At 42.3% G+C, this 117,109-nt stretch overlaps 1 protein-coding gene across 8 annotated transcripts; it reads left to right on the forward strand.

Annotated features, from left to right (window-relative positions):
• The first annotated feature begins 3,432 nt into the window (after window positions 1–3,432).
• Window positions 3,433–95,308, forward strand: acsl4a (acyl-CoA synthetase long chain family member 4a). Of its 8 annotated transcripts, none has more exons than XM_041195047.1 (19): window positions 3,433–3,518; window positions 3,934–4,044; window positions 35,807–35,959; window positions 37,875–37,948; window positions 54,971–55,037; window positions 56,275–56,767; window positions 57,814–57,991; window positions 63,695–63,804; window positions 67,442–67,580; window positions 69,589–69,739; window positions 71,734–71,857; window positions 75,771–75,842; window positions 76,180–76,319; window positions 81,709–81,881; window positions 82,999–83,073; window positions 84,068–84,256; window positions 87,362–87,476; window positions 89,403–89,560; window positions 90,861–95,308. In XM_041195047.1, exons 6-19 carry the CDS (start codon window positions 56,417–56,419, stop codon window positions 91,016–91,018), a joined length of 2,133 nt encoding a protein of 710 aa, XP_041050981.1. In that variant the 5' UTR covers window positions 3,433–3,518; window positions 3,934–4,044; window positions 35,807–35,959; window positions 37,875–37,948; window positions 54,971–55,037; window positions 56,275–56,416; the 3' UTR covers window positions 91,019–95,308. The 8 variants fall into 8 exon arrangements, with proteins under 8 accessions (XP_041050981.1, XP_041050985.1, XP_041050988.1 ...); XM_041195051.1 differs by having other exon boundaries at window positions 56,528–56,767; XM_041195054.1 differs by having other exon boundaries at window positions 56,531–56,767.
• The last annotated feature ends 21,801 nt before the right edge of the window (window positions 95,309–117,109 follow it).

A 117,109-nucleotide genomic window follows, 5' to 3' on the forward strand; every position in this document is an offset into this window, starting at 1 on the left:
GCTGACATAAACACAAAGGTTAGAAATACTTAGCAGTTCTGGCAGCATTGGTGGAGAGACTTACAGAGTTAAAGTTCCAGGTCGTGACCTTTCATCAGACAGCTTGTCATAGCTGCCCTTTCTTGTTTCAGACCCTTAGCATTTGGGATATTTTCCCTTTTGTTCCTTTTTTTCAATGATTTTCTATCAAGCCAAACTTGGGCCATAAATGTTAAGGGAACAGATCTCCTCTTTTAATGCCAACAAATATTTTGGGGTCTTTGAAAGGTTGATGCATGGTGTGCTTTCAGCAGGCATGACCTCTGCTAGGGCTACAAGTAACTAAATAGTTGTAATTCTCGAGATAACCTAGAATGTTCCAGGCTAATAGTTCAATTGGAAAATTAAATCATATGTGGTTTCCTTCAGGCTCAGGTAATACCAGGAGCCTGTGTCTGTTGAGGAGGCTGGTCTGGTTTGAGCTGTCATAGGCTCCGAGTGCTTCCCACCCACAGCATTAGGCACAGGGAGATGACTCACCCACTAGCTCTCCCCACCCCCGCATCAGAATTTCCCAGTTATTAAATGGGGCAGCACCACATTAGATCCAGGCATATGCTCAATTACAATACCCAAGTCCCTATCCTGCAGTCTTGTGGTGCAGTAATAGCCTCCCTGTCTCTGAGCCAGGAGCTTGGGGTTCAAGTCCCACTCCAAGACTTGATAGCTAAGGAAAGTGTGTTCATAATGTGGTCATACTGGGTGAGTACCAATTTGCTAATCCTTCCAAAATATGCCAGTAGCAGGCAATAGAAGTGGGAGAGATTCTTGGTGTTGTGAAAAGCCAATTACATCTATGAATTGCTTATAGGCATATTAAGGAAGACGTGCTTTTAAAGCAATACAAACAAGGAAACTGAGCGAAAGAAGGATGATAATGTATAGTGACCACTTTCTGGAAAATTTCTATGTGGATTATACTGACAGGCCTGTCCTGAGAGAACATGGAATGTCGCACCTGAATGGTGTCATGGCCTTCTTCAAGCATAGACAATTAAAGGGGAGATAGAAAAGATGCAAAATATCCTGAGTTTGTGGACTGATTACCACGTCTCAGCAGTCATCATATCCTGTTGATTCATATCTCAGAATGAGTAAAATGGTCAGAGATCAAAGAAAACAGAATCTGGGCGCAAGACATGGGCTTTTTTCCTCTACAGGAATACAGAGGGGAAATATGTTAAGTTAGCTTCAGAGCAGCGCAGTGTGTGTTAGTGTGTTGTGTGTGTGACTGCAACAAGAAGACCAGCTCGTCACCCCTGCAGTTGCAGGCGCGATCTCTCTCTCTCTGTTGCTGGAGACAAGGCACCAGAAGGAACAATCAAAAAAGAAATAGGACAGCTTCTTCAGCTATCCCACAGAACCAAGTGTCTCCAAACCTACTGCAAAAACTGCCAAAGTCAGGTCTACTGGAATCACCCAACTTAACGGCCGCAATGTTTTGCCATCTATGCCCAACAGAGATGCCAAAGGTTGATTCAATAATCTTTTAAAACTTTTATTTGGATTCTTAACTTCCCATTTCTGATCTGTATGTATGTGTGTTGATTCAGGATGGTGAGTGATTGGGAGGGCAACTTCCAGATGGTGGCGTTCCCTTGTATCTGCTGTCCTTCTAGATGGTAGCGGATGTGGGTTGGAAGGTGCTGCCTAAAGGGGCTTTCGTGAGTTCCTGTAGTGCATCTTGTAGATGGTACACACTGCTGCCACTGTTCGTCAGTGGTGGAGTGCATGAATGTTTGTGGAAGGGGTACCAATCAAGCGGGCTGCTTTGTCCTGGGTGGCGTCAAGCTTTTTGAGTGTTGTTGGAACCACACTCATCCAGGCAAATGGTGAGAATTCCATCACACTCCTGACTTGCGCCTTGTAGATGGTGGACAGGCTTTGGGAAGTCAGGGGGTGAGTTACTCGCCACAGGATTCCTAGTCTCTGACCTGCTGTTATAGCCACAGTATTTATATGGCTAGTCCAGTTCAGATTCTGGTCAATGGTAAACCCCAGGATGTTGTTAATGGGGATTCAGTGATGGTAATGCCATTGAATGTCAAGGGACAATGGTTAGATTCTCTCTTGTTGGAGATGGTCATTGCCTGGCACTTGTGTGGTGAGAATGTTACTTGCCACTTGTTACCCCAAGCCTGGATATTATCCAGGTCTTGTTGCATTTGGACATAGACTGCTTCCGTATCTGAGGAATCGCAAATGGTGCTGAACATTGGTAGTCTTCAGTGAACATCCCCACTTCTGATCTTTTGATGGAAGGAAGGTAATTGATGAAGCAGGTGAATGAAGATGGTTAAGCTTAGGACACTACCTTGAAGAACTCCTGGAACTGAGATGATTGACCTCCAACAACCACAATCATCTTCCTTTGTGCTAGGTATGACTCCATCCAGCGGAGAGTTTTCCCCGATTCCCATTGACTCCAGTTTTGCTAGGGTTCCTTGATGCTACAATCAATCAAATGTTGCCTTGATGTCAAAGGCAGTCACTCTCACCCCATCTTGGGAGTTCAGCTCTTTTGCCCATGATTGAACCAAGGCTGTAATAAGGTCAGAAACTGAGTGTAAAGCAAAATGCTGTGGATGCTGGAAATCTGAAATAAAAGCAGAAAATGTTGGGGAAACTCAACAGGTCTGACAGCATCTGCGGAGGGAGAAACAGAGTTAACGTTTTGAGTCCGTATACCCTTCTTCAGAGCTACAGCTTGCGTTCTTTAACACCTAAAAGGAAGAGAAAAAATTTCTCGTTAAGCCATCGCATAAGACATAGAATAAAATGAAGCCAAGGACAAGGCAAAAGAAGCAACTGTGATGTGGTGAAAAACGTTTTTATGCAGCGAGTGGTTCATATCTGGAATGCACCATCTGAGTGTGTGGCAGAGGTAGATTCAATGGTGGCCTTCCAAAAGGAATGGGATAATTATTTGAAGAGAAAAAAAATTGCAGGGCTACAGGGAAAGGGTAGGGGAGTGGGACTAGGCAAGTTACTCTTGCAGTGAGCTGGCATGGAGACGAAGGGCCAAATGGCCTCCTTTGTGCCATTCAATGATTATATGTTTGGAAATTGTAGAAGGGAAGATTGACACTGATTATTACAGACTCCATTTAAATACAGTGGGATACACTTCTTTCTGATCAGTGAGTTTCATCCACAAAAAAAAAATACATTTACAAACCAAACTCAGCGACGTGCTCTTTCTCCCTGTGACTAACTCCATGACCACAACTTGGCGTAGCTGCATTGCTCAGAGAGCCGGACACTGCAGTTCCGGCAGAGCCAGGGCGGGGTATGGAGGAGGGCGGGGCTCAGATGAGCTACGCCACCATTGGCTGCTGAGAATCGAATCAGTTTACGTAAGCCGCGTGTTTCCGGGGTTTCCCCCCTCTGGAGGGGAGAGGTTACTGCCGGTCATTGACACGCTGTCGTTAGTGTTTCATTTCTGAAACAGCCTGTGGCGAGGAGAGGAGAGAATTGAGGTAAGCCGGCTCATCAGCATCTTTCCATCTTGGAAAACTTTAATTCATCAAATTTTTATCCTCTATTTCATTTAAAAAAAAACGCTGGAAATGTTAGTGAGAATATTTAATAGCCTAGAACAGCACAGGTTATGAGGAGTCACTTGGGGTAATGAGTTTCTCCTATGGAGGCTCAGGGTCTTTCGTTTTGGAGCATAAAATGTGAAAATAACCTTTTAAGCCTCCATTATTAAAATATATATGTTATAGTATATTACATATAATGGGTGTTAAAAAGCTGGTCAAGTTTGAAAAGAGAGATGATGGGGTATCATTGCGTATTAAGTGCTCGTCATATCTCGCCAGATCTGCATGAGATGAGTCCGATCCTTGCGTTTCTGGTCAGACAGTAAACCTCTGGTTGTACATTTTGCAGACAGTGAGTGAGCAGCAGCTCAATGCGGAAGGGACGTTGCTGAGGTGAAATCCAGCGCCACGTTCCAAATTGGAACCCTGATACACTCCGCCCGCAGCTGGATACAGCCAGGTAATGTACAACCTGTGTAATTTCCTTCTGAACTCCTGGCAGATTCCTGGCCGCATTTACTGAAGGCTTTAAATCCATTTACGTGGCCAGCTTTTGGCTGCTGCTGCTGCAGATTTTATTCTCGCATTGAAGTCATCGGCTGATGATCGAGCACGTTATTTCTCCTTTTTGAGAAGTGTTCATTGTTTCCCTCTTCCCCTTAGTTTTTCGAGTTGGGAGATGGTTTAAATTAAAATCCACTTTAAATTGAAGAGGGTAAATGAACGCTTCTTTTCCTTATCCGCCTCTTCACACCTGCTCCACTGTTTTCAATTTACCCTTTACTTCTGCCTGTTCTTGTACTGTAATTTTTTTTTCACTATCCAGGATGGTTATTCAGAGAGCAGTGGGAATACTGGATTTTTCTGATTGTTCCTTCGAATCAGAGTGATAAGGCTGTTTAAGAAAACATCTAATGAAACTTAGGTTTATCAGGAGGTAATGATGATGCTGTATAGATTTTAGTAAAAAACAATATTAGCCTTTTGTATCATAAGATTATGGAGCACAGAAGAAAGCATTTGGCCAGGTGTGGCTGTGTTGGCTCTTTGATAGAGCTGCCTGTCCATTTTAGTCGTACAACCTAGCTTTTCCTTCCTGATAACGGTGCAAATTAGTGTGAATATATTAATTGGAGCCTGCCCACTCCTGCACTGTTACTTCTGGTGTTCCCCAAAAATCTACCCTTGACCACCATCTCCTCATCTACATGCTGCCCCTCAGCAACAGCATCTAAGAATTCTGTTGAAGAATCATATGGACTCGAAACGTTAACTGTGTTCCTCTCCGCAGATGCTGCCAGACCTGCTTATCTGACATCCAGAACTGGATGAGCAGAAATTTCCTCTAATTAAATATTGAGAAGACTGGAGCCATTGGCTTCCTCACCACCGACTCCACCCCACTCCCTGACAACTGTCTGAGGCTGTCAGACCCTTACCAGCGCTGCTGTCATGTTTGACCCCAAGATGTGGCTTCAGACAGCCTCACTAAGACTGCCAATTTTCACCTCTGAACCATTGCCCAACTCTGTCCCTGCCTCAGCTCATTTGCCACTGAAACTCTCATCCATATCTTTTTTATTCCAGCCTTGGTTATTGCAAGTGCTCCTGGCTGGCCTTACACATTCCACCCTCCCTAAACTTGAAGTCATCCAAAATCTCTGCTGCCCGTGTTGTAACTTGCACCAAGTCCCATTCATACATCACCCTTGTGCCCTAATCTACATTGGCATCCAGTTAAACAATGCTTCATTTGTTTTATTTTTAAATTCTCTTTCTTGGTTTCCAATCCCTCCATGGTCTCACTCTTCCCTATCTCTGTAATCTCTTCCAGCCCTACAGCCCTCTGAGATATGTGTCCCTCTAATTCTGGCCTCTTGAGCATCACTGAGACCTTAAACTCTGGAATTCCCACTCTAAGTCTCTGTGCCTCTCCACCCTCCTCTAAGGTGCTTCATAAAACCTACCTTTTCAACCAACTTTTGTATATCTGCTCCAATATCTCCTTATGTTGCTTGATGTCAGACTTTATTACACAACATTCCTGTGAAGTGCCTTGAGACATTTTACTACATTAAAGACGCTTTATAATGTATATGTATAAGTTGTTGACTGAAATAACACCATTCGAGCTGCTGTACATAGTTCCAAGATGTTCTTTACATAAGTTTAATATGCACTATAGACAGGTAGAATTTCTAATTACCATTCTCACTGATCAAGTACATGTCCAATGGCTGGAAATTTCCTGGTGGAATCTGCTTCCTTCACTCCTTTAGGTTGTGAAGTCCAGGTCTTAACAGTCCTGTGTGTGAAAAAAATAATTCCTTGCTGTTTCCTGAAGGTTTTTTGTCAATTGTTTTAAACCCATGATTTCTCATTCCTGACTCACGTTCCTGACTCAATCGCTGGAGGAAACAATTTAGAGAGGGCAGAAGTAACAACAGTAACAACTAGGCATTTGTGCAGTGCCTTTTGCATAGTAAATCACCCCGAGGTGTATCACAAGAGCATAATCAGACAAACATTGACAGAGCCAAAGAAAATGACAATACAACAGGCGGTTAGAGCTTTGAAGGAGCATCTTAATGCAGAAGTTATTGTTCGTGCATTGTGTGGCACGAAGGAAAACTTGAAAAATTAGATCATTCCTCCAATGAAAAAAGAAGGTTGGTATAGTGCAATAGATATGTTGAAAAAATTATCAAAGCGTGATACAAAGTAGACAGATGTCTATTTTCAGTAGTTGAGGAAGAAAGAACAAGAGCCATTAATATGAGGTCAAGTGAAATTTAGAATCAAAGGCAGGAGAACTGTCTTTGCCTGGAATTGCAAGGGTGTGAAATTTGCTTCCATGTTTAGTGGTTGTTGACATTCAAGATTGGATGAAAGAAAAGAGGTTATAAGGATATGGGAGGAATAGGCTGGGTAAACATTACAATTTACTCATTTGGAGGGTAAGTACTAATGGTTGGGTTGAACAGCCTGTGTTACAATTTCTAGATATTATTTCTGTGATTATTTCTCTAATGATATAGACTGAGAATAATAGTTGAACAGTTGAGACAACACCTTGCAATCAGCCTTTGTAAAGTTGATTGTTTGTATTTACTCGAGTTTAATTTTTTTGGACATCTGTGGCCCAGATGCAGATATGTTCTCCATGATATTTAAGTTGCAATCTGAACAGTAACCCAAATGAATCCAAGCTAACTAATCAGCAAGTTTGGAGCTCGAGCTTAGGGATCTTTGCCTCGGCTTCAAGATTCAACTATAACTTTTTACCCTTTGCAATTTTACTGAAAGTGATGATTCAGTCGCAGGACATGGGTCCACAAGTGCTGCCCATACTCTGCTACTTCATGCAAATCCCATTTTTGGGTGTAAGCCAACACTGTATTGGTAGGAAATTTAATTCTGGGGAGGCATTGTTGCGGAGTGCAGTGTTGTCCTTGCCCAACATTCACACACACCTTTTCCAACGTGCATCAGGACTCCAAGCTGCCTAGCCTTTGGCATTCCACATGACAGGTGTAGCTTTCAGTCTCCTCAACCATTTGCTCACCTCTGTCTTTGATGTCTTGGTCCCAATAAAACCCATCTGACCTTTGCTGCTCCCCCTAGTACGATCCCCAGCTTTGGTCCCTCAAGTTCCAAGAGACACAAACAAAATGTTAATGTACAAGTGCAATTTTGTTGTTTTCTGTCAAGGCTTCCCACCACTCTGGGGTTCAACCTGGAGAGGAAAGAAATCCAGTTTCAGTTCTTGCACCAGCCACCACCACCTTGTACCATGCCCTACCATGTGTTGGCGACTGTGGACTTCCATTGGATTGGTCCATGATTCTGCTTGGCAAAGTACTGCAGTGGTTTGCAGTGTTGCTGACCAGGAAATGCTCCCGCTCTTACTGTCTGTCATCAGGCATATTGGAAGGATTTACAGGCTGATAATCAGCCTGTTTGGCCACATTATGACCATATCTTCCATAGCCATTGAGCCCTGAAGTGGGTCTTGAACCTGGAGCTTCTGACTCAGAGGTAGGGTCCCTGTCACTGCGCCACAGGACCTCCCGCCTTGAACGAATCATACCCTTCAAACCGTTTCCCCTGCCGACTCCACTCGCACCAGCATGAGGAGCTCATGAGCTTCTTTACCGAGGCTAACTGTTCAGTTGCCTCTGTTACCCCAACCTCCCCACTGGCCAGCAAGTCACTGCCCTAACCCTGGCTCTTGGCCCACACCATTCTGTGCTTTCTCTTCTTGTCCTCTTGGAGCTTATTTTGCCCAAGGGGCCTGCTTCTTGTTTCCCAGTCTGTATTCCTAGTGTCAATCAGTCAACTTCCCTTCCTGTTGTTCATGCTAACTGATATTAAACACATGAGAGAGAAAGAATTAGAAAGATATGCTGATCGAGTTAGATGAAGTCGGGTGGGAGGAACCTCACCTGGACATAAACATGGGTGAGACCAGTTAGGCTGAATGGTCTGCTCTGTTCTGTATATTCTATGTAATACTTAAGCGCAAGTATTGATGAAAGCCTCACTTATGCCTTTGTATCCGCTAGTCTTTGGCTGGCCTCCCATTCTCCACCCCATGTAATCTTCAGATCTTCCAAAACCCTGCTGCCCATATCATATCCTATACCAAGAGCTGCTTATTCATTACCCTGGCCTCACTGCCTTTTGTTTCATCACCACCTCAAATTTCATAATCTCATCCTAGTATTTAATGCTGCTCCTATCTCTAACTTCCTTCAGGCCTAATTTCCCCCTCCCCAGCCCAAACTCTCCATTCCTCTGCTTCTGGTTTCCTGTATAATTTCCTTCTTTGCTTTCACCCCTCTGTTTTTGATTGTGTCATCAGCTATATAGACCTCATACATATATGAATTTCCTGCCTTAATGTCCCTGCCTCCCATTCATCCTTTCAGCCTCTCTTTACAATCTTTTGAACAAGATTTTGGTAACCTTATCTGATATCCATTTTAACCAAAGCTTGTTGCCCATTTCTTTAATACCCCCTGTTTAGCAGCTGGGAATGTTTTTTCTGCATTAAAGGCGTTGCACGAACGTGAGTTTTCAATCCCAGGAGTTAGGAGGCAATTAGTAGGACCTTAATGGAGCTGACTTCACCCAAGTTTCTTCTTGATTCATATGAATCACGTCATTTGGGGTGCTTAACCAAAGGAGGGTTATGTAGAATGCTTAGTAAAATCCAATCCCCCAAATTGCACGCTCTTTTATTACATGTGTGATGATCTAGCTCTTGTTCTATTTGTCCTGCTTCCGTTCAGCACAGCTTTGAGTTGCCCCTGATGAGTCTCTCATCGCCATTTTGGTTTTCAGCAGTGCGGCTCTTGCTGCTCAAGTTTTTCATTTTCACTGTGAAAGAGTTAAAGTTGCAATTAGATCCCAAACCATCGGTACCTTAGAATTGCCCTTGTAGAATTACAGTATTCATCATTTGAAAATTATCACAAGCTTTGCAGTAAATAGGATACCAAAAATTTTGTGACTGATTTATTCAGCTTGTAAAGACTTTTTTTTGTCATTTTAACAAACGTCATCCTGATACGCTGGCTGGTTGGAATAATGCGTTATTGAGTTTTGTACTTGCAGTAGGACTTTTCTCATTTTATGATGATGGTCTTGTGGAATATTCAAACTCCCATTTATGATACCACTGTCTAATCAGTCATTTAATGAATGTAAGTGGACTTTCTGCCCCTCGGTTAGCTTTTTGGCTACACTGCACCAATTTAAAGTTAGTACGATGATAGGTAGTTGTCATTCTTGCTTCTTTTTTTATTTGATTTGTTCACTCTTGGTTTGTTTTGAATGGGTTGAGCTTTGGTCCACGTGCCAGTTATTGTTGTGCATTGGCTTGAACCTGATTTGTCCCTGATATGCATAGGGATGGTTGAGTAAACCTGAACTATGTGACTTGAGGTGAGTCACTCATCACTACTGATTATAGTCGCGTGCTAGGCAAATGAACCAAAGATTAATGCCACTTGAGTAAATGAGTGAGTATACTAACAACCTACAAACATTGGTATTTCATTACTTTGACATTACGTGCTACAGCATGAATTTATTTACAAGTCATTAATGTATCCAAAACTTGTGTGAGGTTCTGTGCATGTGGAAATGTTTATTCTTGCCCCCACCCCCCTTTTTCCCAAGCATGCCGTGCACCATTTTAGAAGCTTTTGTACCATCACGAATTGTTTAATAATCCTGTTAATGTTCTACTTGAAGGCTTTTTAACTTTGAGCAGCCCTCCTCCATCTGAATTGATACTCCTCCCCAAGAAAGCTGTAGACAATCTGTAATGTGAGGGGTAGGGCAGGGGTTGTGAAACAATGCCTTCTGAACTGTTGCTGGGTCAAAGTCATGGAATTCCCTTTTTAATAGCACTGTGGGTGTACCTACACCAGGACTGCAGCAGTTCAAGAAGGTGCTCACCACCACTACCTTGAGGGCACTTGGGGATGGGCAGCAAATGCTGGCCTAGCCAGCAATGTCCATGCCCCATGAAAGAATAATTAAAGAGAGAACTACGATGCAACATACTCTCCTTGGGGCTGCTATGCTGCTTTTAATAGAGGGATTTTACTTGTAATATTCACATACGTGCAAGTTCTTGCAAAGGAGCAGAAATCTATGCTTGTCAAATGAGCATTATCTTGTTTCAGAGCTTTATACATATTCTCCACCAGTGCATCATAGTTTTCCATAGCTGGGAAGAACAGGACTGGCTGCATGGCATCTCCTGTTAACTGAACAACTGAGTCCTTGCAGTATATCTAAATGATATTTCATGGGCTTTTGTCATTCCCATTGCAAAGCAATACATTTGAGGATGTTAAAATGATTCGGTTATTGGTGCTTTTTAAATTTCTGGCATGCTTGAGTATCAAGGACAGCTGATACTGAAACAAAAGTTCAACTGTTCAAGGCTAGTTTAACCTCCAATCTGTCAGCCATAGAGTTTAGGGTTGGCATTCAAGGCAAAATCCACTATTTGCAAATGTATGCTCCAGTCCAGCACAATTCAAGCTCTTTTCATGGGAAAGACCTAATAAGAGTGTGTCTGTGTGCACACAATTGAGAAATTATTTCATAACATTATAGCCAGTGACGACTGTGAAAAACATTTATATGTTTAAACACTAACAAACTTATTTAGTGAATATGAACCCATCCTCCGAACAACAATGGTAATGACGTAAAAACAAGAAGCTGGAAAAAAATCAGGTCATGCAGCATCTGTGAGGCCTGTAACCCCTGGTAAAAACTAGAAATAGTTAGAGATGTGGTAGGTTTTACACAAGTATAGATTTTATGCTCAAGTCTCTGAGTGGGACGTGAACCTACAACCTTCTGACTCATTCGGAAACCAAAAGGTTGTGACTGTCATCAGTTTGGTGAAATATGAAACTAATTATATAGGATTTGGTTAAGGCCATGTTTTTTAAACTGAAAAAAGGATTAGTTTGGCTTGGTGGAACAGCAAAGATGTTCTGGTTGCTCCTGTGCGCTCCCTGCAGTGAGCTGAGATATGTTCTGTGCATGATACTTGTACTTTGTTTTGCTTTTAAGTTACTCATCTTATGAATCAGCTGAGGTTACTATGGATTTTAGTTGAATGCTCACAAGAAAAAAAGTGGCGTTGAAGCTTTAGCAATCTCTGTCAAGGAGTGGCAACATGTGGATTTGAGAAATCCCAGTCTTGTGCTCTCTTTCTTCCTGGTGAGGGACAATTTCAGCGAGGATGTTGTTCTTTTTTATTCGTCCATGGGATGGGGGTGTCCCTGGCTAGGCCAGCGTTTATTGAGTGGCTTGCTAGGCTATTTCAGAGTCAACCGCATTGCTGTGGGTCTGGAGTCCCATGAAGGCAAGACCAGGTAAGGGATGGCAGATTTCCTTCCCTAAAGGACATTAGTGAACCAGATGGGTTTTTATGACAATTGACAATGGTTTCATGGTCATCATTAGACTTTTAATTCCAAATTTTTTTTAATTGAATTCAAATTTCACCATCTGCAGTGGTGGGGTTCGAACCTGTATTCCCCCAGAGTGTTATCCTGGGTTGCTGGATTACTAGTCCAGTGACTAAACCATTATGCCCCCACTCCCCTGTCTCTTCCACCTGATGGAGATCCCATTTCAGAACAGCATTGGCAAATTATCTGCTCTCATGACTAGAATTCGAGAATCATGGACATGTACTCAAGAGTTAATGCTGCAAAACAGAGATTTTTCAGGAACTAATTGGATCAGTCCTGCCCCAGAGACATCCTTCTAACTAGGTCAAGCTGAAGAAAGACCACTTGCTAATTATTACTAACAGCTGCTTTTCCACATGAGAGATTTATTAAAAGTCTGATAACTCATCATACAAGATGGCTGATAGGTAGGAAAGTATGTTGTGAAGAGGACATAAGGTTGCAGATGGATATAGATCGGTTGAGTGAGTGGGCAAAGATCTGGCAAATGGAGTTTAATGTGGGAAGTTGTTCACTGATAGGAAGAACAACAAAGCAGAGGACTACTTAAAATGGAGAATGGCTGCATAATTCTGAGGTGCAGAGGGAATCTAGGTGTTCTAGTACATGAGTCACAAAAAGTTAGTATGCAGATACAGCAAGTAATTAAAAAGGCTAATGGAATGCTATCCTTTATTACAAGAGGGATTGAACATAAAAGTAAGGATGTTATACTTCAGTTATACAGGGCATTGGTGAGACTGCACCACTCTGTGCACATACTGTGTGCAGTTTTGGTCTCCTTATTTAAGGAAGAATGTAAATGCACTGGAGGCGGTTCAAAGGAGATTGATACCTGGAATGAGTAGGTTGTCTTATGAGGAAAGATTGGATAGACTGGGCTTGTTTCCACTGGAATTTAGAAGAGTGAGAGGTGATTTGATTGAAGTATACGAGATCCTGAACGGCCTTGACGAGATGGACATCGAAAGGATCTTTCCTCTTGTGGGTGAGCCCAGAACTAGGGGGCACTGTTTTAAAATTAGGGGTCTTCCTTTTAGGACAGAGATGAGGAGAAATTTTTTCTGAGGGTTGTGCAACTTTGGAACCCTCTGCCTCAGGAGGTGGTGGAGCATTGAATATTTTTAAGGCAGAGGTAGATTCCCTTGTTAGGCAAGGGAATCAAAGGTTATTGGGGTTAGATGGGAATGTGGAAATCGAAACACTAGAAGATCAGCCATGATCTTATTGAATGGTGGAGCAGGCTCAAGGGGCCAAATGGTCTACTTCTGATCCTATTTCTTATGTTCTTATGTGCAAGAGAGGGTAGGCTTCAAGGAAACCGCTTTCTTTTGTGTTGTTTCCTTCCACAGAACATGCATCTCACAAAAATGATCAATTCTATCTAACTTTCTCCTCTCAAAAATGTAAACAACTCTTTCCTTGTTTAAAAAACTGCCTGATTGTGGCTAGCAAGCTGATGTTATGTCCAGCCTATCCAACAAACTTATCTGTTCCAAGAACTGAACAAAATTTCGAAAGCATTCTCAAAAAGCCGTTAGGAACATTTAATAAAGACTGGATTGACCTGCAGTTCAACAAATAATGAGATGGTTTTCCTGGTGGCCCACACATTACCTGGTGTGCCACTGAGGCTGACAGAGCCGAGAGTGCCAGGTTCCTCTCCCTGTCTCTGCTGAAGTAGTTGACCTTGCTTGAAGCCGTACAGTTGGTTTGGCCTCCCTTGGGCAAGGGACAACAACATTATTACAGTTTCTCCATTCTTGATGGCTATCCAGTGACTTCTGAGAGTGTGGGTGTCATTGGATTCACATCTGATGCCCTCCTTGGTAAAAAGCTTGTTCAAGCTCTCGTTGTAAGCTCACGTGAAGAAGAGGTACCAATGAGCTGATGACTTCATTGGAAGCATGAGTTGGCTTTGTTGAGAGGGAAGAAAATTGGAAAGGGAGGTCCGGGTTGGACGACATGGCACAAATTCTTTTGACACAAAGTGAAATGCATGATCTGTAGAAGGAAGCCCCACAAAACAGCTGCCTCCTTGAAGACTACCCTCCCTTGCCACATCAGTCATCTTGTATGATGTGTTATTGTGAATCAAACTTCTAAAAAATCTCTCGTGGAAAAGCAGCTCTTGTAATAATTAGCAACTAGTTTTCTTCAGCTTGATCTAGTTAGAAGGATGTCTTTGGAGCAGGGCTGATACAATTAATTCCTGAAAAATCTCTGTCTTGCAACACAGAAGTTGTTCCTGAGTGCGGCTTTGTTGCCTATCTTGGTGTGCATACACCTGTCAAACAGAACTTAATTGAACATTCACATAGCTTGAACAGTTTCGATTGGGCACTCAAAAGTTTAGAATGCCCTATTTCCACTACTCTTTCACAATGTCCACCCTAATGTCAGAGCCTGCGATTGAGAACATTTTCTTCAATGTCTTCTGTCTCACTTTAGAATCTAGATTAACAATCCCTTTGTTTCGGTAACAGTTGACTTTACTAATGGAGGGAGGATTTCATGAAAGACTGGTCCCAGTCGGATTTGAATGCAGCGAATGGGTTAGATGTTGCTGTTACTGTGACAACAGGGCCGCCCAAGCTGGCTAAGGCACTTGTGTGGAACAGATGTCCTTTACAGGTTTTGCACTTCCTCACATATTTCTCTGGGCTGTCTATGACTAATCCTGTCATTTTCAGCTGATGTGCCCTGATTTTATTTTAATGTCACTGATTGCACCTTTATTTGGACACTGGAAGTTGTTAACCTGCTGAATTAGGATTATTATCATTCAGCGTTTCAAAACCATGATCTGATTTCTGCCCCACCCCCCTTCCGACCTGCCAGTGGCTACTTGGGACTTTTCATCAGTGGCACAATGTGAAAAGAACATTTTGCTTTACTGTGCTCAATTTGTGGATATCGAGTGTTCCCATTATTTCATTAGCCTGTGATATAATTTGACTGTTGTAACTTGCAGGCTAGTTTGGAATTTGATAAAAGAAAAAAAACTCTTTGTTGTCGTGGAGCTGGTGGTGTACAGGAGGAAGAACTGCAGTTTTCTTTCCTGTTTTGAACTCCGCCCCCCCCCCCCACCCACCGCCGGCCACCTCCTTAAAACATGGAAACACATTCATATAAATCCCTTATTTGGAATATATTTTGGTATAAGAAAACTTTTTATGATCCAATGCATATTGTTCATGGACTCGATGTTCCTTTTCAGGAAGAAAGTGAAGCCTGTTAAAATTGTTGTTTGAATCCTGTTAACTGCTTTCAAATGAGAATAGTTAGCCTTGTTTGCATTTTGCTAGGAGCCGTTCATTGCCCACCCAATCAGTAGGTTATATAACATTTTGAAATCCATAGTCAGCTGGTGAGTCTGTGGATGTTAGGGATTTTAAAATTTTAGGAAATGTTGATAATTTTTCTGATTTACCAGATAAATGGAATGTTAAATCTCCAATATATTTCTAGTCTGACGACTTAGGAAATAGCAAAAAAAAAATCCCATGTTATCGTTAGTATATGCATGGCAATTCAGGCTCCTTCATTACCCCATCAACCCCATGTACTTGCGATACTTCTGGTAGCAGCTTCAACTGCTTGAATTGACAGAAATCTCTGAGGCAGGAGTATATCTTCAACTCATTCAGCCCCATCTCCGAGGAAAAGTAATTTTGGCTGCTGTTTAATTTGAAATAATTATGGTTTTCAAAATGTACAGGCATTGAATACTGTTCTGGTATACGTAATCATTCTGGACCTGGTACTTGATAACACATTGTGCTGCTTAATCCAGTAATGTTGTTTCCCTGCAGTTATCAGCTTACATTTACTCCTGTGTAACTATTGTGTGTAAAACAAGCACCAGGTTGTTGAGCATGCGTATTGCTGAAAGGTGGTGTGCAGTTTTTATCCTTGATCTGTGCTGCGTTAGCCAGGTAGGTAGCAGAGGTGCAAGAGTTGGACACAGCGTAGCTGAGAAATTGTGGTTTTAACAGTGAAGGTGAGAGCAAAATGAATTATGTTGCTTTTCATGATTGAATAGACTAATGGCATTTTGCCTGAAGCATGATCACTCCTGTTGAGTTGATGGAGTGCTGCCGGCCTCTGAGTTGCTAGCCACAGAAGAGAGGGCTAAAAGAAGGAAACTGATGGGGGAATGGGAAAAGCTGTCTCCGTAAATTGATGTTGAGGTGTAAGATTGTAAAGTATTCCTGGTATGGGTAGTTGGATACTAATATTGCTGAAGTTGTATCACAATCAGAAATTTCAGCAAAAGGGGAGGCCATGTGGCCCATTGTTCCTATGCTCGTGCATGCTTCATATTGGAAGACCCTTCTTCAATACTGTTTCTTTGCTTTTCCCTCGAGCCTTGAATTTAACTGTTTAACATGAAACTTATAATAGATCAGACTGCTTTAATAGTTTTTGACAGTACATATAATGAATAGCTTACTTCCTGATAATGCTGCAATATAACCAGTTGTTTCTACTTCCCTATACACTTCTCACATTGACTGCACTCTGCTGAAAGCTGGGGGGTGGGAAGGTGGAAGAAACCTTCCTTAAAACTGATAATTTCTGGAATATTAAGTGGCAAACAGTAAATAAGGGGCAGGCCAAGTAGGGGATGCTGATATTTCTGCAGTTGGCTTGAGTAAGCTGTTAAACTATCCGATAGAATTGCTGTCCTGTAGCTAGCTCCCTGCTGGGTGTCACAAACATAATAGCATTAATTGAGATCTTTGCAATGCATGGCAATTGTTTTTGTGATATATGAAGAAAGATGCCCAATGTGTATACTGCTTTCCGTTTAATCCTTGCCTATTCGTTGATTGCGTGAAGGAGGCATCTGCCTTGCATTTTAACAGCCAGTCTCTCCAGGAGTGGCAGGGGTTATCATCGGTCATTGACTGCACTGGCAATTTGAACAGGGAGAGCTGCCAGCTTTTATCTCATGCCTGCTTTGAGACAAGTCATAAAGTGAGCAACTGTACACTATTCCTCAGCGAAATATTGAGAATCATACGCAGTATTTGTCTGAGATCTTGAATTGCGTACAGTTGCTGAATCTGAGTGGAATATGACATGGTAGATTGATTAAGCACTCCTTTTAAATTTTGATGAAATAGTTGACGTGGAAGGCCTGTTTGCAGCATCAGGTGTGTGACTAATATTATGATGAAGATGCACTTTTAATTTTCTATCAAGGTTAAATATCTTTCTTTGGTCATAACGGCATTTACACAATTTTATATCAACTAATGAAACTGAACCTGTAGGTATGAATTATGGTATTCAGGTCATAAAAGCTGTGATATGCAATCTCTGCAGGGATATTTAGAAGAGAAGTTGACAACTCAAGTTTAACTTGTTTTGATGTCTTTCTTGTGTGGTTACCTGACCCTCCATCTCCACTTTGTACAGTGACATATCTCATATATGATAATATCTTTGTAGTATTAGCATTTTCTGCTTTACTACTTTGTTGGGTTTTTTTGACAAACTCAAGTACCGTGTTGAGGTATTAACGCAAAACAAAATTCAGTTGGAATAGCTCAGATGGGAGCGTGTGTTAATGAAGATTGATTGGTGTGTGGACGTGTTTTGTGAATGCCAAATTTACCCTGAAAATACATATGGTTCTCCACACTATCTGCTTTAATGTGCGTATGGGACATTGGCATAGGCTTTGAGATTGTGACTCGTCAGACAAAAGCATAAGGCTGACTGATGTTGATTGACACTGCAGATTCTGTTAAACAGTCAATCCCTACAGAGGAATACTGCTGCAACATATTATATAATTAGAATAATTCCCATATTGCAGTTTGAGAGCAAACTGATGGTAGTATTGTGTGCTGTCTGTGTTCCAGCCAACTGGTTGTGTACATCTTAATTTTCCTTAATCGGTCTGCAGATCTCCTTTTTAACTTGGTTTAAGGAATAGAATGACTGTATTTTCAAGACGGAAGAAGCATGTCTGCTTTTAGAAGGGGTCATATGAAGTCAGCTGTTCTTGGAATAGAACTTGCTTGTGGCAAAAACCTTGACCTCTTCTTTTTTTGAGAGAGGCTTGAAAAGGCGGTAAATCATCATCAGCTCAGTTCCAATCTACAAATCCATGTTCTTGAACTATGTTCAGCCCACAGAGAGATTTTATAAATAAAACATAAAGCAGAGTTTCTACTTGTTTAAAATCTCATACTGTTTCATTGGATTATTTTTTTAAATATTGGTGTTGAACCTTTTTTTTTAAATGTTACTGGTTTTTGTAGATTTGTAGCACAAGAATTTTTGTTTATTTGCAGAGAAAGACACAGAGAGGAAAGGGTTTAGATGTGCTCTTTTAATATAATGACCACTTCCTAAAATACTCCGGGAGTCAAGTTTTCTCGTTGCCGCTGCAGTGAATTGAATTTGACGTGTTCGCTGGCTGCTTGATATCATTAGTAAGTGGAAGGCTGGTGTACGTGATCTGCACCTGCGGGCATTGGGTGGGAAGATATGTGTCATACAGAATGGGGTGAGCGATAAACTGCCTGCTGATTGGCTGGGCAGGCAGCACTCAGTTGCTGGGAGGAGGACTAACCTTAACGCAAAGCAGGGAAATGAAATATTGAGCAGGAACTCCAAAACCAGGAACAGGCTGTCAACCAGCATTAGGTAGATTAATGAAGAAAAATAAAACTCCATTCACCGGTGTTTAGCCGAGCTCCTGTTGTGGCCTAACATTTTAGTAAGCGATCTAAATGTTCTCCGGTGATATCGCAAGATAATAAGAGGAGCCGTTCAGCTCCTTTTAGTTTGCTCCGCCAGAAACAACGTCATACATTTTAAATCTTCTCCTCTTCCACCTCCTCTGCTGCCCTTAATATTCCATGTCAGAACATCTCTTGTGCTGTACGCTAGGCATATGTCAGGGACAATGTGCTGCTTAAAATATGTGTACAAATATTCTGAACCATGAAGCTTTTTTTTATTGCAGCAGAAATGTCACCTCCAATCCTCTTGAGTTATGAGGGAAAGGTGCTGTACCAGGACTGCAGCATTCGCTGAATGCGTTGAAATGTGTATAAAGACCTGAAATCAAATAAATGCAAACCCCTTGAGCAAAAACACTGGTTGCAATTTAGCTCTGTAATCTGTTCTGTGCTATTAGGATAGTGCCTGAGTGGAATTTTTAATCTTATCTTGAGCCTTTAACTTGTCAATTTCTGGAAGCTTTTCTGAAGCTTCTTAAATGCTACAAAAGTTTATTTTTTCTTTGTGCATTATCCATTTTCCCTTCCCATCCACACCTTGCCCTCCAAATGAAACCATTTCCACCTAGCCTTCAGTTTGATGCTTTCCCCTGCAGGACAGCTTAAAGTTTATCATTTCGTCATGGGCAGAATCTTCTGTTTGGCGTGTGGGGGCATAAAATAACGCACGGTGAAGTCGGGCGGAGCGCCCTGATGTCACCGCGCGTCATTATGATCTTTCGTTCGGCAGGCGCATACCGGAGTTGGCTGCGCGCCCGCCGGACTGTCAAAGGCCTGTTAAGGCCATTGATAAAACAATTAACCAATTTGACAGGGCTGCCCATCCAACCTTAAGGTTGGCGGGGGTGGGGGGGTGGTGCGTGTGTGCAGGCAAAGAGCCCAGACGGCCCACACACTTTTCATGAAACCTCATCCACGGGTGGGATGAGGTTTCATGAAGTGTTTATTAAATTAATAAATATTTTAATGCATTTTGTAAACATGTCCCAGTTCATGTGATGCTGTCACATCAGGGGACATGTGTAAATTATTTTTTTACCTTTTATTAAAAATTCTCATTCTGAAATTAATCTCCCTGAGGCAGCTCCATGCCTCACGGAGATTTCTGTGCTCTTTCATATGCTTGCGCGCAAGAGTTCAGGCCCTGACTCTCCCTACTCCCCCCTCCTGCACAGGTAGTACTGAGTGCTACCAGGTGTCTTAATTCGCCTGTCCATGTAAAATGGCGGCGCACAGCCGATCACGGGCGGTAATCAGCCCGCCCGATGGGGAGAAAATTCTCTCCCATAAGTGCAGACCGAAGTGAAGTATGTTTTGTGCTCCCCCCCCCCAATCCGCCTTTCTTTACACTAGCATAACATTAAGCAGTAAGGATATGTGTTTACTCAACCAGTTCTATCATACAGACTGGGTGATGTTACACCCTATTTTATGGTCTAAGGGTTCAGATCTCATTACTATGTAAATGACAGGAAGAAACTTGGAGTAGTGGTTTTCACACCCCTTCAGAATTTCTCATCCCCTTTTCCTCTCCCCTCCCCAGCCCACCCCACCAACCTCACTCCCTCAAAGATTGCACTTTTTTTTTTGCATATTCACTGTGCTGAAGCAAAGAAACTTGCCAATGACAAAAAATAGCTGATCTGACTTTGGAGTGTGAAATTATACGATCCATAGGCAGACTTTTAGGGAGGTTTGCAGCTCCGAAGCAGAATAGTGGGAGTCTGCTACTTCTCAGTTAGATGGCTGTTATTGTCTCTTCAGTGTACCCTGCTTGAGTACAGAAGAAGAGTTCAAAATTATCACAATTATGGAAAGGGAAATGATCAACCTCGTTCACAGAATCGGTCATTTAACACTTACAAAATGTCACCATTGCATTGGGTACTGATGATTTTTGCCTGAGAGATGGCATTCTGACAGCTGGGTTTTTCTCTCTACTCCTGTTAAACCATAAAGCCCACAGTGTACCTGAACCACATCAGGCACAGCTGGCCAGAAAAGGAGCAGCAAGTTCTAAGATGCAATGGTAGTTTTCATCTTGGTCCCACGAAGCAGCGATGTGATGCACTGTGATAGCCAGGAAAAAAAATTTTGCGCACATAGTGCCTGGGGAGGGGGTAAAAGAGTTGGAGAGAAGAGCATGGTTTTGTTTATTTCCTTTCTCTGTCTCAATCTCTGGTGATAGACTGTCCACCAGTATCCATTACAAGCCTACCGACTCCCACATCTACCTCGACCACAGCTCCTCACACCCCGTTTCCTGTAAGGACTCCATTCCATTCTCTCAGTTCCTTCGCCTCCGTCGCATCTGTTCTGATGATGCTACCTTCAAAAACAGTTCATCTGACATGTCCTCCTTCTTCCTTAACCGAGGTTTTCCACCCACGGTCGTTGACAGGGCCCTCAACCGTGTCCGGCCCATCTCCCGCGCATCCGCCCTCACGCCTTCTCCTCCCTCCCAGAAACATGATAGGGTCCCCCTTGTCCTCACTTATCACCCCACCAGCCTCCGCATTCAAAGGATCATCCTCCGCCATTTCCACCAACTCCAGCATGATGCCACCACCAAACACATCTTCCCTTCACCCCCCTTTCGGCATTCCGTAGGGATCGCTCCCTCCGGGACACCCTGGTCCACTCCTCCATCACCCCCTACTCCTCAACCCCCTCCTATGGCACCACCCCATGCCCACGGAAAAGATGCAACACCTGCCCCTTCACTTCCTCTCTCCTCACCGTCCAAGGACCCAAACACTCCTTTCAAGTGAAGCAGCATTTCACTTGCATTTCCCCCAACTTAGTCTACTGCATTCGTTGCTCCCAATGCGATCTCCTCTACATTGGAGAGACCAAACGTAAACTGGGCGACCGCTTTGCAGAATACCTGCGGTCTGTCCGCAAGAATGACCCAAACCTCCCTGTCGCTTGCCATTTTAACTCTCCACCCTGCTCTCTTGCCCACATGTCTGTTCTTGGCTTGCTGCATTGTTCCAGTGAAGCCCAACGCAAACTGGAGGAGCAGCACCTCAACTTCCGACTAGGCACTTTACAGCCTTCCGGACTGAATATTGAATTCAACAACTTTAGAGCTTGAACTCCCTCCTCCATCCCCACCCCCTTTCTGTTTCTTCCCCCTTCCTTTTGTTTTTTCCAATAACTTATATAGATTTTTCTTTTCCCACCTATTTCCATTATTTTTAAATCTTTTATGTCCTGCTAGCCTTTCCACCCCACCCCCACTAGAGCTGTACAGCTGTACCTTGAGTGCCCTACCATCCATTCTTAATTAGCACATTTGTTTAGATAATATCACCACCATCAACGCCTCTGTGTTCTTTTGTTCTTTTGTCTGTGACATCTTTTGATTATCTGCTCTTATCGCTGCTTGCTTGTCCCTACAACCACACACCCCCACGTCCACCCCACCCGCCCCGCCCCCCGCCTTAAACCAGCTTATATTTCACCCCTTTCCTAAGATTCACTCAGTCCTGTTGAAGGGTCATGAGGACTCAAAACGTGAACTCTTTTCTTCTCTGCCGATGCTGCCAGACCTGCTGAGTTTTTCCAGGTAATTCTGTTTTTGTTTTGTTTATTTCAGTGCCATTTGAAGTTTATAAAAGAAGTACTTCAAGCTAATGTTTGGAATGAGGCTTTTATCATTATTGAGGGCAGCTGGTTCTGGACTGGGCCCAGAAGAGGATGTTAACAGGACTTTTCAATGCTGATCATTGACATTGTGGCTTTGGTTGGTCAGTCCGCCAGACTGGACTTGGAGAATAACCACTGGTTCCATTGCTGATTATTGGAATCCCAATGATAGGGGAATTCTTTCTGGGCAATGTTATGTTAAGAGTTTCAAAAAGAACTGCAAATCCATAATAGGAAATACGGGAACTATAAATCTTTTATAAATTACCTGAAGAGCTGAGCTGAGGTGGGGTGGGTGAGGGCATTGAAGGGGGAAGAATAGAGAAGAAAATACAGTAAATTCACCACTGTTTTCAACACACTGTTTTCGGAGTTGGGGGGGTGTGGGGCAATGGCATAGTGGTATTGTCACTGGACTGGTAATCCAGAGACCCAGGGTAATGCTCTGAGGACCCTGGTCAATAAAAATCTGGAATTAAAAGTCTAATGATGACCACAAAACCATTGCTGATTGCTGTAAAAACCCATCTGGTTCACTAATGCCCTTTAGGGAAGGAAATCTGCTGTCCTTACCTGGCCTGGCCTACATGTGACTCCAGACCCACAACAATGTGATTGATTCTTAAATGCCCTCTTAACAAGGGCAATTAGGGATGGGCAATGAATGCTAGCCTAGCCAGCAACGGCCACATCCCATGAATGAATTTTTAAAAAAATAACTAGGTAAAAGCAAACTTCTCTCAGATTTGCAATGTAGAAACTAATATGAATGTATCTTTCAGTATCAATAAATTTGAGTGATCTTTTTACTGACTCTTGAGAAGCTTTGCTTCAGTATACATGTTAGACTGGTATAATCTTGTGGCCATGCTGCAGTATGCAACAAGCTGTGGTCATGTCCTGTATTGTGTGGGCATTGCCATGGAAGACCCACTAGTAATTTATAAAGCTTGGAAATGTTCATGATTTATTGGAAAGGTTTTGATTAGCAGTCATGGAAATCAACAACTTAATTGTCCTCCAGGTAAATGTTTGTTAAGTGGTATTGGTCTGAAGCTTAGTCAAGTCTGGCAATCCAAAATTCAACGTGCTTTAGTTCCTGGTGATTACCAGCAATGTAGTACACTAACTTAATAAACTGGAGCAAACATGTTAAATGACCAAATAATTTGGATCGGTGGACAATATAATGTAAGGATTGTGGAATGTTTTAGCCTGTTATCTACCAAATTTGTCATAAATTAATATATCACAATTAGCCTGACCTGATGTCAGAGTAAGGCTGTCCTTTCAGGTGTAAAGAAAGTCAAGCTCCAACAACTTATGGGTACTGACACTCCTCTGGATCCTTCCTCTGTTTCCCTTCCCTCTGACCCCATCCCTTCTTCTAATCCCAGTCTTTGCCTGTGCTCAGCAAAGGACTCCAGTTTTATTCTTTTATGCCCTCACCTCAATGGATTTTGGACTCGGCATGATGTTGAACTCATTTTTTTCATCTTTGCAGCCGCCCCTGTGCTCGCTGCTTTGGGCAGGAATATTTCCCCTGCTCCATGGACCCTTTCACCTGTCTCCAATACTCTCTCTTCATCTGGTCTCCACCATTTATTCTCTGCTCTTCATCTTTTAATTGAGAACAGTTGGCGAGATATCGGCCGTCTTAATTTCACTCTTCCCTCATCCACTCTGACCGGTCTGAACTTGCTGCCTTCCTTCTCCTAGGTCTAACCCTGACTTTGTTATCAAACCTACTGACAGGGGTGGTGCTGTTGTTGTCTGGAATACCAACCTCTACCTTGCAGAGGCTGGGTGCCAAACATTTCTTCCTACCTCCCCCTGAACTATGACCCCACCACAGGACTGCCACTGACCTCATCTCCTCTGGAGATCTTCCCTCCACAGCTTCCAATCTCATAGTCTCCCAACCCTGCACAGCCCACTTCTACCTCCTTCCCAAAATCCACAAACAGAACTGCCCTGGTAGACCCATCTTTTCAGCCTATTCCAGCCCCACTGAACTTAGTTCTTCCTATTTTGACCCTATCCTTGCCCAGTCTTTTCCATCTATATTAGTGATGCCTCTGATACGTCATATCAACAATTTCCAGTTCTCTGGCCCTATTCTCTTCACTATGGACGCCCAATCCCTCTACATCTCTCTTCCCCACCAGGATGGTCTGAGGGCCCTCCACTTCTCCCTTAAACAGAGACCCAAACAGTCCCCACCCACCACCACCCTCCTCCTGGCTGAATTTGTTCTCTCATTGAACAATTTCTCCTTTAACTTGTCTCACTTGCTCCAAATAAAAGGTGTTGCTATGGGTACCTGCATTGGTCCTAGTTATGCCTGTCATTTTGTGGGGCATGATGCCACCCCCAAATACATCATTCCCTCCCTTCCCTGTCAGCATTCCATCCACTTCTCTTATCACCCCCAACACCTCTTCCCCTTCCCATAGCCCTTCCCGTCCAATCGCAGGAGGTGCAACACTTGCCCCTTTATCTCCTCTCTCCTCGCCGTCCAAGGCCCCGAACGCTTTTTCTAGCTGAAGCAGTGATTTACTTGTAATTCTTTCAAGTAGTCTTTCTGTATTTGCTGGTTACAATGTGGTGCCCCCTACATTGGGGAAACCCAATGCAGACTGAGTGCACAGTCTGCAAGCATGGCCCTGACCTTCTGGTCGTTTGCCATTTTAACGCGCCATCTTGCTCTCATCTCACATTCCTGTCCTTGGCCTGCTGCATAGTTCCAGTGAAGCCCAGCAGAACTGGAGGAACAGCACCCTATCTTCCATTAAAGAACTTATAGCCTTCTGGACACAATATTGAGTTCAACAACTTCAGACAATGAGCTCTGTCCTCCATTTTGAATTTTTTCCCCCCAGGTGCCAGTTTGTATCTTGTTTTTATGTTTTTGCTTTGAGAGCTGACCTTTATTCTGCTATTAGCATCTACTCTGGACCAGTGCTCTGTTTCTTTACCACTCTTTGCCTTTTGTTCCATGACATCTTTGGTATTTGATCTCCCCTGCCCTCTAACCTTTCCCTGATGTTCCCTTTTGTTCCATCTGACCCTCTCCACTTTTTCAACAGCATAAAACCCATCACATTTCTACCTCTTCAATTCTAAAGAAGAGTCATATTGGACTAGAAACGTTAACTCCTCCACAGAGGCTGCCAGACCTGCTGAGTTTTTTTCCAGCACTTTGTTTTTATTTCAGACCTCCAGCATCTGCAGTATTTTACTTTTCTATAAAGCCATCGTTTAATCAATTAAAGTTTAATTCATCATTCTTTCACCATCACCATCTCTGGTGTGGCTTATGCTTCCTTCTTGAAGCTGTGGCTACGTAATGAGGAGCTATATTTTCCATTATTTGCTAACAATAGCAAAAGAATAGAGCTGAGCATAAAGTAGGAGTGCAGATCATCAAGTCTGCTGTTTTCCCAGAATGAGTCACAGCACAGTTGGTCTACAGCACAGAAGGCAAAACCGTTGCAATCGACTCTATGGAACAATGGGACTAGTATCCAGGAAGTGCAGTGATTGTTGATTGTGTCACTTATAGAGAAATAAATGGAAATGTGGTCCTCTGGGCATATGTCACTATGCACAGACTTGGGAGAGAATGCGTGATGACACTCATTGATCACATTTCTTTTTATCATTCCAGGGCAACATTGGGAAAATCGCCCCCGCCACCATTCTCCACCACCCCACCCCCCTCCAAAACCTCTGCTGTTTCCCCTCTCCTCATGCACTTAGTACAATTTAAATCATGAAAGGGATTGTTAATTGAAATCCATTGAACTCCCTTGAATCAACAGCAGGATTATTTTGGGCATGGTGACTTAGTGTGCCAGATCAGATGTCATTTTGTGCAAAAAATAAAAAAATACCTGGAAAAACTCAGCAGGTCTGGCAGCATCGGCGGAGAAGAGTACAGTTGACATTTCGAGCTTATATTTCACCCCTCTCCTATTTCTACTTAGTTCTGTTGAAGGGTCATGAGGATTCGAAACGTCAACTGTACTCTTTTCTGCTGATGCTGCCAGACCTGCTGAGTTTTTCCAGGTATTTTTTATTTTTTGTTTTGGATTTCCAGCATCAGCAGTTTTTTGTTTTTGTCATTTTGTGCTAGTTTAAAGTAGGTGGTTTGGGCTTCGATTAAATTTTCACTTGAGCGAAGACTTGGCATTAGAAAGATTGGGCCTGTAGATGTATCTATAAGCAGAATTTTCTGGTGCTGAACAGCAATCAATTGGATCCTACTAGGAATTCTGTCCTAAAGGTATAGCTGAAGTGTCTTACTTACATAGAAACATAGAAAATAGGAGCAGGAGTAAGACACTCAGCCCTTCGAGACTGCTTCGCCATTCAATATGCTCATTGCTGATCCTCTATCTCAATGCCATGCTCCTGCTCTCTCCCCATACCCTTTGATGATTTTACCCCTTTAGATGTATTATCAATATATTCCATGTTGCTTTTAAGTGGGATTTAGTCTCATAATGTCATAAAATGATTGTCTACTGACCAGAATAGCCCAAAGAAGGTGGTGAGGGAAAAACATACTTGACCTCATCCTCACCAACCTGCCTGCTGCAAATGCATCTGTCCATGACAGTATGGGGTAGGAGTGACCACAGCACAGTCCTGTGGAGACAAAGCCTCGCCTTCACATTGAGGATATCCTCCATTGTGTTATGTGGCACTACCACCATGCTAAATGGGATAGATTTTGAACAGATCTAGCAACTCAAGACTGGACAATCATGAGGCTCTGTGGGCCATCAGCAGCAGCAGCAGAATTATACTCGAACATAATCTGTAACCTCATGGCCTGGCATATCCCCCATTTTACCATTACCACCAAGCCAGGGGGTCAACCCTGGTTCAATGAAGAGTGCAGGAGGACATACCAGGAGCAGCACCAGGCATACCTAAACATGAGCTGTCAATCTGGTGAAGCTATAACACAGGACTACTTGCATGCCAAACAGCTTAAACAGCAAGTGATAGACAGAGCTAAGTGATTCCACAATGAATGAAGCAGATTAAGCTCTCCAGTCCTGCCACATCCAGTCATGAATGGCGGTGGACCATTAAACAACTCACTGGGGGAGGAAGCTCCACAAATATCCCCATCTTCAATGATAGGGGAGCCCAGCGTATCAGTGCAAAACATAAGGCTGGGGCATTTGCAACAATCCTCAGCCAGAAGTGCTGAGTGGATGATCCACCTCGGCCCCCCTCTGGAGTTCTCCAGCATCACAGATGCCAGCCTTGCCAATTTGATTCACTCCATGTGATATCAAGGAACGGCTGAAGACATTGGATACTGCAAAGGCTATGGTCCTGACAATATTCCAGCAATAGTATTGAAGAATTGTGCTCCAGAACATGCCGCACCACTAGCCAAGCTGTTCCAGTACAGCCACAACACTGGCATCTACCTGACAATGTAGAAAATTGCCCAAGTATGTCCTGTACACAAAAAGCAGGACAAATTCAATCTGGCCAATTGCCACCCCATTAGTCCGCTCTCAATCATTAGTAAAGTGATGGAAGGAGTCATCAAGTGCTATCAAGTGGCACTTGCTTAGCAATAATCTGCTCATTTGAGTTCTGCCAGTGCCACTCAGCTCCTGACCACATTACAGCCTTGTTCAAAAATGGACAAAAGAGCTGAACTCCAGAAGTGAAATGAGAGTGACCGCCCTTGACATCAAGGCAACATTTGGCAGAATGTGGCATCAAGGAGCCCTAGCAAAACTGGAATCAATGGGAATTGGGGAAAACTCTCTGCTGGTTGGAGTCAAAGCTAGCACAAAGGAAGATGGTTGTGGTTGTTGGAGGTCAGCTATCTCAGCTCCAGGACATCATGTCAGGTGTTCCTCAGGGGAGTGTCCTAGGCCCAACCATCTTCAGCTGCTTCATCAATGACCTCCCTTCCACTATAAGGTCAGAGGTGGAGACGTTTGCTAATAGCACCATTCATGACTCCTCAGATACTGAAGCAGTCCATGTCCAAATGCGGCAAGAAATGGATAATATCCAGGCTTGGGCTGACAAATGGCAAGTAACATTCATGCCACACAAGTGTCAGGCAATGACCATCTCCACCAGGAGACAATCTAACCATTGGCCCGATCTCAGAATCCCTGGCTAATAACATCCTGGGGGTTTACCATTGACCAGAAACGCAACTGGACTAGTCACATAAATACTGTAGCTACAATAGCAGTTCAGATGCTGGGAGTCCTCCATTGAGTAACTCACCTCCTGACTCCTGAAAATCCTGTCCACCATCTACAAGGCACAATTCAGGAGTGTGATGGAATACTCTCCAGTTGCCTGGATGAGTGCAACTCCCACAACACTCAAGAAGCTTGACACCATCCAGGACAAAGCAGCCTGCTTGATTGGCACCCCGTCCACAAACATTCACTCCCTCCAGCACCAACACACACTGGCAACAGTGTCTACCATCAGCAAGATGCACTGCAGCAACTCACCAATGCTCCTCAGACAGCACCTTCCAAACCCATGACTACTACCACCTAGAAGGACAAGGGCAGCAGACACATGGGAACACCATCACCTGGAAGCTCCCCACCATCCTGAGTTCACTGTTGCTGCGTCAAAATCCTGGAACTCCCTTCCCTTACAGCAATGTGGACGTTCCTATACAGCATGGATAACAGTGGTTCAAGGAGGCTGCTCAGCAACACCATCTCAAGGGCAGTTAGGGATGGGCAATAAATGCTGGCCCAGCCAGTAACGCCTACAGCCCATGAACAAATTAAAGAACAGCTTTGTGCTTGGTGAACAGTGATTAGTGTGTCTTTGTATAGGAGTTATTTAAAAATATGTGGATTTAATAATAAGACAAAGAGAAATTAAATCCATGTCCTGACCTTTCAATGTTGTCACTATGTTGTAAAGCAGGCAGGCTTGTTGGAATTTGCCAAGTCCAAGAAGTCTGTTCTATAAGGAGAGCGTGGCATTTAAAAAAAAAAAGTGTTGTGTGACAGTGATAAAGATAATTATACTTTTGGGAATAATTTTGCTTTGGGAGTGCACAGGTTTTAAAATCTTCCTGAACACTGTTAAAATAGAGTTATATGTGAATTGCAGAACTATATTCCATTATAGCCATGGACAGCTTTTTTTATTCAAACTGCTTTCTAAATTGTGTGATATATAGGCCATACCTAGGGTCCTGATGACATTTAGTGTGTGTGCAATACTCTGAAGTACAGCTCTATTGACGAAAATCTGTCCTAAGCACTACACTGTGCCAGTAAGGGTGCTAACTGAAGACACAAGTGCAGTGCTGTCATATTCACAAAATGGGCTTGACAGCTGAATTAAGGGAAGTTGATAAAATATTGTGAAAGCTGATCTTTCATAATAGCTCTTGATTTATCCAAGTTTCACCCCAGAACTGAACTTAAGGCACATTGCACTCTGATTTTTTAAAGTTGTATAATATTTCCATTTAAGATCCTCTTTAAAAGCCATCTCTGAGTAAACTTTTGTCATTCTTTTTAACAACTTTCTTTGAGTTGGAGCTCATTTTTTGCCTGATTATGCCTTTGTGAAGCAAACTGGGGTGTTTTTCTGTGTTAAAGGTGCTATAGTCACAAGACTATGCCCCTTTATTTTTGAAAAAAATGATTTTTCAACTTGCAACTGACAGGAAATTTTTACAATTTAACTGAGACAGAGCAAACTGCTTAAAAATGCAAGACCACGTTCCAAGGTGAAGGTGAGAAACAAAGAAATCTACCCTAAATTGGCCGCAGCATTTAAAACTTACGCCTCAAAGACAAGCAAAGGACACTCAACCGTATATTATTTTCCCTTTTTCCACTGGATGCTAACTGCCCTTATTTCTGATGTGTGTGAGCCCAAATAATTGCATGAAGGTCGAAAGCCTGATGTTGCATTTTTATTATTTTCTTGAGTTGAGTGGTTAATCAATTTTCTCTTTCTTTGACTCAAGGACACCTTGTTTGATTGACTCCTCATTGCTCAAACCTTAAATAGCTAAATGCATTCTGATTTGGAAAAGGCATATCCTCATGAAAATGAAACTTAAACCTTTGTGACCAACCGAGGAGGTTGAATAGACGGGAGTCAGTTCACCCCTTCTCGCCTGGTAGGAACAAAATAAACGCAAATCATAAATTCAACTAGAAAAATTCAAAAGTGACCTTTAGTAAGTACTGAAGAATGTGTCATCATTCCATTTTAAGAAGTTCTTTTTACTTTCTGAGAGCTAAGTAAATTCTGTCTTTTCATAATTTCGATTAGCTCAACCACAACTACAAATGGATTAGGAGCAGGAGTAGGCCACTTGGCCACTTGAGCTGTAGGGAGTTTAATGATGAATATATCTTCCACTCAGAAAAATCCTGTAATTATAAAGCTGTGGCAAGTTCCTGGTTTTGGTATTAATTTATTTCAACTAGGATTTAGAGCAAAGAATCCAGATATTTATTTCCATTAATAAAATGTAGCACTGCAGAAAAATGCATTTCATGCAAGTTTAGAACTCGAGCATTCATAAATTATACAATGATTTTATATTCTCAAATTGTAATTCCCTTTAACTCCCAACACTGGCTTCAAGTACAACTAAATGCTCCACACCCATTGTGTCTATCCAGTGTTCATAAGGCATTGCAATCAGTAATCAACAGTGTCCTGTATTTAGCCAGGCTAAATTGCCACTGAGATGCACCAGATTAACCATAATTTGAAGTGAGCCATCAGGCTGAATGGTTTTGAAAACAATTCATTTGGCACTGCACACCAAATATTTTGTGAAGTTATTGAGCTCTTAAAGCTAAGCATTTCAAGTTCATGCATTGAATGATCAGTTTATTAGTTGACTCAGCTTGTATAATAATGTTACTGAGGAATACCAGAGTTTCTAACTGGTAGATATCTAACTTAATTATTTTAATTGCTCCATTATTGGCGGCTGCACTTTCAGTTGCCTCGACCCTAAGCTCTAGAATACTTCTCCACTTCTCTACCTCACTTTCCTCCTTTAAGATGCTCCTTAAAACCAAGCTGAGAGGGAGGCAGTAGTGATATTGTCCCTGGACTAATACTCCAGATGCCCAGTCATGCTTGGGTTCGAATCCCACCGCAGCAGATGGTGAAATTTGAACTCGGCAAAACTGACCATGCTACAATGTGATTCCAGACCTACAGCAATGTGGTTGATTCTTAAATGCCGTCTGAAATGGCCTAGCAAGCCACTCAGTTCTCAGTTAGAGATGGGCAATAAATGCAGGCCTAGCCAGCGACACCCATATTCCATGAACGAATAATTTTAAAAAGTTTTTGGTCATCTGCCCTAGTTTTGCCTTATGTGGCTTTGTGTTACACTTGGTTTCCTAATGCTTCTGTGAAGCACCCTGGGACATTTGTGGGCTATTTAAATAAAAGTGGTTCTTTTAATCTGAGGGTGGAGATTGTGAAGTAAATCCCACATGAGAGCTCACAGTTCATTAACTTGGTTCGCACCATGCTCTTCCACGTGACAACATTGTTCAAAACGCAAGGGATTGGATTACATTTTTAGGGAAGAGGAGCTACTCGGTTTTGCTCTTACTTTGAATAGAGTATATTTACACCAAGAGATGTAGGGGAGACGAATTAATGATTCGCAGCAAGTGCGTAGTGAATCTGTTTTTTCTTTGTGGAGATTTTGGCCAGTGTTTTTGCTCCTCCCTTTTCCTTTGCTCCTCCTTTGCAATTATATTGTACTGTAAACATTCCACTCATGCAGGATAGCTTTAATGTTATTCTAATGCCTAATATTACTCTTATATGTGTGTGCAGAGATGCCTAATTAGACATTCACAGTAAACTTGTTTTGAAGTGGCTCATGTTAGTTGTATGGCCCATGCTCAAAGCTATATTAGATAGCTAATTTGCTAAGTTTAGCCACTGCAACGTAATTCCCGTCCTGTCAGCTGACCGAGTGGTTTCGCTGCCCTATTCTTAGCTCTGAACCAGCCTGTCCAAATCAAGTCAAGCTAAAAGTTCAAAAGTCTTGCATGGTACAAGCTGAGAAATTTATAGAGGAATGCAACAGCTCATTTTAATGGGCTGTCAGATCGAAGAAGGGAATCCAGGGAACTTGTGTAGTGCGGGAAGGTGTAGATGAAGGTATAGATCAGCCATGACTTTATTGAATGGTGGAGTAGGCATGAGGGCCTGAATTACCTACTCCTGTTGCTATTTAGGCGTCACTTTTCACTCCTAGATTAAGAAGGAGGAAAGGTACAGAAGTGAGCCACTTACTGAGAAAACACAAAACAGCTTTGCTAAGAGAAAACCCAAGTAGGATATGATTATATTTTGTACTAGTTGCTACCTAGTAATTCGAACTGATAAAAGATAAAACTTACTGTTATCAATTTGTGTTGCAACTGCATAACCCCAGAGATAATTACCTATGTTTATGATGACAAGCTTCAGTTGTAACCTGTTCTAGAGCCACACTCCATCTTGCAGCAAGGTACTGGATAGGAAAATAATGGAACATGGGTCTATTTAAAAAAAAATCTTGCTTTTTAAAAAAATTATTCCTGCCCTCTTTCCACTCTTCACCCAGATACTGGGAGCTGTCGTGGTGCCAATACTCTATCATGCTGGTTGAGATGATCTAATAGATTTATTGTTAATCTGCCACTCAATCAATGCTACTGCATGGAATTTCCTTACTGCAGAGAGAGGGCTGAGAGTCAGCATATTTCAAAGTTAGTTGACTGTAAATGGAGGCACAGTAAGGCTGCTGGCAGCCATGTCTAATAGGAAGCTTCAAGTGATTCTTGTGTTGTCAATACCTTGGTTTTCATTCAATCACACAAAACGTTCACCTGCACTTCCTGAAGATTTTACATTTTGTGAATTTGGTCTTGATATCTTCAAGAAAAGGGATATTTAAACTGGAGGAGTTTCCAAATATGAATGTGGGTTCTCATTTTAAACTGAGTCCGTGATTGTGGCAAAATGGAGTGTTTTCTCCTTGGCTTATTTTTCTTTATTGGGCACCTTCAGAGTTCAAACCATCCTCCTTCACTGCCTCTGTGTTATAGAGCCGCCGGGCAGGATGTTGCACTCGGCGGGGGTGGCTGGGAAGCTGACCGCTGCCCGGGGATTTGGCTCCGCACCACGATTTCACGTGGGCGGGCCAATTAAGGCCCACCCTGCGTGGATAGTAAGCGGCAGTGCTGAGCCCTGTGCGGGCGGGTGGAGGAGAGAGAGCCGGGCCTGGTGCACAGTTCGCCGATGCGCGAGGAAGAGCTCGGAGCTGCCTCAGGGAGATTGAAGCGCTGTGTAAAAAAAACATTAATGAAGAAAATAAAAACTTGTCCCCCTCATGTGACTCTGTAACCTGAGCTGGGACACGTTTTTAATTAAAAAATAAAGTTTTTAGTTAATGCGTATTTGCTTTAGGAAACCTCACCCCGCTCGTGGATGATGTTTCCTAAAAAATGTAAAGGCCCCTTGGCCTTTTCGCCTGCCTGCCAACCATTAGGTTGGACAGGCAGCGTAAATTTAAATTTAATTAGATGGTTAATGCCTTTAATAGGCCATTTAATTATTGGAAGGAACGCAGTTGACTCCGGCGCGCGCCCGCTGGACGAAACATCACTAGACTGCACGATGATCGGACGCATGCCTGATGTCATCACATGTCATTTTACACTCGGGCATGTTAGGCGCGCACCCGCACGCTGAGCGTAATATTCTGCCCATAGAATTTTATTCTGCCCATAGAGAGAGGCCCTTCGGCCCATCATGTCCGTGCCAGTCACCAAGCCCCTATATAATCCCATTTTCCAGCACTTGGCCCGTAGCCTTGTATGCAATGACATTTCAGGTGTTCATCTAAATACTTCTTAAATGTTGTGATGTCAGACTGTTTGCATGAGCTACAATTTTATCCAGTTAAACACTTGGAAGACTGAAGCTATTGGGTTAGGGGTTCTCCGCCGCAAACTGCATGCTCTTGCCGCCGTTCCCGCACCTCACTCTGGGCATTGTCTCAGGCTGAAGCAGACTTTTGCAATGTCAATATTCTAATCAATCCAGAACCAAGGTTTGGGGCTCCGCACAAGTGATATCTATTTCCATCTCTAACATCGCTCCTACCTCAACCCATTTGCTGCTAAGATCCTCAGCCTTTGTTACCTCTAGGCCTGATCTCCTTACTTGCCTCATGTCTACCTTTCACCTGTTTGCCACTCTCTGTCCTTCATGGCTTTTCTCTTCCCTATCTCTAATCTCCTCCAGCCCTACAACCAACCACCACCCTCCTCCAACCTGAATTTTCCATTTCTCCTTCGCTGGCCTTTCAACTACCCAGCCCCCTCACGTTGACAGCTATTGAACTGTTTTTGAATTAAAGCCATATTATATGATGGCCAGCGTTCCCTAAACCACATATGTCATAAATGACTTGCTCATTTTTGTGGCTGTAGTTGAGGGAAGAATTTTGGCAAGGATATCAGGAAAATGCCACGTTTCTCCGCAAATATTATCACATGTTGATATATAGATGGAAGAAGCTAGAACCACTTTGGAAAATGTTTGTTTCAGGTTCCTCTATAGGCAGCGGATGTAGATTGAATGCTGGGCCTATTCTGCTGGTCAGCAGGGCCATTATGAACTTTTATAAATCTTTCCAACATTGAATTTCTAGGCATGGATCTTCCTCGATCATAACTGTAATTTTAAAAATAAAATAAGAGTTGTTTCTTCATTGCTGTGGTATCGACCAATTTAGTAAATCTAACCAATTACACAACATCAAAGGGGCCTCAACATGGTCGCAAAATAGATAACTGACAGCAATGGCAATGCAGCCTACCTCACTCTTCCTATGGTCCCCTTCCTCTTCTACTCCCTGTCAAAACAGCTACCTGATAATTTCACTGTTTTCTTCTCCATGGTTCTATCTAAATGTTCATTCCTCATGTTAATCACTCTATGAAGAAATTCCTAGATTTGCGATTTTACTAGTTTCAGCCTGTTCCCTTTGTCCCCCCACACAGTTCAGTTTTACCTCTTATAGAAAATCTACTATTTTTGAAGAGCAGCTGTCACTATTCAAGTCAGAAAAGTCCAAATTTACATGTCCCCTTTCCTCATAACTGAGCTCTCTGCTAGCAATCAGGGCTCCTTGAGGCCTGTGACCATGACTAAACACTGTACTCCAGAAAGGATCTAACCAGAGCATTGGCAGTTTGAATATTACTTCCTCCTCCCTGCTTTATGATGATTGTCATGCTGCACTCCATTTGCTTTGCTGAGCACTGCTGCACAATGAACAAATTGAACATTTAAGTTTACTAAATCCTTAAGTCTTGGCTGTATTTACACCATTCTTTGTGTTGCCCATTTTTTCCGGCCTCATCACAGTACTTTAAACTTGCCAATATTAAATTTTGTTCACTGCTCTGTTCACCTACATATTGTACAGTGGTTTTATCATTTGCACATCACATTGTCAGCATAGCATTTGGCTCCCACAGCTGCCTCAGCATCTCCATACCTGAATTTGTTGTTTTTATGCTACATAATTGTGACCTTTTTTTGCACATTTTAGCCTGTACATGAATTCTCCAAAGCAAGTCACACTGCGGTTTTGCCTTTATGATACCAATGTGTTTCTTGAATAAAATATTATTATTTATTATTCACCTGAGTCTGTCAATGTACCTCGATGCAGTCTGCTTATGTCCTTTTATGTTGTCTTGTTTAGGAGTGCTGCTTTATTAACCAAGTGATGGTAGGTGGAAGAAAATGTTCTGTTTTGATCCAGTTAACATTGTTTGCTTTGAGCAAATAGTGTGGAGGAAATAAGCACATCAAAACGAATTGTAGACACTTGTCTACCACCATGCTCATTGTTGCTGTAAGTAATAACAAGTTTGGATGTCTTATTATAAAAACAGAAAAGTGCTGGAGAAACCTCAGGTCTGGCAGCATCTGTGGAGAGAGAAACCAAGTTAACGCTTTGAGTCCACTGTTCATCAGAACAGTGTTTATTTCAGATGTCCAGCATCTGCAGTATTTTGCTTTTATTTGGCTGTTTTATTGCCTTTGTGATCCATTCCTGTCTTAGCGGTTTACAGAATGTGCTACCTTCTGAGTTGAGGACATATGATTTATTTCACTGCAAACTATACATTTTTTTAAAACCTATTTTACACTTTCTTGGTTACTTTTCTGCCAGTTCTCCTCACCATTGCATGTAGCGGGCTTACTTGTTAGCTCAGCCAACTAAAGACCCGGGTAGATTTGAACCCTTGGCGAGAAGCCATGCTAGTGGGTTAAATTCTTGCTAATCTGTGACAGGATGCAGTCACCTTGATTTGAATTGCCACACCTCATTTAATAGGCTGCCAGTTAACTTTCCACCTGATCCCACAAAGGGTAAATTTTTAAAACATGGCTTTGGCTGACCTTTCCTACTTCAGATCCTGTTGGGAACATTCTTCAGATCTTCCCTTCAGATCCTTTACTCCGAAGGCTTGGGCCCCAGGGGTAATGTTGCAGTCAAGGCTCAATGACATAATTGGGGTCCTATCTGCATGTTTGAAAAAGGACCCTGCTGGCTTCTGAATAGGCTGCTGCAGCTGCACATCCAGAGTGGATGCCCAAATTGGAAATGGCAGAATTTGGACAGGGCTTAGGCTGGTAAGTTACCTGGTGGATTTTAACTCCTTCCCGGCCTGATTTCTGCTGATTAGGGAAGTTAACTCTTGTTTTGAGTTGGTTACTATACACAGGTGCAGCAAGATCTAAGTAAAATGGCACCTACAGCCCAGCCAAGATCATCAACCTGCTGGGAATTATGGCCAAATCCATATGCATTCTCTGATACATTTGAAATACAAACCAACCTACTGTGTTGAGGCCAGTGCCTCGAATGATCTTTTAGTTGAATTAACTTAATTGACCAATTCTCAGCAGGACAAATTGATTTGCATTTTGTCTCCATGGCGTAGCGCTGTCCTGTATTTGTAACTTTTCTTATTGATACAAAGCTAAGAAGTTTTATTCCATGACCACAGGACATCCCAAAATGCTTCATAGCCAATGAAAGCACTTTTGATGTGTAGTGATTGTTGTAACGTAGGAAACATGATAGGCAATTTGGGCACAGCAAGCTCCCACAAACAGCAATGAGATAATGAGCAGATAATGATGTTGCTTGATGGGTACTTATTGGCCAGAACACCAGAATAAAGCTCCCCTGCTTTTCATTGATTGGTGCCCTAGGATATTTTTACATCCACCTGAGAGGCCAGGCACAGCCTTGGTTTTAATGTCTTATCCAAAAGATGGCATCACCAACAGTACAGCAGTCCCTGGGCACCGCACTGGAGCGTCAGTGAAGGTTACGTGCTGAAGGCTTGAGTGGGATTTTGAACCCACAACCTTCTGACTCAGAGATGAGATTGCTACAAACAGGGCCAAAGCTAACATGTTGAAATGCAGTTTAAACCCTTAGCCAGCTTGTTAAGTCATGCTGATATCTTTGCTGGCATTGTGTATAAAGCCTAGTATAATTCGTACAACCTAATTGCTGGTATGTTGCCAGTCACAATGTCTGATGTAATAGGTCTACTAATGGTGCACATTTTAAGGAAAATATTTACAGTGACAACATGTTCCAATAAAGTCCTGAATCACTTCCTGTTCAAACTTTCTCCCCTTTCACCTAGTACTAAGTGAAGGCAGTGAGTTTGTTCCGAGGGTGTGTTTAGTGTATTGCATGTATACATATATAAAAAAACTCTGTCTGTCTCAACACTACATTCCAGACTGTCGCAGCTGGTCGAAAGCATTAGCTGGTAAGGAGTTAGTTGGAGGGGAGCATAACACTCGTATCCTGCTGGTAAGGTTAATCATTTTACTTCAAAGTGTGACTGTTTAGAAGAAGGTTATATAGGTTTTGAGTGTGATGTGCTACAGGCAGAAGTGTAGTGCTGTGCCAAAGAAATTGTCTTTTTAAAAAACATGTTCTTTTTATCTTTCAGCTAAAATAATACAATCCACCTGAAGAATTGTAGCTCAGTGCGCATGATAGATTTTTGACTTAGTTATTGTGCTTTGAAAATCCAGGTTATATAATTGTATAAATATGCTATTGGAAATCAGTTAGCAGTGTAAGAACAGCTAGGTCCATGTGTCTTTGGAAAGGTGCTAAAGTGAAGCAATCTGTGTCTGTACAGGATTGCTGCTGAGCCTATAAGCATTCTACACTGTGTGCCTGTGTCTTGTTCAGCCTGAGTGTAGTAAGAAGTTATGTTTATGCTAACGTTCCAACTCTGCACTCATTGCCCTCATTCTAAATGGCAGACAGAGCAGGGGAATGGAATAGGTCAGCGATTGACAGCTTTCTTCAAGTATCAACCCATATGTGATGTTCCCTAATTAACGTTGGACCAGCCGCCTTCCGGTGGGGTCTCTGGAAAGTGGTCATGGAAAGTATTGAGAGTAATAGATACATGAGAGCTATTACATGTCAGGTGATATCCTAAACTGCGGCAGTCAAGTGAAAATGATTTATGATAGAGCCTGAGTCCAGGGATTTGGTTACAGTGATGAGGGCATGCACTAATCTTCCTTGTGAATGCTTTCATGTGGAAGTGTGTTCTGTCTCTTGCATGCTGCCTGTTTTAATCATGACTATCATGCTAGTGGATTAACTGTCTGATGCCTTTTCAAAAATTGTAAATCTGAAGTTAGCTGTCAAGAAATTCCTTGTCTGGTTCCTATTATGTGAATACATTGACATTTAGGAACAGGAAGAGGATATTCAGCCCTCGTGCCTCGTCTGCCATTCAGTTAAATATTGATTGGCCTTTACCTCAACCTCATTTGCCCACCTTTGATCTTTATCACCTAACACCCTTACCCTCCAAAAATCTCTACCTCCGTCATTGAAATTTCAATTGAGTTCCATAACTTTTTACAAAAGAAAGTTCCAGATTTCTGCTACTCTTTTTTGTGTGGAGAAAGTGTTTCCTGAAAAAAAAACTAGCACCATGAGAAGTGAGGAGGATTAATTGGGCAGCTCTACCAAAGAACCAGCACGGGCATGGCAGGTTGATTGGCCTCCTGTGCTGTATCATTTCATGATTACCCCTCAACCTTCTAAGCTTAAGAGAACATAAGTCAAGTTTATGAAAACTGTCTTTATAATTTCACCCTTTAAGCTTTCAGAACGTTCTGGTGAATCTATACCACACCCATCCCAAGGCCAACATATCTGTCCTGAGATAAAGACAGAATATTCTGGAAAAACTCAGCAAGTCTGGCAGCATCTGTGGAGAGAGAAACATAGAGTTAGCGATTCAAGCCTGTATGACTCTTCTTCAGAGCTAAAGAGAAGTAGAAATATGACGGATTTTATACTGTTTAAGAGGGGTTGGAGCAAGTGGAGCAAAATGGAAGGTTAGAGCAGGTGGGAGCTCCGGAGAGATTGACAAAGGTACCATGGACACAAGACAAAGGCAGTGTTAATGGTAGTGTTAAAGACTAAAGAAGGTGCTGATAGTGACATAAAGGCAAGATAGCAGAATGTGTTAATAGCAGACAAAGGGTCAGTGGTCTGTGAAAGCACAACACAGAAACAAGTGTCAGATGGCCCTGTGGGGTTGGGCGGGGGTGGGAGGGGTGGAAGCGGGGTTGGGGAAAAAGGATTAAATTTAAAAAATAAATAATTAGAATAAAAAAATGAATGGTCATGGAAGGTGTGTTCATAATGCAACCAACATGTTGAGTATCAATTTGTAAATCCTTCCATGTATGCCAATGGAAATGGGTAAGAGTGGGAAAAATTCCTGGTCAGCCACATGATGGGAAGAAAATTGGTGCCTCTGCCATCAATATCTATAGCTCAGGACCCCAAAATGCATGTAAAAGTGTATGTTGCCACAACAACTCGCACTCCTTGGTGTTGTGGGGTGAGGGGGGGTGGTGGGGGGGGGTGGTGGTGTGCTGTGGTGGGGGTCGGGGGGGAGTTGGCTGGACGGCTGGTGTGTATCAGATTGGTGCCAACAGCATGCGGTTCGATGCTTATTCCCAGCTGGGATGGATTTGGGACCTGCTTCTTTGCTCTACCCATGGTGGAGAATGTGGCACTGTGGGTCAGACCTGGCTTCCAGTAGGACCTGAAGAAGAATGCAAATAGAACTGTTTTGAGGGGAGGGGGTTGTAGGAGTTGGGGGCATATTCACAGATCCTCAAAGGTGGCTGGCAACTTGAGAAAGTACATGAAATACTTGGTTTTGTAAATTGGGACATTGAATAGAAAAACAAGGAAGTCATGCTAAACTTTTCCAAATTACCGGTTAGGCCTCACTGAATATCCTTCTCTTTAGGGAATATGCTAAGGTCTGGAGATTTTTCGGTATGTGGAGAGATTGGAGAAGCTGGGATTGTTCTCTTTCATAGCGAGAATGTTAAGGGGATAAAATGATAATGGGTTTTGATGGGCCATGTAGGGAGAAGCTGCTCCCTCTAGTAAGTGGGTCTAGAATCAGGGAATTTAAGATAGTTAGCAAAAGAACTAGAGAGGAAAGGAGAAGAAATTTCTTCAGTGTGTTGTTAAGATCTGGAACACACTACCTGAAAGAGTAGTGGAATTAGATTTTATGGAGACTTTCAAAAGATAATTGGACATGTACTTAATTTGTAGGGTTATGGGGTGTGAGACTAAATTGGACAGCTTTTTCTAAGAGCCATCACAGGCACAACCAGCTGAATTACCCCACTTCTGGACTGTAAGATTTTATGATTCTTTGCCAAGTTGCAAAGTGTACTGACTTGGATTAATATTGCTGGGTTAAAATCCTGGAATTTCTACTTTAACAGCACTTTGGGAGTACCTTCACCACAAGGACTGCAGCAATTCAAGAGGGTGACTGACCACCACCTTCACAAGGAACTCTGGATGGGCACTAAATGCTGGCCTTGCTAGTAATACCCACATCCTGAGAATAATTTGTTTTAAAGTTTGGAATAAATGATTGTTATATTGACTGATTTTCTCCTGTACTTTTTGGAGAGAAGAAAAAAGTCAATGTAGGATGGGCCAGCACAAATGCACCTTTGTGGTTGATGTCCTCAGTATATAGCAAAGCACTGACTAAGTTAGCCAAGCATCTGCTTGATATTATTTCTTTAAAACAATATTTCAAAACAATATATGGGAAGCTGAGCGCTCTTTGTAGATATTCAACTGTTGTCTAGGAATTAAACTGAAGCCATTCAGTCATTTTTTTAAAAATTGGTGATGTCAAAAGATGAATGGAACCTGGAAATACAGATAAGTTGGATCATCAGCTGCTTGGTTATTGCTGCTCCCTGTAATCCTTTTTGAATCCTTCTGAGGTCAGCAAATTCTTCAGATTCAAAACTGCTTTCTCTGCACGCTCGCAGCTTACACCAATTAAATGTAAACTCTGCTTGGGTTTGAGTGGAAGGTGCTACAACTTCTGATTCAGAAACCGAAGAACATGAAAGTAAAGTGAAGACGGGTGTGAGAGTTTATCCAACATATTTATTTCATTAGAAACTTTTTTTAAAATTATGCTCAATGATACGCTTAGTGATCCATGTTAATCCTCTTGTGTTCATGCTTTGAATCTATTTGTGGGTCCACACAGAAATGAATCCTTGCCTTTAGATTAGTGTCATATAGAATCTTGAACACTCAGTGTATCCAACATAAAGTGTTTTTCTTCAAAATAATTCTCGGCAAAATAATTCAATTTTCTTAAACAACAAAAGAAAGTAGCATTCTGTTGATTTTATTGTTCAATCTAAACTAATTGATAACTTAATGTGAGCTTGGTTCAGTTGGCAGCCCCCTCACTTATGTCAGAATGTAGTTGGGGGCCAAACTCCACAGCAGATTTTGAGTTTGTCATCCTTGGCTGACCCTTCATTGTAGCACTGAAGGAGTGTTGCATTGTTGGTGTCACCTTTAGGATGAGATGCTAAACAGAGGTCGAGACAGTCAGTTCAAGTGGATATAAAAGGTGCCCATGGGACTATTTGGAAAACAGCTGTGTTCTGGCCAACAAACCAACCACCCCCCCACCCCCCACCACCACTCCCTCATCCAGCACCACCAACATCAGATTAAGAATGCATTCTGTTTCTTTGATGTTTGAAGGGATCTTATTTGCAATTGATATCAATAACCTGGATTCAGAAACACCATTCAAATTGTCCAAATTTGTAGATGATAACCAAACTAGGAGGAATGATGGAATGAAGCAGGCAGTCTGGAAATTGCTGATCGAGTCAAAGAATAGGAAGGAAAATGAATGAATGCTTACATCATGAATGGTGTTGAGATTGCTAAGGGAGAGACTTGAGAGTCTCAGTAGACTCGAATACCCAACAAGTCTAACCAGCAGGGAGTGGAAATCAATGAAACTATTAGAATCTTGAACTAAAAGATCAAACTGTGTCTAACACAATAAATAAAAGCAAAAAACTGCGGATGCTGGAAATCCAAAACAAGAATAAAAATACCTGGAAAAATTCAGCAGATCTGGCAGCATCAACGGAGAGGAACACAGTCAATGTTTCAAGTCCATATGACTCTTCAACAGAACACTGTGTCTAACTCTGACCAGCTTGAGTAACCAGTTCTGGTTACCAGGAAGAAATTGAAGCATGAGAGAGACGACAGGCTCTTTCCTACATTACAACAGTGACTACATTTAAAAGATAATTCATTGGCTGTTTACCAGTTTAGGACATCCTGACGTCATGAAAGGCGCTATATAAATGAAAGTCTTTTAGGCTGATCCTGAGTCCCAAGAGTCTGGATAATGAGAAAAGACTGGAGAGATTTGGGCTTTGTAACATGTAGAAGAGCCACCTGATGGGTCACTTTGTAAGATGATAGGTAAAATGTTGATTTGAAAGACGGTAAATTAAACTGCTGAAGAAGGAGAAAAAGGGTCAAATGACTAAAAGGTAATTCTAGTATTAATAAATGGAGATGGTTCTTCATGGTGTCAGATTGGAGGGGTTTAATGTGGGGTGCTGGATGGATGGATTAAAATGGACCAAAAGTCTTTCTTCTGTAATTACCTTGTAATCCTGTGCTGTCTGTTCCTATGATGTTCCACTCAGATACTTAGCTGGCTCTTGCATTTTTTTCTGAAGGACAAACCAAACCTAAATAAAATTTGAAACAAAAACAAAAATACCTGGAAAGACTCAGCAGGTCTGACAGCATCTGCGGAGAGGAACACAGTTAATGTTTCGAGTCCGTTTGACTCTTCAACAGAACTAAGGAAAAATAGAAAAGAGGTGAAACATAAGCTGGTTTAAGGGGGTGGTGGGGGGGGACAGGTAGAGCTGGATAGAGGGCCAGTGATAGGTGGAGATAACCAAAAGATGTCATAGACAAAAGGACAAAGAGGTGAATTTGTTCTCATTTGAACATCTTTTAAAGCAGTTGATATGTGCAGTCCTGCATTTGAAAGTTATAAATTGGACATGTTTAAGGTTGGATAGTTGGATTGATAATTGAGGATATCTTGTCTTGTAAGCTTGTCTCCATTAATAGATGCTGGGGTAAAAATTCTGCTTCTGCATACATGCAGGACAGATTGCAGCCTGTGACTTGCTGTCAACTTAATGTTTCTATTTATAATTTAGAAAATTAGCAATTTAAAAAGCAAAACAGAGATCAAAGTGCCAAAAAGGCAACCAGTTAAATTGAAGCACATAGTTACTGGATCATGATGGTGATCTGCATAAATCCTCGCTCTCCATGAATGTGCCTGGCAATAGGCAGCTGAGCCATTATAAACTGATGCCTAACATTGCATATTGAAGTAAGTGCTTGTATTTGCCTTGATTTTATATAAAAAGCTAAGTATATGCATCCTGCAAATTAGGATGTGGGTAGATCAGTGTGCAAGCTAGATCTTCAGCTTTTAAATGATTGCATTATGTTGCAAAGCTTTGAAACTTAATGATTACATCAAGACAAGTGAGGCTATTTGCAATGCCACAGGGGAAAAGAAATTGGATTTACTGATAATTTTTTAAAAAATTCTACTTCTAAGAAAACCAAACAGGATGTGATCTTATCAACAAGATTGAAATTAATTTGAGGACAGCACATCTTTTGTACGTTGAAGAGGCGGAGACTTAATGTAAAATTTATGCAATCATATTCCATTGTGGGCTGATTCCATTTGTTTACTTAAGCATTTATGTCATCACTAACTTGGTGTTCCTTCCTGCTAGTGTGTACTGGTGGTAAAAAAAAATCTAGTAGTTTCAGTCTAGATGCAACAGTTCAACTGTGTGGCCCTCCCCACCTTTTAGGGGTGAAATCGAGAATGTGTCAGGTATCCCATGCGACCTCTGGTACAGTTTACTATCATTAAGATGTAACTGGCTCTGTAACATACTAACCCACTTGCAGCATGCATAGAGATGCAGATTTCAGTTTGTAGTAGAATCTTTGCTTGTGGAAAGTCGTTTTTTTTTTGGCTGTAAACAGGGTGGTGTTGGGACAAAGCCTAAACCGTAACGGAGCTAACTTTTCAAATCCAAGATGACTTCTCTTTAGAGTTCTAAAGAAGAGCCCTCTTGGACTCGAAGCATTAACTCTGTTTCTCCATCTCCACAGCTGCTGCCAGACCTGCAGAGTTTTTCCAACACTTTTGTGTTTTACTTTCAGATCTCCAGCATCTGCAGTATTTTGCTTTTATTATAACGGGAAGTTGTTTGGAGGGAGTGCTAGATGTGACAGCAGACTGGCTCCCTGATGCTCTGTGGCACACTCTATGATTCACCACCATGCATTTTCAAATTTGCATAATCCACTGGCGCTCCAGCAGCTTTTTGCAATGACTATAATTGCAACATTGGGTTGTGGACGAATGTCAAAAAACATCTGTATTAGATATGGCTCATAAGTCTGAACTTGTACACTAATAAGAGCAACTGGATTATATTATGTGGAACATGTTGCATCAGCCACCAAATGTTTCCCTCTGGCTATAAAGTCCATTTGCTGAATGTAAACTTTGTCTGTTCTTTTGGTGACTAATTGCTATCCAACCAGGAGATTGGAAACATGGCTTTGTGTTTTTTATTCATTCATGGGATGTGGGCCTCGCTGGCTGGGCCAGCATTTATTGCCCATCCCTAGTTGCTCTGGAGAAGGTGGTTGTGAGCTGCCTCCTTGAACTGCTGCAGTCCATGTGGTGTTGGTACACCCACTGTGCTGCTAGGGAGTTCCAGGATTTTGACCTAGCGACAGAGAAGGAACGGCGATATATTTCCAAGTCAGGATGGTGAGTTACTTGGAAGGGAACCTTCAGGCAATGGTGTTCCCACCTATCTGCTACCCTTGTCCTTCTGAGTGGTATTGGTCATGGGTTTGGAAGGTGTTGTTAAAGGAACCTTGGTGAGTTTCTGCAGTGCCTCTTCTAGATGGTACATTCTGCTGCTACTGTGCGTGAGTGGAGGGAGTCAATGTTTGTGGATGTGGTGCCAATCAAGCGTACTGCTTTGTCCTGGACAATGTCCAGCTTCTTCAGTGTTGTAAGAGCTGCACTCATCCAGGCAAGCGGGGAGTATTCCATCATCCTCCTGACTTGTGGCTTGTAGGTGGTGGACAGGCTTTGGGGAGTCAGGAAGTGAGTTACCCATTGCACGATTCCTAGCCTCTAACCTGCTTTTGTAGCCACAGTATTTATATGGCTAGTCAAATTCAGCTTCTGGTCAATGGTAACCCCCAGGATGTTGCTAGTGGGGGGATTCAGTGATGGCAATGCGTTGAACATCGAGGGGTGATACTTGGATTCTCTCTTGTTGGAGATGGTTATTGCTTGACACTTTTATGGCGCGAATGTTAGTTGCCGTTTGTCAGCCCAAGCTTGGATATTGTCCAGGTCTTGCTGCATTTTGACATGGACTGCTTCAGTATCTGAATGGTGCTGAACATTGTGCATTCATCAGCGTACATCCCCACATATGACGTTATGATGGAAGGAAGGTCTTTGATGAAGTAGTTGAAGATGGTTGGCCTTTGGACACTACCCAGAGGAAATCCTGCAGTGATGTCCTGGAGCTGAAATGACTGACCTCCAAAAACCACAACCACTATCCTTTATGCTAGGTATGACTCTAACCAGCAGAGAATTTTCATCCTGATTCCCATTGACTTCAATTTTGCTAGGGCTCCTTGATGCCACACTGTCAAATGCTGCCTTGATGTCAAGGGTAGTCACTCTCACCGCCCCTCAGGAGTTCAGCTCTTTTGTCCATGTTTGAGCCAAGGCTGTAATGAGGTCAGGAACTAAGTGGCCCTGGGGTAACCCAAACTGGGCGTCAGTGAGCAGGTTATTGCTAATCAAGGGACACATGATAGCATTGTTGATGACCCCTTCCATTACTTTATTGATGATCGAGAGTAAACTGATGGGGTGGTAATTGGCCGGGTTGGATTTGTCCTGCTTTTGTGTACAGGACATACCTGGGCAATTTTCCACATAGCTGGGTAGGTGCCAGTGTTGTAGTTATACTGGACCAGCTTGGCTAGGGGCTTGGCAGTTTCTGGAGCACAAGCCTTCGGTATTATTGCCAGAATATTGTCAGGGCCCATAGCCTTTGCAGTATCCAGTGCCTTCAGCCGTTTCTTGATATCACGTGGAGTGAATCATACCTATCTTTGGCATGTCATAACATTCAAGGCTGTGGGCCAAGTGCTGGTAAATGGGATTAGATAGGTAGGTCAGGTGTTTCTCAAGTGTCGGTGCAGACTCGATGGGCTGAAGGGCCTTTCTGCACTCTGTGATTCTGTGATCAGAAATTTAGCTTGGTCAGTAGTGGTGCTACCGAGCCTCTCTTGGTGATGGACATTGAAGTCCCCACCCAGAGCACACTCTGCACTCTTGCCATCTTCAGTGCTTCCTCCAAGTGATGTTCAATGTGGAGGAGCACTGAGTCATCAGCTGAGGGAGGGAGGTACATGGTAATCAGCAGGAGGTTTCCTTGCCCATGTTTGACCCAATGCCATGAGACTTCATGGACTCACAGGGCAACCCCCTCCCGAATGTATACCACTGTGCCGCCACCTCTGCTGGGTCTGTCCTGGTGGGACAGGGAATACCCAGGGTTGGTGATGGTGGAATCTGGGACATTGTCTGTCAGGGAATGATTCCATGAGGATGACTTTCAGGCCGTTGCTTGGCTAGTCTGTGAGACAGCTCCCCCAATTTTGGCACTAGGCCTCAGATGTTAGTAAGGAGGACTTTGCAGAGTCGATAGGGCTGTGATTGCCATTGCCTTTTCTGGTGCCTAGGTCAATGCCGGTTGGCCCATCCAGTTTCATTCCTTTTTGAGTCTTTGTAGCGTTTTGAAACAACTGAGTGGCTTGCTAGGCCATTTCAGAGGGCATGTAGGGGTCAACCACATTGCTGTGGGTCTGGAGTCACATGTAGGTCAGATCAGGTAAGGATGGCAGATTTGCTTCCCTAAAGGACATTAGTGAACCAGGTGGGTTTTTACAACAATCGACAGTGGTTTCATGGTCAACATTAGATTTTTAATTCCAGATTTTTATTGAATTCAGTTTTGAACCCGGGTTCCCCGAGCATTACCCTGGGTCTCTGGATTACTAGTCCAGTGACAATGCCACTATGCCATTGCCTCCCCTCGAGGCACTGTGGTAACAGTTAGAAGCCTGTCAATATTGTGGATTGGGTATGTTCTGTCCCTGAGCAATGACTACTTTTGGATTCTTCTGTGTCGTAGGAAATGCGCTGATAAAAAAAACCTTTTTAATTTTTTGCATATTATGTTGAGACAATCAGTCTGTATCTTGCTTGTTGCAAAGGCAGTCTGTAACTTGGTTTCTTTGCTTAAGGCTGCTCACGCCCCACCTTCGTGGTGAGAGCCCTCTTCAGGAAATGTTATGTTTCACACTGAAAGAGCAAAGAAAATGAGAATTTTGATTAAAAAGTAGAGCTCCCCTCTTTCCACTAATATTCAATTTCAGTTATAGGATAAGTTATTTTATCTCTCCACCTCGTATGGGATTGAAATCCAGTCTGGATTGAGGAAAGCTTCTTTTGTCTCACTGTCTGTGCGGTTCAGAGGGAGTCTAGTGGCTATGGATCTGCAACATGAAATGGCTAAAGTCTCGTATACGTTGTTGGCCTCAAATCAGTAATAAGGATGATTGGTGAGCAGACCTACACCAGGAATGCTTGATATTGTGGCAGTGGAAGCTTTATTGTGCACAATCTGTGCTTCCACTGGTGCTGAAGCTGAAAATGATTTCCCATTGGTCAGGATAGATATTCACCCACAAATGTAAGTTTAATTCTTTCTGTATTTTATTTTTTTACTCTCTGGCAGAGTCTGTTTGTGCGCAGTTTATGGGTAAGCAAAATTTGCATCAAAGTTGCGCAATATATTGGTGCCCACCCGTTAACCAAGAATCTATTTAGGTTTGCTTAAAAATATTGAAAGACCCTGCTTCCACTGCTTTTTGAGGAAGAGAGTTCCAAAAACTCTCAACTCTCTAAGAGAAACAATTTCTCCTCATCTCTGTCTTAAATGAGCGACGACTCCTTTTTAAACAGTGACCCCCTAGTTCTATATTTCACCACAAGAGGATCCTTTCCACATCCACCCTGTCAAGACCCCTCAGGATCTTAAAGGTTTCATTTAAGTTGCCTCTTAGCCTTCTAAATTACAGTGGATACAAGCCTAACTTGTCCAGCCTTCCCTCATAAGACAACCTGTCCATTCCTTGTATTATTCTAGTAAATCTTCTCTGAACTGCTTCTAATGCATTTACGTCTTTCTTTCAATAGGAGACCAGTATTGTACACAATACTCCGGATGTGGTCTCAACAATGCCATGTACACTGAAACATAACCACCCTACTTTTGTAATCAACTCCCCTCACAATAAATAACATTATGTTAGCCTTCCTAATTACCTGCTGTACCTGCATACTAACCTTTTGTGATTCATGCAGGAGGACACCCAGATCCCTCTGAATCTCAGACCTCTGCAATCTCTCACCATTTAGATACTAAGCTTTTTTATTCTTCTTGCCAAAATGAATGATTTCACATTTGCCCACACTATACTCCATTTTCCAGATCTTTGCCCGCTCTCTTAACCTATCTATGCCACTTTGTAGCCTCCTTACGTCCTCTTCACAATTTACCTTCCATCTGGCCCAGGTGATTTATCCACTTTCAGACCTTTCAGTTTTCCTAGCACCTTCTCCTTGGTAATGGCCACCATATTCACCTCTGTCCCCCGATTCTCTTGAGCTTTGGGGATGTTACTCATGTTTTCCATTGTGAAGACTGATGCAAAGTACCTATTCAGTTCCTCTGCCATTTCTTTGTTCCCCGCTACTACTATTCCAACGTCATTTTCCAACGGCCCAATGTCCACTTTTGCCTCTCTCTTACCCTTTTATATATCTAAAAAAACTCTTGCAATCTTCTTTTATATTACTGGCTAATTTACCCTCATATTTAATCTTCTCCCTCCTTATTTCTTTTTTAGTTGTCCTCTGTTGGTCTTTGTAGGCTTCCCAATCCCTTGGTTTCCCACTGCTCTTTGCCACATTGTATGCTTTCTCTTTAGCTTTTATGCTGACCCTGATTTCCCGTGTCAGCCATGGTTGCCTCGTCCTCCCTTTAGTATGCTTCTTCTTCCTAGGGATGAATTTTTGCTATGTCTCCCAAATTACTCCCAGAAACTCCTGCCATTGCTGTTCCACTGTCTTTCCTGCTAGGCTCATCTCCCAGTCAATTTTGGCCAGCTCCTCCCTCACGCCTCTGTAGTTGCCTTTATTCAAATGTAATACCGTTACATCTGATTCCAGCTTTTTCCTCACAAATTGCAGGGTAAATTCTATCACATTATGGTCACTTCCTCCTAGGGGTTCCTTCACCTTCAGCTCCCTTATCAAACCTGCCTCATTACACATCACTAAATCTAGAATTGCCTGTTCCCTAGTGGGCTCCACCACAAGCTGCTCCAAAAAGCCATCCTGTAGACATTCCACAAATTCCTTTTCTTGGGATCCATTACCAACCTGATTTTCCCAGTCTACCTACATATTGAAATCCCCCATGATCACTGTAACCTTGCCTTTCTTACACACCTTTTCTATCTTCTGGTGTATCTTGTGACCGACATCCTGACTACTGTTCGGAGGCCTGTTACTAACTCCCATTATGGTTTTTTTTACCTTTGCGGTTCCTCAACTTTACCCACACAGATTCTACATCATCTGACCCTACGTCATTTCTTGCTATCGATTTAATTTCATTTCTTACCAACAAAGCAACGCCCCCCCCTTTGCCAATTTGCCTATCTTTTTGATAGGATATATATCCTTGGATATTTAGCTCCCAGTCCTGATCCCCTTGCAGCCATGTCTCCGTGATGCCCATCACATCATACCTGCCAATTTCAATCTGCGCTACAAGCTCATTTACCTTATTTCGTATACTGTGTGCATTCAGATACACCTTCAGTGCTGTATTTCCCGTCCCCTTTCTCATTGTTGTCCCTTTATCTGATGTGCTTGAAGTTAGATTCCTAGCCCTTTCCAAACACTCTGTCCTATTTTGTGTTTTGGGGACTTCAATAGCCTCTCCCGGGCTCTCTTTTCAGTTTTTTCATAATTTTCCATGAAGTTGAATCCACCCCCCCCCCCAACATGCTAACCTGCTGCTTTGTTTCCCATTAGTCATACTTCTTGGAGTTTTACCCTTCCTTCCCCTACTTTACTTTCCTACCTATCTTTGTGCTGCCAGCAAATTTAGCTACCATTCCTTCGGACCTTTCATCCATGTCATTTATATAAATTGTAAAAAGTTGAGGCCCTAGCACTGATCCCTGTGGCACATCCTGCCAACCAGAAAAAGACCCATTTATGCCAACTCTTTGCTTCCTGTTAGCTAGCCAATCTTCCACCCATGCCAATATGTTACCCCCTACACCATGAGCTTTTATTTTCTGCAATAACCTTTGATGTGGCACTTTATCAATTGCCTTCTGGAAATCGAAATACAGTACATCCACTGGTTCCTCTTTATCTACAACACATGTGACTCCTTCAAAGAACTCCAATATATTGGTTAAACATGATTTCCCTTTCACAAAACCATGTGATTTCTCACTGATTGCCTTGAATTTATCTAAGCATCCTGCTATAACATCTTTAATAATAGCTTCTAATATTTTTCCTATGATAGATGTTAGAGTAACAGGCCTATAGTTTCCTGCTTTCTGCCTCCCTCCCTTTTTGAATAGAGGAGCTATATTTGCTATTTTCCAATCCAAAGGAACCTTCCCCGAATCTAGGGAATTTTGGAAATTAAAACCAGTGCATCACTATCTCACTAGCCACTTCTTTCAAGACCTGAGGGTGAAGCTCATCCGGACCTGGAGATTTGTCAGCCCACAGACCCAACGATTTGCTAAATACAACTTCCCTGGTGATTGTAATTTTCCCCAAGTTCCTCCCTCCCTTCCATTTCCTGATTTACAGCTGTTTCTGGGATGTTACTTGTGCCCTCTATAGTGAAGACTGAAGCAAAATGCTTGTTAAATTCATCCGCCACCTCCTACTCTCCATTATCAATTCCCCAGATGCATTCTCTATAGAACCAATGCTCATTTTGTTAACACTTTTCTAATTAAAATATCGATAGAAACTCTTACTATCTGTCTTTATATTACTAGCTAGCTTTCTCTCATACTCTAATTTTCCCTCTTTATTAATCTTTTTGTAATTCTTTGCTGCTCTTTATACTCTCTCCCATCTTCTGACCTGCCACCTGTTTTTGCATAATTATGTGCAAATATATCAAAATGCTGGAAATATAGAGGACATCTGATAAAATCTGTAAGAGAAGAAATAATGTTTTGGGTGCAACCAGCCATCAGAATTGAAAGTTAAAAAAAAAAATCAAGTGTTTGAATAAGGTTTAAAACCAAGTGGGAAAGATTTACTCCTCTAATAGACAAAGAATTAGTGGATTGAATGACCTGTTAAACTGCTTGGGAGATCACTAGATAATCTAAAAGTTGATTCACTGAGGAAATGAAAATACTTTAACCGAGCATGACAGCACGTAAATATCAATTTGCTCAATAAACATAATGATAACACAATTGGATAACGAGGTTTGTTTTCCCCTTTCCAAAGCCACATATCACAATGCAGATTCTCTGCCTTATTGAAAAAAGATTTGATAAATCAGAGTCAAGCTTCCTGGTTTAAATTTCAAACAATGCTTGGTAGTTAACTGTCAGTTACCATCAACTAGTGCATTTCTCCATGGCAGTGTCTCTACCAATCAGAATCCGCTTGCCAACCAATCAGCACTCTCTTTTCATATAGTATAAATTGTTGTTGCCTTTACATTTGGTTTTCTTTTGAATTGTCCTCATGAGTGCAAGATGAAAAGCTTTGACAAAAAAAGATCTCTATTTTTTCAGCACAACTCAAGTTTAGTACTACCAAATGACTATTCTTTTTCCTGTTGGCTCCATAGGATAGTATAGGTTTTTTTTTACATCTGCTAACAGTGTCATTGCAGCATTGATCAAGCACATCACATTGGCCTTCTGAGGCTGATGACAGCTCACCTAAAAGTGGGCCCGGTGGACAAGCCTGAGGCCTGGATTTTCTGTGCCCGCCGGTGTTGGACGTGTTTGGTGGCAATATGGCACGATCGCTTTCATGATAGCCGTGGAGCCAGCTGGTGATCGCCCACTCAGCCCACCAATGGCGGGCCGCATTCTCCGTCATTGGACGTCGGGAACCTCATTGTGATACATCAGCGTATCATTATTAGGCCAGCCTGCCGGAATCGTTCCCCCACCCCCCCCCATCCACCCGTCAGTGAGAAAATGCGCCAATGTGTTTCACAACAGCACATAAATGATGTGCACTTGGCGGGCTGCACTTTGCTCAGGACTTCAAGGTTTGTTTGCCTACCTTGCTTCGGTCAGCACTCGCAGTCATTAGCGCTAGGCTTCACAGACAGCACCACATCACTTTTAGGAGAGCTCGCGGCAGGTGTCTACCTACCAGATCAGCCGTATGTGGATGGTTTTTCTAGGGCTTGCCTGGGGAAAGGGGAGAAGTGGCCTCAGGCAAGGGAAGGACGAGGGCTGTACTGGGGAAAGAGGGTAACCCAGGTTGTTTGTAGGGGCACATGATGATCTGTGCAAGTGACCTCAAGATGGTGAGGGTTGAGGAGGCAGTCTCCAGAGGAGTGAGGCAAGATGGACATGTGAGGGTATGTCTGAGAGAATGGGCAGTGATGCCCCTTGAGCTGGCAGTGAGTGAGATGCCAGTGAATGTGTGATGGGATTGAGTGTGAGAGTTTAGAGTGATGAGATAGTTGCCATACCCTGGCTGCACGGATGAGATCATTCATCCTCTATCTGCATTGGATGGCCAACCTCTTCTGTGCAGCATTGGCACGGATTATCATTGCCATCGCCCTCCAAACCAGAGTGATAATGTAGCTGCCCCTCCAGTGGCCAGAGCGGGGGTAGAGGACATCACAGCGGGCCTCCACAGCGTCCAAAATGTGCCCGAGGGCTTCAGTCTTCTTGTCTTTTGGGGCCATGTCTTGTTTGCTGCAGCCATGGGCTGGAAGCACTGAGCACCGCTGCACTTTAAATGTGGTGCCTGGCATGATGAAGCGGTGAGGTGATCGCATGGCAGGCGAATCAGAGCATGCCAGCCATCGAAATGGCATGTATCCCTGGAATGCATAAATAACGTGGCGGGTTTGGGGCGATGCAGTGTGAAAACCTGCCATCGCGACTGATGGGTAAAATGTCATTTTACCCACCCACTACCACGCTTAGTGCAAACCTGAGATGAATTTGTCCTTAATGTCTGTCCAAGAGCCATGGGGCTCAAAACTCTTGCCCAGAAATTGGGCAGCTTATGATACTCAAATGATGTACACAAGATAATGACTTTGAGAGCAGCATCTTTACAAGATTACTGTACCATTGACCGGATTTACCAGATATATCAATACTGTCAGATCCAGTTGCTGTTGCTAAGCAGTGGTTTGTTTTTCCTCCTTTGTTTGCATATTTCAAGTCACTTGCATATTTTGGCCGCACTTCTGTCTGCTTGCTCTCCCAAAAAAATCCAACATTTTATTTTCTGCCAGAATAGTTGGTGACTTATCTTGGAGAAATCTGAACATCCCACTTCCTTTGGGTAAGCTTTCTATCTTTTCTCTTTCTATCATCCTCCTGGTTTAGGACACATGACCTAGATCGGCATGAGTGACGTACTGACTGGTGCCTAAATTTACCTGGGCGCCAGTTCAAATTGAGCTGACAGAAGGAACTTGCATTTATGTAATGCCTTTTGAGTCCTCATGATAGCACTTCACGGCTAACCAAGTACTTTTGAAGAGTAGTTGCCACATTTGCGCATGGGCAAGGTCCTAACAAGAAAAAGGACACAGTTCCAGGTTGTGTTGGTTGAGAGGGGCCAGCGTTGTCCCAGACTCTGAGAGCTCCTCTGCTCTTTAACTCATGACATTGGCCTTGTGCCCTCTCATGGAAGTGTAAACGGGGCCTCAGCTTAACATCTCATCTGATATATGGCAACTTCTGTCAGTGCAGTACTGAGGGTGTGTTGGTCTGAGTGTCAGTTTAGATTGTTTGCTGAAATCTCTGGAGTAGGGCTTTAGCCCACAACCTAGCTCAGAGGCAGGACTGCCACCACTGAGCCAAATCTGCCAGCTTTCAATCAGAGGAAATGTATTAAACAAAAGTGTACATAGTAAATACAGGTTATGTGGCTGTTGACCTAAACTACTTGTTTTGCTACAGGTTGAAACCAATCCAAAAGGAAAGGAATTCCAAAAGGACCTAAAGTCTTACTGAAGCTGGACATTTTGTAAGTACTGTCATTAGTGGGCACTTAATTAGCAAATAAAAGTTGTGTCCAATGTTCCATGTGTGTTATATTTCATTTAAAGGGGGATTGTTACCATTTGGTGTGGTCAACATGTTTCACCTCCTACAGTAAATATTTTTTGATGTAATATTGCTGAAGAAGCATGTGATTCAAATGAAGATGTAGTTCCATTAAACAGTAGAAGCAAACTCTTTTAAATGTTAGCAGGGAAAATGATTTGTTGTCTCTCAGATTCACTCAAAGCCAATAATTTCACTGCCTTTGAGACTTTTAAAAGTTGCAGTAGCAAAGCAGCAACTAGACACACCAGCATAGGATCTATTTGCTTATATATGAAGTGGTCCTGATTATTGCTTACCTTGCATGTACATTAGGTAACAGTTTTATCTCCATGGTGAATTTCAAAGTATGCCATGCAGTTTTAAGGAGGTTATGTTTTGCCTCTGCTCTGTATCCATGAGGTTGAGTAAGACATGAGAAGTACAATTACACTAACATAAATAGATGTTTTATTATGTTCCCTGTCTTCTGTGCCTGCAGCCTGCTTTTCTTTTCTCAGCCACTAAACTCAAAGATACCAGAATTGCAATCCTTTTGTTGCACGTTTTATTGACCCCCTAGTTGTTTTACTATAATTGGGGTTATGGTGAGAGTGTTAAACTCCCTTTTATGATAAGAAAACACCAAACAAGTACAATAATTTGTTCTGGATGGATGATCAATTGCTCTATCCCTATACTTTATTTCCCTTACCTGCAGTATATGTGGTATGTAGTTGATTTTGTGCAAATAAATGTGCTTAAAGAAAAGTCACTGGCCAACAAAGCAGGCAATCGTAAATTGATTTGCTATTTAAAGTGACTTTTAAATAATGCCGCAAGCTGATGTATGTTAAGTAACTGTCTCATTTCAGCTATGTTCTGCTTGACTAGAATGGTCATGGTATTTTACACATAACCATCAGCACTAGTTTCTTATCTGGTATAATCTCTGCATTATGTTACTATAATCTTTTCACTGCTAAATATGTTGCTGTTAAGAGTAGTTAGTGTGCTAACCACGGTACTAACATGTCCAATTTCTTTTTTTCTCTCTTCTACACTCCAATTACTGTGACCTGACCAGTGCCTACTATTGGCTTTTAAAACGTCGGTGTGGTCTTTTGCTGTACTTTTTCTCTCTTTATCAATCTTGTCACTCTCCGACACTGCTTTAGTCAAACTGCAGCTCCTGTCGCCAACTTCTGGAACTGAGCCAAACTCACCAGGACCCAAAAGCATAGTCAGTTGAGAGTGAGAGAGACGTCAAGCCGATCCTAGAAAGAATCTTGCCTGAGTGGGGGGGAAAGAAAATCCACAATGCATCTTAAACAAGAAGTGCATTGCATTTTCTTGCTTCCTATCTACCTATTGATGTGGCTTTACACAACCCTCACCTTTATCCCATGGTATTTCCTCTCTGATGCAAAGAAGAAAAAGGCAATGGCGAAACGAATAAAGGCCAAGGCCACGTCTGACAAACCAGGCAGCCCATTCCGTTCCGTCGACCATTTTGACTCCCTTGCCAAAATGGACTTCCCTGGGCTGGACACACTCGATAAACTCTTTGAAGCAGCCGTGAAGAATTTTCAGAAGCAGAACTGTTTGGGCACAAGAGAGCTGTTGAGTGAAGAAAATGAGGTCCAGGCTAATGGAAAAGTATTTAAAAAGGTAAGCAACTTAATGCACCGCTAATTACTTGCTAGTTACAAGTGATGTAAGCAGTATCTCCATTTCTGTATGTATCACTTGAATGAACTTCCTTATTGAATTGGGCATGGGAGGTAAAGAGATCACAAAAGACACTTGACATTGATTCATCCCCATTGGTGCCACCCACCTTCCTTTATGGTTGTCTGAGCTGCTATACCTTGTCCACACTCCTGGAAAAAGTAGACAGTGCCTGCTGTCATCATACGCTTCCATCTGAGGCTTCTTATGGATGGTGTTTGTCATGTTAAACATAGGGTCTTGATTGGCATCAAAAAGATCTTGCACTTTTCCCTTCAGGGGTTGAAGTCAAGTGGTGGTTCATTTTGTACTCTGAATATTTTCCCCTCCCCTTCCATAAAATGAGACTTCTGTAAAGCATAGTTCACCCAGACTCTTCCACGAGACAACAGAGCTAGAGATTTCCTTTCAGCGCTAAGAGAAAATTGTCAAGAGACACTTTAATTAGTGCCAATAATGAACTGTTGTGGATCAATTTTTAAAATTTCCTGTTGAATCCCTTGTCCATTTCTTTTCTCCTCCCTTTTCACCCCACAGCACTCCATCAAGGAAACTGAGGAACCCCTGCCTGGTCCTCCCCACTTTACCTCAGGGGACGCCTGTGACAGTGTAATTCAAAGGCGAGGAAAGTGGTAGTGCTGCTGATCTTGCAAGATGCTTACCCAGTGTGTTTGTGGTCAGGGAGAGATTTCAGTATAAGGAACTTGCATGCATTCTTAGGGAGTGCCTAGAATGCTTTCCCATTATTGCAGCTATTTTTCACTGCATGAATGCATCAGTTGCTCAAACCCAAATGTCATGGCTTGGCTGTTTATTTGAAAATGAGGTACAATATCAAATGCCAAGTATTGGTCATATGGATTATAGAAATTCCAAGAGTGAGACCACATTTTCTATGCACCCCTATAAGAAGACCAGGACAAATGTCTGCTTGTTAGCATGCTCTTGCTTGATTGACAGATGTATGTACTATGTCTTACCTGCAGCTAATCCTGGGGGAATATAAATGGCTAAACTATGAGGTCGTCAATCAGCATGTAAACCATTTTGGCAGTGGCTTGTCTGCCTTGGGACTGAAGGCAAAGAATATGATTGGCATCTTCTGTGAAACCAGGGCTGAGTGGATGATTGCAGCACAAGCCTGCTTCAAGTACAATTTCCCACGTAAGTATATTACCAATTATCCTACAAAGTGAGAGAGAAGTAGGCTAATGGAATCAAACTGAGCATGATAACTGGACTAACCAGGATGAGCTGTGGAGAGAATTTTATTCCTGCCATTAAAAAAAATCTGGTTCAAGGTCAGATTTTCAAAAAATGAAGCAAAAGGCAGATATTGGTTTTTAAAGGATTAGATAAAGCACGCAAAATGTTCAGTGTCGGCCTTGAAAGCGAAGGTGATGCAGCACGTGGGAGTTAAAGCAGAAGATGCTGGAGATACTGCACGGCTCAGGCACCACCCGTGGAGAGAGGAACAGTGTTAACGTTTTAGGCTGTAACCTTTCATCAGAAATGGGAAAAGTTAAAAATGTAATAGGTTTTAAGCAAGTTAAAGGGGGCTGGGCGAGAAAAAGATCAAAAGGGCAGGCCTGTGCTAGGGTGGAAGACAGAAGAGATCAAATGATAAAAGAAAATGTTTCCAAGGCCAAGAGGAATTGTAATAGGACAAGTCAAGAAACAAAATTTGTGGCTAGAGGTGGTGTGAATGGCAGAATAATGAACTACTGTCTAAAAGCAAAAATAAGGGAAAAAATGGAGGCAGAGGTTACGGTTTGAAATTGTTGAACTTGATGTTGAGTCTGGAAGGTTGTAAAGTGCCGAATTGAAAGGTGAGGTGCTGTTCCTTGAGCTTAGTTGGAACTTCATTGGAACACTGTAGGAGATTGAGGACAGGGATGTCAGTGTGAGAGCAAGGGCAGTTAGGGATTGGCAACAGATACTGTCCACACACTCTTTTCTATCTCAACCGTGCTGCTGTGGAAGGACACAAAACAGAAACAGGAAGTTTTTTTTTGCAAGGAGGAATAACTGGAGGCCTGAGCTGCATTTGCAGATCTGCCCTGTGTTTGGGTTGGCATTGGAGATGACCTCTAGGCCAGCTGGGTAGGGGCAAGAGGGCTGAATCTTCACCTTCCAAGAATGGGCAATCTTAAGTTAGCACACATAAAGAAATGGAGGAAAAAGAGTTAACAGTGGATGATAATTTGAAAGAAACCTTGAATGTGGATTATTAAACTTCTCGTAACATGCTATAAAGAAAGAATATGAGTCTTAGATTTGCTTTTCGTGACTTCGGAATGTCCCAAAGTGCTTTACAGCCCCAAAGAGTGTTTTTGAAGTGAAGTCATTGTTGTCAAGAGGGAAACGTTGGTTGAGGAATAAATATTGATTATGCCACAAATGTTTGAAAAAAAACATTGAGGGTATACAGAGCAGAGCAATCTGTAACTTCTGATTAAACTGCTAAGATTAAGAGCTCAATTCCATGACGTAAGCTTGCAATATGCTGCAATCCCATGTTAACTTTCTCACACTTGGACTCAATAGCATATTCCAGTCATTAACAAGTGTTGTTTGTTCAGTTAATTCTTGTTTTGTTCCCAAACATTAATGTATTAAAGTACATCATTTATAAAAAAAATAAATCTAACATGACACTGGAAGAATTTTTCCATAAAAACATTTTATTTCCTCCATTGGCAACTTCTAAGTTGGTTAGAAGCCAAAGAATAGTTTTCAAGATTGCCAGAAGAAGTCTGCCAGTAAACTTTTGTCTTTCCTGGCAGAATGATGTTTAGTTGTGGGACTAAGCATGTGGTTTGTATGCGTCTTAGGGAACTGAGTAATTGATTTGGGTGAATCAAACTAATCGTGGGAAGTGCGCACTCATTTGCCAGGTAGATCAAATGTCAATGGAATATGTAGCAATTGCTCCTCCATTGCAAAAATGCACAGCTTGTAACGTTTCCACAATGGTGTCAGTTAGGGATTTGTGGTGGCAGTAGGGAATATTGGAGTTGGTTTTAGTACTCTCTGATTGCCTTCCAGCAACTGCTTCCTCTCTCATCCCTCAATCGCTGCATGTTTATAGAAGATAGATTAGGAAAAACCTGGGCTCAATGTGTTCCGTTGCTGCACACAAGTAGCCGTCTAATACTTCCCATTGATTTTGTGCATGGATGATGAGCATTTTCACGTGGTATTAGATTAGAGGGCAAGTGTCATTGAAAGATCATCCACAGAATTGTACCGCTACAAGTAGTTAAAGCCTTCGGGAAGGACGAAAATTGGCAAAGCAGGAAAACGTTTTGGAGATTAATATAATATTTTAGGGCTTGTTAAATATTTTTCAGCTGAAGTTTATCACTTTTTAACAAGAAATATGATCAACACTTTAGACCTGCCTGTCCCTCAATGACTCATGCAGCCTGCTCATTTCCTTCCTCTGTATGAACATGCTTGACAGTCACCGATTTGAAGATCTGAATGTTAAACAAGCTTCTGCAGTCCTTCATGTTGTGATTTTCTGTTTGAATAGCTTTGTTCAAACAAGCTGGTAAAAACATGTTATCAAAGGAAAAAGCAGGACTTGACTTAAAATACACGAGCTCTGTGATTCAATCTGGGTTTGTTTTATTTAACTTAGTGTATCCCTGGACTTATAAAGTTATATAAAATATGAAGTTATATAAAAACATTTTGTGGGTTGAGTTAAAACTTAGATTTTCAGATCTTTTTCTCTTTCCCCTAATCCCCCCCCTACTGACAAGATGTAAAGTCGTCATCAGCATCCTTCCATCTATGTAAGATGATGAATATGCAGCAGATCAAATCTGTTGGGGATGGGGTAACTTCATATAATGCATTTTTGCCAATGGTCTCTTTAGCCAATCTGTGAGAGGCAGTGTCTATCACATGAAGTCATCATCAGCTTTCATTGTCGGGTGTTGTTTTCAGTGGTGGTGCCTGTTGCCAAGCTGCTGTAGCCACTGATTCATGATAGTGCACATTGGCCTATATGTGACGTCACCATTTCCCCCTGTCATCAGCTAGAGTCTCCCAGGTGCAAAAAAATCAATGTCCACGGCCTTGCAAGCTTACAAGCATTCTTGAAGAGGAACTTTTGGAGTCCTACTAATTTTATGGGTCCAGCTACCTCGGCATCCAGAATATCCTTCCATCCTGCGAACGTGCCTGAGTCAGCGCAGTCATCACTGCTTGATGAATACCAACATACTTAGGGAGATTTGGCTTTGAGGACTGCCATGTTCATGATTTTGACTTTCCAGGAGATGTCTAGAAAGCTCTGCAAACAGCGAAGATGAGATGTAAAGTGCAGTGCAATATTGCCCCTTTTTGGCAGAAAAAAAGTGCAACCATGAGCAAAAGTGACTGTTACAAAACCATGTGGGGGAATATAAACCAAAATGACTCCCAAATGAATAAATTACCAACAAGATTTCACTTTTTGTAACTTTTACTTTAACACAAATCAGAACCAACACAAATTAAACATGAATAGGCAAATATACTTCAAATAAAAAGGTAAATTCCACTTCAGATATTCGATACGACAAAATGTGTCTTACACGAGCATAGGCATTCCCCTTCAGTATCTATGGCATTACATAAGCTACACAGTTCGACAATATGCTGTTCTTTATCTGTGCAGAGTCGGTAAGGAGATCTATTTGATAACAGCTTTCACTCCCAAGTTTCATGGGGTCTCTCTTGAGTCACAGCAGTCTGATTTTGTAGCTTTCCAGAGGTCTTTTTCAAATGAACAATTAAAAACACCCTAATTCATGGCTTTGCCACTTCTGGGAAAACACCCAATGTTTTACCTTCTCCAAGCAGTTCACACAGCTTTCCAGGTTCTAGACCTTTTTAGCCAGCTCTCACAGTGCCTCCAACAGCTCCTGTCTATTTTACTGCTAAACAGAAAAACTGACCTCTTCCTGAGAGTGGTTTGCTGCTGCTTCTTACAATTCAATGTATTCATCTTTCTGTCTGTTTGCTTTCTCTTTATGTCTGCATCTGTGTGCTGATTGCTTTCACTCTCCAGCTCCTCTGCTTGTAGCTCTCATTTGTGTCTTACTAGCCAAATGGCTTCTTTCTTACCTTCCTTTCTGTTGGTACTGGTTCCAGGTCAAGGGCCGCCAGGTTGCATGGACCAGTATTCCTTATTATCCAAGGAAATTACAATTGATCCCTTTACAATTAATGCACTCTTAAGTCCTTTTCAAATATTCTCAGAAACTATTAGTTTCCACGGACCTTTTAAAGATATTACAAATTTTGTTTATTGTACTACTTCCAGGTCAAAGGTCATCGCAGTGACCATATGAAAATATAGCTTTGATAAATTCAATAAGGGAGTTAAAATTTAGCTCCCCCACAGGCATATTTATTAAAGTGCAGACAAGCACAAGTTGATTTGCAGTCTATGCTGGGATGCCTGTTCTCTGATGGAATGGCAGATGAGCTGCTGAAATATACTCAACATCAATGAGGCCAGGGTCTAGCTTGGCTCCAGGCATATTTTATTCTCTAGCCCGTTTTAGTAGCTTTTCTGTCTCTTTTTCCAATGTGACCACACCCTTCCAGAGTTGCATACATTACTGCAGATGTGGCCAACCTAATATTTTACATTGGGACAGAATTACTTCACTGATGCACCATCTGTTCCTCTTTTTATATATAAAAAAATCCATTGACAGTAGCAGACACTGCCAGATATCTTGTGGGATCTATTTTCTAGGAGTCCGAGATTCTTTTCCTGATTGTTTCACTTGTCACTGTTCCCATTAATCCTAAAATCCTGCCTGTTCTGCATTCCTAAATGCTTTTCTTGTTTACGTATGCTTAAGGGGACATAGTGTCCTTGTGGAAAAATAGCGTTGTGTCATGTGCAATAATTTAGCAACGGCTAAAGCAAATGTTTGAAAATTATAAATTTCAACTGTCCTATAGCCACTTGTAATGAAATAAATGGCAATTGCTGTTTAAGGATCTTTTCCTTTCTGTTTAACTTAATTTTAATTAAGTCACCAGATATAAGCAATGAATCCTGGCTGTTACCTCAAGGAACAGGCTGGAATTAATCATTGTGCAATAACTCAGCTGACCTCAGTTAAATCAGGTTGCCCTTCAGTTTGAGCCTGTGTTTTGAATTCAGCTCATTCACTCTTCCTTACTAGGTAATTCTCCTGACCAAGTTATTTTACCTTCCAATTTCTCCTCCTCCACCCCCCCATTCTCCCAGCACTCCTAAATTGGGAGTATTGACTGAAAGAACTTGCATATATGTAGCACCTTTCACATCCTGTTACCACTTTGACAATGAATTACTTTTGAAGTTTATGTAGCATCAATTTGCATATATTTCGGTCCCATAAACAGAAAACTAGGTAAATGATCAACTGGTCTATTTTGATTGAAAGATGAGTGTTGGCTATAACACCATTGAGAAGATAACTCATCACCTGCTCTTCAGAGAGTGAGATTAGATCTTTTAATGTCTGAGTGGCAGACAGGCCCTTGGCTCAATGTCTCATTTGAAAGACGGCACCTCTAACAAGGTAATGCAAAACTTGGCATTGAAGAATTAGTCTAGGTCACCTACTCAAATCCTGCTGTAGCTTGAACATATGACCCTTCAAAATAATTCACCAAAATGGACAAAAAGAGCTGAAAAAAAAAGTCTGCAGGATTTCTGTTTCTAACTTTTGAGAAATGACCTATTTTGCCTTTTTTTATATGTAATGTGAAACTTTTGAATGTCAATTTGATCTCTCTACATGCTGAGGATGTTGTATCCATTTCAATGCAAGTGGAGCTTGATTGTTTTCTTTCCCTTCCCCTTAGTTGTAACAATTTACTCCACCCTTGGAGAAGATGCTGTAGCTTACGGACTGAATGAATCTGAAATAACACATCTTATCACTAGTGTGGAACTCCTTGACACAAAATTGAAGGTGAGCTTTAAGGATTCAGCACGGCCTATTGTCCTTAATGAGGGCTTTTGCACTTGTGGCGTCGTGGAAGACTTTGATTTTGGATTCAGCATGCATTCACCTCAGTCTTAATCTTTTTTTGTGGTTGTGGGGAGGGTTGGAAATTCTTGCACAATGCTCCCCCCCACAGCTTTTCTTCGTATAACCTTTCTTAATAAAAAAAAGTTAGCCTTTTAGCCTGTAATTATCCCTGAATGTTAACGTGAAGAACATGCTGAAACCCACCCTGCAAAAGTGAAGGATGTTATTAGAGTAGACCATCAATTAGAAAAATGTTTAACGTGAATATAAATCTCCATGTTTTTGTTGCTCGGTCCTACATTCAATTCTCAGGTTCATTTACAAGGATGGTATTAAAGCTTCCTAACTTTGAATTCAGAATTTGACTAATGAAATTAACACATTTACACAAAATAATTTCCATTGTCAGTTGAGTCAACATTGGCGTAATCATATGAACATCTAAGAATAACTTACAAGTTATATTTTGGTTAGAAGCCATGTGATGGTCCGGTCAGTAATGTGCAATTCGATTTGCAAACTGACTCTACCAAGGCATTCTGTGTTAAAACAAATCTTATAAGCAAGGTTCGTTGTACAAGTATCAAAAAATTATTTTAAAAAACAAAGATTGACAACATTTTTCTTCTATACTTTGCATCTGATAAAATTTGAGCAAACAAAGTTTGCTTGAATATGTAAAGTGTATTAGTGAGGTGAGAAACCATTAAAAGGGCTGTAAATGAATTTGAAAGGAAACTATCACAATATAAAAGGGGACAGAAGCTTCCATAAGCATATAAGAAGCAAAAGAACAGTTATATTGGGTAAGATCACTCTGGGATGAAGGAGGGAGACGTTAAAAGAAATATTTTACTTTTTTTTTTACAAATGCTGGATGTGAGAAACATTGGAGTTATAGATGTGGAGATGGTACAGTTAGTTGTTGACTATAGAAAAGAATTTGGTTCTAAACAAGTAAGCTGGGCTATAGATGGAACTGGCCTGGCCCTGATGCTGATCATTCTGGTCTGTTGAAAGAAGTCCAAGGGAATTGCAGGGACTTGAATTTTTCAATACTTCTGAAATAACACAAATTGAGCCATGGAACTGGAGAGTAATTAATGAAATACCTTAGTTAAGAAAGGTGATGATGATAACCTGGATAACCAGTAGACCAGTTAGCCTAGTAGCACAAGATAAAAACAAAATACTGCGGACGTTGAAAAAATGTGGATGCACTCTGAAGAAGAGTCATACGGACTCCAAAGCGTTAACTCTGCTTCTTTCTCCACAGATGTTGCCAGACCCGCTGAGTTTTTTCCAGCATTTTCTGTTTTTGAGCCTAGTAGCACATGTTGATTAACTCTTAGGCCAGAATTTTTGGTTCATCAAGTGGGGGCGGGGCCCGCTCGCTGAGGCGTAAAATGACACGGGGTGACGTCAGGCGTGTGTCCCGATATCACCGCATGTCATTTAGGTTTTCAGTTTGGTGGGCGTGCAGCCGAGTTGGCTGCATGCCCGCCGAACTGTCAAAGGCCTATTAAGACCATTTAAAAACTAATTAAACTAATAAACTGAGCTGCCCGTCCAACCTTAAAGTGCCTCTGTGCCTCGGGGAGACTTCTGCGCTCTTTTGCGCGCATGCGTGAAAGTGCCAGGCCCCGATTCAGGGAACCCCACCCGCCCTCACGGAGCGCTCAGTGCTTCCGGACGCACGTCATGCTGGGCGGGCCTTAATTGGCCCGCCCACGTAAAATGGTGGCGTGGATCCAATCGGGGGCACCGATTGGGTATGCGCCTGCCCCCGCACAACTCCCCCGATGGTGGTGGGGGGGCGAGGGGTGGGTGGGGGGGGTGGGGGGTTGGGGGGGGGGGGTAATTCTCCCCTTGGAATCTATAGTTTGGGATTGATGAGCATTTAGAAAGTTGCAGGTTAATCAAGGACAACCAATGCAGGTTTGTTAAAAACACTTTGTTTTTGAAAAATCTAGGTTTTTTTTAAAGAAGTGGAAGCTTGGCTGGTTACAGAATGCAGTTGGTGTGTATGTGGATTTTCAGGAGGCGATTATTAAGATGTCTCAAGTTTGTGATATCAGAGTGCAGCAGCAGCATAATAGAACATTGGTTGAAGGTTGATAAACAGATCTGGGATAAATGGGTTTTGCTCAGACTAGGAAATAGGGCCTGGACTTTGGTATAGGGAGCAGAATCTTGCCGTTGGCTTACTACAGAGAAATTAGTGGTTTGCCAAAGTGTGAGGAAGACAATAAAAGATTTGAAGGCAGACAGGTTGATAGAGTAAGCAAACAGATATTATGAGGACAAGTTTAAGATGATATATCTTGGGAAGTTGTGGGTAGAAACTGGGAATATACATGTAATTGACAGAAGGGTGTGGATGAACAGGGATCTAGGTGTTCAAAGTTACAATTTTTCAAAGTGTAAGAGCAGGTAGAGTTATACATAATGAATGTGATTCTATATATATTGACATAAACTACAAGACTAAAGTAGCAGCATTGGTTAGGCCACAGAGTACTGTGTGCAAAATTTAAAGCATTGATTCATCAAGATAATGCCGGGGTAGGAAACTATAGTTATGAGTATAGATGAGATATACTAAGGCTGAGAAGAGATTTTAATTCAGGTTTTGGTTTTTAATTACAAAGGGTTTTGATTTGGTTAGATCGGGTAAGATTATTTTTTCTGGTGGGCAAGGTGGTAGAGAGGTCACCGCTCGTTACACTGAGTGAGGAGAGAGGTTAAGAGAAATTTCTTAAGGAGCTTTATGAGAATGGAATACTTTGTAACATTGGGCAGAACACGCCGCAACATTAATTGACGCGTGATGATGTCAGGCATGCATCCCGACGTCATCGCAAAGTCGCACGATATTTTGTTTGGTGTGCGTACGCCAGAGTCGGCTGCATGCCCGCCAATAATTGATAGGCCTACTAAGGCCAGGTAATTAACCAGAGTTTATGCTACCCATCCAACCTTACCTTATGGTTGGTGGGCAAGCGAAAAGGTCAAGCAGGGTCTTTACGGTTTTTGGGTAACCTCATCCACGAGCAGGATGGGGGTTTCCTAAAGTTTTTACAAATTAAATGGAAACTTTTTAAAATAACAATAAAAACATGTCCCATATCAGGTTTCATTAAATTTTTATTGTATTTATTTAATTTTTTAAAAAGTGCTGCAATCTCCTCAGGGAGATCGAAGGGCTCTTTCGCACGCCCCACCCACACAGGTGGTGCTCAGTGCTACCACTTGTGATCCATGCAGGGTGGGCCTTAATTTGCCCACCCTCGTGAAATTGTGGTGCGGAACCAATTGCGATTGGCTCTGCGCCTGCTCCCGCCGAGCCTGCCCAACACATGGAAAATCCTGGCCATTGAGTGGATGAGGCATCTTTTATGGGTAAATTGGGTATGTATTTGAAGCAGAGGATGCTTCAAGGATGTGTTAGAACAGCAAAGGGCATTGAGATTTGAATTGCTTAAACAATGAACCAGCAAAGCACAACGGATCAAATGGCCACTTCCATTGCATTGGTAATCCTTGCTTTCACTGTTTTGAACATTTTTTTTGACAGAAAGTGCTGCCAAAAGTTCAGAAGCTGAAACATATCATCTACGTGGACAAGAAGGCCTTCAATACTTCAGGATATTCAGAAGTTCTTCAGATCCACAGTATGGCTTCTGTGGAAGAACTTGGAGCCAAACCTGAGAACTGTATGTATAAAAGGAATTTCTCTTGCCATCACTGCATGTAGCAATTTTTACAACTGACTTACTGCCGCTCTTTTCTACTATTATAGGTTTTAAAATCCTCATTTTTGTTTTCAGATACCTCAGTGGCCCCTCTTCTCCCTTTATCTGAAACATCCTCCAGCCTGACAGCCCTCTGAGATATGTCTCCTCTAATTCTGGCCTCTTGAGCATCTCCAGTTTTAATTGCTCTGCCATTGGCAGGTTTGCCTTCAGCAGGCTAGGCCCCAAGCTCTATCATTCCCTCCCAAAGCCTGTGTCTCTGACCTTGCTTTTCCCCTTTCAAACATTCCATAAAATATAAGTTGGTGGTGGTATTGTGAGTGAAAGAATCTATTTGTTTCCCTATTCCAGCAACTTCAGAAAGTGTTTTGATTCTTCTGAAAATGTTTACATTTGAGCAAATTGTGGTTGAGATTGTAATTTAGCTCTTGCCTTGCTGAACAAACTATCTTTAGTGCAACAAGTTGAGCAACTACCTAAGGATTTTTGCGTTAAATATATGTTTACACTATTTTTTAAGTCGTGCATGGAGCATACACTTCACATAAACATTGCACTTACACCCTGTAATCTATTTCCATCATCTTGCATATGTATTATACTTAGTCTTCCCAGCTCCAACTTCAAGGTAAGTCACTGAAGTTAGACTTCTTGCCTAATAGTTTCCCACCCCCCTCCTCTTTTTTGCCTTTTCCTCTGACCAAAGTCATTTCTACATTCCTCAGTTTCCAAGTTGGCTTTTTGCACTAGTTCTCCCAGCAGTGCGCTGCTTGTGGGGACCAGCTTCCTGCTGCCCTGATGTTTGTCTCTCCAAGGTGAAGGTCACATTGTGGTCAGGAAAGAGTAGTTTTTAAGATGTGCAACCATGTGGAGGATATTTCATAGTGAGATTATTTCTGGCAAATGCCACTTCTGTCATATTTCAATACAAATGAGTGTTAAATCGGATTGTCACCGAGAAATTAATTGGGGAATTCTGGAGAAGCCAGAGAGTTTGGAATGTGGAACTCGCTGCTATGAGGATTGGTTGGTGCATATAGCTGGGGTGTAATTAAGGGAAAGTTAGATAAGCACTTGAGGGACGAAGGAGTGGGAGGGTATGCTGATAGGGTGAGATGAAGAGGAATAGGAGACAAATCGAATGGACCAGTTGGGCCAAATGTCCTGTTTCTGTGCTGTAAAATTCTCTCTAATTCTATGTAATATTTAAATAATTGAGCATCTTCAGCTCAGTGCTAGGGAAGTCTGGTCTTTTTTTTTACTTTTTGGGGAGGGATGGAAATGAATATGAAGTTTGCAGATCTTGGGCCTATGGGAACCTAGCTTCCCTTGGCAATACCCTGTAACTCTGCTCTGTGCTCCATGCTAATTCACCCCCATGCTCACAACCTCACCATCACTATCTTGGTGCTGGCACATCAGAACATCACCTGTCCATCATTTCAAACTCTCAACATGGCCATCCCCAGACCTCAACAATCCTTCAAAAACCCAATACCCTCTCTCTAATGCTTCCATATTCCTCTCCCTGCACCATTCCCCTCTGATTGCTTTCACAATGTAAACACCCGTCCCAACATTATTTAAACCATATTTCCTCCCACCACTTCATAAGTACTTATACGCACCTACCTGCGACCGGCAGCATCTTCCTCTGGAAACTGGACTTCAAACCAAAATTCAGTGTAAGGCTAAGCAAGCCTAGAATAATCAGGGTTGCAGTTTTACAGTTTCTGTGGCAAATCTTGTTAAAATTCTAGTTTATCCTAAATATTTTTCTAGTGTCCCCATTATGCTTCATGTAATTTCATTTAGTGGCCCTGATCATAGTTGTGTGTTACAAGGCATTAAAGCACCTATCCCCTGACTCGTGCACATTTTGAACTGAGAAATGTAACCATGTGGAGGATATTTCATATTGAGATGATAATTCCTTTGCATAGCACTGACTATGGTCTCTCCTGCACAGCAAATGTAACTCCATCTCGGCCTGTTCCATCGGACTTGGCTGTGGTGATGTATACAAGTGGCTCTACAGGTCATCCAAAGGGAGTGATGATGATACACAGTAACCTGATAGCGGGTATGACTGGCCAATGTCAGAGGATACCTGGACTAGGGTAAGTGGTAATCTTTCTCTATTTCACTTTCTTTACCGAATTTTCGGACATCCTAGAGTTGAATTAAGAAAATTCAGTCTCGCCTGGTAAACTGGCACTGTCAAAATAGGCAATGTTTAATTTTTCCCTTTTTATTTAAAAAAAAAACTTACAAACCCAGAGTTATTCTGCAGTGGCAGGCAATTGGAAGGGGCAGGCAGTTTTGAAATTTCCTGTTTCAGAGGAAGTGACCAAATGACAGGATGGCTCGGGGGGGGTGGTGGGGTTGTCGAGGGAGGTGGGGTGGTGGGTGGAAAGCTGAAGCATTTGGCTTCAATTCTGTGCCTTTCCTTTGGTTTGGCTGAAATCACAAGAGTGGACAACTGTCACGCTCTGGATGGCTTGCAGTTGAATATTGACTCACCACCCCACTGCTAATTGAAACTCTCTTGTTTTTCATTTGGATAGTTTAAAATTAGAGAAATATTATCATTATTTTTGCAGATAATCCATATGAGTTTGTCTCTTTTCAAAATAAAAAATCTGCCTGGAAGGTCAGCCCCAGACCTTAGATGATGCGTTAAAGTAAATGTGAGCGCCTATTAGTTTATTTGACTCCATAACATTCAGATATAAAAACATACACCATTATTATTTCTGGAACTTATTGTGTAACTGTGTGCATGCTGTTAGCTATGGCTCAGCGAGTAGTACTCTTGGCTCTAAGTCATAAGGTTCAAGTTCCACTTTGGATCACAAAATCAAGACTGACACTCCAGTGCAGCACAGATGCTGTTGATGATGCTGTTGATGTTGGTGATGCTGTCCTATGGGTGAAAATTTAAACTGAGGCCTCATCTGCCATGTAAGGGGGACAGGAATGATCCCATGGCTCTACTTTTGAAGAAGAGCAAGGCTGTTCTTCCTGGTGCCCTGGGCAACATTTTCCCTCAACCTAAACCAGTGGTCATTATCTCATTGATGTCTGTGGGAACTTGCTGTATACATTACAACAATGACAACACTTAGGCCAGAATTTTTCCCTCGTCAGGCGGGCTCGGCGGGAGCAGGCGGGGCTGGTCGGTAAGGCAACCGTTGCCTGCGATTGGCTCTGCACCGCGATTTTGTGTGGGCGGGCCAATTAAGGCCCGCCCTGCATGGGTTGTGAGCGGCAGCACTACCTGTGCGGGCAGGGGGAGGAGGGAGAGCAGGTCTGGCACGCAGTTCGCACATGCGCGCGAAAGAGCACTTCAGTTTTCTTGAGGCACGGAGCTGCCTCAGGGAGATTGAAGCGCTTTTCAAAAAAAGTTAATAAAGGCAATAAAAATTTAGTAAAACATGTCCCCCTCATGAGACTCTGTCACATGAGATGGGACCCATTTTTAATTTCAAAATAAAGTTATTATTTAATGTTTATTAGCTTTAGGAAACCTCATCCCGCTTGTGGATGAGATTTCCTAAAAATGTAAAGGCCGCTTGGCCTTTTCGCCTGCCTGCAAGCCGAATGTAATATTCTGGCCTTAAAGTACTCAAGTGGCTGCTAGTATTTTTTTAGAAGCTCTGAGGTCATAAAAGGCTCTCTATGCCAATAAATTGTTTGTGTAATTCTGGAACATGATGTGCCCCATATTCAAAAGTTAGAGGTCCATTTGGTTATGAGATTTTTCTGTTCTCAAGCTCTACCTTGTGTTTCGAGGATGAGATGTTTGTATCTTGCATTCATGCTTCCTGTCAGAGTACGTAGGAAACAACTAACCTGTGGTTACTTTTAATAAATTATTTTCTTTCTAAACTTGAGTTCTTCAAGTGTATCCTATTTTTTAAAAAAAGGGGGGAAATTCACAGCTTTGAAACCTTAACCCAAACTTTAGAAATGAGTCATTACTTAAATCTTGCATGGTATAAATACAAAATTGTTTAGGATTAAAACTAATATCTTATGCTGAACAAATTGATGTTTCAGCAACAATCCTTTGTCGAGTTTATTAAATATGCCAAATGTTATCCTTTTTCAGACCCAAAGATACATATATTGGATATCTGCCATTGGCTCATGTGTTGGAGCTTACTGCAGAAATTTCCTGTGTTGCTTATGGCTGTCGAATTGGTTATTCATCTCCTCAAACCCTGTCTGATCAGGTGAGCAATGTTTTGACTTTCCGAACATATGAAATAGGATCAGGAGTAGGCCATTCGGCCCCTCGAGCCTGCTCTGCCATTCAGTAAGATCATGATTGATATGTCTGTGTTTCGAGTTCTACATTCCCATATACCACCGCCCCCCACCCACCCCCCCCAAAAAAAACCTTTGATTCCCTTTCCTAACAAGAATCTATCTACCTCTGCCTTAAAAATAATCAGTGACCCCGATTCCATGCCTTTTTTTAAAATATGTTCGTTCACGGGATGTGGGCTTCGCAGGCTGGGCCAGCATTTATTGCCCGTCCCCAGTTGCTCTTGAGAAGGTGGTGGTGAGGCAGAGAGTCCCAAAGTTGCACAACCCTCTGAGAGAAAAAAATTTCTCTTCATCTCTATCCTAAAAAGGCAATCCCTAATTTTAAGACAATGCCCCCTAGTTCTGGACTCACCCACAAGCAGAAACATCCTTTCCACATCCACCTTGTCAATACCGTTCAGGATCTTATGTACTTCAATCAAGTCACCCCTCACTCTTCTAAACTCCATAAGAAATAAGCCCAGTCTGTCCAACCTTTCCTCATAAGACAACCCGCTCATTCCAGGTATCAATCTAGTAAACCTCCTCTGAACCACCTCAAATGCATTTACACCCTGCCTCAAATAAGACAACCAAAACTGCACACAATATTCGAGATGCAGTCTCACAAATGCCCTGTATAACTGAAGCATAACATCCTTACTTTTATGTTTAATTCTCCTCATAATAAAGGATAGCATTCCATTAGTCATCTTGATTACATTCTGTGCCTGCATACTAACTTTTCGTGACTCAAGCATCTGAACATCTAGATCCCTCTGCTAATTTTATTCTTCCTGCCAAAGTGAACAATTTTACATTTTCCCACATTATACTCCCATCTGCCAGATTTTTGCCCACTCGCTCAACTTACCTATATCCATCTGCAAACTCCTTATGTCGTCTTCACAACATTCTTTCCTACCTAATTTTGTGTTGCCTGCAAATTTAGCTACTGCGCCTTTGCTCCCCTCATAGAAGTCATTGATGTAAATTGTAAAAAGTTGAGGCCCCAGCACAGACCCCTGTGGGACTCCGCTAGTCACATCTTGCCAATTAGACAAAGACCCATTTATGCATGCTCTGTATTCTGCCAGCCAGCTAACCCTCTATCCAGGCTAATGTGTTACCCCCTACACCATGAGCTTTTATTTTCCACAATAACCTTTGATGTGGCACCTTGTCAAATGCCTTCTGGAAATCCAGTCTACAGGCTCCCCTTTATCCACAGCACATGTTACTCCTTCAAAGACCTCTAATAAATTGGTTAAACATGATTTCCTTTTCACAAAACCATGCTGACTCATTTTGATTACCTAGTATTTTTCTAAGTGCCCAGCTATAACTTCTTTAATGACCAACTCTAACATCTTCCCCATGACAGACGCCAAGCTAACTGGCCTACAGTTTCTTGTTTGCTGCCTCCCTCCTTTTTGAATGGAGGGGTTATATTTGCTACTTTCTAGCCTGATGGAGCTTTTCCAGAATATAGGAATTTTGGAAAATTAACACCAATGCATCTATTACCTCATTAGGCACCTCTTTTAAAACCATAGGAAGAAGTCCATCAGAACCTGTAGACTTGTCAGCCCACAGCTCCATCAGTTTGCTCAGTACTACTTCCCCAGTGATTGGAATTTCTCCAAGTTCCCCTCGAAGACCTGGGGCTGAATTTTCTGGCTGACGTGTGGGTGGCGGAGCCCTCATGTCAGCGCTTAAAATGTCACGCGAGCATCCCGATGTCAGCGCGCGGCATCGCGATGTTTAGCTCGGTGGGTGCGCTATGCAGCATGACACGCGCCCGCCATTAATTAAAAGCCTTGTTAAGGCCATTAAGTCACCAACTGTTGACAATTTTGAGGGGCCTGTGCGAACTTCAGCTCGGCGCACGGGCCCAACGGGCAGGCGGGTAAGTGATTTTTTTAACAAACCTCATCCAGTGGCGGGATGAGGTTTGATTTCGGATTTTAAAAAAGTTTAATAAAGTTTGTGTACTTCATTAACATGTCCCATTTTGTGTGATGTTTTCAGGTTAATGATTTTTTCAGCGATCTCCCTGAGACACCACTTAGCCTCAGGGAGGTGTGCGTGCGCGCAAAAGAGCGCACTCTCGCAGTTGGGGAATCCCCCCTGCCCACAGAGGGAGCACATAGCGCTTCCCGTCAGGTGGCATGCTGGGCAGGCCTTAATTGGCCCGCCCACGTAAAATGGCGGTGGGGCCCGTTTTGGCGGCGGCGGTGATCGGCTGCCCACCCGTCACCGAGTCGGTCTGGCCGGCCTGTCTGTCAAGGGCAAAATTCTGCTCCTGATCTACAGCCGTTACTGGAATGTTTTTTATATCCTCTACAGTGAAGACAGAAGCAAAATATTTATTCAGTTCATGCGCTGTTTCCTAATATCTACTATAACTCCCCATTCTCATTCTCTGGAAGACCAACACTCATTTTTACCTACTCTCTTCCTGTTTAAGTACTTGTGGAAACTCTTGCTATCTGTTTTTACATTTCTAGCTAGCTTCCTGTCATACTTTAATTTCTTTCTCCTGATTAAACTTTTAGTCTAAAGGACTTCTCTATGACCAGTCTGGAGAAGGGTTTTTGGTAAGACCACATTTAAGTTCCTGGCTGAAGATAGTTTTATAAAGCTGTATTTCACTTCATTCATTTCTATCTTAGCAAGATAAAAGGAATGACTGTTATGACTGATGCGGTTGATAAAGCAGAGTTATTTAAAAATCCCAGAGGGAAACTTTGAACAACTGTCTTAACCTATAATTTTAAGTGTTATGTTTGAGATGCGACCCTAAATTCAGGAATCAAGGTTTTACTTTAAACTAATTGAAACACTTTATTAATTTACACAGGTTAAAATATATGTACACATGGCTACAAATTACTTCTATCATAACTTTTAACAAATTCCCAAACTAATCTCCATTAAGGGAACAACAACCCATAGACTTAACCAAACACCAGGCAAAGCATTTTCACCTTAAAAGCTCAAAATGAGGTTCTTTTCACTTTGTGGAGACGGTTGGAGGTTTACAGCTGCCTTTTGATCTCACATTGCCTCTGCCCTGCACACATAAAATTGATGAAGTTATACATAGCTCATTGAATATAATTTCTCATTGTATCACCAGCCTCTTTGAACTCCACCTTTTACAATAAAACTCATTTCATATTACCAATTTTATTAGTAATATAAACATATTGCTTGGGTCATGAGGACTCGAAACGTCAACTCTTTTCTTCTCCGCCGATGCTGCCAGACCTGCTGAGTTTTTCCAGGTAATTCTGTTTTTGTTTTGGATTTCCAGCATCCGCAGTTTTTTTGTTTTTATCTTTGCTTGGTATCTGCTGGCTCGGTGGTAGTTTTCACCCCACTTCTTGAATGCTGTATTCAAAAATGCAAATGCTCACTATCCCTTACATATCAAAGCTAGTACACATCAAAGCACCCAGACTAGCTGGATTTAATCCAATTAAGACACACCCACAGACTAAACCTCTGTTTTAAAAGAAAAAATATTTTCCAATAATACTTTAAATATTAATAGCTTCAAGACAATGACCAACTTTCCTTGCACATAATAAATGGAATTGCATGATACCCTAAACAGTTATCCGAAATGTAAATGACTTAAAGTGGGAGGTTATTTTTCACTGAACATAATGCTCACTGTACACTCTGCACTCTTTCTGAACTTGTATGTTACTGCATTGATTTAATTTACTGACTGCTTCAGTTTGTGCATTGTCTGGATGTAGGATTGAACAAGTGTGTGTGTCATCAGTACACCATTGTTTATTTTTGTTTTCTTCTATTGTTTCACAGTCAACTAAGATCAAAAAGGGCAGTAAAGGTGATTGTTCCATCCTGAAGCCAACACTGATGGCGGCTGTTCCAGTGCGTAAATAATCTGAGCTTTTATATTAAGCCTTTCAACTTGGAGTGTAATTTTTAGTAAAATTAACTCACTGCATTTTTGTGCAAAGAATAATCGGGGTTTGAGGGGATCGGATTGCTTGGATTCAAAACATTTAATTTGCTTTAAGTAGACTCTAATATACCAGTTTGGCAAAAATTGTAACGCAATAGATGAAATTAACAATATCAAAGTTTGCTGACAGAATATGAAAATAATTAATCCAATATTTATTGTTAAGACTGAGTCTGAGAGCAGAAAGCCATTATGCTATTTGATGTTTCACCACTTTGATAACTCTCTACTTTTGCCTTAAAGGAAATCATGGACCGAATTTATAAAAACGTCATGAGCAAAGTGCAGGAGATGAACTATATACAGAGGACTTTGTTCAAACTAGGTTATGATTACAAATTGGAACAGATCAAGAGAGGTTACGATGCGCCCCTCTGCAACATGTAAGGAAACCTAAACTTCATCTCCACTAATTGCTTTGAGTAGGTTAAATATCATCAAAACAAGAGCATCTTCTTTTGAAAGATGTTAAAACAAAGTGGAGCTGGATGCCATTGTGGTGAGATGCAAATTGATTTCATCCTCTTCGAGAAAAGGAATGCAGTTACTTAGGACAGCTGACCAGGACTTAGCTTGCGTAATGCAGTGCCAGCCTTGAACAGGGCCAACTTATTTCACATCTAATTTTTATTTGGTATCTTCATGTAGTTTATTATGGTGACAGCTGCAAACATAAATTGTTCTCTCTTGATTTTCACCTGACTGTGCTTTTTGGTTTACAATGCGGTTATTTCTAATGGAATCTACCTCTGTCATTTTCTCCATGTGTGAGGCATTTTCTTTCAATTTAATTCAAATTTTTGTCTTCAACTACATATCCCTCTTGTTTCCTATGCCATGTACCACAAGATGTTCTGCTTTAAACCTCTTCCAATGCTCCTCAAACATTTTGTTTTTTTTTTTATTCATTCATGGGATGTGGGCATCGCTGGCTGGGCCAGCATTTATTGCCCATCCCTAGTTACCCTTGAGGAGGTGGTGGTGAGCTGCCTTCTTGAACTGCTGCAGTCCATGTGGTGTGGGTGCACCCACAGTGCTGTTAGGAAGGGAGTTCCAGAATTTTGACCCAGCGACAGTGAAGGAGCGGCGATATATTTCCGAGTCAGGATGGTGAGTGACTTGGAGGGGAACTTCTAGGTGGTAGTGTTCCCATCTATCTGCTGCCCTTGTCCTTCCAAATGGTAGTGGTCGTGGGTTTGGAAGGTGCTGTCTAAGGAGCCTTGGTGAATTCCTGCAGTGCATCTTGTAGATGGTACACACTGCTGCTACTGTGCGTCGGTGGTGGAGGGAGTGAATGTTTGTGGATGTGGTGCCAATCAAGCGGGCTGCTTTGTCCTGGATGGTATCAAGCTTCCTGAGTGTTGTGGGAGCTGCACTCATCCAGGCATGTAGGGGGAGTATTCCATCACATTCCTGACTTGTGCCTTGTAGATGGTGGAGAGACTTTGGGGAGTCAGGAGGCGAGTTACTCGTCGTAGGATTCCTAGCCTCTGACCTGCTCTTGTAGCCACAGTATTTATATGGCTAGTCCAGTTCAGTTTCTGGTCAATGGTAACCCCTCAGGATGTTCATATAGGGGGATTCAGTGGTGGTAATGCCATTGAACATCAAGGGCTGTGGTTGGATTCAGTCTTGTTGGAGGTGGTCATTGCCTGACACTTATGTGGTGCAAATGTTACTTGCCACTTGTCAGCCCAAGCCTCTATATTGTCCAGGTTTTACTGCATTTGGACATAGACTGTTTCCATATCTGAGGAGTCGTGATTGGTGCTGAACATTGGGCAATCATCAGTGAACATCCCCACTTCTGACCTGATGATGGAAGGAAGTTCATTGATGAAGCAGCTGAAGATGGTTGGACCTAGGACACTACCTTGAGGAATTCCTGTGGTGATGTCCTAGAGCTGAGATGACTGACTTCCAACAGCCACAACCATCCTCCTTTGTGCTAGGTATGACTCCAAACAGCAGAGAGTCTTCCCCCTGATTCCCATTGACTCCAGTTTTGCTTGGGCTCCATGATGCCACACTCTGTCAAATGTTACCTTGATGTCAAGGGCAGTCAGTCTCACCTCACCTCAGGAGTTCAGCTCTTTTGTCCATGTTTGAACCAAGGTTGTAATGAGGTCAGGGGCTTAGTGGCCCTGGTGGAACCCAAACTGGGCATCAATGAGCAGGTTATTGCTAAGCAAGTGTTGCTTGATAGCACTGTTGATGACCCCTTCCAATACTTTACTGATGATGGAGAGTAGACTGATGGGGTGGTAATTGGCCGGGTTGGATTTGTCCTGCTTTTTGTGTACAGGACATACCTGGGCAATTTTCCACGTAGCTGGGTAGATGCCAGTGTTGTAGTTGTACTGGAACAGCTTGGCCAGGGGTGCGACAAGTTTTGGAGTACAAGTCTTCAGTACTATTGCCAGAATATTGTCAGGGCCCATAGCCTTTGCAGTATTCAGTGCCTTTAGCCATTTCTTGATATAACATGGAGTGAATAGAATTGGCTGAAGACTGGCATTTGTGATGCTGGGGGCCTCCAGAGGAGTCCAAGATGGAGCATCTACTCAGCACTTCTGGCTGAAGATTGTAGCAAATGCTTCAGCCTTATATTTTGTACTAGGGTACCGGATTCCACCATCATTGAGGATGGGTATATTTGTGAGCCTTCTCCTCCAGTGAGTTGTTTAATTGTCCACCACCATTCACGACTGGATGTGGCAGGACTGCAGAGCTTAGGTCTGATCCATTGGTTGAGGGATCACTTAGCCCTGTCCATCACTTGCTGCTTACGCTGTTTGGCACACAAGTAGTCTTATGTTAGATTTTCACCAGGTTGACACCTCATTTTTAGGTATGCCTGGTGCTGCTCCTGGCATGCCCTCCTGCACTCTTCATTGAACCAGGGTTGATCCTCTGGCTTGATGGTAATGGTAGAGTGGGGGATATGCTGGGCCATGAGGCTACAGGTTGTGTTTGAGTACAATTCTGCTGCTGCTGATGGTCCACAACGCTTCGTGGATGCCCAGTCTTGAGTGGCTAGATCTGTTCGATATCTATCCCATTTAGCATGATGGTAGTGCCACATAATATAATGGAGGGCATCTTCAATGTGAAGCCGGGACTTTGTCTCCACAACGATTGTGCGGTGGTCATTCATACTGATACTGTCATGGACAGATAAGTCTGCAGCAGGTAGGTTGGTGAGGATGAGGTCAAGTATGTTTTTTCCCTCTTGTTAGTTCCCTCACCACCTGCTGTAGACCCAGTCTAGCAGCTATGTCCTTTAGGACTTGGCCAGCTCGGTCAGGAGTGGTGCTTCCGAGCCACCCTTGATGGTGGACATTGAAGTCCCCACTCAGAGAACATTCTGCACCCTTGCCGCCCTCAGTGCTTCCTCCAAGTGGGGTTCAACATGGAGGGGCACTGATTCATCAGCTGAGGGCAGGCGGTACATGGTAATCAGCAGGAGGCTTCCTTGCCCATGTTTGACCTGATGCCATGAGACTTCATGGGGTCCGGAGTCGATGTTGTGGACACCCAAGCCAACATGGTTAAGGTCATACCTGGACCTTTCAAGTTGGGAGTGCTAACTTACCATAGTGCATTTCTTGTCTTTTTTTGTCTTTTTCTGCTTTATCAGAAATAAATTTGAATGCCATATCATTTCATGGTTGCTTTTGTACATGATAGCATCTAGCAATTATTTTCTTAGTTAAGTTCTACAAATGTTATCCACTTCTCCATTCATTCACATCTTGTATATTTATTTCTGTTATTGTTGAATTACACTTACAAAAATGGTGACCAGAAACTGAACTGGACCAGCAATATAGCTAGTGTAGCTACAAGAGCAGGCCATAGGCAGGGAATTCTGCAACAAGTAGCTCACCTCCTGACTCCCCAAAAACCTGTCCACCATCTACAAGGCACAAGTAAGAAGAGTGATGACACCCAATAAGGAGATATTGGGGCAGCTGACCAAAAGCATGGCCAAAGATTTTAAGGAGCATCTTGAAGGAGGAAAGAGAGATAGAGAGGCAAGTTACATACAAACATACAAATTAGGAGCAGGGGTAGGCCATTCAGCCTCTCGAGCCTGCTTCGTCAATTGATAGGATCTTGTTGATCTAGATTGTAGCCTCAAATGTATTTTCCTGCCTCCCCTCTATATCCAGTTCCAAGGCTTAGGACCTAGACATCTGAAGCCATGGCCATCGATGGTGCAACACTTAAAATCAGGGATGTGCCAGAGGCCAGAATTGGAGGAATGCCGATATCCCTGAGGTGCATGGGGCTGGGCAAGATTGCAGAGATAGGGAGGAGCAAGGCCATGGAGGGTTTTGAAAACCAGGCTGACAATTTTAACTTGAACCATTTCTAGGCCAGGTGCCACTGTAGGTCAGCAAGCACTGGGTTGGTGGGTGAACAGGACTTGTCGCAAGTTAGTACAATGGGCAGCACAGTTTTGGATGAGCTCAAGTTTACAGAGGGTGCCAAATGGGTTTCTATCCAGGAGAGCATTTTAACCTGCCAGCTATCTATTTCAAATACAAAAGCACTATTTTGTCTGAAATACCAATTTGTTTTTCCAGAAGTATTTCAGGTAACTGTACTTAATAGAACTTTATAGTTTTATGGCTTCCTTTCTTGCACCTGCACTGTTACCTCTGGTGTCTCCAAAGGAATCTATCTTCGGTCCCCTCTGTTTCTCATCTGCATGCTGTCTCCCAGCAAAATCATTTGAAGGCACAGCATTAATTTTCACGTGTATGCAGAGAGCACCCAGCTCTACCACACCAACGTTTCTCTTGATTCTTCCACTGTTGTTAAATTATCAGACTGCTTATCTGATGTCCATTATTGAATGAGCAGAAATTTCCTCCAATTAAATATTGGGAAGATTGAATCCATTGTTTTCAGTCCCCACTCCAAACCCTATTCCCTAACTGCAAGCTAATTCCACTTTGGCTGCAGACTGAGACTGAGCCAGTCTTTTAACAACTTTGTTGTTATATCTGACCGCGAGATGAACTTCTGATCACACATTTATGCCATCACGAAGACTGCCTATTTCTACGTCCCTAAATTCGCCTGAATTCACTATTGTCTTGGCAGACTCAGCTACTCCAACTCATTCCTGACTGGTCTCCCATATTCTATGCTCCTTAAACTTAAGATCATCCAAAACTTTGCTTGTGTTTTAACTTGCAGCAAGTTTTGTTCCCTGTGCTCGCTGACCCACAGTGACTCTTGATAAAGCAATATCTTGATTTTAAGATTCTCATCCTTGTTTTTGATTCCTTCCATGGCCTCACCCCTCTCTGGCTCCGCAGTCTTCTCCAGCCCCACAACCCTCCAAGATATTTGTGCACGCCTGTTTTAATCGCTCTTCCATTTGTAGCTGCACTTTCAGATGCCTAAGCTCAAAGGTCTGTAATTCCATTCTATACCTCTAACACCTCTACCTCTCTTTGCTGCTTTAAGAGACACCTTAAAACCTACCTCTTAGATCAACCTTTTGGTCATTTGACCCAATATCTCCTTAAGTGGCTCTGTGTCACACTTTGTCTTATAATGCTGCTGTTATGCATCTTGGGATGTTTTATGTTAAATACGCTGTAAAAAAAAAAAGTTGTTTTATATACCTTATGGAAGAAAATTAAACGTGCTTGCCGATATGTATGTTGTATATTATAGTTTTGGGTATCTGGAATCATCATATTAAATGCCATTTCACCCAATTTTAATGGAGTTTTTTTGTGTTTATAATAGGATATTATTTAAGAAAGTGAAAGCTCTGTTGGGAGGAAATATTCGAATGATGCTGTCTGGAGGGGCTCCTCTTTCTCCTCAAACACAAAGGTTTATGAATGTGTGTTTCTGCTGTCCAGTAGGTCAAGGTTATGGCCTGACGGAAACGTGTGGTGCTGGAACTATCACCGAAGGTGAGTGCTTGAACCATCAAAGAAAATCGTGCTCCTCGGAGAGTGGTAGTTGATTCTGGGAGGCCAAAAGAAGTGATCTGGGAAACTAATTGGGCATACATAATATACTTCAGGGAATAAAGTGGAGTTGTGGGAAAATGGCTGAAGCGATTAGCCTAATTAATTGGAGTGATTTTTTTTTCCTAACTTTCTTTTTAAATAATTACCAACATTTTTGAAGTTGTGTTAAATTCTAGTCCGTTTTCATTTTTTAACTGTGTGTATGTGCATTTTTTTTTTTAAAGGAAGAGATTGTCTTCTAATTGCTTGCTGTTACTGACATCCTGTAGGAGAGCCACCGATGAAAAGGGTCTTTGTTTTTCTTGTTTTTTGCTTAATAAATAAGATGGCATAGGTGCTGGGCAAAATGCCGTAATGATATGGAAAATAAGTTTCTATCACCTGGCTTTCAATGTTTAAATAGGGGAGATACGAAAACACTGGAAAAACACAGTAGGTCAGTCAACATCTGAAAGATAGGAAGCCTAAGATGTTGATCAATTCAAATCAAGTTGACCATTACTGACGATAACTCCCACTATAAGTATAGTATTTTAGGGTTTTGAATGGCTTTGTGTTCAGAATTTCTACCATGAACAACACTTGGAAGCAATAACGGTTGTGCAGTTAGCTCTTATTGCTCCAAGTATTTTGGATTTTCCAATGACTTTTCCAAGAAGTGTCAGTATGTTTAACAACTTTTCCCTTTTCCATGCCTGCCTCCTGTGGAATGGTTTGGACAAGGAAAACCTATGAAAATGAAGCTTTTAAACTGATCTTCTGCATCTTTATAGTAACACTGTTTTGAAGTTTTGTTTTAAATCTTTAGTCTTTTTACACCGAAGTATTGTTTAAACTCAATTGTCATAATTAACTAGAGGATACTGATATTGACAGATGTAATGCGTGCCTTAACGTGGGTGATTTACAAGCATGGATAAAAATCACACGTTTTATGTGCACCGCTGGCTCCATAATAGGATGCAAATGTCTGTAGTTAAGGCACTATTTATTTAATTTATTGCTCAGATTTCTGAAAGGATTCCAAATTTTAACCACAGTATTTTTCTAATTTTAGTATTGGACTACAGCACAGGCAGAGTTGGAGCCCCGCTGATCTGTTGTGAAATCAAACTGAGAGACTGGGAAGAAGGTGCTTATACATAATCTACATACAGACTTACCTTGGGCTGACTGTGTAATTCATTTGGTGTAGGCGTAAATGTCTTGGCACTGTATCATTAGAGGCAAGAATTGAAACCCCTTGATCAACAACACACCACGAGCCTGTGTACTTTCCCGCACTAGATGCAGAACTTGTTGAGGGAAGGACGTAAAGACGTTGTGATACAGGCCTGTAGTACAGGAGCTCTGTGACAAGATTGGGGCTAATCTCCATGGTCAATCATGTTCTTTTTTAAAAAAAAAATTGAATGGTGTTTCTTCTGGTCCAGAGTGTGATTCCCACAAGAAGTGGTAATCTCTGAATTTGCCCAAGTGATTGTGTCAGCGGGACGATGGGGAAGGAGCCGGGGAGTGGCACTAATCTTTCAAAGAGCTGTTGTGGGCATGATGGGCTGAATGGTCTCCATCTATTACTGTATGGTTCTAAAATTATTCAGCCATGTAGGAGTGGGGCATGAAAAGAAAGAGAAGGGATTGCAGTAGAATATGATCAACCTATTTAAGACCCCTTGTATTTCTGACAGGGTGGCTGGCTACTGATCGGGTGTAGGAACCTTGCCTGGCTTTCCATTGCCATGGTCAAGGACTTTGAATCCAAAGTCCCCTACCACTACTAGACTAAAGTGGCACAGACCAGGGTTAAACTGGATCAGTGCACTCATTAGTACTCGAGTTTGCTGAGCATTTTCCAAGTGGATCATCAGGACCAAATTGCTTTTTATAAGCAGATAACAAAATGGATTGTAACGCTAATTGGCAGTTTATAGAAACCTTGAGCAAGTCGATTATGTATATGCGCATGTGCGCCCAGGGTGCGTGTGTGCATGGGGTATGCATGTGCGCGGGGCGTGTGTTGGTAAATAACCTGGGCGCTTTGTTGAATGCACATTGAACTTCTGAAAGGTTCAGCAGGAATTGAGTTGTGGTCTTCGTACCTGATGATCCTTATTGTTAAACTCTAGGTGGATACACCACTCGTGACCAGCCCAACCCAAGAGGAGAAATTCTGATTGGTGGACCAAATGTGGCAATGGGGTACTTCAAAACAAATAAATCCAGTGATGATTTTTTTGAGGACAGCAATGGCCAGCGTTGGTTTTGCACGGGAGATGTTGGTGAATTCCACCCAGATGGCTGCTTACAGATAATTGGTAAGTGACAATGGGGAGGTATAACCTGAATTGGAGAATGGGATTTGAGCTTGGTAAAAGGGAAATCCAAGACAGATATGAAAGCAAAATACTGCGGATGCTGGAAATTGGAAATAAAAACAGAAACTGCTGGAAAAACTCGGCAGGTCTGGAAGCATCTGTGGTGAGAGAAATGAAGTTAATGTTTTGAGTCCAATATGACACTTCTTTGGAACCGGTTGACTCTTAACTGCCCTCTGCCTTGGCTTAGCAAGCCACTCATTTGTACAAAACTGCCACAAAGTCTAAAAGGAATGAAACCGGACAGACCACCCGGCATCGACCTAGGTACCAGAAATGACAACAGTACACCCAGCCCTGTTGACCCTGGAAAGTCCTCCTTGTGCCAAAATTGAGAGAGCTGTCCACAGACTAGCCAAGCCACAGCCTGACAGTCACGCTCACAGAATCACACCTTACAGACAATGTCCCAGACACCACCATCACCATCTCTAGTGCCACCATCCTCAACAGAGGTGGCAGCGGCACAGTGGTATACAATCAGTGGGGAGCTGCCCTGGGAGTCCTCAACATCGACTCTGGACCACAAGCCTAATGGCATCAGGTCGAACATGGGCAAGGAAACCCTTGATTAACACCTACTCCCCTCAGCTGACGAATCAATGCTCTTCCATGTTAAACAACTTTAGGAGAAGTCCTGTGTGTGGCAAGGACACAGAATGTACTCTGGGTGGGGGACTTCAGTGTTCATCACCAAGAGTGGCTGAGAGCACCACTATTGACTGAACTCGCCGAGTCCTGTAGGACATAGCTGCTGGACTGGGTCTGTGCAAGTGGTGAGGGAACCAACAAGAGGAAAAAACATATTTGGGCCTTGTCCTCACTAACTTACCTGTCGCAGATGGACCTGTTCATGACAGGATTGGTAAAAGTAAGCACTGCCCAGTCCTTGTGGAGACTAAATTCTATTTTCATATTGAGGATACCCTCTATTGTGTTGTGTGGCACTACCATCGTGCTAAATGGGATAGATCTTGCTCAGATCTAGTAACTCAACTGAGCACCCATGAAGCGCTGTGGGCCATCCGCAGCAGCAGTTTTGTACTCGAACACAATCTGTAACCTCATGGCCTGGCATATCCCCCACTCTACCATTATCATCAAGCCAGAGGGTGAACCCTAGGTCCAATGAAGAGTGCAGGAGAGCATGCCAGGAGCAGCACCAGACACCTAAAAATGAGGTGTCAACCTGGTGAAGCTACAACACAGGACTACTTGCATGTTAAATAGTGGAAGCAGCACGCAATAAGCAGAACTAAGTGACCCACAACCAATGGACCGAGATCTAATCTCTGCAGTCCTGTCACACCCAATCGTGAATGTTGGTGGACCATTAAATAACTCACCGGAGGAGGAGGCTGCACAAATATCCCTGTCCTCAGTGATGGGGGAGCCCAGCACATCAGTGCAAAAGATAAGGCTGAAGCATTTGCAACTACCTTCAACCAGAAGTGCCAAGTGGATGATCCATCTCAGCCTTCTCTGGAGGTCCCCTGCATCACAGATGCCCGTCTTCAGCCAACTCGATTCACTCCACGTGATATCAAGAAGCAGCTGAAGGCACTGGATACCACAAAGGCTATGGGACCTGACAACATTCTGGCAATAGCACAAGACTTTTGCTCCAGAACTTGCCACGTCCCTAGCTGAGTTGTTCTCGTACAGCTAAAACACTGGTATCTACCTGGCTGTGTGGAAAATTTGCCCAGATATATCCTGTACACAAAAAGCAGGACGATTTCAACCCTTCCAGTTACCGCCACATCAGTCTACTCTCGATCATCAGTAACGGAAGCTGTCATCGATAGTGCTATCAGGAAGTCCTTACTCAGCAATGACCTGCTCACTGCCACACAGTTTGAATTCTACCAGAGCCACTCAGCTCCTGACCTCATTACAGCCTTGGTTCAAACATGGACAGAAGAGCTGAACTCCAGAGGTGAGGTGAGAGTGACTGCCCTTGATATCAACATAGAAACATAGAAAATAGAAGGAGTAGGCCATTCGGCCCTTAAAGCCTGCTCCGCCGTTCATTATGATCATGGCTAAGCATTTGACAGAGTGTGGCATCAAGGACCCCTAGCAAAACTAGGGTCAGTGGGAATCGGGGGGGTTGGGGGGAGAGAAAACTACACAGGTTGGAGTCATACCTAGCACAAAGGAATATGGTTGTGGTTGATGGAGATCAGTCATCTCAGCCTCATCTCAGAGCATCACTGCAGGAATTCCTCAGGGTAGTGTCCTTGGCCCGACCATCTTCAACTGTTTCATCAATGATCTTCCCTCCATCATAAAGGTCAGAAGTGGGGATATTCACTGATGATTGCACCACTTGTGACTCCTCAGTTACCGAAGCAGTACATACCCATATGCAGCAAGACCTGGACAATATTCGGGCTTGGTCTGATAAGTGGCAAGTAACATTTCGTGCCATACAAGTGCCAGGCAATGACCATCTCCAACAAGAGAGAACCCAACCATCTCCCCGTGACATTCAATGGCATTACCATTGCTGAATCCTCCACCAACATCCTTCAGTCCCATATGGACTGCAGCGGTTCAAGGTGGTAGTTCACCACCACCTTCTCAAAGGGCAAAAGCTGGCCTAGCCAGTGACGCCCACATTCCATGAAAGAATAAAAAAAAGTGGATGAATATCGTGATTTCAGTGGGAATATTTGCTAGATTTTGGCATATTTTATTAAGAGTGCATTTTATAAATTGCTTTACACTTGAACAAGATAGTTCTTATGTCATTCTTTTAAAAAGTAGAATTTGACTGCCAGTGGGATCTTTACCAAGAGCTACTTTTTTTTTGAAATCTCTAATGTCCTGAAGTTTAGTTATACACTACCTGAGTTGGGCTCTTGTGGTTCGATATCATTTGAACATCTGGGCAAGCTTTCTATCCTGAAATCTCCTTTATCACTGTATTCTTTTTAAATTTAGCATTTGGAGCTACGGTACTAATCACTTATCCATCATTCTCTGTCTAATTTTTCATGAGTTTGAACTTGTGTGACAATATAATTATCTATTCTCTAGATCGCAAGAAAGATTTAGTAAAGCTACAAGCTGGAGAATACGTGTCCTTGGGCAAAGTTGAGTCTGCCTTAAAGAGCTGTTCCCTCATTGATAATATTTGTGCGTATGCAAACAGGTAGGACCAAATTTCTATCCCAATCTGGTAATTTTATTCTGCAATTATTTATGAAGTTGTAGATGTTTTTCCATTTGGCAGATGTCCAAAGGGGTTTCCTAATATTAGTTTTTTCTTTTTTGAAAGCAGGCCAGCTGAAGGCAAATATAACCCATGGCCATAAATAATAAAATAATTTTAATGAGAGCGAGGGATGTGTTAAATGGAACAGTTATACCCCATATTGACCAGGGAAGGAGTTAAGTGAAAAGGCAAATGAAATTATATAGCAGTGGTTAGATCTGATTTTGAGTATTGGTCATTATAACATAGAAAGAATAATATTGTCCTTGACAGGGTGCATATTTGGGCAGGAACACGTGATACCTGGTCTCAAGAATCTTAAATTGTAGAAAATTGGGATGTTTCTGATTGGGAGCGATTGGGAGAGAAGTAAGACTTGTGGTCGAGAAGTTTTCAAAATTGTGAAGAAGTTTGATTGAAGTATGCAACAATCAAAATAAGTTTTTTTTTTAGAAGGAGTAAATAGGAAACTTGACTCATACTATTAACATGAAGTAATGAACATTTCAAGTAAGTTAGCAGGGTAGGCTAATGAACAACAACAATTTGCATTTATATAGCACCTCTAACATTGTGATGCATTTTTTGGTGTTTTTGTCAAATAAAATCTGGTGCAGAGCCTCGTAAGAAATTATTAGGACAGATGATCAAAACCTTGAACAAAGAGGTAGGTTTTAACAAGTGTCTTTAACAGAGTTAGAGAAGTTTATGGAGGGAATTCCAGAGCTTAGGGCCTATGCAGCTGAAAGCACAGCTGCCATTGGTGGATTGATTGATATAGAACATGGGCAAGAGATAAGAATTGGAGGACACTGAGATCACAAGAGGGTTGAAGGGCTGAAGAAGGTTACAGAAATAAGCTGGTCAAGGCCATGGAGGGATATGAAAACATGTCTCACAACAAAGGGAGGCACAAATATTCCTGGAGGAAGAGAGGATAGGGAGATGTGGTGAGAAGGTGCGGTCCAGAGCCAGCAAAGGTGGCAAGCTTGTGCAAATAGCACTTTCTTATTAATTCCCTGTATATTATACATTGTGACTCAAGTGCAAGCTTTATATTGGTACAGCTAGTCTGTCCTTAGAATTTGTTTTCATTAACAGGAATTTTTAAGAAGTCATTAACTGTGCTAATATTGTGTCCACTGAGTCTATGTGAACATCTAAGTGCTCATATGAACTGGGACTTTTGTATATTTTAGGATGTTTCTTAAAGGTTGTGGTTATTAAACCCATATAACACCTTACAGTTCTTTTTAGAACGCCTTGTACAACTGTAGCTATATAAAGACATTCTGTGTCGAAGTTAAAAGTTTCCCACATATCCATTTGTTTCATCCTTACTCCTATAATGGTACACGAAGCCGTAAGTACCAGTAAAGATGCCGTTCATCACTAGCATTACATACGTATTGACCTACAGCTGAACACAGGAAATAGAGAAGTTTTGCTCTCTAGTGGATTGATTCTAGAGAGACATCTGTGGAGATAGAAACCGAGTTAATGTTTTGAGTCCAGTCCGAAGAAGTGTCATATTTGACTCAAAATGTTAACTCTGTTTACCTCGCCATCGATGCTGCCAGACTGGCTGAGTTTTTCCAAAATGTTCTGTTTTTATTTAAGCCCTAGTGATCAGTTAGGGAAGGGGAAAAATATTTTACAATCATACAAGTTTGATCACAAGATATGAAACAATTATATGCAAGACGGGTAGAAATTTTTCAAGCTTGCCAGTCTCTGGATGAGGTAAAAGCTTTAAAGGAACAAGTCTTTAGTGTGTGTAAAAGGAAACTAAATTAAGAATCAAGTCCTGGTCTCTAGTGCCTTGCGGTTGAACCTAAACCCGCATACTTGTTTTCTTCACAGTGAGCAATCTTACGTGATTAGTTTTGTGGTGCCCAATCAGAAGAAGCTGACTGCCCTCGCGGAGCAGAAGCAAGTTCAGGGAACATGGGAGGAAATTTGTAACGATAGCAAGATGGAAGCAGAGGTGCTGCGGGAGATCAAAGAAGCATCAGCTTCCAGTGAGTAGAGTTGATCGATCGGCCTCCGCTTTAAGATAGCTGAACGTTCGGGCTTAGAAATGGAGCAGATTTGACTGTTTAGTGTACCATGTGTATTTCAATTTGCTTTTAATTGGAACGTATGATTAGTGCGGAAATATAGATGATTTGAAAAAAAAAACTAGGAGTAAAATTTGTCCAACGTTTTTGATCCTCAGTTCCTGCTCTTTTAAAATACGTATGGCACAGTGGAAACAACAACCTGTTCCGACTTCAGTTGAATGCCATTTTCTTCAAACTGTTGGGGTGCACGGTTTCAAAACTAAGGTGCAGAGCAAAAGGTTTGGTGACCTCTCGGTGTAACAGGTTGTGGTTCCTGTGTCCTGCCGTGAAGCTGCTAAAGCAGGAAAGGCAGGAGCTTGTAGACATGGGGCAGAATATTGCGCTCGGCAGGCAGGCCCGACTGAGGGTAAAATGACACGCGATGACATCGGGGCGAGCGTCCCGACGTCGCGCACTCGTGATATTTCGGTCGATGAGCGCGCACGGGAGTCGGCAGTGCACCTGCTGGCTTTTAAGCTGCTTAGTAAGGCCCTTAAGGAACTAATTGACTTGAATTTTTTGCTGCCCGTCCAACCATTCGACTGGCGGGCCAGCGAAAAGGCCAAGCGGCCTTAGCAGTTTTGGCAAAACTTCATCCACTGGCCAGGTGAGGTTACATCCAATGATTATAAGAACTTTTTGCACTCATGTTTAACATGTCCCTGCTCATGTGACGTGAGGGGGCATGTTTTCATTATTCTAAAATTCTTTATTTACATTGACAAAATCTTCAGCTCCCTGAGGCAGCTCTGAGCCTCAGGGAGCTTTTACTCCGTGCACACCCGCGCATGCGCAAACATCAGCACGCACGCTGCTGCTGCCCCCACCCCAGAAATGCTGAGCGCTGCAGCGCGCGTTTCACACTGGCTGGCTGTTAATTGGCCAGCCAGCATGAGATCCATGTCAGGGCCCGATCGTGGGCGGCAGTCAGCTTTGCAACTGCTCCCGAGCCTGCCCACTGCTCCCGCCCAACGAGGGCCAAGTTCTGCCCGTGATTTCCAAGTACCTGATTTTCGTGAGTCATTTCAAAAAAATAAGTTTAGTGAAGAGAAGAGACCAATCTAACAACCCCTATCCTTCTAGGATAAAAAGTACCTGAAAGCAAGTTTGAGATATGATACTTTTACAGGAGAACCAAATGGGGAGCAGAAATTAAAAATATGTAGGTGTTTACCAATATAGGTTGCATATGCATTGATTTTTTTTTCTCTAACAATAGGTAAATTAGAGAAGTTTGAAGTCCCTGTGAAGGTTCGTTTAAGCCCAGAGCCATGGACTCCGGAGACTGGTTTGGTAACTGACGCCTTCAAGCTCAAGAGGAAAGAACTAAAGAACCACTACCTCACTGATATTGAGAGGATGTATGGAGGGAAGTAGACCCTTCAAATCCCTGGATGGATATATTTCTGGTGCCTGCAGAGAGTAGTGCATCTCTAAATTAAAAGGACAGTGAATGATTGATTCATTTTAAACAGAAATTGATGAACCAAAAGGCCAGTGTTCTACCTAATGGTTATTCTCCAATGTATTCACTATTTGTTGAACATAAAAAAAAAAACAAGCAATTGGAAATTTTCTTAAAGGTTTGTAAGGTTGCACCAAGCCACCTTATAATGACCATTGTCCTTTTGCATGTTGGTTTTTGGATTGTTTTTCTTCACCATTGTGTTTTTGTATTTTTCTTTGTGTGAGGACCACCAGCTGGATATACAGGAAGTCCTGGGGAGCAAGAACTGAATTTGTTAATGTAAATGAGCTTTTAAAGAGAACTCAACTCAACTATTTTCTTTCCTACATCCTTTACTTAGTAAAGGAAAAAAAAGGCTTGCCAGTGCACCTTGATCCTTTCAAATCCCCAGATGGTGGCACCAGTTTTTGATGTGATGTTTGCACTAGAATTATTTCATGTTTGTATAGAAAATTGCTGAAAATATTTTGGTTCTTAAAAATGCAGAGAACATTTTTTTATATTTGCACCACAGTCAGCGAGGTTTAACTGTCACAGCCACAGATGGATATTGGTTTTTTTTAAAACCTGAACCTGCTGAAAGTTGCTACATTTGAGTGGACAACTTTAATTGTCTCTGCGATAATAAATAGTGGCTAGGTAGTTTGCCAGTACCACAGTAGTAAATTGCTCACTGGCCTTTCTCCTGCAGGGATGCATCTGACAAATTGTCTTAGCAGCTGTGGTATCAACTTAACTTGTGGCACAACAAATCTCCTGGTCTCCAGAAACCTTGTGATGAATGTTTATGGACAGTAGTGGTCATAATTACTTGAATACATAAGCAACCTAGCCACTAAGCCTCTGAGTTCAATGAATTGGCAAAAGCCCAAACTTTGTTCAATAATGTCACTTGAGCACCCCTTCATGTTGTAAACAAGCGTTGCTTGTCACCAAATGATTATTTTTTTTTTTTTAAGAACTTTTCAGATAATCATCCTTTTAGAAAACGAGAGGGTTAACAGAGTCTGAGTGAGCTGGATCTAGGAGATAACAGATACTGAGAACACCTCTGGGTTTTGGAGGACAATAATTGTGGTTTCTGCTTTTGACCACGTTGCAGAAACTCCTGTAGACAGTGCACTTGTGTGGATACTCATTGAGGACAAAATCTGACTTGGCCATAATGATTGATGTGAACACAGCGCGCACAGATGTAAACAGCTTGTGTAAGCTCTCACTTAAAAAGACCACTTGGACAAACGTACTGGAGAGAACTGAGGCTCTGTGCAGCTTTATCCAGATGTAAGGCAGCACCTTAAGGAGAAAGGAGGGGAAGTACCACTTTGTAAACTAGTTAAAGTATTTAATTGTCCATTTCAGTAGCCTTGATGTAGTAAACAATATGTAAAAGTATCCATGAGGTATAGTAGTCAAAGTAAATTTTCACTCTTCCATCAGGCTGGCTTCCTTGGGTCTAAAATGTTTTGGCAGCTACCCTATTGTGAATTTAGCCTTTTTCTGTTCCTACCCACATGGAAGCCAAAAATGGAAAATCTTGCTACTCCGTCCCTTCAAACAAACTTACACTATTACCATATCATTAACTAGAAGCTTTGTGGTTCAGGTGACTACCCAACGATGCTATAAATAAAAATCTGACAGAAAAATATCTGGTTTTCCAATATTTGGTTGTAAAAAATGATGTGCATATGAGAGGGGAAAAAACACACGTGAAAAATGGTCTGTTAACTGAGTTGTCTTGACATTTGTATATGTAAAAGCTGTCTGTTTTACATCTGTGTGATCTGCTGCCTTTTGTTTCGCACAGCTTTCCTGAAACGACCCTGGCACTATCCAGTTTTGGACTGGGTTGGTTTGTGGCCGCCATTCATGTATATACCTTTCTACATCCCTCCTAGGATAAAGCTAATTCACCAATTGGAGATTTCATTGAGTGTGACAGGAAGAACTCGTGCTGAAAAAACAGCACTGTTTTTAACATCCAGTTAATAATTGGTTATTGAGTCACTTGTGTGAAGAGACTCATCAAATTTTAACCACAGGAATCCTAATTGATTCTTTTTGTAAACTCTGCCCAGGCTTAGTGCCCAGTGAAGGCCTTTTAGTTAACTCGGTTTACTACAGTTTGGTGCATCAGTGAATGTGTCCCTTGAGAAAGCGAGAACAGGTAGCTGATGTAAAATGTTGAGTGAAATTTGAATTCTGTACATTTTTTAATTTCAGATTTGGAATGAAACGGGTCAGGGCCTAGTAGAAACAATTGTATGTTTTCAAAGTGCTGTGTTTTTATATATCGATATCCACTTTCTAGAAGCTGTCTCTTCAGAGCAACATTCTAAGCATCGATTCAGTTTATATCATAAGTGTTTATGTGGAGAATCACTTTTATGTGCGACTGTAAACTCCTGTACTTAACTGTGAATAGTCTTATATATATTTAATGTGTAAATGGGAGGAGCAAACATACAATTTAATGTGATGTTATAGTAAATGTTTTGAGGTTTCCAGTTTTAAACTGGTCAATTTTCCAGTGGAGCAGCAGGATACAATAATCTGCGTTACACTTCCAAATGGACCATTATGTTACCTAAGTACCTTGATGCAGGGTTTCACAATATTCTAAGTAGATAAGGCACATCAGGCAATCCTGATGGTTTCATGGATACACGAGCTGCCTGGTGCAATGCTGATCTGCACTCATCGGGGGCCTCCCCAAGTTTCTTTCCTTAAACCGTGCTGATGTTGACTAGAGTGGTGGTCAAACTCTACAATTAACCACATTTGGGTTATGGAGCGATAAAGAAAGACCAAAAAATCATCAGCCAGCGTTCTTGCTCTTGACTGTTACCCATTGATCCTCTTGGAAGTGTCTGGGTGTGAATTCTGGACAAGGGCGGGAGCAAATTTTAATTCAGCTGCAATACCCTTTCCCAACAGTTCAACTAACTACTGGCTCCCATCATCAAGGCTCACATGAAGAATAGTCATTTGGGTCAGCTTAAGAGTATTGCTAGCACTCATTGCACCATACTCCAGCTTGCATCAGTGCCTTCAGCTGAGGAAGTAAGTAAGGGGAGGGTAAGAAGGTACACAAATACCCCAACAATGTGCAGGAAAAACATTTTGTACAGGAGATTCGTATCCTTTAAGCCATCTGATGGTATCAAGCACTCCATCTACTGGGGAGTCATTGTAATGTTCTTGGGTTTCCAGAAGACTCATTTCCTCCCAGGTTTGTTTTAACCCTGGTGTTTTACAGTAAACATTTTTTAAAGTATCTGATGGAGGTGAAAAGCCACCTTCTGTTGTGTTACCGGCATCCATTTTTTCAATGAATTTGCATACCCAATGTAGCAACAGTGATTTAAACTATGGGCGCTGCCACCTCAAATGAGGCTTTTGGTGGAGTGAAGGGGAGGAGAAAGGGATGTGGAGAGAATTTCAATCCTTTACTTTCCTATGGCAAAATGGGTTTTTACAGTGACCATTTATTTAAATAGCTTTTCTCTTTTCTATGTCACTGAATTCACTCCAATATCCCAAGCAATTTCCTCCCCTCAAACTTCTCAAACGTTACCTGTGTGGTTGTGAGACAGGGAAGGCCTTCTCAAAGGAATTCTGTGCATAAGGCAACTGGTTAAATATTTTTAGTCATGGGTGGTACACAAGTATCTACCTGGGAAATGAAAAAGTTACAGAAACACATTGTTGCAGATGGGACCTATTCCCTTTTCACTGTGGGTGCCCTGGTGTCTGCCAGGATAGAAGGGAAGAGGCAGAATATCTCAGCTCTGTTGCCAAAGACTTAAGGGTTCAGAAACAGCCTTTGTTCCATCTGTAACTCAATCAAGGTCAATACCATGACAGAATCTTTCTATCCATTAAAATGGCTTCCCATTACCATTTCAGCCAGTAAAGTGCAGTTGTCTTTAGACAGGATTTAAAAGACATTGCTCAACACTGATATCTTATTTTTTATGTCTTTCTATTGAATTTTTGCAGGGCAACATGTTACATAAATGAAACTAGGTTAGTTATCATTCAAACATTTCAACTGCTGGTGACCGTTTTCCTTATTTTAAACCTGCATTATGAAAGCCAAATATGTAAAAAAAAAAATGTTCCTGTGGAATTTAAGGGTGTGAACCTTATCCGTCTCATGGATATGTGTAAATAAAACCAGTTTCTCAGCACAATCACTGGTAGTTGGTATTTTGTTTTATTCCGAGGCTCTTGATGAATGTACTCTTTGTGTATTCAGTGGCTATATTCATTGTGGGATGCTCCTTTATATTGGAGGTTCTGTCACATTGGCCATATTGGGGAAGACAAATATTACTGACCAGAAGATACTAGGTCCAGTGTCTAATCTGTAGGCTTAGCTAATCTCAACTGGAGTCAATTGGCTTGAGCGCCACCGAGTTTGGAAGGAGGGATAAATTACCCACCGGCCCTGCTTCTGGTTGCTGCTAGAACAGCAGGTTAGAATAGGAATGAACTTGGTGTTCCTGTGAGCAATCCTGCAGTGGCAGCCTTTGTTGTCCATTTCTAGTTGTACTTGAAGGTGCCTTTTGTTTTTAACAATAAAATGACATGCTAGACAACTTCAGGTGGTATTACCGACAATGGGGACTGGAGCCATTTGTATGTCTCCTAAAGGACATGAGTAAACCAGTTGCTTATATGGGATAGATACAGAGAACTATTTCCTGAGATGTGACTCCAGAATAAAGGACATAATAAAATTAGAGCTGGCTATTTAAGAGTGAAATCATAGATTAGTGGAAATCTAGAGTCTTACCCTTGGACGCTAAATCAATTTATGAATTTTGTTTTTAGGCAAGGATATTTAGAGATATGGAATAAAGACAGGTCAATGGAGTTGTGGTACAGATCTGCCATGATTTAATTAATGAAACAGACTTAGAGCTGAATTATCTGTTCCTGTTTTTATGTACTAGCAGGCATCGTGGTCAGTTTTTCTAATGCTAGCCTATAAATTTTGGATTGATTGACTTCCTTTTCACAATTTGCAATGGTGGGATTTAAGTTCACGATTTCTAATCCAGCATCCTACCATTACCCATGTTGTGGTGAGCTAGGTTGCCAACACACATTGTCTAAACCTATACATGAAGACTGCAAGATGCTGAATGATGTCTAGTACCTATGGAACTGTAGAAGCAGAAGTCAGCAGCGTCTTCAGGAAAGGAGAAAATAAATTTAAAGAAATTAAACAAAGTTTTAATCGTTTTGTACTTCAACATTCTACATTGTTCTGCTCTACATTGATGGAACTTTTTAATATCAGGCCTACTTTGAATTTCCAAGTGTCTTTGAATTTAATCCTCATAGACTCTCATTGACTCTCAAAGACGTTTACAGCACAGAAGGAGGTTATTTCAGCCCATCGTTTCTGTGCTGGCCAACAAAGATCTGTCTACACTAATCGCATTTTCCAGTGCTTGGCCCATAGCCCTGGAGGCTATGGCAACACAAGTGAATATCTAAATACTACTTAAATGTTATGGGAGTTCCTGACTCAACCACTCTTAGGCAGTGAGCTCCAAACTCCAACCATGCTCTAGGTGAAAAAATTTATCCTCAACTCCCCTCTTAGCCTTCTACCTCTTACCTTAAATCTATGCCCCCTGGTTATTGACCCCTCTACTAATGGAAAAAGTGCCTTCCTATGCACCCTATCTATATCCCTCATAACCTTATACACCTCTATCAGGCTCCCTCTCAACCTTCACTGCTCCAAGGAAAACAACCCCAGTCTATCCAATCTTTCCTCATAGTTCAGACCCTCCAGCTCAGGCAGCATCCTGGTAAATCTCCTCTGCACTCTCCAGTGCAATCACATCATTCCTATAATGTGGTGACCAGAACTGCATGCAGCTTTCCAGTTGTGGCCTAACCAGTGTTTTATACAGTTCCAGCATAAGCTCTCTGGTCTTGCCTTTATTAGCTGAGGCATAGAAAACAAATATCCCATATGTCTTCTTAACCAACTTATCTAACTGCCCTGCTACCTTCAGGGATTTATGGATATGCACACCAATGTCCCTCTGATCTTTGGTACTTTCCAGGGTTCTACCATTCATAGTGTAATCCCCTGCCTTGTTAGTCCTCCCCAAGTGCATTACCTCACACTTTGCCAGGTTGAATTCCATTTGCCACAGCTCTGCCCACCTGACCGGTCTATTGACATCCTACTGCAATTTATGGCTATCCTCCTCACTATTTAACACCCTACTCATTTTTGTGTCATCCGTGAACATCTTGATCATACCCCCTACATTAATGTCCAAATCATTTATGTACATCACAAACAGCAAGTGGCCCAGCACCAAGCCCTGTGAAACCCCACTGGAAACAGACTTCCAGTCACACAAACATCCCTCTACGATCACCCTCTGCTTCCTGCCTCAGCCAATTTTGGATCCAATGTGCCACTTTGCCTTGGATCCCATTGGGCTCTTACTTTCTTGACTAGTCTGCCATGAGAAAGCTTGCTAAAGTCCATGTGGACCACATCAAATGCAATACCCTCATCAACACTCCTGGTTACCTCCTCAAAAAATTCAATCAAATTTGTCAAACACGACGTTCCCTTAACAAATCCATGCTGACTATCCCTGATTAATCCGTCTCCAAGTGCAGATACATTCTGTCCCTCAACTCTTTCTAGTAACTTTCCCACTAACGAGGTTAGACTGACTGGCCTGTAATTTCCGGGTCTATCTGTTCCTTTTTTTTAATAATGGGACAACGTCAGCAGTCCTCCAGAACTCTGGCACCTCACCTGTGGTCAGAGAGGATTTCAAAATTACTGTCAGGGCTCCTGATATCTCTTCCCTTGCCTCCCTCAACAGTCTGGGATACATCTTGTCCAGACCTGCAGATTTATCCACTTTTAAGACTGCCAAACGGGTTAGAATCTCCTCTCTATGTTAATTTCCTCTAATGTTTCACCCTGATATCTATATCTGCATCGTCCTTTTCCATTGTGAAGACCAATGCAAAGTATTCATTGAGGACAGTATCCACATCTTCCCAGCCCCCACACACAATAGCTCTGTGGTCCCTAATTGGCTCTTTCAATGCAATTTGTCCATTTACTCTGCCTTTATGCAGTATTTTTATACTTAACCTGCATTAAATTTCATACAACATTATTCTGCGCACTTAGATATTTTGTGTAGTCATTTCTGTAATTTATGAACTGCCTTCTTTGATTCCACTGCCCCTCTTAGTTTGGTATCATCCAATTTGTATTAAGTCAAAAATCACTGATACAAATTAGAAACCATAGTGATCCCAACATCAATTTTTGGTGGACTCAAATAGGTACATTCCCACTGCCCCAACATAACTTCTCTAAGGGATATCTGCTTCCTACTCGTCATGTAGTTAGTCAGTCAGGATCTTCCTCCTTCTGCATGCATGTTGACTGCTATTAAGTTAATAATGTAGAGTTTGTGCTTTTGCATATATCTCCCTATATATACCTTGCAGACTCAACCAACTTTAACCACTGTAGTGCTGTTAATGATTCATCAAAATATGATTTATAAGTCAGCTAGGTTGTACATTTACAATAGCAGATGATTAGGATTTAATGAAGTGGAAGTGTCTAAAATTTGGTTGCACTTTCCTATACCTATAACTAAGATGTTGAATACAGTCCTCCCCAGTGTTTTTTTCCTATCATTCTATAAAATCATATGAAACTGTTACTCTAGTTTAAAATAAAAAGACTATGGCATTTTGCTTTGTCATCTTGATATTTTAGCTCAAGATGCATTTAGTTGTTATAATACATTTTGATTGAGCTACTGACAATTGAATAAATAGTTGCTTAATTCCTTAAATGTCCCAACTATTAGCACCTCCAGTTGTCCCAATACTCCACATTACTGTAGGCTAATTTTAAGACCAGCCAACTCTATTGACCTATGGGTTCAGCCCTGATGTGTATTTGCGTTATGAACCATTCAGTCATCAGTTAACTCCCAGCTCTGCTGACTCTGACTCACCAGTGCTGCTCTCAATCCAACATAGTTTATCCATAATTATATTGTCCAATCATTAAAAAGGGTGGGGAGAGAAACAAATTAAGGTTTTTTTATTGGAATAGCTGCTATAATGTCTGAGATGCCAATTGACAGATCTCTATCTCTGCTTCTCTCATGTATTTAAGCTAGAACATATTTAGCTGCCTTGGAACCTACTTTACAAACAGAAGATTTGGCTGCATAACCTCTCAGCTGTTGTCCCTCCAGAAAACACATGGATTCATTTAGCAATTGAGTTTTACTACATCTGCAATCAAGAAAGATTGTGTAACTAAATGTGTCTTGTCATACAGTCATTATGATGCAGAAGGAAGCTATTTGGGGAATATTATGTGCTGGCTGATGTGTAGTAATTTTTCCCCCTCTAGCCCTAAAGTACTGAGGCTGCTTTTAAAACTTGTATCACCACATTATTTGCATCAGAACCCACATCAGAACATTTCTTGTTTGGGAGGGGGAGTTGTATTATTTGTCCCTGCCTTCTTAAAACGCTAAGGGTGGAATTTTCCCTGCCCATTGTTGTTGGGTGTCATGGTGGGCATGAGTGGACAATAGGGCGGAAGGGTAAAAATCGGTTTCACAACATCGTGAAACTAATTTGCGATCATCCACTCTGCCTGTCAATGGTGGGCTGCCTTTCCCGCCGCTGAACGTCAGGAACTTCATTTTAATATATCTGCATATCATTATAAGCCCTGCTCACCAGAATCATCCCACCATGTCACATTTACCGCTCACAGTGGGTAAACAAGCCAGTGCAGAACATGTCTTTACAAGTATATGCACAAGTCAGGACTTAGCGTCTGGGGCCCTGCTCACATTGCAGACACCTGAGGAGCAGAAGATGCTGGAGGAACACGTGCATCATATGCTGGGTGGATTCTGGTGGACATGGTTCCACCATGAAGCAGCTCATGGAAGATGGAAGGTCACCATTGATGATCTGCTTCAGGACATTATCTTGGTCATGGTCTGCTACAGATGATCGTTGAGGGGGTGGAGATGAAGGTCCAGTTGTGAGTGGGAGAGGAAGATGTACCGGGACGGGGGATTGGGTGGGGGGAGATGTAGGTATGCTCGGGCGAGGGGGAAGGTTGGGAGGTGTGTAGGGGGAACGATCATGTTGGGGGTAGGGTTAGGTGGTGGGAAGGGAACGATCGTGTCGGGAGGTGAGGTTGAGGGGAGATGATTGTGTCCGGAGGTGAGGTTGGGAGATGGGGAACGATGGTGTCGAGGGGTTGAGGTTGGGGGGAGGGAGCGCAGCAGAGGAGGATGTAATGGGGAAGAATGAGGCAACTGAGGAGGTAGGTGTAAGGGGGGCATTTGGAGGGGGGAAAGGAGTCCAAGGGGAGAGGACGGTGTCAAGGGAGGAAAGAATAAGAGTGGAGGAAGGAGCAACGTGGGGGTTCACATTTATCCAGGTGAATGTACAAGGGAGAAGCCTGTGGAATTAATAACAGCTTCCTGGAGAGCGAAATGAGGGTGGGTGTGGTAGGATGGAATGGGGAGAATGAGGGCAGATTGTGCTGGTAGGGTGGGAGGGCGAGGGTGTGATGTTAGCTATAGAACGGACAGTGAAGGTGGTTGCTGGGGACTCAGAGGCAGACACGGACCCTGGGGTTGGGAAGGAGGAGGTCGGTGATGTCAATGTGGTGGGATTCTCAGGAAGGTAGGGAACATACACTTTCACCTGGACATCCTGGAAAGAAAAGGGTTCGGGCTGGCAGGTGACAGTGGGGAGGTGGAAGGTGAATCCAGGGTGGGTCAACAGTGATGGAGGAAAGGACATGGGCGACTGGAGGAGAGGAACAGATGGGGGAGCTAATGACATACTTCACCAGTAACATTTTGCAAAATAAAAGTGAGCAGAGCCTCATGTTGGACGGGAATAGGTGCTGCATGGGAGTGCGATCAGCGGGTAGGCGGAGATGCAGCTCAGATGGACAACTGAAAGAGAGCCTCAGAAGGCAGCATTGAAAATGCTCGGGACATTGAGATGAGTGTGATGGAGGAAGGATCCTTGTGTGTGGGAGAGTGCTTGCACAAGGTTCCGAAAGGCCCTGCCACACACACACACACCTCCTTCCAGAATCACTCGTGGGCTGACTGTGTGTAGTTGGACTGCTAGTGGCCGGGTGTGGGGTGGGTGGGGGATACTTTTTGCTAGCACTTTTAAAGTTCAAAATAAAGTCTTAAAACTACCACAGAGTTTTTGCAAGGTTATTAACAGTTCCAGTTGCGCTATACTGCAGCTCATCTGAAACCAAAGCACTCAGCGATATCTAAGATCTTGCATTAATTGCGTCACCAATTCAAGAATGTTCCTACCCAGTGTACTGCGACTTTTGTGTTGATTTATTGAAAAAATGATGTTGCATTGAACAGCATTGATGTACAGGAGACAGTGACATGGCAGTAATGTCACTAGACTAGTAATCCAGAGGCCCAGGTGAATTCTCTGAGTACCTAGGTTCAAATTCCCGCCATGGCAGCTGCTGGAATTTAAATTAAATAAATAAAATCTGGAAGTAAACACTAATCTCAGTGATGGTCATCATGAAACTATCATCGATTGTCATAAAAACCCATCTGGTTCACTAAAGTCCTTTAGTGAAAGAAATCTGCCATCCTTACCCAGCCTGGCCTACATGTGACTCCAGACCCACAGCAATGTGGTTGACTCTTACCTGTCCTCTGAAATGGCTGAGCAAGCCATTCAGTTCAAGGGCAGTTTGGGATGGGCAGCAAATGCTGGCCTTCCCAGTGATGCTCACATCCCATGAAAGAATAAAGAATGCATATTGTGTTTGGTTGTTAAACAGCTTGAAGGAAGTGACACCCTGCCACCCCTATAAGGTATCTGTTCATTATCCACCTCTCAGTATGCTGCCTCTTTTATTGAGTTATCAACAGTGGTTTTGTGGCCTAATGCTTAATACATCTAAGCTATTAGAATATTTAGATCATACTACCAGTAAATACATCACCATCAATGCAATACTAAATTTGCTTGTAAATGTCTTCAGCCCCCAGCCTCTATTTCACTATTGTATGCTAAAACACTGAATCTACTAAAAACTTTAGAGTTGGAGTCTGTATTTAATGAAATACAGAAACTATGAACTTCCTGAGAAAATGCCATAATAATTGAACAACAACTTACATTTATATATATATATATATATATATTTTAATGTAAATCATCCCAAGGCAGTTCACAGGACTGAACTAAGTTTAGAGAGGGAATGTCATAAATTAATGCCTGAACAGCTGAAGGCACAGATTAAAATCTGGGATGTGCAAAAGGCCAGAATTGTGTGACCACAGATACCTCAAAGAGTTGTAGGGGTAAACGATGTTATAGAGACGGAGGGATGGAAGGCAACAGTTTACAAATACTGATGAAAAGGCACATTTTGCTGAAAATAAACAAACTTTTCCCAATTAGGCTACAGAAGAATCTCCAACACAAGTATGATGCCAAGTTCCAAGTAGAAAATGGAAACTGTGAACAGATGGGATGGTAAGCGTTTTTGAACAAAGTTGGCAATTTAAGGGACTGCCTTGAAATATCTAAGGAAATATCTGTTCACAGTTTCCATTTTCTACTTGGAACTTGGCATCATACTTGTGTTGGAGATTCTTCTGTAGCCTAATTGGGAAAGGTTTGTTTACTTTCAGCAAAATGTGCCTTTTCATCAGCATTTGTCAGTGCATAGAATATCTGCAGGTCAAATATCTCCAGATCAAATAGCAAAAGGAAACAGAATGCACATACCAACAATCAAACAGAATGTAATTGTAGCATTCTCCATTGAATGAAGAATTGATGTGACCGAATTTGAATCTAGCACAATGTGTTCTATTTTACAAAGCAGTGAATGATACCTGGTTTCTACTGATTAATTTTTTTCAGAAATTTTTTCTCTCAGAGGGTTGTGTGAGTTTGGAAATCTCTGCTTTAGAAGGTGGTGGAGGCAGGGCCATTGAATATTTTTAAGGCAGAGGAGACAGATTCTTGTTAGGCAAGGGAATCAAAGGTTATCGGGGTTAGATGTGAATGTGGAAATCGAAACACAAGAAGATCAGCCATGATCTTATTGAATGGTGGAGCAGGCTCGAGGGGCCGAATGGTCTACTCCTGTTCCTATTTCTTATGTTCTTATGTAATATGCACCAAGTATGGATGCTTGCAGTAATACAGTTGAAGTCCCTTTAGACTGTCCAATATTACAGTAATTAGGCAGCAGTTTACAAGTAACAATTAAGAATTACATTACTGCATTGATCCTTGGGTAAAAGATGGCGCCCATCCCTCATACCACCTACTCATGTACACTTGTGTACCTGCCTTGCCCCTTCTACACTGAAAATGACCTAACCCCTCAGGATATAGCCAGAACTTGGGAGCTGAGGAAAAATTCATCCAATCACAAGCACAGCAGGTTTGTTGAGGCTCAGGCGTTGGGCTTCCCTCATCTGCTTTTAGCCTTAGCGCAAGCTTTCTTTCTGGTTTCAGGGTCGATGACACAATCCAGGACCTTGAAGGCAACAAGCGGTTTAACTGTAAAGCAATCTTAACTTAAATAGCATTCGCTGTCTTTACTAATTCTGATAAAAAGAGAACTAAAACTGCATGTTAGAAAACTTAATCTTTGCTAGACTGCAGTTTAAATTAATACAGGACAATAGTAAATGCATTATGTTTGATTATAATTTCAAAAGTTCTCACATTCCAGTAGCATAGAATGAATTAGGGGATAACACACCGGAGGATGACTTTAAGTCTCACCTTATTTTTTCCACTCTTCCAGCAGGAACAATTAGTCTTTGCACTAATGAGGCCAATTGTGGTACTGCACCTTTCAGAAGTCAGCAGACAGCCTAAAAAAACAATGTATTTTTGCATAACAGGATCTCCAAAAAAGAAAATAGGGTAATTTAACTCTTGCATTGCCTAATCCCTCACAATACTTCAGTATTAGCTGTTATCAGCTATCAAATATATCACCTGGATGAAGGAATAGCGAGTTGTTTATTTAAGTTTGCAGATGACGTAAAGCTAAGAGGCACAGTAAATTGTGCAGTTAGAAATAGAAAACTACAATGATGCACATTAAATTGAGTGGGCTAAACTGTGGCAGGTGGAGTTCAATGTGGGAATGTGTGAGACCATCCATTTTGGGTGCAAGAATGAAAGATCAGAATATTTTCTTAATGGTAAGAGGTCAAAAACTGTGGAGGAGCAAAGGGGTTTGGTTGTCCAGGTACACAAATTAATAAAAGTTAATGCACAAGATATAACAAGAGGCCAATTGAATGTTCGTTATCTCAAGGAGGCTGGAATGCAAAGTTAAACTGCAGTTACACAGAACTTTGGGCAAAACCCATATAGACCATTGTGTTCACATTGAACACTGAACCTCAGGAGAGCTATATTAGCTTTGGAGGGAGTGTCACACAAATTCATCACAATGCTACCAGGGATTAAAGGGTTAAATTATGAGAAAGATTTCATAAACTTGGCTTGTACTGCCTTGATTTTAAAAGGTTGAAGGATGATCAAATGGGGATGTTTTATATATTCTGATGTGGGGCGGGGGCGGGCCCCAAATCAAGAGGACACCATCTTCAAATTAGCACTAGGGCATTCTGGAATGAAGTCAGGAAAGACTTTTTCACACAAAAGACTGTAGAAACCTAGCACTCATTCACCCTAAAGATTGGTTCTTGGATCTTTTGAAAGGATAGGCAAGGGAAATGAATGTTAGGATGGATTTAAGTCATAACAAACGTTCAGAAGGTGGTGGACCAATGCAATGTATACGGTGGGGATTAAAGCGCATGTGTGGTTACCTTCTTTAGTGTACAGCACTGTCCTGTACTCTGGTTGTCTGATGCTATTGAACTTGGTCTCACTAATCTTCGACTTTTACTGTGGAGCTTTCTAGAGACTTTGGACTGGTGGCTAGTTCCAAGAGGTTGCAGATTAGGTGGGGGATGGTGGGATAGTGGGGTAGTGGTAGTGCCTGTGTCTGTGTCAGTGTCACTGGGCTAGTAATCCAGCAGGCCCAGGCTAATTTTCTAGCCTGGTGTTCAACTAACAAACGAAAATCTGGAATTGAAAGCTAGTCTCAGAAATGGTGACCATAATAATTATAATCCATTGTTGTAAAAACCCATCTGGTTCACTATGTCCCTTAGGGAAGGAAATGTGCCATCCTTACATGGTGTGGCCTACATGTGATTCCAGACCCACTGCAATGTGGCTGACTTTTAACTGCCCTCTGTAATAGCCTAGCAAGACTCCCAGTGCAAAAGGGCAATTAGGGATGGGCAACAAATGCTGGCCTTGCCAGCGATGGCCACACTCCAGGAAAGAATAAAACAAGCGATACAGCATTTGAATTTACCATGAGAGGTGATGGTGTACTGGTTTTGTCAATGGACTAGTAATCCAGAGACCCAGGGTAATGCTCCCACAGAATTTGAACTCGATAAAAATCTGGACTAAAAAGTCTAACGATGACTGTGGAACCGTTGTCGAATTTTGTAAAAACCCATCTGGTTCACTAATGCCCTTTAAGGACGGAAATCTGTTGTCCTTAAGCGGTCTGGCCTACATGTGATTCCAGATCCATGTGGTTGACTCTTATATGCCCTCTGTCCCCTCTGAAATGGCCTAGCAGTTGTAACAAACTGCTACAAAATCACAAAAAAGAATAAAACTGGAAGGATCACCCGGCAGCCCTGTCGATCCTGCAAAGTCCTCCTTAATAACATCTGGGGTCTAGTGCTAAAATTGAGAGAGTCAAGCATGGGATCATACCTTACAGATAATGTCCCACACACCACCATCACCATTCCTGTGTGTGCCCTGTCCCACCGGTTTACAGTCGGGAGGGAATTGCCCTGGGAGTCCTCAATATTGATCCTCGAAGTCTCATGGCATCAGGTCAAACATGGGCAACTGCTGATTACCATGTTACGCCCTCCCTCAGCTTATGAATCAGTGCTCCTCCATGTTGGACACCACTTGGAGGAAGCACTGAGAGTGGCAAGGTGCAGAATGTACTCTGGGTGGGGGACTTTAATGTACATTACCAAGAGAGGCTCGGTAGCACCACTACTGACCGAACTGGCCAAGTCCTAACTGCTACTAGACTGGGTCTGCAGCAGATGATGAGGGAACCAACAAGAGGGAAAAACATACTTGACCTCATCCTCACCGACCTGCCTGTCACAGATGCACGGGTAGGAGTGACCACCACAGTCATTGTGGAGACGAAGTCTCGCCTTCACATTAAGGATACCCTCCATCGTATTGTGTGGCACTACCGCAGTGCTAAATGGGATAGATTTCAAATAAATCTAGCAACTCAAGACTGGGCATCCATGAGGCACTGTGGGCAGCAGCAGAATTGTACTCAAACAATCTAATCTCATGGCCCGGCATATCCCCCACTCAACAATTACCATCAAGCCTGGGGATCAACACTGGTTCAATGAAGAGTACAGGGGGACATGCCAGGAGCAGCACCAGGCATATTTAAAAATGAGGTGTCAACCTGGTGAAGCTAAAGCACAGAACTACTTGCATGCCAAACAGCGTAAGCAGCAAATGATAGATAGGGCTAAGTGATCCCACAATCAATGGATCAGATCTGCACTCTGCAGTCCTGCCACGTTCAGTTGTGAATGGTGGTGGGTAATTAAACAACTCACTGGAGGAGGAGGCTCCACAAATATCCCCATTCTCAATGATGGGGGAGCCCAGCACAGCAGTGCAAAAGATAAGGCTGAAGCATTTGGTACAATCTTCAGCCAGAAATGCCAAGTGGATGATACATCTGAGCTTCCTCCAGAGGTCTCCAGCATCACAGATGCCAGTCTTCAACCAATTTGATTCACTCCACATGATATCAAGAAATGGCTAAAAGCACTGGATGCTGCAAAGGCTATGAGTACTGACAGTATTCCGACAATAGTGTTGAAGACTTGTGCTCCAGAACTTGTGGCGCCCCTAGCCAAGCTGTTCCAGTACAGCTACAACACTGGCATTTATCCAATGATGTGGAAAATTGCCCAGATATATCCTGTACACAAAAAGCAGGACAAATCCAACCTGGCCAATTACTGCCCCATCAGTCTACTCTCCATCATCAGTAAAGTAATGGAAGGGATCATTAACAATACTATCAAGCAGCACTTGCTCAACAATAACATGTTCAATGATGCCCAGTTTGGGTTCCGCCGGCGCCACTCAGCTCCTGACCTCATTACAGCCTTGGTTCAAACATAGACAAAAGAGCTGAGGTGAGATGAGTGTGACTGCCCTTGACATCAAGGCCGCATTTGACAGAGTGGGGCATCAAGGAGCCCTAGCAAAACTGGAGTCAATGGGAATCAGGGGGAAAACTGTCCTTGTTGGAGTCATACCTAGCACAAAGGAAGATGGTTGTGGTTGTTGGACATCAGTCATCTCAGCTCCAGGACATCACCGCAGGAGTTCCTCAAGGTAGTGTCCTCGGCCCAACTATCTTCAGCTGTTTCATCAATGACCTTCCTTCCATCATAAGGTCAGAAGTGGGGGTGTTCACTGATGATCATACGATGTTCAGCACCTTTTGTGACTCCTCAGACACTGAAGTAGTCCATGTCCAAATGCAGCAAGACCTGGACAATATCTAGGCTTGGGGTGACAAGTGGCAAGTAACATTCATGCCACACAAGTGTCAGGCAACGGCCATCTCCAATGAGAGAGAATCCAACCATCACCCCTTGATGTTCAATGACATTACCATCTCTGAATCCCCAACTATCAACATCCTGGGGATTACCATTGACCAGAAACTGAACTGGACTAGCCATATAAATACTCTGGCTACAAGAACAGTTCAAAGGCTAGAAACCTTGCGATGAGTAACTCACTTGCTGACTCCCTAAAGCTTGTCCACCATCTACAAGGCACAAGTCAGGCGTGTGATGGAATACTCTCCACTTGCCTGGATGAATACAGCTCCCAGAACACTCAAGAAGCTTGATACCATCCAGAACAAAGCAGCCCACTTGATTGGCACCACATCCACAAACATTCACTCCCTCCACCACCGATGCACAGTAGCAGCAGTGTGTACCGTCTACAAGATGCGCTGCAGGAATTCACCAAGGCTCCTTTGACTGCATCTTCCAAATCCACGACCACTACCATCTAGAAGGACAAGGGCAGCAGATAGATATGAATACTACCACCTGGAAATTCCCCTCCAAGTCACTCACCAATCCGACTTGGAAATATATCGCCATTCCTTCACTGTCACTGGGTCAAAATCCTGGAACTCCCTCCCTAACAGTACTGTGGGTGTACCTACACCACAGGTGACTGCAGCGATTCAAGAAGGCAGCTCACCACCACCTTCTTCAGGGCAATAAGGGATGGGCAATAAATGCTGGCCTAGCCAGCGAAGCCCACATCCCATGAATGAATAAAAAAAATGACTGGCAGCGTTTGCTGAGCTTTTGTAACAGGTGTGTTGCTCAGGGGACTTGAGTCTCTTAGTTACCGGCTGTAAAGCAGTGACGCTGTTACTCAGATCAGACATTGATCAGAGCCTGAAAAGGACAGTCTATCAGAAGCAACCTCCACCTAAATTGATTTTTTTAAACCCGATGTAATACTTTTGGATGTTTTAATGAGACTCAATCCTGTAAGTTTGAGGAGAGTCCATACAGGTTACCTCCGGTGTTAACACCACGGTGTCAGGATCAACAAAGAACCGACAAGAAAAAAGTCGTTCTGCCTCTTCTCTGGAACTCTCCCCGTCCCAATCTTCAGTTGTGTAAAAGTGTCAAGGCCATGAACTGCTCGCATTATAATCATCTGGTGGCTCTCTTACAAGGAATTTTAATCCAGTTGAACAGAACATCAATAGATCTTGCAAATCTCACCTGTCCAAGGAAACTTCCCAATAGGCACGCCAGCAAGGACGCTTATCTCTACATTCTTCTCGTCATGGCTTTTTACGCCTTTCTAACGGCAGGATTGATTCTAGTTTCCACCCGCTCTCATAAGGCACAGGAGGAAGACCAACGCCAACGAGGAGTGGTCTGTAGTCACAACTAACCAGAGCAAGAAAGCAACAGGCTCAACAGTAAAATCGTTCTGAAGATTATTGTTTTAAATCATTGTGTCTCCCGCTTTTCTCTGTGGATCATTTAAAGCAGCACTTCTACGTGAAATATTAGGAACTGTTTGTTGGCTCTGAATTCCAGTCAAGCTTAGCGTGTGGGAGCAGTTGTCTAAAGCTCAATCACCCTTTGAAACGCATAACAAGATGCAAAAAGCAAATCAGATTTCAGAGATCTTTGAAGTTGATAAGTCTATATCGAAAAGTCTAATGCCACAACACATAGCCCGACTTCCAGCATAGTAACCTCAACAGGTGAAGCCAGGGCAGCTGGAATGTGCTGAGAGAGAGATTTATGATTTAAAAGAATCAGTCAGATAACAATCTAATTTAAACATATATGTAATTCCTATATGCACCCTCAGGTAAAGGGAAGTTCTTTATAAACACATTTACAATTTTGCTGCACTGTACATGCACAAAGGGTATCTTCCTTTCTGAAATGCGCTTAATTTTGAAGATGATGCATACTAAATGGTTCATATTTAAAATTATCTCAGTCCAGGCGTTATATGGCAGGCCTGTAAACGTGGATTATACAATTGCATTTATCAAAGAAATTGCGTTTAAAACAAAGAGCTCCTTTTTAGTATCAAGCTCTTCTGTACTGTAAATTCCCCCTCCCCCATAAAAATACTAAAGGGGTAAATGAAAAAACTGCTGGAAAACTGAAATACAGTGAAAGCTAAAAAGTTAGTCATATCAGCTTCTGAATTCACGGTTCTGAGGAAGACTTCCAAGCACATCATGAAGGCTATTTTTCACTTGCAGGCACTTTTTCATTTAAATAATGCCGAACAGTACACCACATGGACCACAGCAGTTCAGGAAGGCAGCTCACCACCGCCTTCTCAAGGGCATTTAGGGACCATAATTGTAACATTTACAGCACCCTAGAGTAGATGACCTGCTTTTAGAGACCTGGTGGTTTTTGAGATCTGAGTTGACTCTCAGCATTAAATTAAATCTGCAGCAGTATAGGCCGTAATGTTCCAGTCCCTGACGCAAGCGGGATCTTCCGTTCCCGCCGATGTAAACGGAGATTTCAATTGTTCACTGGCCACAACGCAGGGGAACCTGCCACACCGTGGTTGGGGGCGGGGTGGGTGTGCTGGGAAAGATTGCCATATACTCTCACTTCTAGCTCTGGGATTTGAGAATCTCTGACCTCCAGCCTGTCCTAACTAGGATCAGAAGCAGCAAACGGAGAATCCAGGAACTCCCTCCTCAACAGCACTGTGGGTGTGCCTACACTATATGGATCACAGCGGTTCAGGAAGGCAGCTCACCACCACCTTCTCAAGGGCAATTAGGGATGGGCAATAAATGCTGGCCTAGCCAGCGAAGCCCACATCTCATGAATGAATAAAAAAATGACTGGCAGCATTTGCTGAGCTTTTGTAACAGATGTGTTGCTCAGGGGGTTAGGTCTCTTAGTTACCGCCTATAAAGCAGTGACGCTGTTACTCAGATCAGACATTGATCAGAGCCTGAAAAGGACAGTCTATTAGAAGCAGCCTCCACCTAAATTGATTTTTTTAAACCCGATGGAATGCTTTTGGATGTTTTAAGGAGACTCAATCCTGTAAGTTTGAGGAGAGTCCGTACAGGTTACCTCCGCTGTTAACACCACGGTGTCAGGATCAACAAAGAACTGACAAGATAAAAGTCGTTCTGCCTCTTTTCTGGAACTCTCCCCGTCCCAATCTTCAGTTGTGTAAAAGTGTCAAGGCCATGAACTGCTCGCATTATAATCATCTGGTGGCTCTCTTACACGGAATTTTAATCCAGTTGAACAGAACATCAATAGATCTTGCAAATCTCACCTGTCCAAGGAAACTTCCCAATGGGCCCGCCAGCAAGGACGCTTATCTCTACATTCTTCTCGTCATGGCTTTTTACGCCTTTCTAACGGCAGGATAGATTCTAGTTTCCACCCACTCTCATAAGGCACAGGAGGAAGACCAGCGCCAACGAGGAGTGGTCTGTAGTCACAACTAACCAGAGGAAGAAAGCGACAGGCTCTACAGTAAAATCGTTCTGAAGATTATTGTTTTAAAACATTGTGTCTCCCGCTTTTCTCTGTGGTTCATTTAAAGCAGCACTTCTACATGAAATATTAGGAACTGTTTGTTGGCTCTGAATTCCAGTCAAGCTTAGCGTGTGGGAGCAGTTGTCTAAAGCTCAATCACCCTTTGAAACGCATAACAAGATGCAAAAAGCAAATCAGATTTCAGTGATCTTTGAAGTTGATAAGTCTATATCGAAAAGTCTAATGCCACAACATATAGCCCGACTTCCAGCATAGTAACCTCAACAGGTGAAGCCAGGGCAGCTGGAATGTACTGAGAGAGAGATTTATGATTTAAAAGAATCAGTCAGATAACAATCTAATTTAAACATATATGTAATTCCTATATGCACCCTCAGGTAAAGGGAAGTTCTTTATAAACACATTTACAACTTTGCTGCACTGTACATGCACAAAGGGTATCTTCCTTTCTGAAATGCACTTAATTTTGAAGATGATGCATACTAAATGGTTCATATTTAAAATTATCTCAATCCAGGCGTTATATGGCAGGCCTGTAAACGTGGATTATACAATTGCATTTATCAAAGAAATTGCGTTTAAAACAAAGAGCTCCTTTTTAGTATCAAGCTCTTCTGTACTGTAAATTCCCCCTCCCCATAAAAATACTAAAGGGGTAAATGAAAAAACTGCTGGAAAACTGAAATACAGTGAAAGCTAAAAAGTTAGTCAAATCAGCTTCTGAATTCACGGTTCTGAGGAAGACTTCCAAGCACATCATGAAGGCTATTTTTCACTTGCAGGCACTTTTTCATTTAAATAATGCCGAACAGTACACCACATGGACCACAGCGGTTCAGGAAGGCAGCTCACCACCGCCTTCTCAAGGTCAATTAGGGACCATAATTGTAACATTTACAGCACCCTATTTTAGATGACCTGCTTTTAGAGACCTGGTGGTTTTTGAGATCTGAGTTGACTCTCAGCATTAAATTAAATCTGCAGCTGCATAGGCCGTAATGTTCCAGTCCCTGATGCAAACGGCATCTTCCGTTCCCGCCGATGTAAACGGAGATTTTAATTGTTCACTGGCCACAATACAGGGGAACCTGCCACACTGTGGTTGGGGGCGGGGTGGGTGTGCTGGGAAAGTTTGCCATAGACTCTCGTTGCTAGCTCTGGGATTTGAAAATCTCTGACCTCCAGCCTGTCCTGACTGGGATCAGAAGCAGCAAATAGAGAATCGAGGAACTCCCTCATCAACAGCACTGTGGGTGTACCTACACTACATGGATCACAGCGGTTCAGGAAGGCAGCTCACCACCACCTTCTCAAGGGCAATTAGGGATGGGCAATAAATGCTGGCCTAGCCAGCGAAGCCCACATCCCATGAATGAATAAAAAAATGACTGGCAGCGTTTGCTGAGCTTTTGTAACAAGTGTGTTGCTCAGGGGACTTGAGTCTCTTAGTTACTGGCTGTAAAGCAGTGACGCTGTTACTCAGATCAGACATTGATCAGAGCCTGAAAAGGACAGTCTATCAGAAGCAGCCTCCACCTAAGTTGATTTTTTTAAACCCAATGTAATGCTTTTGGATGTTTTAAGGAGTCTCAATCCTGTAAGTTTGAGGAGAGTCCATACAGGTTACCTCCGCTGTTAACGCCACGGTGTCAGAAACAACAAAGAACCGACAAGAAAAAAGTCGTTCTCTGGAACTCTCCCCGTCCCAATCTTCAGTTGTGTAAAAGTGTCAAGGCCATGAACTGCTCGCAATATAATCATCTGGTGGCTCTCTTACAAGGAATTTTAATCCAGTTGAACAGAACATCAATAGATCTTGCAAATCTCACCTGTCCAAGGAAACTTCCCAATGGGCCCGCCAGCAAGGACGCTTATCTCTACATTCTTCATGTCATGGCTTTTTACGCCTTTCTAACGGCAGGATTGATTCTAGTTTCCACCCGCTCTCATAAGGCACAGGAGGAAGACCAGCGCCAACGAGGAGTGGTCTGTAGTCACAACTAACCAGAGCAAGAAAGCAACAGGCTCAACAGTAAAATCGTTCTGAAGATTATTGTTTTAAATCATTGTGTCTCCCGCTTTTCTCTGTGGATCATTTAAAGCAGCACTTCTACATGAAATATTAGGAACTGTTTGTTGGCTCTGAATTCCAGTCAAGCTTAGCGCGTGGCAGCAGTTGTCTAAAGCTCAATCACCCTTTGAAAGGCATAACAAGATGCACATAGCAAATCAGATTTCAGAGATCTTTGAAGTTGATATGTCTACATCGAATAGTCTAATGCCACAACACATAGCCCGACTTCCAGCATAGTATCCCCAACAGGTGAAGCCAGGGCAGCTGGAATGTGCTGAGAGAGAGATTTATGATTTAAAAGAATCAGTCAGATAACAATCTAATTTAAACATATATGTAATTCCTCAGGTAAAGGGAAGTTCTTTATAAACACATTTACATCTTTGCTGCACTGTACATGCACAAAGGATATCTTCCTTTCTGAAATGCGCTTAATTTTGAAGATGATGCATGCTTATTGGTTCATATTTAAAATTATCTCAGTTCAGGCATTATATGGCAGGCCTGTAAATGTAGATTATACAATTGCATTTATCAAAGAAATTGAGTTTAAAACAAAGAACTCCTTTTTTGTATCAGGCTCTTCTGTACTGCAAATTCCCCCTCCCTTTAAAAATACTAAAGTGTAAATGAAAAAACTGCTGGAAAACTGAAATACAGTGAAAGCTAAAAAGTTAGTCAAATCAGCTTCTGAATTCACGGTTCTGAGGAAGACTTCCAAGCACATCATGAAGGCTATTTTTCACTTGCAGGCACTTTTTCATTTAAATAATGCCGAACAGTACACCACATGGACCACAGCGGTTCAGGAAGGCAGCTCACCACCGCCTTCTCAAGGTCAATTAGGGACCATAATTGTAACATTTACAGCACCCTATTTTAGATGACCTGCTTTTAGAGACCTGGTGGTTTTTGAGATCTGAGTTGACTCTCAGCATTAATTTAAATCTGCAGAGGCATAGGCCGTAATGTTCCAGTCCCTCACGCCAGCGGGATCTTCCATTCCCGCCGATATAAACGGAGATTTCAATTGTTCACTGGCCCCAACGCAGGGGAACCTGCCACACCGTGCTTGGGGGCGGGGTGGGTGTGCTGGGAAAGTTTGCCATAGACTGTCAGTTCCAGCTCTGGGATTTGAAAATCTCTGACCTCCAGCCTGTCCTGACTAGGATCAGAAGCAGAAAAAGGAGAATCCAGGAACTCCCACCTCAGCTGCAATGTGGGTGTGCCTACACTACATGTATCACAGCGGTTCAGGAAGGCAGCTCACCATCACCTTCTCACAGGCAATTAGGGCAGAGCAATAAATGCTGGCCTAGCCAGCGAAGCCCACATCCCATGAATGAATAAAAAACTGACTGGTAGCGTTTGCTGAGCTTTTGTAACAGATGTGTTGCTCAGGGGGGTTAGGTCTCTTAGTTACCGCCTATAAAACAGTGACACTGTTACTCAGATCAGACATTGATCAGAGCCTGAAAAAGACAGTCTATCAGAAGCAGCTTCCACCTAAATTGATTTTTTTAAACTCGATGGAATGCTTTTGGTTGTTCTAAGGAGTCTCAATCCTGTAAGTTTGAGGAGAGTCCGTACAGGTTACCTCCGCTGTTAACGCCACGGTGTCAGGATCAACAAAGAACCGACAAGAAAAAAGTCGTTCTGCCTCTTCTCTGGAACTCTCCCCGTCCCAATCTGCAGTTGTGTAAAAGTGTCAAGGCCATGAACTGCTCGCATTATAATCATCTGGTGGCTCTCTTACAAGGAATTTTAATCCAGTTGAACAGAACATCAATAGATCTTGCAAATCTCACCTGTCCAAGGAAACTTCCCAATGGGCCCGCCAGCAAGGACGCTTATCTCTACATTCTTCTCGTCATGGCTTTTTACGCCTTTCTAATGGCAGGATTGATTCTAGTTTCCACCCGCTCTCATAAGGCACAGGAGGAAGACCAACGCCAACGAGGAGTGGTCTGTAGTCACAACTAACCAGAGCAAGAAAGCGACAGGCTCAACAGTAAAATCGTTCGGAAGATTTAAAACATTGCGTTTTAAAACATTTTGTCTCCCGCTTTTCTCTGTGGATCATTTAAAGCAGCACTTCTACATGAAATATTAGGAACTGTTTGTTGGCTCTGAATTCCAGTCAAGCTCAGCGTGTGTGGGAGCAGTTATCTAAAGCTCAATAACCCTTTGAAAGGCATAACAAGATGCAAATAGCAAATCAGATTTCAGAGATCTTTGAAGTTGATATGTCTACATCGAATAGTCTAATGCCACAACACATACCCTGACTTCCAGCATAGTAACCTCAACAGGTGAAGCCAGGGCAGCTGGAATGTGCTGAGAGAGAGATTTATGATTTAAAAGAATCAGTCAGATAACAACCTAATTTAAACATATATGTAATTCCTATATGCACCCTCAGGTAAAAGGAAGTTCTTTATAAACACATTTACAACTTTGCTGCACTGTACGTGAACACAGGGTATCTTCCTTTCTGAAATGCGCTTAATTTTGAAGATGATGCATACTAAATGGTTCATATTTAAAATTATCTCAGTCCAAGTGTGATATGGCAGGCCTGTAAACGTGGATTAAACAATTGCATTTATCAAAGAAATTGCGTTTAAAACAAAGAGCTCCTTTTTAGTATCAAACTCTTCTGTACTGTAAATCCCCCCTCCCCATAAAAATACTAAAGTGTAAATGAAAAAACTGCTGGAAAACTGAAATACAGTGAAAGCTAAAAAGTTAGTCAAATCAGCTTCTGAATTCACAGTTCTGAGGAAGAGTTCCAAGCACATCATGAAGGCTATTTTTCACTTGCAGGCACTTTTTCATTTAAATAATGCCGAACAGTACACCACATGGACCACAGCAGTTCAGGAAGGCAGCTCACCACCGCCTTCTCAATGCCAATTAGGGATTGTAACGTTTACAGCACCCTAGAGTAGATGACCTGCTTTTAGAGACCTGTTGGTTTTTGAGATCTGAGTTGACTCTCAGCATTAATTTAAATCTGCAGCTGCATAGGCCGTAATGTTCCAGTCCCTGACGCAAGCGGAATCTTCCGTTCCCGCCGATATAAACGGAGATTTCAATTGTTCACCGGCCCCACCGCAGGGGCACCTGCCACACCGTGCTTAGGGGCGGAGTGGGTGTGCTGGAAAAGTTTGCCATGTACTCTCGTTTCTAGCTCTGGGATTTGAAAATCTCTGACCTCCAGCATGTCCTTACTAGGATCAGAAGCAGCAAACGGAGAATCCAGGAACTCCATCCTCAACAGCACTGTGGGTGTACCTACAACACATGGTTCAGGAAGATAGCTCACCACCACCTTCTCAAGTTCAATTAGGGAAGGGAAATAAATGCTGGCCTAACCAGCAACATCCGTATCCCATGAATGAATAAATAAGAATAGCAGTGCATGGAGATCACAGTTTCAGCCAAAGCCCATTTTCCAGAATCTATTCATAGACACTTGCAGCGCAAAAGAAGGCTATTGGTACATTTCAATGAGTGAGACAATTAGTCCAATTTCCCTACTCTTCCCCCATAGCCTAACAATTTTTTTTTCCTTTTCACTTCCCTTTTCAAAGTTGTCA

This window comes from Carcharodon carcharias, chromosome 9, assembly GCF_017639515.1.
Source record: "Carcharodon carcharias isolate sCarCar2 chromosome 9, sCarCar2.pri, whole genome shotgun sequence".
Classification (NCBI taxonomy): domain Eukaryota; kingdom Metazoa; phylum Chordata; class Chondrichthyes; order Lamniformes; family Lamnidae; genus Carcharodon; species Carcharodon carcharias.

What these genes read in the sequence shown, in the direction of transcription:
- acsl4a (XM_041195047.1), top strand. Translation starts at nt 56,417, where the DNA reads ATGCATCTTAAACAAGAAGTGCATTGCATTTTCTTGCTTCCTATCTAC. An exon ending in CAGAGGATACCTGGACTAGG is followed by an intron (nt 69,740 to 71,733) that starts GTAAGTGGTAAT and finishes ATCCTTTTTCAG; the next exon opens with ACCCAAAGATACATATATTG. An exon ending in CAAAGAAGCATCAGCTTCCA is followed by an intron (nt 89,561 to 90,860) that starts GTGAGTAGAGTT and finishes CTCTAACAATAG; the next exon opens with GTAAATTAGAGAAGTTTGAA.